General features: G+C 43.8%; 3 protein-coding genes across 5 annotated transcripts; 2 read left to right on the top strand and 1 right to left on the bottom strand.

The window, feature by feature from the left end:
- The first annotated feature begins 40,650 nt into the window (after positions 1 to 40,650).
- SESN3 (sestrin 3) lies at positions 40,651 to 85,494 on the top strand. Of its 2 annotated transcripts, XM_058825504.1 has the most exons (11): positions 40,651 to 40,838; positions 63,987 to 64,052; positions 66,367 to 66,564; positions 67,236 to 67,418; positions 67,827 to 68,063; positions 69,614 to 69,761; positions 72,028 to 72,143; positions 74,510 to 74,700; positions 76,000 to 76,144; positions 76,973 to 77,095; positions 77,409 to 85,494. In XM_058825504.1, exons 1-10 carry the CDS (start codon positions 40,743 to 40,745, stop codon positions 77,057 to 77,059), a joined length of 1,467 nt encoding a protein of 488 aa, XP_058681487.1. In that variant the 5' UTR covers positions 40,651 to 40,742; the 3' UTR covers positions 77,060 to 77,095; positions 77,409 to 85,494. The 2 variants fall into 2 exon arrangements, with proteins under 2 accessions (XP_058681487.1, XP_058681486.1); XM_058825503.1 differs by having other exon boundaries at positions 76,973 to 85,494.
- Positions 85,495 to 93,036: 7,542 nt separating this feature from the next.
- Positions 93,037 to 101,473, bottom strand: ENDOD1 (endonuclease domain containing 1). The gene is made up of 2 exons (XM_058800008.1): positions 101,042 to 101,473; positions 93,037 to 95,795 (listed from the first exon to the last, which is right to left on the bottom strand). The coding sequence occupies exons 1-2, from the start codon at positions 101,333 to 101,335 to the stop codon at positions 94,662 to 94,664; spliced, it is 1,428 nt and encodes a 475-aa protein (XP_058655991.1). The 5' UTR covers positions 101,336 to 101,473; the 3' UTR covers positions 93,037 to 94,661.
- A 14,695-nt stretch (positions 101,474 to 116,168) lies between these two features.
- On the top strand, positions 116,169 to 131,351 carry CWC15 (CWC15 spliceosome associated protein homolog). 2 transcript variants are annotated; one of them, XM_058799957.1, is made up of 7 exons: positions 116,169 to 116,269; positions 118,130 to 118,268; positions 119,837 to 119,949; positions 120,859 to 120,947; positions 121,686 to 121,796; positions 130,006 to 130,124; positions 130,410 to 131,347. In XM_058799957.1, the coding sequence occupies exons 2-7, from the start codon at positions 118,138 to 118,140 to the stop codon at positions 130,537 to 130,539; spliced, it is 693 nt and encodes a 230-aa protein (XP_058655940.1). In that variant the 5' UTR covers positions 116,169 to 116,269; positions 118,130 to 118,137; the 3' UTR covers positions 130,540 to 131,347. The 2 variants fall into 2 exon arrangements, with proteins under 2 accessions (XP_058655940.1, XP_058655941.1); XM_058799958.1 differs by lacking the exon at positions 116,169 to 116,269 and adding an exon at positions 116,354 to 116,519 and having other exon boundaries at positions 130,410 to 131,351.
- Positions 131,352 to 143,502: the final 12,151 nt, after the last annotated feature.

Below are 143,502 nucleotides of genomic sequence, written 5' to 3'. Positions count from 1 at the left end.
CTTTAAACTCATGCCAGAGACTGCTGCCTCTTGGCTGCTGTCCTGAGGGTTTAGCAGAGGACCTAATGGAGTACCCAAGAGTACCATAATCACCTGAGTCTGTAGGATGAGGCACCCATCCAGACATCCTGAGAACAAAGAGGATCCAGGAAAGACCTCACATTTCGTGTGCTTCCCCTCAAGGCTGCTGGACCACTCTGTTCATCCGGCAGGGTGGACGAATGCACCAACCTCAAATCTTATTCCAAATATTTCACCACCTAAATAGTCTTAAAAGCAAATAGCAACAGCTGAGCACCAAGCACGAGATCCTCTGTGATGGTTTAGCTGAAAGAATACCAGACATATAACAGGATCTCTAACAGCAGTCTGCAAAAAACACTGGCACTCTATGCTCAGTTCCTGTTCTCAGGTTGCCACAATATAATACACTCCTTTTTCTTTCAGTAATGGAGAGATAAACCCTGTTTGTAAGAGTTGTTATTCCCACTTAGCTTTGTGCAATGGTGATGAAGCCAAGGGTGAGTGCATAGGGCTGCAAGCAGCCTTAATTTCTTGAGCCAAACCTGGACTCCATAAAATCAGACTTGGACTGGCAGTGTTTATACAGGACAGCATGTGGTCCTTCTGCTCTGGTGTGTGAGGTAAGCATCAATACTCAGCTCTGCAGAGAGGAAATGGGAAGTACTTTAATCGTATGCATCTTCACTTTAATTTCCTTTATTTTTTGGATTATTATGTGGGTCAAACTCACTACAAGCCATGAAGTTTTACTTTTGTTACAGCCTGCTACTTCTAGCAGAGTTCTAGGCTATCAATGCTCTCCAAAAATTTCTTGAAATATTTTGGTTTCCTAGTGGGTTTCTCTTCCTGCAGGTGAAATTTAAGCACATAATTTTCAATGGCTTCACAGGGGCTCAGAACTGCATCTTTCTCTCTATGCATCATTCTGCCCCACAACTGTAAGGCTGCAGCAAGTACCCCAAGGTCAACACAGCTAATTACCTTTGGAGAAATTAGGATCAATATCTGTCCTTCACATGCACCTTCCACTTTCTATTGAAAAGTTCTTTATGGACTGCCAGGGTCTCTTTGCTGGTGGGCTGGCTTTAAAATGTTTCTCTTCTTGGTTGTAAACTGCCTTTTCCACTGTTTCCTCTGGTAATATCTAGATTTTGTAGGCGACCTTCATAGGTGGTCTAATTTAGGCCAGATGCACACAGTTGTTAACAAATCCACGATGATGTATAAAAGCGCTACATTTAGAAATACCTAATAGGGTATTTGACTAGTAAAAAGAAAAAAAGAGAAAAATTTTTCTTTAAAAAAAAAAAAGGAAAAGTAAAATGAAGCTCTGTTCTGTAAGTCTGTGCAATACTAGTAAAATAACTCAGGAAAAGGTGTCTTTTTCTGACTGCTGAAACCAGCATCAGGATTTAGGTACAACAAACAAGTGGGAAGTAATCCTGATAGTAAATCACCCCAAACACAGATGCCCAGCTGAATGCTATACAAGCTCAGAGGTGCTTTGAGATCCAGGCTCAACAAATCACTCCAGGTTCAGTTGTCATATTCACTGGGATAACACCTTAGGAAGCCTAGGGAAACAGAGCAATGCATTTTTTCAATCCCATTTGAAGCATTCCAGCTGTAATCCTAAAACTCATTTTCAGACAAGCATTTGCTGACCTCAAGAAAATACTTACTGCAATTGCTGAAAATGCTCAGTAGCCTTCCTGAGTCTGCATCCCCTGGGATGATGGACTAAATCTGGCCTCATCCTTAATAAGGAAAGAGTTTGTGAATGCTGACTAGCAAGCTCACCTTGGCATACTTGTTGAGGCTAGTTGTCTAAAGAGTCTGTTCCTCATGGTGGCACAGGAGGTGAAGTGCACAGCCATGCAAGAAATGCACGAAATTCATGAAGTACCAAATACTTCCCAAGCTGTAACCACCTAAGCTCCCAACACACACATTTGGAAGGTGAAGGCTGACATTCTGTGATACCAGAACTGAGACGTTTCCCTAATCTGTCTTAAAATATTGGAAAATTTGAGTTGCCCTTTATAACATGAAGTTTATTGTGAAAGTTATACTAAAATTGGAACGATACAGAGAAAGTACTTGAAAGAAGCCGGAAGAAGGGCAGAATATGGGGTCACAAACCACTTTAACATTTTAGTGTTTTTTCCTTAAAGGACATAGAGACTGAAATTCAAAATCTAGGTAAGGATATCCCAGGGTTTGCAATAGTTGAAATTCCTGTAAACTTTGCCAATTAATTCTTTCCTTCTAAAGTCAGGAAATAAATCACCAGCCTCAGAACCACCCTCTCTTACTTTACCCCACCTCAAATAGGATATCTAAACTTTTATCTGGAAAAAGCAAGTAGTTGGTTTACAAGTAGACTTCTTTTTCTTGCCACTGCACTATCAGTACAGTAGAGAGGAAGAAACAAAACCAGAATACAACCATGAACTTAATTCAGGTTTCTCAGCTAAACAAAACAAAAGGATTAAAATACCACCTGGCTGGCTACTCAGCAGGGGCCCTCTGAGCTAACCTCCATGAGCTCTCAGCATATGTTTTTTCCTTAAAGTGGTCTTGAGCTGCCATAGATTGGAGTAGCACTATCTTAATTTACCTCAGATGGAGATCTTCATTTCCACTCCACCTCCTTTCTCTTTTCTCTGCACCACAAATTTTAACCAAGTCCAGACTCTGAGAGCCTCTGGCATCATTCTTTTAAGCCTGTAAAATTTACAATATTCAGAAGCTGCAGTAAACAGAAGCTGAAGATAGTGATATTCACTGATGATCCAGAGAGAATTCACAAAATAGCACGAGCCTTATGACAAAACCATGTGAGCACAAGCAGATGACTGTAACAGCACTGCATTCTGATACTATCTATGATTTGTTAAAAATCCAGTTGCCCAGATGGCTCACAGGACCAAAAATACATTTTCAGGATTTTAAACCTAATTATTAATTTTATGCATGCCATAATCAATTGCACTAACAATAAATATATATACCTTTGATTTTTCCCTTCCTCCTTCCAGGTCCTGGTAATTTACTGCATATGGTACATTACTGTTATTTTAACCAATGCTCTCTGTCAAATTAAGCTTGATATCATTCCCTCAACTTCAGTGAATTTGCTGTCTGTGAGCAGAAGCAGTGCAGGGAGGCAGTATAATAATGTGCATATTTTATAACCTTTCAGTCCCACATCTTCCATAATCCTGCAATTATTCAAACTGCATGTCCAAAGCACTGCTAAAGTCTGAGCGTACGCCTGGAGTCCAGCCCCTCTCGTGATGCTCTTTTCCACACCTTCTAGCACAGAGCTGTAAATTTAAGCAGAACTAGGGACTAACACTGATTTACTGGTGACAACACCTCATGCCTTCACAATGCTCTGCAATTCCAAAGGACAGCTTGAGCAGTAATTAGCCAGTGTACAGCAGGTGGGTGGGTGTTTGCTGTGATTGTCCCCCTGACAGAAGGGTTCAGCACAGCAGCGCTGGGGCTGAGTGAGCTGTGGCAGTGCCCCCAGCCCAGCTCCCCTGGGCAGGGTGTGGGTCCCCTGAGCTGCTGAGCTGAGCCCTGTTTCAGCATCACTCCTTGGGCAGTAGGAAGGGCAAGCAGCCCCAGCAACGCCCTGTGAGGATGAAGCTCTCCACTGTCACCCAATTCAACTTGTGCGTGACAAGGTGTTGGGCCGCTGCTGTCTTCTGTGTGTCCTTCCTCCTGAAGACAAGGAACGAGACTGTCCCTATTGAAAAGGAAAAGCCACTGGATAGAGAAGGGATTCCTTCCCTCAGGATACTGGTACATAAAATATTGTGACAAGATGTAACTTGCTAGCTTTTATTGATGGAATCACAGGTTGAGTTGATAAAGGTGTAATGCTCATCCAAGAGATTCCCAGAAAGGACCAGAATGGCCTTATATGTGGCACTTTCACTCACAGGCTCAACAAATGGGAAAAACAGAACAGCACATGGTTGGACAAGTTGGTTAACTGCGAGCAATGACAAATTTCAGATCCAAGGGTAACCAGGGAAACATCCTCAGACCAGATCCCCCGAGACTTCATGTTATTTAACTTTTCTGACAATGACATGGAAAAAGAATTCTTTAATAAAGTTGATTGTATAAATATATGCACAGTAGCTACTAATGAGGACAGTACATCACTGACAGAGTAAATATCTAACAACAAAGAGTATTGGTTTTACATAAAAGCAGGGAATGCTAAGGAAAACAATTATTAAGGCCACATGTGGGTAAATAAATACTTGCAGCCAAAAGCAAATGAAGCCAAAGTGATTGAACAAACATAAAAATGCTGAGTGCCTCATGCAGGTATTGGAACAACAAAGTGTTAGCTACTATCAGGGGCAAACCTACAATATGATCCAATGTCTATAAGCTGGCATTTGGCATACACCCAGAGTAGAAAGATTTAATGTGAAAGGGTTAAGCAACAGATTAGGTCACCAAGTGCTGTGGAGAATTCTTTATCAAAGGAAATTTTAAACTCAGGGCTCATGTTTTTCCACAGAAGTCATACCTTAGTTCTGGTTGATTCATGGAAGTCACAGATTTAAATGTTCTGGCTTCAGCCGGTGGACAAAACTTATACTATGCCCTCTGTTATGCAAGAGATCAGGCACTTGATGGAATTTCTAAACTTTGCAGACTCTTGATTGAGAAAACCAGCAGATGAGTGTTCTCCAGTTATGTGAGCACTGAGTTTGTAAGTGTATCCTGAGTTGCAGCTAACTCCCAAGGTAAGACCTAGCTGATAACGTAATGACTCTCTTCCTTCTCAAAGTCCTTAAAAGAATGAGAAGTTAGGAATTCAAGGGATCTTGTGAACTAACATGAGATGTTAAGGGTAAAGATCTATTTTAAAATGAATAATTTTATTTTTTTTTGCCATCTGAAAGTTGGAAGTGAGAGGAGTTGTAGATTGAGACAGCTTTATCAGGATGTCTGCCACATAGGTGCAGATGTTAGCTGTGTGTCAAAATTCCTCCATACCCATTGAGATCTGGAGACTTGATTCACATGGTGCAGGTATTTGGTATGTCCCAGGGTATCCTGCCTATCCTTCATCTTAGTCTCCAGAAGGTCTCAGGTCAAGCTCCAATCTACCCACCCTATATTGGTATCTTGATACAGCAAATCATCTCATGTAGCACTACGTGTCACAAGTAGACAACCAAGTCCTACCTGAGTCAATGGAGACTAGAGACTAATTCATGTTTCCTGTAAGTAGCTATCTGTATGTGCCCACCTGAATCTCTCTCTAGGCTCCATTGATTACAGGGATTAGGTCTGCCCTGATTACAGTGAGAGTTTGGACACCCAACTCACATAGTCAATATCTAAAAGCAGGTGTCTGAATCGGCAGCTGCACCCCACCCTCGAGGCTGAGTGTCACTGCCCATCACAAATATCTTGTGCCATGTGATGTGCCCCTGACTGTCCTGCCTGCCTTCCAGCCATTGCTCATTGGGGCACTCATACCCACCAGCCTCATGCAGGTGTCTCACGTGGCCTCAAGGGTCTCAAATGGCTCAAAATGCTGGTTTCAGGTAACCTAATGATGACTTAGTACTCAGTGTGAGGTAATTGTTTAATTCTTCTGGGCCACTGATGAGGAACAAGAAGTAAAATCAGAAGGTGATCAATCCCATCTGCTTTAGGCATCTTTTTTGGCATTACTTGTCTTACAGTACACCACCGTCACAATATGCTATTGTTTTAATCTAATCTTGAACACTACACACAAAACCTTTTGTACAACTGAATTTTCCTCAATTACTATCCATGTCTTCTTGTCCAAGAACCTGCCTCACATTGACAGAACAATTTTGTATTGTCCAACAATCAGCCAAGTCAGTCAAATAGGAGTTGACATTATAAACTTTCTTCCTTTTCAGCTGGTGGGAATTATTTGCTGACCACACAAAAATGGATCCAAGCATCTTATAAAGGAGGTATGAAAAAGGGAAACTACTCAAAAAAAGACAAGCATTCAGGGAAATATACATTTCTGTGCTTAAGCCAAAGCCCTCTCTTAAAAGCAACAAGATACAAGAAATAACCCTTCATCAAAATGAAATGGAAAAGGAATCCTCTAGTAGATTCCTTTGTCTCATGATGGGCCTTCATGCAGAGACTTGCCAGTGCCCCAGGTGCCTCTGAGCCATGCCCAGCGTGACATGAGGGCTGGGTGTAGACATATCAATGCCATAGTGGCCCAGAAGCCATCCATTAGCATGGCCAGTCATCATCCAGATCATCCAGAACCCCATCCAGAGCTGGGCTGGGCATGCTGAGCTGGCACACAGCTGAAGCCCTCACTGGCTCATTCTGGAGCACAGACATGCCCTGTGCATTCAGCCCTGGCCCTAGCACACGGAAATAATGCTGACAGCAGTTAATGCCTCTCAGCCAAGAATTATATCATTCCATTCTTTTTAATAGGAAATGTATGTCTTTCTTCATTTACTTGCTGGCATCCAAGATTTTAGACTCTCACTTTGATTGCAAGCTTCGTCTTCAGCTTTAAAAATCAAACTTTCTCTTAAAAGGCAGTGGTTGATATTAATGCGAGATCACTTGTCTCCTGAATAAAAAGCTTTAATGCTTTAAAACAGCAAAAGCTCAAGAATAACCAGCAGATTGAGCTCTGTCTGCCAAGCACCCGCTGGTGTAGACGTGGAGAAAGGATGAAGAGAACTTGGTCACCAGTCCTAAACCCAGGCACAGGCTCCATGTAAACAGCATGTCCATCTGTAAACATTCTCCTGTCCTGTGTTACCTCTCAAGCTAGTAATAAGTTGAGCCTGTTTGGTCTTTAAACATTTCTAAAGATCTTACATGATAGCAGCTTCATGCTGGAAATGACAACATTTGCACTAGTTATTTTCTAAGCTACTGTATGTCTAAATACTTGAACAACATACACAAATTTATGGAAGAAAAAGGGAGAAATAAAATTTCCCTCCCGCCCTGTTGCTTGAGATTATTTTTTCATGATTAGCAAAACAAAGTCTTGATGAACTACAAAATGTGGTGATTTGGACTCTGATAATCTGAATGCTGAAAATTGCACACAAAGCTATAAATACAGAAAGGGAAAAAACAGTGATCTCAGCAAGACAACTGCCAGTAGGTGAACTAATGAAGCAGACACAATATTAACATCACTTCTGCAGTCCTATCTGAGTGCTGGTTGAAATAGGAAAGGCCATTACCACATTGACATCATCTCAGTCCTTGCAAGCGCACTTTTAGAGAAACATAAGCCAGAAGGGTCTGCCAAGCTTAATGGATCTTTGTTCAGGAGGCTTTTTGGTGTTTAGACGAACTGCTTTCTAAATTATGGGGGTTAAAAGCGGGTAATTCTGAGAACACAGCTCTGAGGAACCTTTCAAACCTGTGCTCAGACAGTACTTGAAATCCACTCCACCTGCAGCATAAGGCACAGCATAAAGATTTTACTGCACAAATGCTTGGAGCCATGTATCGTACATGGCAGAGCAATGCTTGGATCCAAAGTCTCTATAAATGTGTGTCAACTCTTGGTTAACACAATAACCAAGACCACTCCTATGAGGAGCAGCTGGGGGTGCTTGGCCTGGAGAAAAGGAGGCTCAGGGCAAACCTTATTGCTCTCTGCAACTGCCTGAAAGGAGAGATGGGTCAGTCTCTTATCCCAGGTAACAAGTGAGAGGCCAACAAGAAATGGCCTCAAGTAGTGCCAGGGGAGGCTCAGATTAGATATTAGGAAAAACTTCTTCACTGAAAGGATGGTCAGACATGGAAATACTCTGCTCAGATAAGTGGTGGAATTGCCATGCACGGAAGTATTCAAAAGTTGCGTGGATGTGGCATCTGGGGGCATGGTTTAGTAGTGAACATGGTGGTGCTGGGTTAATGGTTGGACTTGATGGACTTAGTAGTATTTTCCAACATTAATGATTTTATGATAAACTGATTGTGGAAGGAAACCTAAAAGAGAACAAACCAATTTATGTCACTCAACTCTTAACATGCATTTTGTGCATTTTCCTTCAAAAAGAAAATCCTTCATGCAATTGGAGAAGGTAATATTAACACAAAATATTCCTTACAGGCCCTTTTATGTTAAGTCAAATCTTTCTTTGCATAAGTTCAACTGCCCAGGAACTAAAACAGAGTAAAACCTCCAATTAATGAATTTTCAACATCTCCAGTAATCATGTAAATTAAATTTGCTGGAGCTGAAAACATCATGACTTTAAGGTCTGTTGTGTCTCAATTTGACAGTCAAAGATTATGTCAGTGGTCCTAGAAGAAGGCTGAGAATTTACCTTTTCCTGTCATATAAAATTCCCTTTTTTCTGTCCTGCATGATCAAACAAAAATTGGACCTCAATCTCATTTTAGGTCTAGAACTCATAATATTGTCTAGTCTGCTTTTCTATGTGAAATTGTATGGGGTGGGTGGGAGAGGAATTTCCCAGTGTGGGGTAAGGAGTGAAGCAGTTTTGTGTCAAGTTGATTTACATCAATGATGTCTCCTGCTGACAGCCTCTTGGGAGGTTTGGGAGTGAGAGAAGCACCCTTAGGAGATGAAATAGCGTGGCTGAGCGGAGCAGCAGTACACAATCAGTTTATCAGGATCAATGCCACTGATTTTGTGTGGGTGTGTACTATTTATATCCATGCACAGTGCAATACATGCACATTGATGGTTAAAAGGATTTTTGCCATGTAGCCAAATATTTAATAATTTTTGATGGTCTGCTCAGCCTTGGATCGGCGGATGCATCGAAACATAGCAGTAAGTGCTGTCTAATAGATTGCAGACCTCTGTGAGAAACCACTATCAGCGCTTCAGCAGCACAGGGTACATGTGTCAGAGAAGTGCACTGTCAGCAGGACAGCGTCTGGGCATCTATCCACATTTGCCATAGTTTTAAAAGAGCCAGAAACCTTTTAGGGGCCTTGATCAAAATAGGACGAATAAAAACTAGGTTAGGCATTGTAGTTCTCGGTGCAGCTTCTTTCATTGTGCATGAAATGGTCTGCACGTCTATTTGTGGGCACGGAGACTGAGTCAGAGCACTTCTTGGGCACTTAGTGGGAATTCATCCCCACAGTCTCCTACCCTGCTGCCAGGAGCAAACTGTACCTCCTGTGACAAGCTTCAAAGCTACAAAACAAACAAGTAAAAAATAAAATACACCTCCAAAGCACAATACTCTTCCCACGTAGATTCCTTCCAGATTGCTTTTCACTTTTGTTTCCTGCTCTCTTCACTCTCCTTTGTTGCGCAAAGGTATGGGCAGAATCTGCCTGCTGCTACATTTTGGGTGTATTTAGAGCCAACCTGCTTCCATGAGATATAAAAGAAACTGGGTGCAGGAGGAGAAGAGGCAGGAAGTCGAACAAGGAGGAGGCTGAGGAGATGCAAAGTAAGGTTAGATGCTCCCTAGATACCTGGCACTGCGGGCTTCTTCCCAGAACTGGGAATATGGTCAGTCAATATCTGCCAAAACCATGTTATCAGCATTACTGAGGGACAAGATATGCTGGGAGCAGGGGGAGGGAGGATATAAAATGGACCATGAAACAATCCTTTTAGGTCTGAAGTTCTTCAGAACCAATGAAAATTCTGTGACTGATTTCTCTGACCCTTGGATTGGGATTTCCATGCACTGAGAAGCACCAGCAGTGTCAAGGTTGAAACAAAGGCTGCAAGATTTCTCATTAAGCTCAGCTGGACTGATTGCTGTACCAGAGGGGACCTCCCAGCTCCATCAGGACTAGCTGAGCTTCTCAAATTGGCCTAGGTAACAAGTATTTGCCCAAGTTTGCCCAAGTGGTAATGACTCAGGGATCACCAAGGACCAGAAAGGCTAATCATTAAAAATCCTGCATCCTGTCTGGGCACAGAAACTGGTTCCAGCTACCCTTGGTGAGTGGGGAGGTATCAGAACTTAAATCTCCTGCTTCTTGGTCTCATATCTTGCATTTGAGATCTGTTTTGTGTTGGTTCTCACAGGGTCAGCAGCTCTGCCTGTATTCCAGCTTGGGAAGGACATTCAACCACCATATCCTGATATGGTAGCTCAATCTCTGACCTGTTGCTGAGCCTGTCAAATGTCTTGATAGTGACTGACCCTCTGGTGAAAATCCAAAAATAGACCTAGCAATACTTCCTGCATTGTGCTCCCTCGCTGCTTCTGTGGCTTCTGTCCTGCCCTGTGACACATGGAAGGGGTGTGGGACCCCTCTGGTGTCTCAGCATGGGTGCCAGGGACAAGCAGGACACATGTCATCTTCCAGGGCACCACATGCAGTGATTCCTGCTCAAAGGCATCCTCCACATCCCAGCATTATGGCCTTGCCTCAGCGCCTGGTTTGGAGCAGCAATCCACCCAGGCACTGGTGACAGGGTCCATGCAACACCAGACAGAACACTTCATGTCCCTTCAGAGGCTTTCTGAGCTGTACGGACTCCTTGGCGCCTGCAGGGAGGAAGAGAAGCACAGAGAAAGATCTGCAAATGGCTCAAAGTGATGTATTGCAGCCAAAACTAAAGAGATTCCTAGACTTTTCAGGAGGCAGACCATGCTCAAATAACACATGGGATAAGGGGTTCTTTGCTTTGGAGAAGCTGGTCGTATTGTTGAAATACAGATGATAAATGCCGCTTTCAGAGCTGTCTAATGAAGTTGGAAGCATGGGAACAGGCAGGGTCCCTAGCACACTGCAGGGCTTAAACTGCATGTTCATCAGTAAGTCCCAAGGTTCTTCAGGACAATAATTCCCGCTCAGAGATAGGGAAATTGAGGCAGGGACAGAGACAGCTCACAGCCACTCTGCAGGGTGGTGAGCACAAGGAGGGGATGCAGGGGACTGCCACACTCAAGCCTTCTGCTAGGATTTATGATAGCAAAAATAGGCAATCCTAATCTGTCCCATCCTGAAAGGGAAAGCACCCCCTTGGATTTAAACCCTAAAATTAAACAGATCCTTCCTGCTCACTGCATCCCAGCGCAGAAAAGCAATACAATTTTCATAAAGCCATCAGCTCCAGAGCTGCATCAATAAAATGATAAAATGTAGCAGCAGAGTTGCTGTCAGGAGCAGCATGAGCTGCCCAGGCTCCCTGAGGCATGAGGATTATCTGCAGTTCCCAAGGAAAAGCTCAAGGTGCTCCTGAAATGAAATCATCCAACAGGGTGACACACATGGCTGCAAGGAAGGGAAATTCAGAAAGCATGACATAGGCTGCAGGTATTGCAGTACCCAGTTTGTTTGGTGCCCTTTAAAGCAGTCTCTGCAAGGATATGGCAAGAAGAAAATAAAGACAGAAAGGTCATAGGTTCTTTCAGAGCAGGAGAGGATGAATCACAGGTCAGTAACGAGTGGTGCAGAGCACAAGTTCCCAAATGCACTTTGCTGTGTATTGTCAGAGGCAATGATTCCTGTGCCCTGGCAGGCCAGGCATCACTCCAAAATGGGTTATGTTCTCCCAGAAGTATCGGCACTCCCTGCTGGGCTCCGCTGGGCTGGATGGCTAATGGACCATTCTTGCAACTCCAGGAGCAAAGGAAGTTGGTTGGAATAAAGAAGATGGATGTTTTTCAAAGGAATTGATTTTTCACAATGGCTGAGCAGCCTGAAGAGCTTAGAGATTCCATTCTGTCAATAAGCTTAGCAGAATTAAAACTCACAAAGCCGTTGTATTGATAAGTGCTCCATCTGCAATTAGCAGAACAACTGCAATTATTAACAGGCACAAACAGCGTTCTCCTCAGGATATTGCAGCCAAGTCAAGGTAGACTTGGAAAGAACAGCATTTCTTTTGCTGCAGAAATTACTAAAATACTGTAAAACTGTTTTGTCTCAAACTGGTACAAAAGAAGAAAATCTCAAATATATGTAAGTCTGAACAACTCATGCAGACTACCTCAATGGAAAAAACTTGCATCAAGGCACCCTGCAAAGTTATTTCTTTAATATTGATCATGATTATATTTATGTGCTGAAGCATACCAGCATAAATGCAGCTTCTTTCAAAATGCTGGGGAGCTTTTACAGGACTGTACTAAATAATATGGAAGATATTCCAAGGACTGGACTCAGCCAAAGGAAAAAAATTACTTCAGTATACACCTTGGCAAATCGACTTGGAGGTCCAAACTCCATGGAGAGACAATGCTGTCCATTGGGACTCTGAGGTCTTGACCACTGTCCTCTGGATGTGACCATCCAACCAATTCCTCCACTGAACAGTCCACCAATCAAATCCTTCTTCTCCAGTTCAGAGAGAGGATGTTGTGGGGGACTGTGTCAAAGGCTGTGCAGAATTCCAGGTAGATGGCACCTCTGGCCCTTTCCTTGTCCACTGCTGTAATCATTCTATCATAGAAGGCCACTGTTGCCCACGGCTGGTCAGGCAGGTCCTGACCTTGATGAAGCCATGAAGAAGAAGAAGGTCTTGAAAGCCAAGCAAAGTATTTCAAATTACACTTGAAATGAAAAAACTTTCTACTTCCAAACATTCCTCAATAACCATTTGAAAATGTCTCATCACATCCTCATCAGAGGCCACCACCACACAGTCTCTGCCGCTGTCTCACCTCTTCATTCTTCCATCCTTCTCTTGGTGTCTTCTCCTCACTTCCCAATCTCTGGGGTTGCACACGTGTCCCCACCCAGCCTTGGCCATTGTCTGGTCATACTCTCCCCATTCTGTCACTCGTGGGTGTTACCTCCTCCTGCTACCCAGCCCACTGCTTGAATCCAGCCAGCATTAGCTTCTCCCAGTGGTGGGTTCTGGGCACATTGGGAGGGTCCTCTGACTCACTGTGCCAGTGTGTACCTCTCCTGGGCACTGGGCCCTGCTACCCACCCCTTACAGGGGATACCAATAGGTACTCGAGGGCAAAACAGGACACTATAAAATGAAAACCACAAAAAAGAAATCAAGAGGTATTTTTGCCAATGCCTTTTGCAGGGTAGGGCTAGGCCTGTCACATTTGAGCTGTTTTAACTCTGTTTTCTTGGAATGCTGCTTTTCAGGCAATTCTATATTCTGGCTGTAAACCTGTGGCAACAGATCTGGAAAGATGACTGGGGTACGTGCTCCTGCAGAGCTCAGCCATGCCAGGAATCTCTCCATCTTGCAGAGTTTATTTCAGTTTCTGTCTGACAGGCAGAGTGCCGTTTGCTCTTTTTCAGTGAAAAAGGCTTAGAGGTAAGCTATCCTTTCCTGACAGCATTGCTCTCCTTCCTCCTCCACGCTCCCCCCTTACCCCTGCTGAACTGGATGAACTGGATCCCTCCCCAAGATACACCCCAACTTTTAAAGCACTGCACTGCTGACATGGTCTAACACGTCTCCCTTCAGCTACCCCGTGTGCAGTGACACAAACCCTCACTGTCTCCCAGGAGGATGGGCATCCTGGCTGGCCTGGGGTTTTGCACAGCCCAGAAGGCAGGCTGTGTGCCACCAGGAGAGCTGGGCAGAGCCAGGTGGGTGTTTCTCTCTGGGGGATGAGCCAGCAGCAGAGCTGGAGGCAGCACTGCTCTGTCTGCAGGCTTGTGCATTCTCCATGGGAAGCTCATTCAGGCTATCAATCATGTTCCTATTCAGAGTTTCACCAGCAACATGAGAGGTTTAGGACACATTGTCAGAGGAAGCTGGGCGCTGGAAATTACTACAGCAGCAAGAGTGGCCCATATCCTTTCAGGATGGGCTTGGTTCCCTTGACTGGGAGAAGATGGCTACTTTACACTGGTGTGGGAGAAAATTGATTCAAACTTAAATGGGGAGATGATGGGGACCAAAGACAAGCTGTTCTACAGCATCTGCCTCTCATCGCATTGGGGTCTGGTGACAGCCCTGCTTTGGCCTCATCCTTGGAAACCCTTGTCCCCTGCACCCAAAACTCCCCAAGAACAGGAGTGCAGCATCTGGAGTTTTGAGGCCCTAAACAGGCTTTAGTCTCTGAACACTCAAATATACAACAGTCATTTTTGTCACTCAGTATTAACTTAGTCAACCAATGTGGAAAGAAATTGGGTCATATTTTAAGAATGTGAGTGCAAATAATAGCTCTGAAAATCTCATTTGTTCTTTTAGCTTTTACTGTATTTGATCTGTGATATGCCATTGCCCAGCCTGAACTTTAAAACAAACAAGTTGGTGTACTTTTTCATCCAACACAAAATTAAATTGTGGGACTTGGTGGCATGGATATTGGAGGCCAATAGTTCAGACAAGTTCATAAAGGACAGATCTACCACGGGCTGCTGAAAGTAATGTTCTGGGTACAACCTCCAGGCCAAGAAGATCTTGGCTTTGCTTTATCTCTTTGCTATTATCTCTTTACTTGAACTCCTGTTATGGACCAGACTGAGCATGGACTGAGCTGTGTGGACTTTTGCCCTGGCTGCAAAAGGTGGCTCTTCCCTCCACACACAGCATCTCTGCCATGCACATGAAGCTCATTTTTCTCCAGTGCACCTTATTCTGTAGAGCCACACTTTAGGTCAGACATCAGCTTGCTCTGGAGGGGTATTTGTTTGCTTGGGTTTTGGTTGGTTTTGTTTTGAAGAGGGATGTGGTTAAATAAAAAGAACCACAGGCCGGACTCTTCCATTATTCATCAAAGTTAAGCAATACCAAACAAAAGCCAGGTTGGCATTAGTTGGGAGTTTCATGTGTTACTCGTTCCTCAAGGAGATCTGCTCCAACAGAGCTAATCTGTAGTCTCAACACCAGGAGCCCATGTCTCTGTCTCTGACTTTCCCAGGGTATTATGACATAAAAGTCACCCATGGCTGCTCCAGCCACCATCCAGCATGCACCCTCCTCTCTCTCCCTTGGGCTCAAGGTGGGGGATGCAGGAATAGGGAGACAACTAAGCCAGGCACAGCATGAGAGGGTCTGCCAGGCTGCAAGAAAAAGGAGAGGAAGGTCAGCTAGAAGAGTGAAATCAGAATAGGAAATGAGTACATTAGATTGGATTTTCTCTTCACAAACAGTGGTACACAGCAAAATGGGCAGGGATGCAGGGATGGTGATAGCCCAGCAGAGAGCCCATGGAGATGCACTCAGCTGTGCCAGTGACATGCTGGTGTGTGCTGTACCCTGGGGCTGTACCCTGCTGTACCCTGACTCATCCTCATGATGCTTTGGTGCATCCCCTTTGTTGTCAGGGGAACAGGATCAGCACGAAGCAAGGAGTCACACAGCAGTGATATTGGGAGCTGGGGAGCAGTGCTTCCACTAGAACTGGCCTGTTTGCTATGGTCTTTGCTGTGGAGAATAAATAAGACTGTGGCATGAATCACGAATTGAACTTTTAAACCCAGATCGTTCAAGTGGGTTTGAAATTAGGACTGTCTTAATTAAAAATGAAAGGCTATTTACAGCATTAAGCTACCATTTGATACAGTTAAAGTCAGAAGAAGGGAGACAAACCAGACCTTAAGTTTGGAGGTGTGGTTGTTTCACCTCAGTAGAACACAAGTTGTTTACAAAACTGATATCTACAATAGGAACAAAACACTCTCAGGTAAAGGCAGAAAACCCCATCTACCTGTGGAGAGAACTGGTAACAGGATGCTTGAGTTAAAATCCTCATTCAGCAGGGCATACCAAAATGAGTTATTTTGTGCTGCTTTCTGTTGATTTAAAATGAGATGACACAGAGACAGATTAGCTCAAACCACAGACATTATAAATTGCAATTTGGTCTCAAAAGCCGAAATGCTTTGATCTGTGATTCAGTTGGGGCCAAACTGAAGAGCATTTAAAAAGGGGGAAACACATACAAGGGAAAAAGAGCTTACACATAAACAACACTTTCTCACATTACAGTAGCTGACCTGAATAAGTCTTTGCCATTATTTTCATTGGATTTTAATCATGTCCACCAGGGAAGTTGTGTAGCAGCATCTCCACAGGGAGATTCTAAGACAAAGCATGGCAGTCTTTAGGATGTTCATTAACTACAAGACTAGAAAGAATTTCATCTTTGCTGCTTGGTTGGAGGCTCATATTTGGTCTGGTGTTTATGTGAGAAGTAGAGTAGGAGATTTTGTAGCTGATGAATAACCAACTTATTTTTTTTTAATAGAGCAAGATGATCTAGGATTTGGCAGCTTGGAAAGACCTTAAGCATTAGGAATATGTTTAAAGTTATGCAGGTGAGTTGATGTGTGCTGAAGCAAGACAGAAACTCTCCTGTTTTCTGTAGGAAAAGATTATCCATTTCTCCTTCACTCTCCTTGGAAAGGTTTCTACCCCAGTCCACACAGAAGGTTGTGGGATAAAGAAAAATTGGCTCATTTTCTCAGTGATGTGAGCTCCTCTCACTGCTATTTACACAATCTTCTGATCTTATTAAGAATTTTGCAACATCTATCTTTTAAAATAATGTTTGCATTTGCACCTTGTGAGCAGACCACCTTTGTGCTCCCAATTGCCTTGACACATGTTTCACAATCCCTACTTTTGCCGGTGTGACAGGGCAAGTCACAGCGGGAAGTTGTCAGGCAGGGACTGAGCTGGACCACCCACGTGAGCTGGAGCGGGGAAGTGGCCCCTGAGCAGCTGGAAGGCTCCTCAGGCAGAGCCCAGGCACTGGGGCAGGAGCTATGCTGGAGGATGGTCCTCATCCTTCCCAAACATTTGTGCAGGCCACCTCAAGGCCTCGTTTCATCTCAGCATCAGAGCACATCCAGTGGAGCCTCTCTGGAGGAAAGCAGAGCAAAGATGTCAGATTTGTTTTGTTTGCCACAGGTGGTTTAAAGCCAGGGGGTTTTCTACTTCCCCATGTGTAAACAGAGTGCACCAAAGCCCTTGTCTCGCTGGCCTCACTTCTGCCTGGCAAGCATTAGCACAGCCATGTGAAGAACCTTTCCAGATCCATCAGTGCTACTTTTTCCTTTATTGGAGGTACAGTCATACCTGTCTTTGTTTGTACTGCTTTTCAGAGGCTTACCAGCACAGTGTTGCAAACATTGCCTTTCATCACAATTTCCTTTCAGATGAGAAAGGAGCCCTGGACTGGCTGGGATTATCCCGGACTGGAGGCAGAAGGTTTTTGGCTGATGTTTCTGGTGGCGGCATTTTGTGATCCAACGGTCTGGTCCCGTGTCTGTCATGGAACGGAGTTGATGCACATCATAACTCACTTGGTTCCTTTGTTTCAGCTTCCCTTTGGCAAAAAAACAGCACTCATATATCCCAGGATAATTGCACTGTTTAACAAAACATGGCCTTTGTCTTGCTCCTCTTTCTTTAGTTGCTCCTACTGAGGACAGACTCGCCTTAGAGTAGGATGAGCAGGATTTAGTGCAGTATTTGCACAGACCTGTGGTGTGAAATGCTGCTAACAAAGTGTTTGGGTGGGAGAGTAAAGATGAACTACTTTGGAACAGGCTCAGTTTGGAGAGATTGATAATTTAAATTTAGATACCAATTCAACATATTGCTGAACTAAATACCACTCTTTTGTGTGCAGTTTCACTCTTACTACTCATGTGCTTAAAATTAAGCATATGCTCAAATGCTTTGCCAGAGGAGGTCTTCAGAGCTCCATTAGCACTGTATGTTTTTCCTCTAAATTCACTGTAATTGTTTCTCATTGAATAGATGCTCACTGATTAAGATATAAAAAGAGCATGGGAACAAAGGGGCCCTCAATCTGAGACTTTGATCCACATATTATTCAAATACATAATGACTGCTTTGATTTATGGATTTATAATTCTATTGAGGCATTCCAGAGATTACCCAAAACATTCCAGCTCCAGTCTATGCTGGAGGGTGATACCAGAGCCCCTGCCTGGAATTAGATGGATAAAATTTAGTTGCTTATTTGCTGCTGAGATTACATCACAGATTGCAGGATAAGAGCAAGCTGCATGGCCATGCACTAACTTATATTTGGTGCTAATTCCAAAGGTTCTTTTCCCCTGTCACCTAAGAAAAGCATCTGAAAGAAGAGACTATTCTACCCACAGTATAGAGAGTTTTGGCAGTATAACAAGACAGCAGACTACATAGTGGGTGTTTTGAAAGAAGGAGCAGATGGTGGATTGCTAGCACAAGGGTTTAGCAGTGCATTTAGAAAACAGATTATTTTGGAAGATGAGAAATTACGAGTATGATTAGCCCCCTCCCTCCCCTTTACTCCCACTCCCCTCCCCAAACATATCCCCACAAGATGTTAGTTTGGCCATGCACTGTAGGAGTGACTCAGCTCCAACACTGAGTAAGACTTTTGCAAGAATTCAAATAGTTGACAGCTGTTAAAAAAAATTCCCTGTTTTTCATTTGCATCAATACCAGTTTGGATTTTTTAATTCATTTCACCTTACATAGCAGACCCACATTGCCAGCAACAGAGAGGATTACTAGAGAAGGGACCTGGCCTGCAAGAGGGGCTCTTCCCAGGCAGTGGGGAAGTACCACACAGCTCAGAACCTTGTCTTGCTGTTTTCTCCCCATCTATCACCACTCTGGTGGGTAGAGGAGTTTCTCATTCAGTGGGAACTCATATCTAGGATAAGGACTTACCTTCGTACCTCCCTGGCTATAAAAATTCCTTCCTTCCAGTCCTTACATATTGGTTATATTGAGAGATTCAGTGGGATAGGGTGTGATGGTTCTGCTGTGTGGGCAAGAGGAAAGAACAAGACTTCATTAAGTGCTGAATCCCCAATGCAATTCATATAGTTTGGCTTCTGTGAGAGAAAGAACAGCCAGAAATGGGCACAACTGGTACTGACAGGCTCTAGGGAGCCTTCTAGTTGCATAAGAAGTCATCTCTTTCTTTAAAGGTGGTCTTATCATGGGGAGAGGAGAGAGGAAGGGCTTGTACTGCAGATGGGTGAAACCCCTGCTGGCGTGAGACAAACCAATTTTGACTCTCCCCTCACTCCTAGGACTCTGGCAGCAGGACTTAGAGGTTAGCCAGAGACCAGCCTAAGGAGTGACTGCATTCACATTCACCTCTCTTTGGCCACAGTGACAAAAGGGGATTTTAGAAGGGCAGAAGAGGGGCAGAAGTATAATGCCTGGAAAGCCTCTCATTGTGAGACAAGGAGCAGGAGCTGGGCAGAAAATTTGAGTTCTTTTCTGGTGTGGTGGTACAAGGTCACTCTTGTTATCGACTTCTTTGCTTGTCAGCTGCCTTCATCAGAGGCTGCTGCCACTGGTGCAACAACAGGGACCCAAGAAGAACATCAGCAGTAGAGTCTTGTGTCCTCAGTCCCAGTGGCTCCTTGAAACAAGGTAAGGGAAACCACAGAGACTGCACATCCTGCACAAAGAGTTTAATTTTGGTTCTTTACAGTTCATGCTCTGAGGATCTTAAATCCTTGTGATACAAGGGTGGAATTCACCTGGAGACTTTGAGATCACTTTGCATTGTTTCAATCCTAAATAAGAATTTTAAAGTAAAACAGGTACATTGCATTGCCTGTTTCTTCCAACAACCATCAAAAAATTCCCAGAGAAATCAGGTCAGATATAGATTATTACTGTGGACTTTTAAATAGGGTGAGATTAATGCCACCCAAAAATCCTTGTTAACTACAAGAAATGTTCTTTTGGTGGAAAAATCATCAACCTGCAATCCAAAAATTAGAAGTAGTGTGTTACCAATGCACAAGAATGGTATTGGACATGCCCATCATGTAGCAGTGGACCAGGATTTAAGACCATTGGGGAGAAGAGGAGGTTGTACTGATCTCTGAAGGGAGCTTGTCCTCAGAGATGAAAATGTCTACTTCAGCATGAAATGACACTGGATTTAGTGTGTTATTTCCCCAGGTGTACCATCAGCTTAGTTCATGTCACTTCACAGCTTAAATGCATTCTTTGGTACAGTGACACTGGACATGGTCACTTGGGGCACTGTCCACCTGCCTGGAAATGGCAGATCTGGGAAGGCAGATGTGAATTTTCTGTTCATAAAGCAGCTACACATCAGTGATTACCAATACCTGAATGTTTGGATCTCATTTTCAACTGGGGAGTATAGTAAATTAGATCTTACACTGTGCATCAACCACTACCTCAGCATTTTAGAGGGGAAGCATCCCTCCCTGAAACAACCTCTTTTCCATGCATGGCATGGCTTTGTCCTTTTTGCTATCCAGAATTCTGACAGGTTTCTTCTGGTCTTAGACAGACTGGTAAATCTGGATGATCTTGCTTTCACAGCAAAGCCAGGTTCTTACACTGAGGAAGGGAATTGCCTTTTTGTGGATAGGACTGATTTGGTGGTGGAACAAACCCATAAAGTAACAGGTACTGCTTAGGTGGTGTAGATGTTGGAAAAAAAAGAAAATATCTTGCATCTGTATCATCTGTGGCAGATGAAAGCTGGTGGAGAATATCCGGTCCTTGACTTAGAAATGCTCAGCATTGCTTTTGATCAAGACAGACTGATTTTGCTTTGAAGGAGTCAATAAGTGGTTTTTGCTCAAGTCATTGCTGACTATTTGTAATTCTGGTCACAATCAGCTACAGCATTTTCTTTTTGGGATCAGATTGTGAAGAAGCAGGTCCCAGAGGAGCCAAGTGCCTTTGCTCTCCCTCACCCTCCTCACTCTCTCTGTGTAAAATGCAAGTCGGCTTAGAAACCTCCTTTTGGAGACTTGTGAAGGCCAACAACATACGGCCATTGGGCTGATTGCTGGTTGAAAACTTTCCAACTTTTTTTTGTTGTCTTCCTTGGGGGTTTTTTTGGTTTGGGGTTTTTTTACCCTGAAAATGCTGACCTGACACAAAAAACCCATACTTTGAGAATGGGATGATTTTGACAACACTTTGACAGAAACCAGGCAATTTTCCAATACAGTCTCACTTGCCAGGTGGGTTTCCAAACCCTTCCTGTTTCTTGTCAGCTCACACACAGCACCCCTGGCAGGCTGCCCTGCTGGGTCCCAGGCACAAGGATCATGGGTTTACCAAGTTCCTGGAGCTTCCCTTTGCTGCACAGAAAGGTGAGCGATCTCAGGGCTACCATGCTAAGAAAGCCATCCTCCCCAAGCCCTCTCTCTGAGAGCCTTGGGAATACTTGTAAATGCTTGACACACAAAATTCTGTCTAAAAGTTTTCTCAAATGACTTCTGAAATTTCACCATTGCAAATGCTTACTTATTTTGGAGTAAACTAATTTTTTGTGTCATCTGTGGAGCTGAACATGGAATACAATGTAGATCCATCTGTTCAAATTACTGGTTACCTCTGACTCTATCAACAGCAAGGTGTTGCTGCACTGCCTGCAAATGCTGCTGGGAGTAGACACAACCTCTTCTCAGCAGCTTCATTCTTTCTCCCTGGGAGATCTCCAAAAATGGTTCCACTTCCCACACATCCCCCCAAAGGGCTCTTGACTGTGGGACATCGAAAGATGTTAATCCTGACAACTTCCCTTGTTCCCTGTGACCAAAAGGAAAGGCTGTTTCAGCAAGATGCAGCATTCCTTTCTTATCAGGTCCACAGTGGCCAAAGTCAAGGCACTGAATCCTCTGGTTTGGAGAACACAGGTGAGGTTCTACATGGGAACCACTGGTACTCTGCCAAGGATAATCCAAAGAGAACCCAGTGGAGGCAAGGTGAGGGTGATTATGGCAACATGGAGATGTGGTGAAAGCCATGCCAGCTCTTTTGACTACTCTATTACACAGTCTCATAATTCAGAGAAAACATGCAATTCAGGACTGATTTTAGACTCAGAACTGATTTTTCCTTGGAGGTTTGAATGCAGCAGAGACACAGCCAGATTTGCAGTTAGGGTCTGCCCAGCAGGCTGTGAAAAGGGGCAGCCCATCTTTTCCATTGTTTTCTCACCTGTGATCAGGTGAATGCGATGCCCCACAGTGTTTGATGTATGCTGCAGTCAGAGCTCTGCAAGAGCTTGACTCTGCTGCACAGCAGCTTGTCTCTGAACAAGTGTGTAAAACACACTGGTTCCCAAGAGGAATTTGAGGGGGAAAAAAAGAAAAAAGAAAAAAAGATATAAGAAAAAAAAAGAAGAAAAAAAAAGAAAAAAACCCAAACAAAAGCACCTCCAAAAACAAACAAAACCCCCACATACATTCAAAAGTCTTAAGCCAGTCTGACATTTTTGTATTTAGGGAAGAGGATTTTGAGGATTTCATATGCTGCAATGCCAAGCCAGGGAGCAGCCAGGAGCCCCTCACTGGTACAGGGCTGGGCTGGCAGCTGATTGAAATCACTTGGTTCACTGTTTAAAGAAAAACTTGAAAGGCTCCACCACAGAGGAAGAAAAACACAAAAGCATTGGTATGAGGAGCTGGCTGAAGAGGCAGAGACAGGCTGCAAGCTGGGGTTTAGCAGGTGAAGCCTATTAAATGGGCAGATCAATCAATACCCCTTTTAATGGGAGGGAAGGATCAATCTCTTTCTCTGCAAGAGCAATGAAGCTGTTGAAGTTTATAGAGCACAGCTCTGATGAGGAGTGGCTGAGGGAAGTGGGGTTGTTTAACCTGGAGAAAACATGGCTGAGGAGAGATCTTATTGATCTGTGAAAGAAGGTTGTAGTGGGGTAGGCGTCAGTCTATTTTCTCAAGCAGCAAGCAATAGGACAAGGGGAAATAACCTCAAGATACACCAGGGGAGGTTTAGTTTGGATATCACAAAGAATATATTGACCTAAAAGAAAGCACCAGATCAGGCTGTCCAGGGAAGTGGTGGAGTCACCACCCCTGGAGGTACTTAAATGATGTGTAGATGTCACACTGGGAACATGTGTAGTAGTGGACTTGGAAATGCAAAGAATTCTGTTTCTATGATTCTGTGCTTACTGCTACCCCAGCTCCCTTCTATTCACTTCCTGTAACCAGGTAAGTCCAGAAGAGCTGGACTGTGGGAGGCTGGACTTGACCCAGAAAACTTGTGCTGGAGCAGTGTCCTGCAGGGCTGTGCTGGCTGTGGCAGGGTCCCCACCCCATCCCAGTCCAGCCCCAGCTCAGAACTGGAGCTCTGCAATGTCCACATTACTTGGGGCAGGGAGGAGAAAAGTTAGGGTCAGCCATGCTGGTGTAACTTGTTAAAAAGCTGTCCTGTTAGACAGCAGGGCTAGGTACAACAACTGGTTTTCATTGAAATCAAGTGAAAGTGAGACATCCTTGTGATTTATACCTGAATTTGAGGAGGCCACTCTTCTGTTTCCCACAAGAGTCAAGGACTTCTTTCAGTAAGCAGATGTGGCCTCTCCTAATAAGCTATTAGCTCCAGCCCTGCCATGTTGGTTCAGAAATGTTCCTAATGATGTTTTGTAAGGATCCTTGTCCACTGGCAAGCAGAAAGCCCATAAGCCTTGAGAGACTGCCTTTCAACAGTGGCTCATTCTCTACCTACTTAGCTTGGAAAGCTCCTGGGCACAGGCCAGCGTGCCTGCCTGCTTGCACAGCCCCCACAGAAACGTGCAGTGCTCTAGACATGGTTTTTATTCAGAGTCATGAAAATAGCCCATCCAGTCAGACAGGCACAGCATTGTATTGTTAGGAGCTGGTTCCACTGGGAAATTTTTGAATTCAGATTGCCCAACTCTAGCTCGGCAGGGCTGGGTGCCAAGGTATTTGGGCACAAAACGATCAAGTGAGGTTTCATTCTTTTTTTGTAGACAGACAATATTTTTATGCCCCGTCATGGCTGGGCAATCAAAACAGCAATTAGGTTGCATCAGCAGATGTGCTCGCTTTTAGTGACTGTCGGCCTCAGCAGCGCACAAGCTATATTCTGTTTGGTACAAAGATCTTTTCATTTCCAAATAAAACTTGGACCTTTACAGTGCTTTGTCAACCATCTGAAAAGCTGAGCAGGGGTGGCATTTGCTTTTAGCACTCTCAGCCTAGAAAAGTGCAGATGTTTATCTATAGAACTGCTGTAAGGTGAGCAGGAAATGGAGACCTTGAACCTGCTCGGCAAAGGCAGAGCACAGCGTGTGCCCTTGCTCACAGCCCTGGGTAGGAACAATAGTGCAGATTCTGTTTCCACATCAGCAGAAAACCAGCCCAGCTTCCTAGGGCTGGCCAGAACAGCTCTGTTTTGTTACTCTTTCCCCTGGTGTGGTCTGGCACAAATTTGAGCAGCTGTTCTGAGAATCACCTCATGCCCCTCTGTGACTGGGGGCAGTGATGGTGCAGCAGAGCAAGTAACCTGCCATGAGCCCTCCAAATCCACAGAGAGGAATGGTGACTCACACAGCCCTGAGCCTCTGAAACAGAAGGGATAAACCATCTGCTGAGCACTCCTGCTTCTGCAGGTGACCAGAGGAGATGAGCCACCAAAATGCATCACTTGGCTTACAGAGTACCAAAACTGGATGCCATGAGTCCTATTCATACAGAGCATCTGCACCCATAATTTCTCAATCATCTTGCATTCCCAAATCCACCAAGCAGCAATGAAACTCGCTGGTACCTGCCACTTTGGAAAGCTAACTCTGAGCCATGCCTCAAGTTTCACAGGAAATTTTGCAGGTTGGAGCAACTAGGGGATTAAGAGCAATAATACACATTAATTTCACTCACATTAACTGAGATGCAGTAATAAGGAAGTCTAGGAGAGAGATTTGCCTCCTGCTGGCTCAGGTCATCATGGGTGCAGCCACTGCCCATCCTGGCACCAAGGGAGCACAGGAACATCCACCAAGCGACACAGGCACCTCGTTTTACAGCTCACCACCCTGGAAGCATGAGGCAAGGAGGCAGTGCAGGAAAAACCTTGGCTTTGGAAAGCACATAGGAAAATGGGGCTCCATTTCCATTTGAGCTTCTTTGGCATTATTAGAACATGAACAGATTTAACAGCGTGGCCATCTTTGGGTTGTCTGTAGGTTGCCTGTCAGGGAAAGAGTTTCACCTCTTCATGTTATGCCATTTCTAATAATGTTTGAAATTAAGATGGAAGACTTATTTTTTTCATATTGATTTACTTCTGTTATATTCACTTTATTATTTTTTCTACCTCTCTCTCCTCCCAGGTCTGTGTATGTGTTTGAAGTGAGGATGGTCAGCTTGTACAAAGCACATCCCTCATTGGATACTAATGGGACTGGCTCAAAAATTAATTTCAAATCTGAAGTCTGAACCATGGCAAGGTAAAGTCACCTGAAAGTTTCGTACTGACTTTAGAAGAATGCTGGATACTTCTCACATGTAAGAAACAAAATTCAGAGCCTTCCAGCTTTGGCCTTGGCCCATGAGTTAGTGACTGCCAGCTGCAGTGGCCAAAGCTCCAGCTTTGGAGTGAACATGGGACAAACTGGATAAAGTGTTCGTGAGTGCTGACAGGGCAGGGGCTTCTCCACTTGAAGATGAGCGCCCTAAGCTAGGGATAATGGAATGGCTGTGATGTATGGGCCCAGCACTGAGAGCTAAAAGGCTCCAAGAGAGCCAAAAGGACATTCTCACACATGTGGCCATTGCAAGCAGATTTCATCAGATGCAATTTAAAAGATATCAAGCTCTTTCCTAATATCATTTGTCTTTATAAATAACTACTGCAGTTGACAAAGGGCTGTTCTGGGAACTCAAAAAAGACAGGAACTAGAACTCAGAGCTGGAAATGGGAGGACAGACTTGAGACAGCAGTCAGGTTGGCTGTCTGGGGGCCCCCTTAAGCTCCTGCAGCACCCTGAATGCTCACCACCTCCTGCAGGGCTGGGGCAGTCAGCCCAGGTGCAGGGGCTTGGCTGGAGACCTTCCATTTATTAAATGGATGGAGGATTTCAGCTGCTCAGCCCCCTTTGGGTAGAGCAGTGCTTGGGACCCACTGCTGTCCATCCCATGTTAGTGCGCTGTATATCTGTAAAAACCCACACCACCCACCTCCCCTTCACCTGCCTGTGTGACGTCCCACTGAGGTCAGGCCACCAAGGCTCAGGCCAGTAAGTGACAGCCAACACAGCTGCACTGCACTGTGGCTCCTGATTTCTCCTGCCTGTGCCAAGACAGGACTCACCAACACCAAGACCGGGGTTGCCTCCCTGGCCTGGACCCATGGCTGGAGCATGGCTACCAAGGTTGACCTCAAGTGTCTAACTGAGCTTAGGTGAGCTGAATAATGCCCAAGAGCTGTCCACAAGCCTGTGCAAACACACACTGAACTCCTGAGAGGAAAATGTTTGTTCATTCCTTGACCCCTTATCTGGGGCACTGCTAAAACAGGCCAAGGAATTTGGCTCAATAGTGGTGGGCAAGGGAAGGAGATCAGCTCTGTGTGCCAAACAGGGGTTCTCAATGCAGTAGCATTTTGAAACAGGTGGCAAAAGGAGGATATGAGCTGAAAAGGAAGATGCAGTTTGGTTTGAAAGAAAGCCTGAGGCATTATTTTTAATATGAATTCAGTTTTGAAGTTGCCTAAGCACCATTTTTTTTATCCTACCTCATTCTTGTGTGATGGGCAAGTGCAGAGAGTAAGCAGGGGACCTGCAGCACTCTAAGTACGTTTGTGCCCCTCACCACGGTCTATGTATCAACAGAAGTGACCAGATACCAACCAGAGCAGCAAAGTGCTGCTGTTGCATACATTCAATAAAAGCAGACATTTGAACACCATATTCCATCGTGGATTTTCCAAACAAGGTTTACATCCAAGGACCTGTTTTATTTGCAATAACTAAGCAGAAACATGAACAAGAAGGGCTTCTCATAGCAGTGGTTGTTACAAAAGTACTGCTGTTCAAAATCTCCATCTCACTTGTTGATACCATCCCTTTAGGTGCTGATTTTGCATTATCACTGGTATATCCTGTGTGATACCCTCAACTAAAAAGAGTCTCTACTGGTAATTGATTTGTCTGCTGGTGGGAGAGAGCTCCCAGTACAACCTAAGTAAGAGTACAGTCAAATCAAGTTGTTTCTAGAGTGCACCACTTTAGAAAGACAGATTCAAAAGTTCAGTTCTCAGCTGTGCCCATGACCTGTGCTGTGACCTGTGCCAGTCACTTCATCTTCTCATGCTTCCTTTTCCATTCCAACCTTTCTGCATTTATCTCTACAGCTTGTGAGCTGAGCAGATGAGTTTCATTGTGTTTGTACAATGCATAGTAAACCAGAGCTGTTAGCCTGATTTGTGCCTCTTGGCACTGCCAGTGTTACCAGTTCTTGGGGATTTACTGAAGGTCTGCATGTTTGGAGGCTGTAATGAAATACCCTTTCTTGGGATGTTGCACTAAATTAATTTTTCATTTAAAAGAAAAGTAGATTTTCAGTCAAGCTTGAAAATGCACACACTAGTTATTCATGCCTGAGAATATATGCAGAGGTGAGGTGGGGTTATTTTTGACATTTGGTGTTAGCAGAATGGCAGTAACACAGAAAGGACACAAATGACACAGCCACAACAGTAAAAGCAGTGGAGAGTCAAACTGTTGCTGTTGCAAAGGCACCAGACAAGCAAACATTTAATTACTGTCTCTTTTAACAGTATGGAAAAACAGTTAATTTACCAGGAGTTACATAATATATCTGCATATTCTGTTTACAAAGGAGGATGCTGCCCTTCAAAGGCTGTGGGGCTGTCAGTGGGGTTTTTTCACCCTTTCCATCAGGCCAGCCCCACGTTTCTCTGCATCCTGCCGCACACGATGCTGGCAGCCCAGCACTCCTCCCCTCCTCCAAACAGCACTGCTGAGCCAAAATCTGCCTGCTCCCTATGTGCTGCTCAGGGTAGCCCTCCAGGGAGTAAGAAAAGGGGCTGGCAAGGAGGAAACATAGACTTTCTATCTTATTGTTGTTGATTCCATGGCTAGCTTCTTATGAAGTGTGGTGTCCTACTAGCCTGCTGCTAAAATGGGGATAATGGGTCATTATTCTGCCTACAACAATGTGCATCTTCATTTAATTCTCCTCCTAGAACCCTGGTTGCCAGCAGGTGATGCAGATGGCCCGGGGTGGGTGACAAGGAGTGACCACCACACAGCTGGTGTCAGTGCTGGGGGCCTTGGAGCGTGCACGTACACCATGCCAGCAAGGTGACAGCACCCAAGAGCCACCTCACACACGGACCTTTTGGAGAGGTTCTGGGGAGGGAATCACCACCCCCAAGGGCTGAGCACAGTGCAATGCACTGGGGAAAGGTGGGACGCCCAGGGGCAGAGCTCCAGTCCACAGCAAGATTTGCCTCCCATTTGTTCATTTGCATGAATAAAATGCCAAAGCGGGTTTCTAGAATCGCCCCTCCCAAGGTGAGAGGTGAAATTACTTGCTGTAGGGTCCTAGAACCTGTGGCAAAGTCCAGCCTGCAGGCAGATTTGTGAAGCAAGAGAGGAGATGAGACCTTCCTCAGATCTTATCCACTTACATATTACACCTTGAGCCTGCAGAGAGAAAAAAAATTTGACTTACAAATAATTTTATAAACTTAATCTTAAGGTAAGTAAGCAGTTCAATAAATTCAGTCTTGAGGCAAGCAAGTACCTTTGGTAGCTTTGTGCTCAGACCCATCTTAGCTTGGTAGTTCCTGAGTTTCCCATTTCATCTGATGCTGAGGGGGTGCCCAGTGCAGCTCCACCATGCCAGCCACAGCTGTGCTGTGCTCACAAAGGGCACCTGCTCAGTCCCAGCCCTGCTGCAACCTGGCATCAGCCTCGCTGGGCTGTGTGCTGCCTACAAACCATTACGTGCAATAACAAGAAAAGGACTGCTTGAACCTTAGCACAAAGAAGCAAAAAACCAAAACAATAAATGCATTTTCCACAAGGGCAGAGACAGCAGCCTTTGAATGGGAATTGCTGGATCGGCTTATGACTCAGCTGGCTGCTCCCAGAGCACTCCAGCACATGCTCAGCCTGGGATGGCCACTGAGGCTCTGTTGGCTTGGTTGTATTCTAGGTGAAACGCTCGCAGAGATGTAATGCAAAGGTGTGGGGCATGACAGAGCTCTGCAGCACTGGTGGGCAGGGGGATGTGTTGCCCACACAACCTCCCCCAAGTGATGTGGTCACCCCAGTCCCTCCAGAGGAGGCCGAGGGTGAAGTGGCGGGCGGAGGGCTCAGTATGGCGGGGTGACACGCACAGCGCTGGCGGGATGCGTTTTCACCACTCGGGTCAAGCCCTGCTCCTTGGAGTGGGAGAAGGGAACCAGCCCAGGCGCCAAAATGTCTGTGACTCTGCTTAGATCATAGTTATAATGTTTTTCTGCATACAGATCTACGTAAATAGAAAGAAACCATTCATCTCAGCTGGGAGGACTGGCAGTCTTTGGAGTCACCCTGTCCACTGATATCCAGCCACCTTATTTTTTGCCCACTCTTTGATTTCTGCCCTCCTCCCCCCACCAACACTGTTCTCGGGGCATGTCTTCATGAAACAGCCTTTTGTTCCTAGGTGCCTGAAGCCAACGCGCCTCTTTGACTGGCTGCCTCATTTCACACCGACACCCTTAACTGCTGGTTTCATCTTCCTGGTAGTGATTGTCTCAGATGGAGTTTCAGTATCACTGTTTCTCATCTGCGGCTCCGGAGTCCCATTTTCACCAGCCAAAAGCCAAAAGCCTTGCACTTGCCTGACCTCTGCAATTACCGTCAGGACTCTTGCTTCACAGTGCTGCAGCCTCTGGCCATGAGGAACCTTTGGAGCTGGGGCCATTTGGATAAGCCACAGGAGACCTAGAAACAGCAAAGTTTGCTTAAAATGTCCGGTTCTGCCTGCAGTTTCTTTCAAATTCACTGCTGTGACCTCGCTTGCTGTGAAGTACAGTTTTGATTACAGAGTCATTTGAATGCTGCCTGTGATGGCAGAGTGCCTGTCCTGACCTCTGGAGGTTCTTCCTGTTTTCAACTTTTTAGCTTCTTAATCATAGAGGAAAGTTGCTAACCACCCCAGGCTGCAAGTCTGCCGTGGGTCTTCATGTACAGAAATGCAAAAGAGAGCCTTAAACACAAATATTTGAGGATTTCTTCCTTCCAATGCATATTTGTGCAAGAACTTTATGCAAAATTTCCTGGTGCTGCTCAGGATATTCTCCTAGTGCACACTACCTTTGGTTTTCATTATACCATGAGCAACTGACTTCAGCCAGCAGTTTTTAGTAGCTCTTCAGCAAACCCCAAACCTTTGCCAATACCTTCAGTGGAGTGAGGAGCCCACAGCATGCACCTCTTCTTAGGAGATGGAGAGCGAGGCATGGTAAAACAACAGATTGTGTGGGAAAATGGCAAGCCCACCATATGCCCATAATGCTGCTGCACAGAGCAGGTCCATTTCTGATTTCAGCTGCAGTGCATGGGACTTGGGGCTGGAAACCCCCTGTCACACCATTGCTGTGCTGCAGGGGTGTTCAGGTGCAAATGTAAACTTTGCAGATCAGTAAAACATGCAAAAAATCGGTGGCCATTGCAGTTCTCATGGGAAGCGTGGCGTTGGAATAGATCACCTTAACTCCAAGTCCCCGAGAAATTTTGCAGCAGTTAGGCAAGGCATGCAGGAAAACTCAGAGGCCCAGGACACACCTGCCTTCCTATGGGCTCTTCTCAGATAGGTATTTGTCCTGTCAAGGAACAGGATGTGATGGGATTAAGGCTTGTGGTGCTGCTCACTGGCTCTGCACAAGGGCTGAGAGAGGAATAGGCATTCAACCCGGAGCTGGGGAAGCTAATAGGCTCTGCTCATGAATCACCCCCAGCACACCACTGTCCTGTGTGTCACTACAAATCCTAGGAAACACAAGATTGTCAGTCTGGACACCATGCTCCAGCACAGCCCACGACCATGCCTTGGCTCCCTCAAGATCAGAAGTATTCTGCTCTTCTGACAACATCCCAGCTTTCAGGGATGGATGCAACCATGGTACTGAGGGGGAGAGAGAAGCTGCTGCTCAGCTTTTTCCCTGCGCTAACCAGTGGCAGCTAATTAGATGGCAAATGTCCCCCCATGCCTTTTGGCCTAGGAAACCCCAACCTGGATAATTTTAGCATCAACTGTGAGAAAACTCTAGGTAGCAGAAGAAAATTATTTCACATTAAAACCATCACACTGCCTTTCTTGGTGAGGAGAATAAAACTTCTGTCTATCGCTCAGATAACTTCAGACACTCTGTGCATGATCTGCTGGGTTCTTCCCCTTTATGCTATTATCAAGAGTTCAGCAGCCACATCAGCTTTGTCTTCAGTATGAGTACTTTCCTGTTTTACTTTCTCTGCATCTTATCAAGTAGAGACACTGTTCTTTGACAACTCCACAAATAACTGCTATTTCTGGACTTTTATTTTCACTGTTTATCAAGCATCTTACAGGAGTGGATCTCCATATACTTCAGGAAGCTCTGGAAAGGAATATCTGGAGGCAGATGTCTGATTCTCCAGTACCTCGTGCTGCCCTTCATAATAACATAAAGCTTAAAGGCCTGCAAAGCAATTTGAGGTGTGGGAAAGCAGAATCCAGTTTCACAGAATTACAAATCCTGTCTGCTTTTCATGATGAAGTTGTATGCTGGTGGACCTTGTGTCTCTAGAAAATAATTTTCACATAGAAGACACAAGAAGTATGTAGCAGTCCCAGAAGGCAGCAGTCAGCTGCCCCTTGTGCCTTGTTTTAACCGTGAGTCTCATGCAAGGAGGTAGTGGAGACTCAGCCTCAGGTACCAGGTGGCTTGGGAAAATGACAAATTTTTTAGCATTTAGGATTTTCACTGCTGCCACAGTGCCCAGGTGCCCACCCCTGACGGGTGCCTCCAAAGCAGCTGAGCAGCTTCCATTTTTGTTTCTGAATAATCTCTCATGAACATCATCCCAGTGGGGAAAAGGAAAACATGCTACAGATAGGACATGCCTTGATTATTTTATTAATCAAACAATATTTTTTCCAGCCTTTTTCATATTAAATGCCAGCTTCTCTGCTTTGGGATGGCTAGCTACAGGTATGCAAACCCAAAGACACGATTTATTCACTTGTGACCCTCTCTCCCACCCACAGCCAAACAAATTGGCGATGTTCTCACAACAGCTGCACGTGGCAGCTCAGAACACTACCAAGAAAATTACCTGGCACAGTTGCAAGTTGTTCACCACACTGACAAACAGTTACCAACCACTTTCTTCTGCTCTCCAAGCTTAATCATGTTGCAGACAGCACTTGGAAACCACATCCTTCTGTTGCAGAATGACTTGTCGCCACTGCTTACAACACACACTTTCTGATTAAATGCATGAATGCCATGCTCCATCGCAGAGAGAAGTCACTGCGGATGCTCAGAGGATCCCCAGTCTGCACAGAAGATGCTTTGCCCACCAGCTGCAGAAACTTGCTTCAGGCACCAGGACCCCCTTTGCCTTTAGCCAAGTGCTGTCCTCATCCAATAGTGGACTGCTTGGCACTCTTTGTCCAGTGCTTGTGGCTCACACGTTACTTGCTCGATAGCACATCGCTGCTGCTTTACTCAAAGGAAATCTAACAATCCTGCCAGGGATGTAAGGGAAGAAATTCACTTCTCATGAACTGACTAGAAAGAGGCAAATTCTCTGCCTACCAGCAGGAATGTGCCTATGAATAGCCACTGTGTAAATACAGATTGCGTATTGGAGAATGGCATCGAGCGTAGTTACCGCCAGCCATCTCTTCCTGAAATTCAATAGACATTGATATTTATACCCAGCCTTTGAGGTTTAGCATGCTTCAGCACAAATATACATTTATTAATACCACATAACACCAGGCCTTTATTGACTCTTATTGAGTCCTATGCCACTCACAGATATACATTTTTTCCAGGACTGTCATGCCTGAAATAAGTTAAGCCAAGAGTGAATGATCTTTCAACAGAGTAAGTAATACATTTAAGGCCACATTCAGCATTATTTTCCTTACTTCCCTTCACCAAAGTGATATTTATAGAGGGGGCTGCATGCTGCTCAGCAGTAGATTAGTGCTAATGATATATGACTCCAGCGGTTATAGCAGAGTTGATCTGAACATATATTGACAAAACAAGGAGTGGGAATTTGGCCCAATATTCTCAAAACAGGAATAGTAGGACTGGGACTGGAGTTATGCCAGGGAGGAATTTGGTCCATATTCTTTCTGAAACAAGGGAGCCAAATAATGCAAAAAAGAAAACTGCTCTGAAGTCTGTTTACAAGAAAATCCATGCTCTCCAGTGATTTAGAGTCCAGCTAGAGGAAGGTTAAGTTCAGGAGCAATACAACCTGACTAAAATAAGTTATTTCTCCCTGTAAAATGACCTTTTAATAGAAATAAGGACAAATAAAATTCTTATGACATGACCTTGCTGTGGAAATAGAATCCTTTTATGTTTTCCATCTCAAACCCTGTGCTGTACAAAGACATCACCTATAAAGCAGTCTCTGCTTCTACTATCCAGTATTCTCACGAATCTTCATCAATATAAATGCTTCAGTGGCCTTAGCAAGTAGTCTGGTCTGTGTGCCTGAGGTTCAGTTATACCAGACAGATCTGGAAGTTAACAGAGCGAGATGCAATGACCCATGTTAGTATTATTTGCCCAAACAGGAGTTGGGTTCTGCCATTTCCAGCTCAGGAGACCCAGCACTGGAGCAGTGACTGTCAGGGTTTCACCAGCAGAGCAAGGTGCATTGATTACACCTCTGTTCCCTTCCAGACTGACCCTCCCTTTCCCCTCTCCTGACATTACAAACAGAGCTCACGTCTACTGCAACACTGAGCTGAAATAGGTCAGGGAGCCTTCAAAGAAAAATCTACATGCAGGAGTCATGAATTTCCATCCAGCAGCAGACAAGCAGCAGGCTCGAGGAGGCAGAAGCAGAAAGGAGCTGGCTGGTGCTGGTCCAGGGAAACTGCTGCTCCTTTTCTCTGCTCTGCAGCGCCAGATGGCCGGTCCGTCCCGCTCGCTGCATTTCGGTGTATCGCAGCAGGCGCGCCTAGCTGTGCAGGAGGGAGGGAGGTGCGAGTGCCGAGGTTAGCAGGCTGTGAGGCTCCGCACAGGCAAATTGTGCTGCTGATTCAGTCAGCCAACTCCCCTGCAGGGGGCTTTCTTTAAGGATGAATCTCGACGCCTCTCCTGTCCAAGAACGTCGCCAGCATCCAGACAGAGATGAATGAAAGAAAACACACCATGCAAACAAGCCTTCAGCACTTTGCTGATTTTGCTGGGGAAGATCCCATGTGCTAACTGCCTCCACTCACACGCCTAATTGCTTCTAAGTATGGTACTTTCTCAGAAAATCCCACTTGCACTGACACTCTGGTTTTTCAGGGTGTAACCACTGGAAAAATAATGAACTAGGGTAAAAACATTTTTAAAATAAAAATAAGCCAAGTCCCTAACAGATTCATATTTTTCAGCACTTTAGATCTTCTTTGTCCAAAAAGAAGGAATAAAACTCTGCCATAATTTAGCCTGATCTTCCAACATATTTATGTTCATATCTCATGGGTTTCAAGGAGAAATGGAGCTAAAATATGTGCCATATCCCACAGGCTGCTAAGTTCTGGTTTTGGGTTTTTTGTATTTGTGTTTTGTATTTGAAAATAATGAAAGCCATATTTTTGCCAGTGAATACAGGAAGCTAATTTCACTTATCAGCTCCATCCTTAATGTGGCATCATGCTGTACCAAGTGTTTCATTTGCAAAATACAAACAGACAAGTTCTGCTGCTTGAAAAACATTACAGTTTTTCAGTCAAAGACATTTGTGCACTTTGCATTGGCCAGGCACAAAACTGAGCCAAACCAGTGGGAGGAAACAGGCAGCAAACCCCCAGGTTCCAGTTCTCTTCCCCAGCCAGCTGCCTCCTGCTTGCCCTCTTCTGGCTCCTTGGCTTTTGAACTCTTGGCCTCATGGCATCCTGGCTGCAAAAGGGAAAGCTGGAGGTGTTTTGCCCAGCCTGAGCTACACAGGTGTGTTAGGCTGTGCTCTTCAGAGACACACATTGTAGCTGCGAGCCAAGGCAGGAGCTCCCACTTCTCACCCAAAGGCCAGCAGCATGTTTGTATTCTTGAGGAAATCTTGCCACTGGTCCACAGTGCCAGAGGACACTTACATCTGACAGAGATATCACAACTGCAGCTTTGATGCAGGCACACATGTTTAGGAGAGGGACAAAACCTCGGGCACATCCTTACCGGGGCTGGAACTGGTGCCTTTCCTTGCGGCAGCACAGCCAGTGCTGAGACCCAGACTTGTCCCTGCTCTGCATCCTGCCTGTCCCCAGGCATCCCTGTCTGCCCCATGAACTCCACCTCCAGTCCTGGAGGGGAGAGCGTTTTCTGACCCCACAGGTAGCCTTGCTGCTGTCATTAAATCTGTTTTGTAGGACTACCATCAATATTAATAGGAATTATAAGGGATTACTTGCAGTTCTCCTTTTGTAGGGTGTTAGACCAGGCTGCCTTTGTCCTGATTTTCAGATATGATTTTTTCCATTTAATACTTTTCCCCTCTGTATCGCTCCCAGAAATTGTACAGGCTGAAACATTTCCAGCTTTAACTTGAAGCATAAAGTATTTTTTTTCCAGATGATCCCTATTTATGGGCTTGCAGCACTGGCCAGTGTGGTCTCAGAAGGCTAAATTGAAGTAAACAACATGTTGAAATACATTTAGTGAATTATCATGCAAACCACAGAAGAACATGAAGAGAGAGAGAAGAGCTTTCTTGGTCGGATAGTGATTTAATGTTTTCTGTCAAAGAAATCAGATATTAAAAAGGCCTATTAGGTCACTGAGCTCAGCTTTCCTGGGCCAGGCCACAATTGTTTCTTATGATAAACATAAATTCAAGAGCTTTACCTAGTTAGAGTTTAAATCCTGCAAATGAAAAGGCGTGTACCATCACCCTCAAGGAAGAATTCCACAAACTATCACATCTCCCTGTCTCACATAATTATTAGGATGTGTAATAGTAAGGATGGGAAGTTGTTTTATAGTGTCAGACTGCGCATAACATCACTCAGGGCACAGACTTTACCTGTTGCTCTTCCTTTCCCTAACAACATAATATAAACGCTGTGCAAATGATATTAGGACTGTGCAACAAAAATTATGATAATGAAGGCAGGGCTATCACTCATTTGACCTCATGTTAATGGGCTGGAGTTTTGGCCTGAAGAAACTACAACTATTTGCCTGTGAATACATGTTCAGTATGGCTTTACTGAATAACTCATTAAATGTAAGGCAAGTGACATGTGTCAATCAGCTCATTTAATCACAGCACTTCACTGTGGCAGTCAGGGAGCTGGGTAAGGCTCCAGAACTGGGTGCTCAGGTATGCTCTCTCTTCCTGCTTCTGGGCAAAACTTGAGGATCTTCTAAATTCGTATGGGATTTCTAGTCTTGCAGCAATCCAGTCAGAGCTATTGCATGGCAGCTGCCCCCTCCTGTCCTCTCTCTCCAAGCTGCTGGGTGTCTATGAATAACAAACGTTCCCACTGCATAACGAGTGCAATTTTACAGCACTTGATCTTGTCAATCTAGCCTTTTCAGGAAGCATCAAGCTGTTCAATAATGTATGAACAACAAAAGCACTGCACACTTGTAGAATAGGTGCATAATTTAGGGAAAGATCATGTAGATTTTGTGAGTATCCCATAGCACCTGCACAGCACATTGTCACCAGGCTGACTGTTCTGGGACACACAATATGATCAGTGCAGTCAATCTACAGATAATCTTCTAATTGCTCTTGAAAAAAGTTTATAACTCCATGCTCCCTTACAGAATGGTTGTGCAGCAGATGCTTGTTGGGTGTGATGCTCTCTGGAAGACAGTGGAGATGCATTTTGTCCAAATTCCAGGTGGAAATAGTGCAACCTCAGCAGGGGTTCAAAGCTGGTATCACACTGCTAAACCACAGCATGGGTATATGCTCTGGGGGATGAAGGCAGCTCAGTGTTTGGATGCACCTGCGTCTCTCAGCCAATCTGTTTGAACAACATTAGCTTGAAGGCTGCATAAGGCATTAGGAGAGATTTGACCTTCTAGCAAAGGCCATCACATCTCAGCCACTCCTATGGCAAGGGCAGCAGTCCACACCTGGCTGCAATGTGTCTGCCAAAAATACATCTGATGAGTTCAGGAGGCAGAGTAATTCTTACTTCCTTTGGAAGTTTGTTCCTGCCTTGTTTTTTCATCACAGTGTTTGTTTTTTAAACTTTAGGAAAGTTATGATCATTGATGATAAAAATCTATTTAAACCAGTAACCACTTGTGCAAATCTATCCCAGCAGGTCAGAAATCTCTGTGAAAGGATGTGATGGTCTCAAGCCAGTATGCTCCATGTCATCAAGATTAAAAAAATATCTCCACCTTACCCTTGCACAGCCACAGTTCACAGCCTGTCTAGGTGAGCTCAGCAGAGACAACTGACTGGGTTTACAGAACTGATAATCTTTGTAAAATTCCCGGGCAGGTCAAGATGCCATGCTGCTTGTAACTCAAGTACCTCTTAATTTCAGCATTCTGCTTTCCTTTATGACTCAGCAGCTGGGCAAAAACTGAAGGAAATCCACAGCAGTGGATGGCAAGTGAGGTACAGTTGAATCATAAGAACAGCCAGACAATTGTGAAGGGAGCATTGGATATTTTTGCATACTTTGTTTGAGCACTAAGCTTACAAGGAGAACTTTCAAGAATGCAGATATGTTCACCAAGAAACCAGCCTATACAAAGACAGGCTTTTATTCTGGAGAATTTATGCACATGTTTAACTCAAAATGGAGTAATCCAAGAGCTCAAAATCCAGCCCACAGGCTCAAGCCTTTTCAGACAGCAGGACTGCATGGATGCTGTAAACAGAGCACAAACTCAGTGTTTTACAGGAGCATTGTCACACAGAGCCCAGCAGTTCATTTCCAAATACGACATCTAGGAGTTCAGGTATTTTGAGAATTGTCATATTGTCTCCAGTCTATACACAAGTTTTCTAAGACTGATACTGGGTAAGCATTGGCCCTGTTAAGTACATGTCTGATCTCTAGTAGCATTAAAACTCTTTATTTAAAAAAATTGCAGACGGGAAAAATGAACTCCAGAAAAGATATCCAATAGATTTTTTGTTGAAGGCAAAAAAGGGTTTTAGGCAACTTCTATTTGCTGTATTGTTTCCAAAAACAATGAAACACTTTCAAAGTTTATATTTCTCTTGACATTTCTCAGATACTAAAGTACTGAAAGGCAAGACTGGGAGCCACAAAGGTACTTAAGTGCTTCTTGTTTAATTAAGGGTTAGTCAACCAAATACTTAAGCATCTAGGCATGCATGTCCTGCTTTCTTTCACAAGATGTTTGTGGCAGAACAGAGACTAGATACCAAATTTCTTTAATTTTAAACCGCCTTACAAGTCAGCCTAACTTTCACACCTGGCTAATGGAAAATTTTCCTGGGTTTAATGAACTATGCTGAAGATCTGAAGTTGTCACTCAAGGCAGAAACAATTTCAGCAGGAGAATGGGACCCAACCAGGTTTCTAATAATGTTTAGACATGTATACTTGCCACTGTAGATATAAAATAAATGAATGGATGCTATTACCAATATCTGAGTATTTGCAAATGTTCTGATCTTAAATGTTAGGAGTAACTCAGCCAAAATCTTTCTCTTACCTGGCTACCATCATTGCCAATGGGTCTGAGTTTTGAACCAGACACTTTAACAGCAAATGGCTCAAAGTGATCTTACTTGAGCTGAAGAGAAAACTCCCCTTTGCTTGTGGCTTAATAACACTGACCCTCTACTGCTTCTTTTAAACATTCCTATTTCAGATAACATTATATTGAAGTTCAGCAAGAAATAAAAGGCTGTTTACATCATTCACATAGTTTACTTAGAATTTAGCATTACATTTAGACTACATGATGAAAACTAACCTGTTTGGCTGCCCTTCTCCCCTGGCTTAAATAGCACCATGCTGCAGTGTGTGGGATTCAGACATGGCACAACAGCAAGTACCTGCGCTCAGACAAACAAACTGTTTTCTCATGTTGGGATGCCATTTCTAGTACACTGTTTGGGGGAAAAAACCCCAAAACAACAAAACAAAAGAACCCAACCCCCTTCCATGTATTCCTCTCCAAGCATTTTGTATGGCTGCCTATGAGTGTAACATTTGGATGCATTCCCAACAGTGGAGTCCACAGAGTGTCTGTCTGTTGAAGGCTGCTCTGCCTGAGGAAAAGATCCCTTTTCAAATGGATAGAAGGGAAAGCATGGAGGAGAATGTTTCTGTGGATGTGGTTTTACTTAAGCTGGCAAAGTCTGATCTGTGAAACTTTTCGGTAGTCCTCAAAGACAGATTTAGGTTCAATCAGTCTCCTTTAAGATATGTAAATTACTAATTGCATTGTGCCCTTTTTAGCCAGCCAGTTGACTAAATTATACAACGCTTCATTTTACAAAAATAGAAAGTATTCCCAGGCAAAGCAAAAGCAGCTGATTTCAAATTCTTTCTCCAAGAGAAAACTTGAAAAAAAATGTAACATTCCAAATCTGCTTAGAAATTTTGTAGAGTAATAGCATTCTGATCCCATTAAAAAATAAAAAACAAAATCCTTCTATATCATCATCTTTCAAATATGAGTTATGTAACGCTCGACATATAATGAACTTTTATTGACGTCGGTGGGACTACTTATGCTGAAGCTCCTCTGTGCACACTTAAAAGCTAAGGAGCACACAGGCAAGGGAAGCTGCAGTGATTCCGTGATGCAAAAAAAAAAAAAAAAAAAAAAAAAAAGAGGTTCATACTCCAGCTCTCCGAGGCTGCAGATAATAGATTTGCCTCTGTCCTAATTATACACTCCATCTCCGTGCATTAGCATGGAGCCTAGAAAACCTGACTCATCATCCCTAACAATCCCGGCGACCTGAGGCAAACACACACACAAACACACAGACGGACAGACACACACAGAGACACAGACACACTCACACTCACACACACACACACACACACACACACACACACACACAGTCTCGCATTCTGCTCCCAGTTTCCCCCAGAGCAAGCAGCTCATCTTGCTCCAGCGCAGCCGTGTTCCTGCATGTGCAGCTCGCCGCCCTGGCGGCGAGAGCAGCTCGCCCCCCGCCCCGGGAGCCGGGGTATCTCGAGACGAGGAGCAAGGCGATGGCCGGGGACTGGCTCTGACCCCAGCAGGCAGCCGGGCTGGCTGGGGAGCGGAGCGGGGCCGGCCCCTCATGCCCGCGGTGCCCGCACCGGGACCCCGGGGACGCCTCAGGGGAGCGGGAGCGGCCCCGAGGGAGCCGCGGCCGCCGGGACCCCGGCCCTGTGGGCGTGGTCTCTGGGCCTGCTTTGCATGGCGCCCACGCTATTGGTCAGCGGGAAGCACGCGCCGAGGCGCGGGCCCCGCCTCTCTCTGCCCAAGGCTGCCCAGAGACGCCGCCGGCCACGCCCCTCCGCAACTCCGGCCGCGCCTCTTGCCCCGCCCCCTCTCGCAGGCTGCCCGGAGATGGGAGCCGGAGCGGGCGCTGCCCATTGGCCGGCGGCGGGCGGCCCGCTCCGATTGGCCGGCGGCGGCGGCGGTGGGCGGGGCGGACGGCGCGGATTGGCCGGGCCCGAGGGGGTGTGCGCGGGGGGCGGTGGCGCGGAGCGGGAGCTGGGGCCGCGGCCGGGGATGGGGGCGGCCGGCGGTGCGGGCAGCTGAGCGGCGCGGAGCGTCCTGGGCCTCCCCGTCCCGCCCGGCCGTCGCCGCCGTCCCCGCCACCATGAACCGCCTCGGCTCCGGACCCGTGGGCAGCGCCGCCGCTGCCGCCGCCGGGCAGTACCGGGTGTGCGGCAATTGCCGGAAGGTGCCGAGACAGGTATCGGGGGGCGCCCGCAAGGAGGCGGCGGGAGAGGTTTGTGGGGGGATTCGGGGAGCGAGGGGCAGCGGGACAGACTTGGCGGGTGGGACGCGTACGGCGGCAGTGGCCAGAGAGGAAGTGGGCAATAGGGCGGCAGTGGGGCGGGGGATGGAGAAGGGGTGGGATGGGGGCTTCCCAGGAGGAGAGTGCCGGGAGTGTGGGGAGCAGGGGGGAGCAGGACGAGGAGAACCCGGGGGCCGCCGAGGGTGCCAAGTGCCGCACCCCCATCGCTCCCATCACCCCCATCCCTCTTGGGACGGCTGTCACTTGCCCAGGCTTGTCCCAGGCTGCCCCCCTGCATCCCGAGGGTTTGGGGGGCGCTCGACATTGCGGGGCTTGACCTGGGGCCCCGCCGCGCTCGTAAAGTTTATTTTCCACGTATTGCAGGGGCGAAACTCACCCTCGCGATCTCCTCAAGTCTTTGTCCGGGGGGGATTTGGGATCAGAGCTTTAAAGATGTAAGGAAAGCAGCAGGAATGGGCAGCCCCCGGCCCGGCCCGCAGAGCGCAGCCCCGGAGCAGCCCCGGCCGCCTCCCCGATCCCCCGGGGTGCGGCGGCTGCACCCCCCGGTGCCCGCATCTGCCTCTCGGGGAGCATCGGTGGAGGTGCTTTTTGTTTGTCCAGCGCAAATGAATTAAAATTGCTGAGCTGTTCAAATGCGCCGAGGCTCCGAGCGCCCGAGATGAACGCGATGCCGGTTTTGCTTTTATTTTAATTCAATCTCTCCCAACACATTTTGCTCCAGGTTGGTTCTTGCAAATGCTGAGAAAGCCTGTAAGTCAATGAGCTCAAATATTTGCGCTCTTTGTCCGAAAACTGTTTTTCTTCCTCTGTGGGTCAGGCCAAGTGCCAATCAAAGTTGTTTTTCAAGCCTCTCTTCCCTGCAGTAGGACTGCTTTTTTCTTTCTTCCCTTTTTTTTTTTTTTTTTTAAGGGTTTGGTTTTTGGAAAGGAGGTGTGTATTTAGGGGAGGGGGAGGAGAAACGTTAAAAATCGGTCAGAGAGAAAAGCAGATCTTAAAAATCGTGTTTCTTGAATATTTTAATGGAAACAAAATCTTATTAAATGTGCATGCTTGGTATGTGCAGTTATTTTTTCCATAAACTCTTGGATCATATTACAGTTGATACTTGGTGCTCAGCTCTTAGCTCAGCTTGCGAGAAATGTAATGGATCAGAGAAGCACACATCAGCAGAGTCTGATTTTTAACCATTTCGTTGCAGGACCAAACCCCTTCTTGGCTTTAGCTTGCTGCTGTTCCCACTTAAAGGAAAACAAGTACTTAAAACAGAGAAGTTCTGCAGGGTTAAAGCCTGTAACAGCTTCAGACTTGACATATGTCTGAAGACATACAAATTACCCAGTGCCAAATATGTCTGTAGAACAAGCAGGGAGGGAGCTTGCTTTGTTCTGCCAAATAATCAAAATGTTTTGTTGACAAATAAAGTGGTGCTTGGCAGCACTTGTAGATCTAAAATTAAATTTAAGTTAGTGAATTTTTTTGAAGTCGTATTCCCATCCTGCTGGGTAGGACTTTTTTGTGTACCTCTTTAATATCAGTGGGAGGTAGGGGGTGGGGGCAAGGTTAGATAGTACTTTTCTGGTAACGGGAAACTTGCTGGATTTGATTTATTGTTGTATTTTAATTTTATTTTAAAGTAGTTCAGGGATGATGGTGAAACGTAGGAACCCAGTTGAGTCTGTTGAGGAAGGCAATTTAGTGCTGCTCTGCTTTGGCTGTGGTCATTCCAACCATACAAAATTGGGGAAGAATAAAGAAACTGAGTCATGAAAGCCTCTTGAAAGGTGTTCTGTGCTTTCAGTGGTGGCACTGGGACATGGTTCCATCTCTGTTGTAGGCTGGACAATAAAAACAGAAGTGCAAAGCTTCTGACTACATCTGTCATTATTTAAAAGTTGGTGTAATAAAAATCACTGCAAATTTTAACCTTTTGCACCTCATGGGCAAGCATGCAAGTAGAAGACATGAGGAAAAAACCAAAACAAAATGCTTGATAGAAGCAAGATGTAAATCTGACCTGAATCTTGAGGAGTAATAATGTTCAGATAAGTGCTGCCTCATCTGTTCTTTTGATGGTGTTGGGGTTTTTTTTTTTAATGTTCATGTGATAATATACTGGAGAAAATGATTGGCCTTGGAACATGTTGAATCTCTTCTGCCCTCCTCCGTTTTAAGTCTTTATTTGAAGTCATTTGAATGCTCACAGTTTAGGTAGAGCTGTTGTCAAAATCATAAGGGGCAAAGCAAGCTTTCAACTCAGTGGCATATAATGAAATTTGAAATAGTCTAGCAGGTTTTGGTTTCTCATGGGTGAAGGTAAGTTTCTCTTTCAACTGGGAAACAGGAAAAGCTAGATGCAGCACTTTATGCTTCATTCAATTTCAGATTAATCAAAGTTACATTTATTATGGAAAGTTCTATGAGGGCAGCACTGAGAATCTTGCTAAGGATGAAACCTATGAAGAAGGTTTCTCATAATAAAAGGATATATATTCCAGTTGAGTTTATTGTTATGGCACTCTACAGATAATCAGATCTGCTTGCAGAAGAATTGTTGCTAATCAGAAGGGCTTAGACAGTCACAGGTACAACAACTGCATCCTTATTTGGTTTAGGAGGAAAAGAAAAGGACAGCCAGTAATAGGTGATTATAGGTGATACTGTCTTGGGTTTGGTGAGTGAGCTTGTTGAACACACATCCAAGGCTAATGCTTTTAAAAATCAGTTTTAAATACATGGAGGAATGACCAAAACAAGCGGAGTAGCTGTGGTTCATGGGATGGATGGTCAGCCTTTGTAACAAACCTTGGCATACCAGGAGGGGAAAGTGCCTAGCAGGGCACAGAGGTGCTGTTGCCAAGTCTTTCCTAGAGGTGCCTGAGAGTTGCTGCCACTTCAGTAACCAGGACAGCTCCAGCTCTCCCTTGGAAAATACATGTAGGGGAGTCCCTGGGCAGGGGAGCTCTGGGGTGTTATCCTGGAGCCTGATGGAAACCCAAGGTTCTCTTGCCTAAACAAAATCAATATCCAAGCAAGAAATAAGAGAATATTATATAGGAAGAGCTCAGTGTTTATTTGGATAAATCACTGCTTCAAGAAGGCTCTTAGGAATGAGCAAAAAGTCTTCAGGGGATGGAAAAATCCTGATATGTCAGGAAATGTAGGAACAGGGAGGATTTGCCAACTGTTCAAGCTTGGTTGCAAATTGCAAAGCGTGTGAAGTAAAAGGTTCTTTTGCGTGTACATACAAGTTGATAGGACAGAAAAGTATAAACATGGTTCCAGGATTGAATATTTGGTTTGTGTTAGATTTCAGTGAGGGAGATAGAAGAGCAGTGGCCAGCTGTGTGACAGGGGAGTGTGGTTTAAAAGCAACCTTCAGTGTTGGTGAGGTGGAAGTGGAGCTGACTTAGCTGACCCTCCTGGCCTGAGCCAGTGTCTGTGCTGGAGTACAGCATCAAGGCATATTAAATCCAGGCCTTTCCTGGTATTTATAGACCTACCTGATCAGGGTGATATGTGAGAGGGGAAATACCCATAAAAATGATGGACATAATTTGCTCCTCATCCTCCCGTGCATGTCTCCTCCTTTAGTACAACTCTCAATATGTACAAAGTTACTAAAGCAAATATGAAAAAAAAAATATTACATGATATCACCAAAAGCAGGCCATTCTAGACTAATGTAGTGGTCTTCTGTTAATAAGACAGCTACTAGAGTGTTCTCTTTAAAAAGCTTTCAATGGACTAAAACTGCACTGTAGTCATTAAACATATGAAGTAACATCAAAGGTTTAACTTGACACTGCAAGTCAGTGCTAATTAAATATTTGTATTTACTTACATCAAATGTTCTATATATCAAAAAGTTTAACTGGATTTGAAAACTATTTGCACAAACTCATAACAGAAAAATTAAACAACACATGTAAATATGACCTCTCAGTATAGTTTCTGTGTGCTTTCCTGGCTGTTACATGTATCCTGTTGTCCCCTGGGAGTGACAGGTTACTGGGCAGGAGGGACCTTTGATCTGACACAGTTTGTCTATTTTTCTGTTACTGTTAATTACAGGGATTAGGAATTGAAGAGAATGGGAATTATGGTGGGCCATGCTGGAAGGAGAAGTCACTGTGATGAGAGGACAATACAAGTGATAAATGTTGTTGGTCCAGGGAGACAGGGACATTTCATGGAGAGCTGGGAGATGTTGAGCACAGGCATAGCTGAAGTGGTGTGAAATCCAGTGGTGTGAAAGGTGAGAGTTACAGGCTTGGCTGTTTGCTGCTGATCACTTTAATAAGAGCAGCTCCTTGGAAGGAGCAGGGAGAAGGATGCCAGTGCAGGAGCAGCACCTTCCTGTCCCCCTGCAGGGCTGTGGTGCTGAAGAGGAGGGAAGCTGGGAAGGATGGTTCCTAATTAAACAGGCACAGAGGGGAGCTGGCTGGGTGCTGGGAGAAAGGGTGTGCTGATTTTGCAGAAGGAAACTAAAAAAGTTTGGGTTTTTAGTCCAGCAGAAACAAAGGCTAAGAGGGATATGATCAGTGTCTATAAATACATCTCATGGTAAGAGCAAGTGAGGAGAAATTAGCTCAAGAGTAGATGGGTGTATTATGGTCATAAATCATTTAGGCTGGAAAATTGAAGTGTCCACAGGTACGAGGATCTGGAAGAGTTTGTTCTAGTTCTGATGCTGCCAAAAAAAGCACCTGCTTTTAAGATAGAAAAATGTGTGAACATCATTAAATTATGCTGTGCTTACAATAGCACTAACCTGGGCTCAGGGAGTTGAGGTCATATCCAAAAAAAAAGAAAATACACACTTTCATTCACATTATTCTTCTGTGTGGGTGAATAAGAAAGTAGCCCAAAAGTGAGCCAAAAATAGTTTAATGTCAGGTCTCATAAGCCTGTGTAAGTTAAAATATGTGTCACTATGAGTCATGAAGATGCATGGAGATGCTGTTACCTGCACTGTAAAAATCCAGAGGCCTTTCAAGGATATCTCAGTTATTTTGCAGGAAGTCAGCTTGGTTCAGTCTATTCTGAGCATAGGCAAACCAGAGTTGCTATGTCGTTGCTTGGAAAACACCTTGGGTTTTCCACAATGCAGCACTTTCTTCTTTCTTTCTTTTTTTTTTTTTTTGTTTTTTGTTTTTTGTTTTTTGGTGGTTGTTGTTGTTGTTGTTGTTGTTGTTTGTTGTGCTGCATAGTCTAGTTGGCTTTGGAAATCTCATCAACAAACGTTGGCTGTCACAGAGAATCTTAATTTGTAAAACCAAATTATGTCTTCTATAGTTTGATGCCTCTTAATAATAATCTCTCTTCACATTGCAGGGGGTGTGAGGAGCTGCCTAGATGGCTTTAAATCTTCAATATGTTTCTTCTTAAAGGAGTTCTCAAAATTATTTGCAAAGTCTGTCATGAAAAATCAACTCTGTTTTCATTGGTTCTAATTATAGCAACATTCTGTTGTGTAAAACATTGTGTCTGCCTTCAGTGTTTGTGTCTTTCAGTTCCCTGGAACCCTGGTGAAACATGGTGAAACCAGCTCAGGTCACTCCTCCAACTAATCCTGCATGCACAGCTGGGGGACAAGATGGAATTTTTAGGATCCAAAAATGTAAAGGTGTAAACCAAGAGCAACAAACTAAACTTTTTAGGGCAGTTAAAGTTGACAGCAACAGGCCCCTCACTCTCATAATTCACTCTCATTTTTTTATTGAAAGATTTGATTTAAAAATCTCCCAACAAATGAACAACTAAGAACAAGGTTCTTTCCTGTGAAATAAATGCAGTGAAAATCCAGAGCTGACTGGTTTTTCTCCTTCCCCATCCTTATGAGTGTTTAAGTAATTTGTACCTTTTCAGAATCTGATCCATTTAACTGGTTGCTCTCCCATCCCCTGAGTAGAGTCTTTGTATCCTGAAATCAAAGGGCAGTATTGCTCTTTGCACATGTATGCTGGGCCTAAGGCTGCCTGGGTTCTCCCACTTTTGCCTTAAAAACTACTGTAAAGAAACTTCCTTGTGTTTTCCTAGTTTTGCTGGCTGAAAATGAGATAGCAGAACTATTAAATTTTCATTAGACCTGTAATGAGAGTGGCATGAGTGAAATGAACCTCTGGTGAACGACGCTGTTTTGCAATGAAAAGCTGTAAGAGGTGGCCTTGTAGCAACCATGTTCATTTAGAGTAGTCATTCTATTAAAAAAAAAAAAAAGAACAAAAGCAAAAACAAAATCTTTCCTGAATTACAGGGAGGGAATGGAGGTGAGAAAGGAAAGAAAGTGAGCCGGAGGATTTTCTTCAAAAGAAACTTTGAGGTTTAGTGTTGCGAGTGGGTTAGCCGAGTGTGGAGGTTGTCTTCTGCTAGACTTACTTCTGGGAGTGGAGCATTGCATTAGCCAAATCACAGGCTGTGGTTTGGAGATGTGGACTCTGTGAACATTTGCTTTAAATTTATGCATATTACTTAATTAGGGCTTCAAATCTCACATCTCTTTAAATGGCAGTGTTTTGAAATCTGAAAAAAATACTATGGTTCATTAAGCATCCTTGGTTTTTCCTCTCTCCCACATTGGTGAGGGAGCTGCTAATACTCATTTAGTTTTTGATTTGAACTGGTTTTTTTCTGGCTAGGGAGATTTGAGAGAGAGAAGATAGTTGTATAATTCTCCCCTGGCTGTGCATAGCTGGGGTCTGGAGATTTTATTATCAGATTTCCATTTACAGGGCTAGAGAAAAATGGGGGATCTCAAGCATAGTTTGCGTGTCTGGGCTGAATATTGGCTTTTGTCTAAGTGGGTCAGGATGGACCAGGGGGAAATGGGGCATTTTCAGTAGAAAAGAAATTTGAATTCTCAGGAGGGAGACCTCAGTTAATGAGAAATTGCACCTCATCATCTTTGGAAAAACCTGTATGGAAATAATTTATGCTGTTTAATTTCTCTGTTCTTTGCAGGTGTTCCTGTTTGTATGCAGAGGTGCTCCCCATTGTTGTCTCTGCAGCCCAGCCTGGTAGTCTTTGTGCTTTGAGTAGAAGCTATAGGAAATGTAATGCAGATGAATCAAATTGGGAAATGCCATTAGAGGGGAGTAGGGAGACTCCCCACAAACAATTTTTTTCTGATTGTTTGCCTATCAGTCAGTCCATGAAATACATTACAGATAGTTCAAGAAATTCTATGCAGTTCTTGGTATGCCATCCTGGGCAGAGCAGTGTTACTGATAACAGGGGAGGCATGATCAAGGGGTATTAATTTTAAATGTCTCTCTTAATTACTAGTTTCAAATTTTTATTATAGGATGCTTCTTGCATATCAGACATTAGATAACTATCACTTGGGCCAAAATACTGGTAGAGATGGTAGACAATATTATGTGTTTATGAAGCTGAATAACTATTTTGTTCCTGTTACAGACCATATCAACCACTTATTTATTCAGATATCTTCATTCTCACATCATTCTTAAAATGAGAGGAAGGTGTTTTGAAGCATGGGCTTTTTTCTTGTGGGCATAATCTTTGTGGCAGTCATGGATTTAAGTTAGGGAGAGGCTGATGTAAGTGATGGTGCTCAGGGTAAGAGACAGAAGTCAGTGCTCTTAGTCGAGCAAGATATATTAATTCTTTCCTGAATGTCCCTGGTTACCTGAATTAGGGTAAGATAAATAAACAGATACAACCTCCTGATTAAACATCTTTTGTTGTTGTTAATGACTCTCATGTTACTCCTAAGGTAAGCACCTTGTTTTGTTAGACTAGCAATGGATTTCTAATGGATTCTGAGCTCAGCCTCCAACCTTTTGAACTTGGTAATAGTGTGAGGCTACCTGTAGTCCCCCTCCTCAGGGGATCAGGTGGTAAAAAGCAATAATGGAGTGGAATATGAAGTATTCTTGGCTCCATGTGTTGAGAGTAGGCTGGAACAGAAGTAATAAGTGTTTATCACAAGGGAATATGGTGTGGTCAGTGTGTGGACCACCCTTTGGCTTGTGATTTAAGTCTTCCAACAAACACTAATTTAGGTTAAAGTGTAGGAAAGCCAGGAGGAATCGCATTCATGAGAATTCTTTGGAGTCATAGATCTGTTACCTCTGCAAGTGCAAAAGACATTTAGAAGAAAAGTAAAAGGTAACTTGAAAATCAGGTTTTTATCTATTCAGAATGAGCAGTAAAGTCATAAATACAATTGCTGCAGTTTGGAATCAAAATGTGTAATTGTGTATCTGTTTTAAAGCATATTAAATTTCAAATTAGTTTTGTCATTAAACTGGAGAGAAATGTAAATTCCTTCAGAGTCATTTGACACTTTATAGGATGGATTAAAATTGTTCCTTAGAAGGGAGGAATGGTTGCAGGAATGACTCCTCACTTAACATTTTCAAATGAAAATTCATGCTTCTGAGCAATTGCACATAACCTCAGTAAACAAAGTTATGCTTATGACAGTGAAGGAATACAAGCTGTCTTGGTGTAAACCATTCTAGAGCAGTACACAGCTGCTTATTCAAAGTCATCATTTATTTGTCTCTGGGCAGTTTGTTATTGCATTGGATTTGCTCTGGCTGATACTAACAGAACAATTGAAAGCTAGCATATGTTCTCTCCTCCATATGAATTCTGCAGTTAAAAACTGTTTAATAAGACAGTGTCTTAACAGTGTTGAACCTAATTTAATAGCACGTGCTTGTAAATATGTTTAATATCTCCTGCTGTAGCATGTGGTAAAGGGAATATAGTTACATTATTGTCTAAATGTATCTGGAGGGGTTTTGGCCATATGGTTCTAAATCTGTTTTAAAGTAATTATGCCTATTAACTAAAAAAATAAAAAATATTCCCCTCTGAGTTGATTGACATTCCTCTCAGTAAAGCACCCTCCTTGCTGATTAGAGGTGTGGAAATAGTAATTTGTTCTAGCATTTAGAAATTTGATTAGACCTCTAATGAAATGGAGCGCCTACATGCTGTCTAAATATTCTACCTGACACCAGCTGGATCTCATCCAGTGTGGAAGAACACTTGAAATGTTGCTTTACTACAATATGTTCTGTGTCTTGAAGTCAACGTGCTGCCTGCATGCAAATACCCACTGGGTATTCAGCAGGCAGAGCAAACCTTGTGCGTTCCTGGAAATCAGCATCAGGATGTGACTATTCCAGTGAGCAGTGATTGCCTGACTGCAATATCTGGCTTAGAGTTAGAAAATTAAGGCAACTGTTAATAGAGAAGTAACTCTGTAAGCTGGACTTCAGGTGCTTGTGCACATACATTATACACAGCTTGATGTGTATATGAGGTAGAAACATGCTGAAGTTCCCACTTTGTCCCTGTTGTTGTACAGTAATAAGGTGACAACAACACACTATTGATAAGAATTTAAAGTTGAAGCACCACATTTCTCTCCCCATTATGAGCTGGCTCCTTCAGTTCCCTCCAGAAGCTGATTGCAACACCCATTATATGCAGTGGCAGCTGTTTGAGCACCCATGTTTTGTAAGTCCTCTTTAATTCAGTTGCAGCCAGTTTCACTCTAGACCACTATGGCTAGAAAACTCTAAATTGGAACTCTGTTGATATCCTGTGGTGGAAACTTCCAGTCTCTAGTGGTAGGAGATGTATCAAAATACTTAAGGAACACTTGAGGTGCTTGGTATTCATGAGTCAACAGTTCATTTTGATTGGTTGCCTTCTCCCTGTGAAATCCAGAAGACAGGTTCTAATACATCTCACTAGAATCAGACATGGCCTTTTGTGTTCTTTCTTTTCTTTTGTTTTTTGGGGGTTTTTTTTCAGTTCTGTTTCTCCACCATATTTAATATTTTTACATTTTGCAGTTGTCACATTTAAACAAATGCAGTGGTTGAACTAGAAAAACTCCTGACTAGTTTATGCCATATTAATGGTTCACAGAATATTTTCATCTTCTTTTCCCTCCAGAAAACACAAACAAATTGTTCAATTACGTTATTACTTTAAGTTTTGTGTTGCTGAGGAAAGACTGGATGAGGCAGTAACATTGGGGGTCATTCAAGTAGAATCTGCTTTGAAATAAGTGATTTTTATTCCAGCAATTTAGAAGTTGTCTCACTTCTGTGCTGGTGCTTGACAAGTAGTTAGGAGGAAAGGTGTGTTGGTTGAAAAGGTCAGCTTAACATAATTAAAGGCTGAAGGAGCCTGCAGCCAGCATTGTAGTTCTTCAGGAGACATGGAGCTTGGTGCCTCTTCCAGCAGGCAGAGTCCAAGGGGAAGGAAAGCAGGCTGCAGCCATGGAGGGTTTGCTGCAAACATCTTTCACACATGGCTTAGAAAAGCAGGAAGGGGAAGGAGGGGAAATGAGGGTCTCCCTTCGTGCCCCTGCTCTTTAGGCCACTAATGCCAAAGGTATTAGATAAAGGTGTAGTTACTTGACCTATTTATCCAACAGAAACTCGCCATACAAGCAAAAGCAGTTTGACTATCCAGTGCTGTTGCTGTTTTGTATGGAACACTCCTTGGAGTTAAGCTGTGCCTCATGAATGCATAGAGGCAGCATCCAGCCATCCAAAATGATTAATTTGTCTTGTTTGAGAAGGTAGGTCTATGGCGTTAGTTCTTGTTTCCCAGAAAAGCTGGACAAAAAATTGCACCTCTGTCTGTATAGAGTTAGGGCTGGGGCAAGTAAAGGCTGTGAATATGTCTCCTTGGAGCTGTGTTTACTCTGTTGAAAAGGTCTCAGTTTGGGTTTGGTGACTTCATTAAGAAAAAGGGCAAGTCGAGTGGCGGGCAATGAAGAACCTTATTAGGCAGTGCATGTAAATCACTCTCCCATAGCTACAGAAGTCATTATTCAAACAGTATAAAATGAGTTTATTATTTTTTTAAATTTATTTATTGCTGGTGCTTTTTTTTTTTTTTTTTTTTGGTAGAGTCATTAAGTCACCAAACTGTAGCAAAAGCCCTCTTAGTAAAAGTATAGGCAGTACTCTGAGAAAATGGTAGCACCTGCCAGCAGAGGCTGGAGGTAAATCTGAAGTTCTGTCAATCTGCTGGCTTGGGTGGCTGGAGAGAGCAGGAATAGCTGATCTATCTCTGGATGAATCCTGTATTTACATGCAATAAATCTTCTCTAACAGTTAGGAGTCTTCATTTTTGAAAATCAGCATATCTTTTAAGCTCCATCATGAAAATACATTTGTATCTTAGGTCTTTGCTGCCACCAGCTCAGCTACATTAAGTCAGTGTGTTTTGAAGATTGTATCTCACTAATGACTCACTTTGGTAAGATGTAACTTAAGATGCAAAATGTTCTTTAAAAAAAAAAAAAAAGGGAAGAAACAGCCTGACTGCAAGAATTCTTATGGTCATTCCAGCAAGTCGGTGGCTTGCGAATGTGCTACTAGGATGAAGCCTTTCCCTGTCTGTCTCTTAGCCAGACTTTCCCAGACTAATCAAATGTAAAACAGTGTGTCAGCTCCCTGCTCATTGTAAAACAGTCTCCTGCCTTTGCAAACAAGACTCCTTGCAGAAATAATTTGTTCTAATTGGTGACCATTTTAGGATTTCCTATCAGGCGAAAAATCGAAAGGGCTCACCCATGGTTTTCCATCTGTGGCCCTAGCACCTATAGGATTTTTCTGGGCTTCCTTCAGGAAGACTGTGTAAGAAGACTTACTTCAGAAAACTCAGAGGCATGGTGTGGATACCACCTCCTTCTGAAAAATGCTTACAAGTCAACTAATCAAAAGAGGCTTAAACTCCTGGCTTAGACAGCAAGGCGCTCGCTCTTGGAAATTGTACCTTTAGGCTAGACGTAAAGCATGTTAGTCAGGGAGATTTTATTTTTGTCTGGCACATTCTCTCTGTTTGAGTCATCAGGCAAAGAAAGATGGAGGAAAAAAGGTGCTTTTCTTAAAGCAGGAGGATATTGCTCCTTTTGGATGTCCAGGAGGGCTATCCCTTCCCAGGCAGAGCGAGGAGAACATCATCAGTGTGCCTTACATTGCTTGAACTGTTGCAAAGATGTCAGAGACCATCAGTTGCACACGAGCATTTGTCCAAGAAACTTGTGCCAAGGGGGCTTCTCATTTTCTTTTAAAAGCTTTTCAATGGATTAACTTAAAATTTAAGGAACATCAGCTACAAATTTTGCTATAAATTAGAAACCTTATGTTTCTGGCTCATGTTTTCATGTTTGATGTTGTCTTGAATGTGAATGCAAATGGGTTAAAGTTCTCCATGGTGAGGTAGCATAGCCAAAATATGCTTTTCTTCCAGTACCATCTATCTAAACAAACGTTCTCTGCCCATTAGGTGAGTAGTGAAGATCATAAGTATATTGTCTTCATGTTTTAAGGCATTAAAACATAAAGACAATAGGCATTTTGTCCTTCACCTTTTTCAAATCTAAATTGAGGACATTTCTGATGAGGTGCATTTAGAAAATGGGAATAATAACACCAGCTTCCTAAAACCATATTAGTAAAGAATTAAAGTGTAATGTACTTCAGATTCTGAAGTAAATTATATGATACCACTTGTGTTGAACAGGCAGTACAGAAATGTGCTCACCCAGGCACTAAGGAGCTCCATAACATGGCTAGCGTCATCTACCCTGGATTAGCACAATGCTTATTTCTGAAATGGTTCAGTTTAGCTAAAATGCTTCCTTGCTTGGGGGATGTCAATTCCTGTCTCTATTAGGAAATAAGTTCCATTTTTAATAGGACATAAAAAATAAGTATTATCTTCGCGCCAATCTATTGCAGATATATGAGAACATTAGGGCAGATAGTAGGTCGGATTGCAACTCAGATTCCAGTCCCTGACAATGGCCAGGGGAAGATATCAAAGAAAGGAGACACAAAATGGAGCAGTTTGTTATGCACTCCCACAGCACTACCTCTATCCAAGTATTTGCCATTTGAAATCTTCCTGAGCTGGAGGTGAATTTTCTGTATTTAATAACTGTTCTTCTATTTCTCTTCCATGAACTTGAACACTTCACTTTTAAACACACTCTGGCTTTTTGTCCTTAGCATCTTACAGCAAGGATTTCCACAGTTTAGTTGCACATTGTGGAAAAAGCTAAGTATCTCTGCTTGAGCTTGTCGCCTGCTGGTTGGTTGATAATTTTTTATTGAAGGTGGCACAAGCACACTATGCATGGACTGTGACAGCAAGGAGGCAATCAATTAAAATAAAGATGTTGCTTGTGACAGAGTTGCTATTTCTAAGATTCATGCTACTGTGTTTCACAATCCTGTATGAAAAAGATGGCAGAAAACTAGCTAAAGGAGCTCCAGTACTGAGCAGAGCACATTTCCCTCTTTAATCTGTGTGAGAGGATTTTGTTTTCTAAAGCTTGGCAAGTTACTTCCATGTCACTTAAGATTGTTCATACACAGAGATTAAAAAAAACTGCTATGATCATTTGGTACATTAAAGTTATGGGGAAAGCAGTTTGAAAGCCCATGCTTGTGCCATTTGTTTGACTTTCTTATGTCTCTGAAGAGAATTTGGTTTTATGTACTACTTGGTTAGTGAAAGGTGCTTTGGAGTGTATGTCTGCAGCAGCATTTACTACTCAGCAAAGAGATGGTCTCCTAGAAATTTTTATTGAGCTGAAAACACTACAAGGACACAGACTTATCAGAAAGGAGTGTTGGCAGGGACACATGCTATGTTTATTTCTGGAGGGTGGGGCTTCTGCTCATGTACCTATTCCCTGAAATGCAACAAAGAAGCACCTGTGATGTGCTCCAGGTAGCAGAACGTGTCTCTGCAGCGGATTTGTTGCTCTTCTGATAAAATTCAGACTTCCCACTTATATGTCCTGGTTCAATGGCCAATCGGGGGAGCTGGCAGAGTGCACCTCCTACTGAATTTTAAAAGAACAACTACAAGAAGAGTAAGCTGTACAGTGACATTGCAGGGTGAAAAGGAGTGGAAATGCCTAGGAAGCTGGATTGTGTGATCTAAAATCTCATAGTTACAGGTCAAACAGGTTTTCACATGGAAAAGGTCGTCAACCTTTGCCTTCTCAAGTTAAATTCTGTGGTGGATTTCCACCACACTCAGCTTGTGAAGATTTTTCAGTGTTTGGTAGCCTGACATTAGTCACAAACATTGCTTGAATAACATCTCAGGCAGCAAAATACTTTCTGTGGCCAGGAGACCAGTGCAGGAGACCTTGTTGCTTTTGGTAGTCTGTCATGCAGGTAAGTTGAAGCTGGGAAGGAAAATAATTTTAGTGAGCTGGTGCAGAGGTCAGAGCCCAGCTTCCTCCCCTTCAGCTGTGGGGGACTGAGATGCTAATCAGAGGAAGATGTTGTTATTATTTTTCCATTGAAGTGCAAAGGTAGGACACCATACTTGCTGTTAGCAGATCTCTTTATGTTCACTCTGAGCTGTCAAGCTTCATCCTTTTAACTGGAAACTCAGCAGTGGCTGACTCAACATTTGTCTGGTTTCTCAAGCCTGTTGTGCAGCAGAGCTTCATGTGCCTGCCTGACTTAGGAACTGTTAACCAAGGACTTCTTCAAAACCAGTGAATCTCAAGAACTTCTTTAAAGCTGACTTGTAGAAGAGCAGTTGTGCTAGTGACTGCAATGTAGGCATAACCTCAAGAGTCTTACCTTGGTAAAAATCCAAATCCTAATGTTTTAGGGCACACTGTGCCTAAAATCTCTCTCTCTCTGCTGTTTGTCATAATGAATGCAACACCAGTAACAAAGAAGAGAGATGAGAGAATGCAGCCTTGATGATGGTCCCTAGTTAAAAATTCAACCGGTTTGTTTTTATAGTAACATGCTGTTAAATGCATCTTCTTTTCTATAAACCCTTGGTGATGATGTCTCTGCTGAAATACTGTAGCATTTGAAGTTTTTCTAGCATGAATTGCAGTGGATTCCTTTCAAGACTTTCTTTTAAAAATTGTCAGAGTGTTGTGCAGCGTACTGCCCTTACATCAATTTAGTGTTTCAATCATTTAGTATCTTTGAAATACTTGGAAAAACCAAAACCAAACAACAAAAAACCACCAAACCCTGGGCCACTTTCTTAACAGTAGGAGGATGCCATTATGCATTTACAGTATGGATGAATACCATTCTATTTTGCTTGCTTACAAGGCATGCCTTTTGGACAATACTTCTATTAAAAATTCGGTAGAGCATTCTTGAGAGACAGTTCTGCCAGAGATACATGATGGATTTGCATACCCCAGGGGTCTTTCTCGCTTTTTGTTTTTTAATCTCCAATTGGCAGTATGCCAAATAAATCAAATGTGTGTGTGTGTGTTTATGAATTGAAGTATTTAACCATTCAATTACTGCATTGGAAAGAGGCTGTGCTCTCAGTCATTAATTTAGGTATTAATTCAGGCCTGTCAAAGCAGCTGCTGTTCTGTCTGCACTTGGTAGCAAATGTTTGCTGTACCTGTTGGCAGTGTTCTGCTGCATGGATCCATCGGGGAGGTCAATCCAGTCTCTCCCTGAGAGGATGGAGGCCACACGTGTCACCACAGTCACTGCCCTTGCCCACGCTGAGCCTGCAGCCTCCTGAGCTCATGGGACCCTTCTGGCAGAGCAAAACCAGGCTTGCTTAGATGGGCTTTGCTCAGGCAGGACAAGGCAGCCCTCTGCAAGGAGGCAGGGGATTAAAGGATATGCTGTGCTGCTTCAGAGAGCCTTTCTCAACACGCAGCGCTCCTGTCCTGGCTGATGAGCAGCCAGATTAACTCTGTGCAGTTCTGCAGTTTTGCCAACTTAATGGCTAAAGGCTATGTTCTCCAAACTAGATAACGCTGGTCTGTCTCAGTGTGTCAGATGTGGACTAAACCTGAAGGTGGAAGGCAGCCAAGGTACAGATGAAACAAGTCCCAGCTAAAACCACTGAAGTTTTCTAACTTTTGCTCTTAATATCTGGTGCTGTTGAAACATAGAAAATGCTTTTCTGCTGTGCTTGTAGTGTATTGAGTCATCTAGACATTCACTCACAAGATCTTCTGTCCTGAGGGCAGTTTTTGAGGAGCACACAACTCCAGTCTTACTGCTGGGTGTGCAGGGAGGGAAGGAGGAAGTTCTCCATGGATGGATGAGAGAAGCATTGTTTCTCCTTTTTTCTATTTTCCCCATAATTTTGATTTTGATTTTTTGTTTTGTTTGGTTTTTTGAGCAGTTTTTTGAAGGCTGAAATAGACCAGAAGACCATTTGTTGTCTGCTGGTGATGCATGTTTTGCTGGTCTTCAGACCAATACCTGGTTAGCCATGAAGTCCTTTTAGTCTATGGTGAAAATTCAGGCTTTTCCATGACACAGTCCTGAGTTAGACATCACTTTCCTTTTTTCATTTGAACCAGCAGACAGCTGGCTAACTCTGATTTGAGTGCTTGTGTTTGGTCAGTTGAGTTTCATCCTTGGTATCTGAGAACAACTGGGGCATGAGTGAAAAGTCAGCCTTTGAGGTTTGGCTTCTATTAAATAGAAGTGATTCTCAAGCAACAAGGAAGTAGAAAAGGTTGTTGTTTGTCTCTCATCCTTTTCAGGTGTTAATAATCAATATTTAGGTTTGGCTTGGCACCGTTAGTTGTGTGAATTTTGCTGTGAAGGTCTTTCCATTTTTTTATTGAGGAGCCTCAGACTTAGTTACACAACTAGATGTACCCTGAACTTCAGTCAATATTAAGTTACAGGTGTGTCTTTAACTTGATACATTTTGATCTGTTCTGATTAAAAAAAAGGTGAAATACAGTTGAGGTTTCTTAAATAAAGAAGTGTATTTCAGCATACTTGTTACTGTGCCATGTGACTTGTGGTCCTTGGTGCAGTTGGAGGTTCCAAGGTGCAGTTGGAGGCTGGTTTTGGTTCATAGGAATGATCTCCAGCACAAGGAGAGAGACACAGCAGTAGGAGCAGTAAGGATGCAGAAGAAGTTTCCTTTATGGAAAAGGTGATGGGCTTTTCTGCCATAACTCCGTGTTCACTGCTGAGTTTTTGTCCCTTGTGTACCGGATATCTTTCAAAGAGCAAGGAGCCATTGTGGGACTTCTCCTGCCTGACCATCCATCTTGGGCTGGGTAGAAATTGCTGACCTTTGGTTTCTAATTAGTGTGGATTGTGTTCTTTATAGCTGGTAGAGGGATGGGAATTTGGGATAGGCTTCCTTTTATTGTGTGAAATCCAAAAGGGCTGTAACCTGTTACCAGAGCAAAAGCTCTCCATCAATTGTGCTACATTGGCTCTTTTCCCAGCTCTTTGCACCACTTCATCAGCTGTGAGGCACAAAGATGCCAAATTCTTAATGTTAAAAGTTACTGGTTTAAGTATTTTGAAACGCTGTTTCATTTAAAAACAAGATTTCCTGCTGTTTGACTTCCCCTGCTAATTTTCATCTTTATGGCTTAGTTTGCGTTTTTGGAGTTGGACAGTCTGTTAAGAGGAAGAAACTGTTGCAAAATCACTTGAAATACCCCTAACAAATGACCCTAGGCAAGGACTTTTGCTTTGTGAACTCTCAACATTTTGACATTGTTTGTTCTGAACATTTCTTTTATTGCTTCTGGAGTTATATCCTGGGTTTAGTTATAGGAATAGGTCAGCTGTAAGGAGGAGTTCTGCACTGACAGCAAATAAAATGTTATGCATCATTCAAATCATTGCTTTTCACATTTCTGTCATTTGGCTTTTCTTTTTCTACATAAATTGTTTTGAATAACAGGACACCAAGGTTTACCCTTTAAATGTATATCTAAAATTTTGAAGTTGCAATGGAAACTTAATGTGACATGAATTGTAAATATGTTCTGAAGCTATAAAGCTCACAGTTTTATTACATTAGATACGATAAACAGTTTCTTTTTTCTTTAAAGAACGATACATCAGTAAATTGTTGTCAATAAATGTCAAAATTTCTCGACTTTGCTGAATATACTTCTTTGTTCTTGTAAATCAGTCTCTCCCAGGAGAACTGACATGTGACGACAGGTAAACTGTGACTATTGAGGTTTTCATTTTAGTCAGCAAGACTATGTGTAGTTTTAACTATTACATTAATCCTCTGCAAATTTACAACAAATAATAAAGTTACCACCTAAAATGAATTAGATACATCCTAAACTTCTGCCACATTTCTAAACTACTGTTCCTCTGCCAAGGTTGGGGAGCTAAATCAAAAGGCAACTTGGCATGTGCAGAAATAGACAAAATCCCTCCTGCATCCTAGGGAAAAAATTGAATAAAAGTAGATGCTAAGACACAACTGGTATTCAGATAACTTTTTTTAATGCTTTCTTCTGTTTCCAGTGAGGATGGAATAAGCAGATGGTCCAGTATGACTGTATGACTAAAACTGTGTTACAATTTACCAAAAATCAGAGCATTTGACTGTAATTAGAGCCAGTCAGGGTAGACCCTGTTCCAGGATCCAAGAACAAAAAATGAAATATGTTCAGTAACAACAGTGGGAGTAGGAGAAAGCAGTTTATAGGTGAGGTTTTAACCAGCAGCAGCAGCAGCAGCAGCAGTAAATAATGCTGCTTGTAATGTGAACTAAAATTCAAGGCATTTGTGTGTGTCAGCTGAAAAGCAACTATGTGCTCCATTACATTAAGTCTGTGAGATTGAGCTGATGTATTTTGAGTCTGAAGAACTGTAAGATAAAACTGAGACTGGGGAATAAAAGCTATTCCTTTGGTAAGATTCAGCCCCAGATAGGGAATCCTAAACCTAGTTCTCCACTCCCATCCAGTGACGCACTTGACTCAGATTATTGCTGCAGATGATAATGAGTATTTTAAAGAGATGGACCACTGAATTTAAATAACAAAGATCCTTACAAATCCTAGATGGTAGCAAAATGGCTTGTAGATTATAATATAAGAAAAGGTTTCATAAATAATAAGTTACTCATTGCCTTCCCCCCAAAACATTTCTGCTTGTTTAAGAAAAATAATTTGTTCCTCAGGAAAAGCTAATTTTGGGATGCCCTTAGGATTTATATTTGATCTGGTGTTGTTTATTATCCTGATGTCTTGGCAGTGGTGGCAGGTGTTGTGAGAGTGGAGGTTCTGAGCCCCTTCGTGTTTCCCAGACACTTGCACTGCGCTGAGAGTTTGCAGGGACACAAGTGGCAGCACTGTCATGGCTCACAAAATTCCCTCTTGAATGTTTCTTCCTTGTGATCCCCCTCCCCCCATCCTGTTGAAGCATGGCCACCTTGATGTCAAGCTCAGGATGAATTAGATTTTATGTGCCATGTGTGTAAGAATCCTCCCTGCACCCATAGCAGTGCAAGCTCATGCTTCTTGCCTGTGTTTTGTGAATCCGTAGATTCACAAAAGTGAAGTGCTTGCTAAAGCAGCTGTTTGATCAGCCCCACTAGCTAGCACTTCCATTCTCAAGCAGAACAGCCTCCTTTTACAGCTTGCTAAAAATAGCCATTTCTTTAAAGCCTGAGGACACGGTGATTCATGTGGTGGTGGAGAGGAAGAAAGGTGATTTCTTTAGCTTTGGGCTTTGGGACGAAAGCCGCTGTGCTATCCCAGTGCCAGCTGGGCTCGTGCTTGCTGCCCCTTGGTCTTCATGGCCACATCACCAACCCCAGTGGCTCTGGCATTCCTTGCTCTGCCACTTGGCAGCTATTTGGGATGCAGGTGCTGCATTCCAGTGCCCATCTTGGCTCTGGAGGGAAGGGTGTGCAGTCACTGCCACAACTGAAAATAAACCCGTGAGATACCAAGTTGCAGATTTGTGGTGGGGTTTGTGCAGAGCTCGCCCAAGGACAAAGGTATTTCTTACAGTTTATCCTGGGCAAAGGGGAAATGCTGCTACTTTGTCACCATTCAGATTCCTGACGAAGGTTCTAACACCATTGCAAGTGCAGTTTAAGGACAGAAGTCACAGGCTGAGCTTACGTCAGATTTTTCATTAATTCCTGCATCAGCTCTCCCATGCTCTGCAGGGGACTTGTTCTGCTGTCTGACACCACAGTGTGACAGTGACACTGCTGCCAAACCTGCTCTGAGGCTCTGGCTTGCAGCAGCCTCTCTCTCAGGAAGATGCTCAGGCACACTTTTTTCTGTTTTGAAGCCCTTCATATCTCATTCCTTCTGAGGAAACAGCCCTCAAAAAGGTATTAGTGTTGATGTAAATGGAAATTGTTCTTACTCAAGTAATTTTGTTTCTGGAGGATCATGAAGCAGAGAATGACTGGTAGATGTGCGTGCAGCATTTTAGTTGCTGAGCAACCTGTTTCTTGCTTCAGCCTCTTAGCAAAAGAATCCAGTTTCAAATAAGATATATGGGACCCTGGCTGACTTAGTGATAGTGTAATCTGCAAAGACTACTTGGACAGGAAAACAAAATGGCTTTCTTGGAAAACAAGAAGCTTTGCAAGAATTTTCACCATAAAGGACCATAAATCTGCACTGTTGCTTTCTAATTCCCATGAACTGGTTTTTATGTTTGGGTTCTCGGGTAGACCTTAAATCATTGTTCTAGATAAAGCATGCCCAGAAGGAGTGGTTCTTATCTGCAGCTCAACAAAGCCAACATTATCTTTCTCAATGCTTGCAAACTTCACTTGGTTTTATTTATAGCATCCCAAGAACTTGGGCAACCAGATGATGTTTGCTCCTTTTCTCCTCACAATCTTGTTTTAACCAGTTTTAATAAAATAAAAGCTTTGGCAAGAAGGCAAAATAATCTTTCTTGTTGGTGGAAGAGAAGAATATAATTTCTAATATCAAAAAAGCCCAGCTCCTTGTAAGTGTCTAGTGATAAGACTCATCAGCTTGAATGATCATGTTCAGGCTTTTGGGATTTTGTTCTTGTTTTGGTTGTTTGTCTTTTTTTTTTCCCCAGGCTTGTTTTTTTTTAGAATTGCCACCACCCAAAAGGAGTTAGATTTTGTTCTTTTTGTAGTAGATTTGCACACATTTTTCATGTCTGACTATCTCCTGAACTTTCTGTCATCATTCACAGGAATTAACTGTTGATACTTGCCTATATTCATCCACCCAAGTACTGTTTCCTCCTTTCCTCGGCAGTGGCTTATCTGCAGGCACAAAGGAGTAATTGCAGTCACACTGAATGGGAGAACAGGGGAATGGAGCTCAGATCCTGCCAGAAGCAACAAAGGGATTTTTTTTTTGCCATGGTCTGGCCTTAAGGACCAGCTTTGCTGAGCCTGAAGAAGGCACAGATCAGAGAGCAGGATGGAGAAGGTTGAGCTCTGGTATGCTCCAGCAAAAGCTGACAGTGTACAGGTGTCCAAGTTGTACCACTCACACAAGCTGCTTCCTCCAGATTATGTAGTGTGAAATAATGGTTTTAAAACTTAATTTCCAGATAACCTTCATGAACCAAGTAAAATCCAAGCTTGGATCCAATCTTGGAAAGCATTTGTTTTTTTAAATGTTGGTGGAAATGACTGGCTGCTGGCAAGACGGTGTATTTGAGGGCAGAAGATGCCTTCCTGTGCCTTGTGTAACTGTGTGAGGAGGGGGTTGCATGTGCAGATACCAGGACTCTCTTCACCGTTTCTTCATACTTAGATTGAGTACTTTTTGTACATGAGAAGTGTCTTACAGGATTTTTGGGGCTGTGACAGTAGGCAGCAGATGCAGGAAGTTGTCTCCTGGCTTCTGGGCTTCATGTGGTTGATCCAGCTTATTTCTGCATCTTTTAGCAGCTAATTGTTCCAAAGTCACAAATTCAATTGTCCTGTGAGAGTTTGCTTTGGAACATCTTTCCTGAATAATCATTGCTGATTTTTGCATGTTATTCTTTAATCTAATTTAGAAAGGACAGGATGTTTTTAAGGATCAGGACAACAGTTACGCAGCTCCAGTGGCTTAATTTTCCTGGATGAAAATCAGTGGCACATTCATTATGGGACTGGCACTGCTGTTTGTGCACACTGGCAGCTAAGCCTAAAGCCCCCCTGGTAGAGGTATTTAAGAGTCATTTGTTATGGAAAACTTCAGCCTTTTATGTTAGGGGCACGAAATACTTAGTATGCAAATCCAATACTGCTGTTTATGGATAACATATTAAGAGTCACCAACACAGTGGTTGTAATTAGGGACTTGAGACAAGTGTGCAGCCAGCCAGATAGGTGGAAAATAACCATAAAGAGGAAAAGAAGAAAAGACAAGGTGCAACTGCTTTAAATTATTGCAAGGGAAATTCAGATTAGGCATTAGGAAAACTTTAACAGTTTGAGGAGTTAGTCACTGAAATAAATGACCCGTGGAGAGGAAGGAACGTCCAGGAGAATTGGACCAACACTGTTCAGGAATCATGTGGACAGTGTTGGTCCTGCCCTTGATGAGTTGGAGGAGCAGACAGCCTTCCCAGGTCCCCTTCACTCCTCTGGTTGGCAGCACAGTTTATCTTAATCCAGCTTCTTATCCCTAATAAATCAAAAAATTCCTCTAGCTCTTCTTACACTATCAGCTTGTTCTGTACTAAATATATCCTCCTGCCTTGTAGCTGGGGTTTGCACACCAAGGCTTGTGCTGCTTGCAGTGTGCTCCAGGCTCAGCAGTGAATCAGGTGGCCTTTTCATCGGGTTTCTTGAAAATGCATGTAACTGGGTCTTGCTGGTTTGCTTTTCATGCCAATATTTGGCACAAAAAGTTCTTACACTCTTCACAACAGTAAGGATCTCATCAGATGCCAATGTTGAAAAAAGCCAGCATCTTGCTTATAATTTCCTGAGTGTGGTTTCTTTCCCCCTCTGTTTTCAAATTTCCATTCAATCCAGTAAATTGGCTAATTTTAGCATCATGCCACATGTTTTGTTGCTATTGTCTGTGTATCTTCAAACTAGTCTGTCAACCAACTGGAATTGGATTTTTGGGGTTTGTTTCTGCCTTACCCCTGCCCAAAATTGGTTCTGTTCCTTGCCAAAATGAATGCCATTCCATCATGCAAAGTACAGGGGATGCAAAGCTGATCTAATGTGGTGTGGTGCCATACATCCTCAGTGGACACTCAGGGGGCTTTGAGAAGAGAATAGAATCCAGACCTTGAAGATCTCATCCTGAGGTGAATATGTAATTCCTGACAGTGACTGAACTGTGTGACTGTTTTGCAGGAAAAGAGAGTACAGGTCTCCCCGCCGTTGACAAGAGGACCAAGTGCCTTTATACCAGAGAATGAAGTAAGTTTGCAGTTAGCTGGGCTTGGGTGATAATTCTGAAAATAATGACACTGAAGGATGGTTCTATGACCCTGCTTGTTCCATGATACCTGGATGAGCTCCCTTGAAAGCAAAAGCAATGGTGTCTCTGGAGCAGGTTCCAGTGGGTAAGACCCACCCCATCCTTTCACACAAGTGGTACTGTTTGACATCTTTTCTGTTACCAGCTTTCCCAGAGACAGCCATGAGTGACAGCTCTGCTCCTCTCAGGTGGGTGTGAACACATTATTTATAATGCCAGACCTGAGGGGAGGCCTGTCCAGTATTGCAGCAGCGTGATTATTTAGCTCTCAGAGCAGTGCCTGATCTTCAGTTTGAGTGAACCTGCAAATATGACTTTACTCCTTAGACTATAGCTGTGGCTCTTGAGAGAATTTATGGTTGAAAGGAAGGAGTGGATTTCAGACTGGAGATTTCTACCATGACAAATGCCGACTGTGGTTTGTTGAACAAACGACTGCCTTTCTCCCTCACTCCTTGTCATGAAATAGTGCAGTGAATAGAGAGGGTTTAGTGACAGAATAGTAACACACTGAAGTGATAATAACACTACTGGTGTTAAAGGCTGCTTTATTGTTGCAATGGAAAGAATATGGGCAGAGAATAATGACTTAATTGTAAAGGTTCCTATTAACATGCCACAAGGCTTGGAAAGCAGAATTAAAAAAAAAATGTCTGTGGATGGAAATAAATCAGGAGGAAGTACATGCACAGTATGAAGAGGATAGTAATAGAGATGAAGATAAAGCTTAGAAATAATCATACGGCATATTGCTATGCCTAACAGAGCAACAGCGCAGTCCTACAGGATTATATTTTGATTCTGTCAGCAGAATTTCTTTCTATAACTTGCACTGTTACAAGAAAAATTCCTGACAAGCTGGAGAAGATCAGAAACATTACTGGAGATACAAAAAATATTATTTCCCCAAGAAGCCACTAAATGAGACAAGAATCTCTTAAATACATGGGAGATACACTTGCTGAAGAATAAGGGGGACTCCTAGGAGTGGAGTGAGGTATATACAGGAAGATAAATTATCTCTAATGTATGACTAAAATTTTGATGGTAAAAACATTATTAAGGACCACTGAGAAGGCATCAGTTTGGGTATAAGACACAGAAAAGCTGCCATAGTGAAGATACACATATTAAAAAGGTGGAGCTGCCTAACTGTGAAGCTGTTTCTCCCCTTTCTTTCTGGGCCCACAAATGTGGTGAGAAATGAAGATGTAATATGTTGTTTTGTTTCTTTGCATGTGACTTATATATAAGATCTGGTAGAAAAATATTTGAGACATGGCCCACTCATCAGCCCATCATAAAGAAGAAAACATATTTTAAATAGAATATTTCAGCAAAAGCATTGTGTTTCTTGGTTTTAGGCACTTTTACCTTCATGTGCAGTAAAACAACTAAAATATGTTCTCATTTCATGGTGTTTGCAATAGTAAGATGGCTGGTTTATTACTGCACAGTGTCAGAATAAATACTGGATTTTCTAGTCTTGTGCTTGTAACTTCAGTGGTGAACATGTTGAGAATGGCTGTTCCTGGTGATAAACACTGAGTAATAGCACTCATACTGTGTCAGGGCTTGCAATGCAAGAGCTACTTACTCTTCTGCTGTTTCATTTCATCTTGTGCCCAACGTTTGGATTGGTTGGAATAATTAAAGAACAGCTTTTGTTTAAAGAAAGCATTAAATTCCTATTCTAAATAATACCTGAATGTTATGGACAAATTAGCATTTGATCTCCTGTTCAATTATACAAGCACAGAAGGGGTAGATTGCCAGGCTGTTTCTATAATTTGGTTACATAATTCAGTTCCTCTCCATTAATTTTGAAATTGATTTTAGGGCTGAGCACTCAGGTGGTGTGTGTCTAAACAGGTTGTCTTCCATAAAGAATTTACTTCCCATTTAGCTCTTACCTACTTTCAGCTCCCTGTACAGGTTTGATTTCAGCATCTGCGACTTCCTCTGTTTCAAGAAGATGTATAGAAAAGTGGCTTTGGGTTTTTAGAAACGTATAAAAAATAACAGAGGTTCAGTGTAAAGTCCTCTTCAGTTCTCACAGTATACAAGCAGGATCTGTGTGTGTGTATTTGCATTCATGCAGGCATGTATGTTTGCAAATACACATCCAGAACTCCGTCATTGTCTTTAAGTCTAGACACAGATAAACCTTTCATACCACAGTGTGTTTCTCCCAAAGGCTAAAGCTAGAGAAAATCTCTCCCTCTGTTAACATTTCTCCATCTTATTTTCAAGGTTATGCAAGCAAATGGTTTGGATGAACGTACTAATCTTCTTGTGGAAGAATATTCTACGTCTGGTCGCCTGGACAACATCACCCAGGTCATGAGCATCCACACTCAGTACCTGGAGTCCTTTCTCCGCAGCCAGTTCTACATGCTGCGCATGGATGGGCCCCTTCCTTTGCCCTACAGGCACTACATTGCCATCATGGTATGTACCAGCAGGCTGGGCCTCCTCTCCTGCAGCTCTGACTTCTGTAGTAAAAACAAGAACAAAAGCAGGAAGAATTTAGAAAGGAGAAATTAGGGTGGTAATTTGAGAGAGGCTGAATTTTTGTTGTAGACTTTAATCACAGTAAAGCATGCCTAGCCAGACGGTTTTCAGTGAGGGGGGAGAATCGGCAACCTATATCATGCCCTGTTTCCCGCAGTGATGCTCCTCTCACGTGCCCACATCACTGTGCAGCAGTAGGGTGAGAGGCAGTGGATTCAAGTCACAAGAAATTCCAGAGGGACACAAGGAAAACAATTCTCTCTCTGAAGATGTTGAGACATTGCAGCAAGAAAGGTTCTGTGATCTCCAAGGGCGAAGATCTTGTCTGGACAAGGTTCCAAGCAACAAGTTCTAAGTCAGCTCTGTGAGGTTTCTCTTCTAGTGATCACTTCCACCCAAAATTATATTTTGCACTCCAGAGTAATCAAATATATTTTTGTTGGAGAATCCTCTATACTGTATAGAAGTGCATTGAGATGTATTTGCACAAGGCCTTTTGGAATGATATTTTACTTTTGTTTTGTGTTATTAACCTGTCTCTCACCCACAGCAAAAGCAGATCACACACTAATGTGCTGCACTGTTCCCTCTGTGTTTAATTATTCCAGGCTGCTGCCAGACATCAGTGTTCCTACCTAATAAATATGCACGTTGATGAGTTTCTGAAGACTGGTGGGATTGCAGAGTGGTTGAATGGTTTAGAATACATTCCCCAAAGACTGAAAAACCTGAACGAAATAAACAAACTTCTTGCACACCGGCCCTGGCTGATCACAAAAGAGCACATCCAGGTACCTCTTCAGTCATGCCCTGCAAATACCAGTAAATGTCTGGTGAAAAAACTGCCTAGAACTGTGCAAGGTAGGCTTGGAACTACAGGCAGAACTCTGCCTAGTTAGGCTTCATTACCCTGAGTTAAAAAGTTCAGGGAAGTACTAGTGCACCAAACAAGCTGATTCTCCTGTGTGACAAAGCCAGTAAGATTTTCTTTTGAGGAATAGCATTGGCTAAAATAGCCCAAAAGAAAAGAAGTAATATATTAGGTGTCTCTTTTTTTGTCCCATGAGAGTTTGTGTGCAAGGGGAATATGGTATTATTGGAAGAAAGAATTGATGCCTTTTTGAAATGTGTAGTGTTTTATAGAAAATCTGGGGGCCAAAAGAAATTTTATATTTACACTTTTTTTATTCTCATTTCAGAAACTTGTCAAGACTGGGGAAAATAATTGGTCTCTTCCTGAACTGGTTCATGCTGTTGTCCTGTTGGCCCATTATCATGCCTTGGCGAGTTTTGTGTTTGGTAGTGGCATTAATCCAGAGAGAGATCCGGATACATCCAATGGAGTCAGACTTATAGCAGTCAACAACTTCTGTGTCTGTGATCTTGCCAATGACAACAACATAGAAAATGCATCACTCACAAGTAGCAACTTCGGGGTTAGTGTTGCAAGAAAATTCTTTTGCTTGCCTCTGTTTTGCATTAGAAAACTTACTTCCATTCTGTTCTGTTTAAATTTTAGTTTGAAATTTCTTTTTGCCTACTTTACAGGAATGCTTGAGTCTGATAATTCTTACATATACTCTGGCAATTTCCAGTGTAATCTGTTGAAAACCACCTTGTAACAGTGGATGGCAGTCAGAGCAGTGTGATTTTGATAGGTAATCTCACCACCCATCGGGCAAGACGAGAACTTTGCTTTCAGCAGAAAACTCAAAGTCCCAGTTTCTTTAGACAGTGGGGCATTGACTAGAGCATTGATCCATTCATGTTCCTAACACAGGGAGTGAAAAGAAAGATGGAAAAAAAATACAAGTAGTAGTAGTGGTAGTAGTAGTAATAATAATAATTATTATTATTTTTACTTCAAGGCCTACAGTCACTAAACAGTTTGAAACACTTCCATGTAGATGGGAGAAAATGTCTGAAATAGAATTACTTAATTCTTCATGCTGGCATTCCTGTCTTGAATCAACAGAGAACTTTGATTACTAAGTTAATTAACTTGATTAATTTGATTACCAGTTAATTAACTGGACATTTTTTCCTGGAAGGTGCTCTAGAATGCTTTTGAAGACATGCCCTTGAATTAATGCCGACAGATGAATTAGCCTCATTGCCTTTGATGGAAAATCAGGATTATGAGCAGAGTTGCTAGATACAATTTTTACAATTACCAGTAGAATGTAAGCATGTCATCACTCAGTTCAATCACTGTGTATTAAATTTCTGGGCTGTAAAACATGCCAGCTCATGCCATGGAGGTCCCTTATTCCCCTTTGTAGAGGGCAGAGCGTTGCTGCTGACTGTGCTTATTGCTAAGCAGTGAGGAGTCTGCTAGAATTGTAACTGTGGGCAAAAGAACAGACTCAAAAAGATGGAAAAGAAAAACAAAATAATTTATCTTATAAAAAATCTGAATGATAGGTACAGGGCACCCAAAATTTTGTCTCATTTCTAATTAAAAGAGGTCTTTTATCCTCACAAAAGTAAGGAAAAGTGGCTGTTTTGGTTACACATAATGAAAGAAAAATACTGATTTTCCACCTCAGGTTGTGTTACTGTAAGGCAGTGCTGCACTGCATCTCTTCAGAAGCATATTTTCCATTGCCAATGGACTGAATATAGTTCCCTTAGTATGAAAAGTTGTTTATGGGAGACGTAGGGCACGCAGATGGATTTTCCTGAGCTGTCTATGTGGTGGAATATGAGTGACTGTGGTTTCCACACTCAAACACCACCTCTTCACTGTTAATCCCACTGCAGTAAATTGCTGCAGCAGGCCACATTAACACTTCGCAGCTCCTGTCTCCCTGCTGTGTGAAAGCTGTTTGTCTATGATCTGTGTGACAAAATGCATTCTAGCTTGAGTTTTTGTGTTTGCTGCTGCAGGCTGGTTTTGAGAACATTTACTGTCAAGCATGAAATCCAAAGATGACACAGGTTGTCTATCTTCTAATTTTGCAGAATGTCATGGTGTTTTTTGCAGATTGCAGATTCTTTAAGTGAGCTGGAGGCCCTGATGGAAAGGATGAAGAGACTACAGGAAGATAAAGAGGATGAAGAAGCCTCTCAGGAAGAAATGGCAACTCGCTTTGAGAAGGAGAAAAAGGAGAGTCTGCTAGTCATTAGTGGAGGTATTTGGGCTTTTCCAGTTCAATTTCTTGTGTGCTTTTTGAGAAATAAATGCTTGAGGCTAGTTCAGTGACTGAAACGTTTTCTGTCCATTTCTTTATTCTGGCTCTTCATGTAGGAAGTGTGTAGTAAGGGTGGTCTTACCTTTTGCTTCATCATCTTAGGATTTCTTGATTGGCAAATATCCTTTTTACTACTTGAATTTAGCTTTTGTATATTAAGGGGAGAAAAGGCCTGTAGGCTTCCTTAAAAAGTAGGGTGGCCATTTTTCTTTATATGTTCTGTATAACCAAAACAATTACTTTATCAATTTTAATTAATAATGTATTAATTATAATTAATAAATTAGTAATAAATATTCAGTGATATTTCACAGGTGTAGGTTCTGTGGAGCTTAGAACTTCAATGACACTCATAAGTAGCTTTCACATATGACATTTACCTTAGGAATAAGATGATGAGACAATTACTTTACCATTTACTGCCCACCTGGAAAGGACATTACCAATTTGCTGCTCTGAGTGATCATACTGCTGTGCTGTTCCACTGCCTATCTTGTGATAGAGATTGATAGCATTTTTTTATTCTTAAATTATTTTCCAAAATTTGAGCTGAAACCTTCTTTTTCTATATTCTTCATATGCTCTGGATGCCTTCATCTCTAACAAACTACTGAATGAAGGCTGCTTCATACAGACAGAAAAGTGTTTTTTCCCCCAAGAAAGTGTTGGAAGAAAGAATATTATTAAGACAATCAGAATCTCTAGCTATTTCCTCATACTAGAAGCTACTTGAAGATGATTGCTTGTGTCTTTTTAAAAAGTGACCACTAAAATGCTTCACATTTTACTGCACTGTTCTTAGTGAATTTAGATCTCCACAGCTTCAGACCAAATGTGTTTGAAAGAATCAATGGGTTTGTGCAAAGAGCCCCAAAGGGAGGAAGAATGCACTGAGGATCAGCAAAGAGATTGTTCTGTGGCTCTCCAGGAACATGGAAAAATCTGTGAAAGAAGATACATCCAGCAACATCAAGCTGGATTTTTTGAAATGGACATTGTAAATTCCTGCTGTAGTTTCCTTTGGTCAGGCAGTAAGCAGTGCAGTTAAATGGACACTCATTGCAATTTCATTATCAAATCAGGACTTCCATGAGTCTGTGCAACTTCAGGTGTTTAAGGAAAAGGGGTCATTCAAGACAGAAGGGGGTTTTGAGTAGGATTACTGATAGTTTTGTTGACTTTCTTTCCTCTTTATCATTTGCTGATTTCAGTTGAGGAGTCTGTGTGTGTTGGCCCTTTCCCCTTTCAAGAAATCCAGTCCTTGTCAGGGCAGAGGAGTGTATGTGTAGAGGTTTTTTTATTCTTTGCTGAGAATTTACTGTAGCAGATGTTGTCCAAGCTTCTTCCTACACGGTTATGTTTTGATTGTTTAATGAGGCAAAGAGGAGATAAAGCACTTCTGCAATTCTTAGCTTAACAGCCTTTTCAAGGTGCTAACAGTGGACATATGGCAACTGTTCTACCAATGCATGTGGAAGCAAGCCATGATTTTAACATCAGGGTCAAATGCAGTCAGCTATGCAGCAGTCAACTTCTGCAGAGGTAGTTACACAATCAAGCCACCTGTTTATTCGGGAGGGAAAGACTGACTCCTGATAGAGAACCTGCGTGTGCTTAGTGATATGTTTTGGAGCTCTTTGAATATGCTTAGTTACTACGCTTCTGGCAGAATTTCACCCTGATGTACTGTGGAGCTCTTTGCTTTCATATAGTCTTCAGCTGATTTTTACCAATGGAGTGTTGTGTTGCTGTCTGGTGCTCATACTCCAGCTTACAGACAGAGCCAGTGTGATTCCTGACACAAAGGCTAATCAGTACAACAATCCTGCTGTCAAGGATCCATTATTTTGTTTCTTATGCTAACACAGTGACTTTGCTAATGATGTTCATCTTCCTGACTTAATTAGCCTCCCTCAGAAGTCAACAGAGAGAAAAGGAAACCTCCAGACAGAAGTATAGCCCATCTCTTCTCTTTTTGTAGAAGTACATTAGATGTCTGGTATAGGCTGACATTTAATGGGCTTAATGAAAGTAATGTATCCAATATAAGCATATGAGGATTGAAATGTTTCTTTCCTTTGTATCACTCTTCTCCTTTGCATAACTTCTAAAGTTGTCCTCTAGTCCTGTAGTAGAGTGGTAGTTGGAAGTCAGCATTAACTCATGTTCTTGCCTAAAGCAAAGCATTTTGCTGTTTTATTCCCAGCATTTGATGATGAAATAGTTTCTACAGATGTCTCCCGTTATGTTGAAGATCCTGGGTTTGGGTACAAAGACTTTGCAAGGCGAGGAGAAGACCATCTGCCAACATTCAGAGCTCAGGTACCATCTCTTAAAACCACATTCAACTCAAAGAATGTTTATATATCGCACTACAAAACATGAAGGGATTATAGTGGGGTATGTTGGTTGCATGCTCCTTTTCTTGTCCTGGTTCATTAAATAACTCACAACCTTGCATAAATCTCCCTGAGATGGAGTCTTTCACTATTTGTCAGTCTCTGGCAAGGCAGTACTTGGCTTTCCACCTTACTTCAGTTATTAATAGTATTATTGTTTGAAAACTGTAAAGCATATCTGAAATAAAAGGGAAAGGTAGAAAAGCAAGAATTTCTTTCCCATCCCTTCAGATGTTGTAGAAAAAAATCCACTGGAGCAACTCTTTGTTCCTGTCACTTTACCAAGTACTCTCTGTCCTGTGGGTTTCAATACCTGGATACATACAGGTCTGTGAGAGTGATTTGGGGAGTATTGTTCTCGTATGTGCACCAAATCTCTGGACTTGGAATGCTATGAAAGAAAAGGAATTCTGAAATATGATTACTGAAGTTTTTGCAGTATTTTAATATGTATTTCTCAGTGCTGTTGGAAGAACAGAATATACATTTTATGTGTAGATTGTCTTCTATACTGACATTCTTTGCCATGACCAGAATCATGAGGTTCATATTATATATAACAGAAGGGATATTCTAGGTGGTTCTGTGCTATCTTACAGAGCACATTCATAAGCAGTCTAGAAGTAAATGGAAAGCAATGGAAGGAATCTTCAAATCAGAGAACTTCAATTAAAATGACAGTGGGTGCAGGAAAACTCCATGGTCAGAAGATGTATCTGAGACTTTAAAATAAAGAATCCACGATTGCTCTCAGGAAATGTATTTAGCTTTATAGCAGTCTCTGCTGAACTGGATAATTTATTCTGTGGTCTTTATATGAGCCTGAAGTAGGTTATTACTGCCAAAAAGAATAAGGCACAGTCAGTGCCTATATATCAAACAATCTGCCTAACTACTTTAGAGCAACAGACTCCCTTGGAAAAAAGCTCCAAAGAAGCTGAAATTGGAACTGAAACCTCTCTGCTCTTAAATAAACAGGACAGCTTCTGGCTTACATTCAAAGGAGTCACCTTGATAATTTAACTTTATTATGTCCTACTCTTAGCAGTTGGATGTATGTACCCACAGCCTCCCAAATTTTCTCCTATTAATGGTATTTTAAATTTTAAGCATCCCAGATACCTGCAATAAGTCTAATCTTTACTCTGAAAAACCGAAACTGCCTTTGTCTCTATGGTTTTAAATTTATTAATAGAGAAAATGTATTCTATACACAGCAGAATGTCTTTAAGCTTGTTTTTGGGTTGGAGGTTTCACTGATAATGGGGATCAATTGCTATTAGTCAACGGCACTTTCTCCTCTCTGGGCCTTCTGGCTCTCAGAGGCTTTTGTGATGTCCTGGACACCTTTCCAGGGCTGTATGGGTATGGCATATTTCTCACAAGCCTTATTGTCTTTTGTGCTGGCAGCCAGAGGCCAAACATGATAGTGTGACATGTTTTAGATGTTGTATTGATGCCTCTGTGAGACAACGGAGCACTGTTCTGCTCTTCCCTGCTGTCCTGCTTGGGGGACAGGACAGTGGACATGCCTCAAGGTGCCCAGGTGAGGATCCTGGCCTGGCAGTACCTTTGGAAAACAGCCAGAAACAGGAAGGACATGGAGATGATGCCCTCAGTTGTAAAGATGCCATCAGTGATGGGATGACAGAGCACTTGACAAGGATGTGGGCACACTCTCACTTTCCGTGTGACGGCTGTGCGGAGCGCCTTTGCTCCCTGCTCTGGAGCAGGATGGTTCTTCCTGCTGTGCCACCACTCTGCAAAGATTCCCAATTCCTCATATAAGCAGGCAGGCTTTTATCTTGCAATCCAGGTGGCTGTCTAAGACCAAAGCAGCCTGGATTTTATCTGGTTTTTAGGGATGGTTCAGTACTTATCCCAATGATTGTACATCCTCGCTGGAAGTAGATTCCATCTCTGCTTGAGGCTAACCACCAAAGCTTCCAAGAGGAGCAAGTTTTTCAACTTAAAAGCCAATCCCACATGGAATGATACTGGTCAGAGTGGAAAAGCAGAAGAAGATTCCATAAGCACTTCAGGAGAAGCTTGGGATTTTTTTGCCTGTAGGCTAATGATATCCAGGGTTGGGGTGTTGCAATGTGATATTCATTGCCAAGAATTCTCGGTAAATGGAGCAAGTGATGTGGATGAAGGATTCAAAATGCAAACTTTTGGAAGAGAATAAAGTCATAACTATCAGACAACAAAAACTGTTGAGTTGTAGAGAAGATGACCTAAGGAATTCACTTCATTTGTGCCTTTATATATTTTCTTCTCTTCCTGCAGGACTATACTTGGGAAAATCATGGCTTTTCCCTTGTAAACAGGCTTTATTCTGATATTGGGCATCTCCTGGATGAGAAGTTTCGGATGGTGTATAACCTCACATATAACACTATGGCAACACATGAAGATGTTGATACAACTACACTAAGAAGAGCTTTATTTAACTATGTCCACTGTATGTATGGAATCAGGTATGGACAAAAATTCCCTGGCTTAGGAATACATGGTAAAACTATGTAAACAGAAAAATAAACCATGTGTAAAGCATCATTTTACGCTGGGTGTTTAAAGTGGAGATGATACCTCTGTCTGGAAGTTAGAGTGGTTTTGCTGGCATATCAGTATAATTTCCCCTTCCACTGCAGAAAATTAGTCAGGATGGAAATTTTCACAGAAATGTCTTCTCTGAAGCCAGCCTGTATCCTTCATTTAGGAAAAACAGCATCCCTAAGCAAGTTCACAGACAACACTCAGTTGGGGAGGAGTGTTGATTTGCTGGAAGGAGCTAGGAAGGCCCTACAGGGGGCTCTGGATAAAGGCCCTACAGAGGGCTGTGGATAAAGGCCCTACAGAGGGCTCTGGATAGGCTGGATCAGTGGGCCAAGGCCAATTGTATGAGGTTCAAGTGCCCAGTCCTGCACTTGGGTCACAACAACCCCAGGCAGCGCTACAGCTGGGGACAGTGGCTGGGAAGCTGCTCAGTGCTGCTGGGGGTGCTGGACAACAGCAGCTGAACATGAGCCAGCAGTGCCCAGGTGGCCCAGAAGGCCGATGCCATCCTGGCCTGGCTCAGCCAGGTGTGGCCAGCAGGAGCAGGGCAGTGACCGTCCCCCTGTACCCAGCACTGCTGAGGCCACAGCTCCAATCCTGTGCTCAGCTTTGGGTCCCTCACTACAGGAAGGACATTGAGGAGCAGGAGCATGTCCAGAGAGGGCAGTGGTGCTGGGGAAGGGTCTGGAGCACAAGTCCTAAGAGGAGCAGCTGAGGGAGCTGGAGGTCTTTAGTCTGGAGGCTCAGGGGGCACCTTATCACTGTCTACAACAACCTGAGAGGAGACTGTAGCCAAGTGGGGGTCAGCCTCTACTCCCAGGTAACAAGTGACAGGACGAGAACAAAGTAGCACCAAGGGAGGTTTAGATTGGATATTAGGGAAAATTTCTTCACAGAAAGATTTGTAAAGCATTTGAACAGCCCACAGAAGTGGGAGAAAAAACATTCCTGGAAGTGTTCATAAAATGGTGGATAGGGCACGTGGTTTAATGGTGAACATGGTTGTGGTTTAGGGTTAACCATTGGATTTGATGATGTTAAAGGTCTTTTCCAGCCTTAAAATTCTATGATCCTACTAAGCCTTTAAGATCCTCTCTTAGCACATGGTTTTTGGTCATGTATGATAAACGTTCCAGTTCCCAGGCTTAAGAACGCGATGCTGCAAAAGACAGTGCTTTTAGAAAGTTACATCAAGCAGAATGATTGCTTGTGTTGTGTAGGTATGATGACTACGATTATGGAGAAGTGAATCAGCTACTTGAACGCAGCCTGAAGGTTTACATAAAGACAGTGACCTGCTACCCCGAGAGAACCACCAAGCGCATGTACGACAGCTACTGGCGCCAGTTCAAGCACTCGGAGAAGGTATGTGCTCCAAAACCAAAGTGGCTTCACACAGAGCCCTGTGCTCTTTGAAAATTAAAATATGAGGACACCTAAAATGGCAGCATCTGGCACATGAACTGTTTTAAATCAGAGAAAAACAAATGAGAAGCATTCCTTGAGTGTTAGATAGCAGTTTGACAAAAATGCTTCTTAGTGTGCTGGAAATAACTTTTATTGTTATTATTTTGAGTCACTTCTCCATAAAATTGAATGGGCAACTGTAAAAGAAAAGTCAAGATAGTTTACTTTTAAAAAGTTTTAAAGATAAACTTGAGAATGCAGAAGTGATCAACTATGCCAATACTTGGGATTTGGAGATCAAGAAATACCTAAACTCATATATATATATATATTTTATAGTGGTTTTCAGCAATAAAAATGTCAACGTGCTTTCAGATATCATATTAAATGCTTCCTGAGAAGGGCCTTCTAGCTTATCAGGCATGGAAACTGTACCTTATTCTGTTCTCCTATATAATGGTCCCAGGTGGTAGTAAGGATAACCAAATATAATTTGAAAGAACTAACATTAGGATACAAAAAAATATTTAAGGTTGGCTTCTCAGATGGAAGATTGCTTGAAGCAGCAATCTTGTTTGTTGTCCTGACAACACCCTGGGATGTTGTCCATATTGGCATCACTACACAGCTGTTTCTAGAGGAACTGTAGTCCTGCAGCAGGGTACAGGGAGAAATGGCAAAGTTTTCTTGCAGCTATACTTTACTAAAGGTTAGAATTTTCAGCCTGAATGAATAAACCATGTTGCATTCAGAGGTGAGCTAAATGGCTGATGCAATTTTTTACAGGTTCATGTCAATCTACTTCTGATGGAAGCTCGGATGCAAGCCGAACTTCTGTATGCCCTTCGTGCCATAACTCGTCACTTAACCTGAAGCACTCGCTGGCCAGGAGTACAGGGCTTTTACTGAGTATGTAAAGACCTTTTGAAATAGATACACACTAGAAGCTGTTTGTGATGTAGCATCAGGTTATTCAATTCTCTAGTGTCAAAGTTTAGCCGTGCTTCTTGGCGGCTGTAATGTGCAATGACGTGTTTTATTTTCTTGATGCTTAACATTACTAATGATAACAAAAGTAACACTGAGGAGCGCTACTCTGCATTGTTTCCGGCTGGGTTTCTGCACAGCAGTCAGAATCCTGGAACTGGTTTTATTGTATCCAATCCTAGCGCTTTGTTCTTTAGGCACTGGAGTGAAGTGCTTAGAGACTTCTTTTTCCAAGCAATCATTTTTCAGATGAGTGGAGTCCAGCAGAAGATCAGTTCTGCCTGTCCTGAGAACGTCCCACCACGTCGTGACTCGCGACAGAGACACGCGGGCTGTGCTGCATCGAATCGCCCACTGGATTCTCCTGTGTGTCCCGGAGACTGCTGCCAGTCACTGTCTTACTACAGCAATTGGAGGTGATGCAAGATGTGGATGCAAACATCAAGCACACTTTAATGTGAAATTAATCTTGATAAATCTTACAGCATGCTACTGAAGTGCAAAATTCATTCACGCTTTGTCGTGCCCCTTCGCAAGGAGAAGAGGCCTCACGATTTGCCATTTCAGCCACACTTACTGTGTTTCAATCATGCATAGTCTTGTTTTACTGACAGTCACCCTCAGTTGTCCTGACAACATCCATGCTCATCACGTGTTGCAATTTGTTTAGTTGGCACCTATAAAATTAATACACAGGCTGACCAAAAATAGGGTTGTGGGGTTTTTTGCACTCTCTTCTTTATCAATGTTTTAAATAAGGAAAGTAAAGGAAGGCTAGTATATCTATTCTTTCATATTGGATGTATAGAAATTATTTCCCATAACTTTTTCATAGCATGAAATTGTAATATTCAAAGTTTTAAAAGTTTCTATGCATTAGTGTGAGTGAACAAAAGAAAAGTGCAATATTTAAAAAGAAAGCAAGCTTTTTTCCCTGACATGCCACTGCTAAAGTGTCCTTCTTATATAGCCATAAAGAAATTTTAAAACCAAATTTCTTTAATGTCTAAGGCCTAGCAGTTTTGTTTTAGCTTTTATGGCTTAAGACAACTTGATACTGAGATGCCAAAGCATCCCCAAAACAAAGCATTTTTGGACAACCAGTAATATTGGGGAAGGGAAGAAATAAGCTGCCAAAAATGTCACACTTTTGTGCTGTTTTCTGTTGCTTTTGACTAATTTTTGAGAGCACAAAATGTTGATATTTATAGCTTTATTTTGTATTGCATTTAATGCACCAGTGAAGTGCCTAAAGAGATGCTTAAACTTACCCAGTAGAACACAAGTTAACTGCTTCAAATTTGTCTGTTGGTTTGGACTTTTCACATTTCTTTTGAGGAGGGTGACCTTTATTTCTGTGGTATACATTCAAAACTAACTAGACAGGTTTATTTTTAATGTTCTGTTGGATTGCAGTAGTTAATGCAGGACTTTTTTTTTATTGGTGATTGCAGAATAGTTAGAAAAAAAATACTACCAGTCATATTTTGACACTTTCTATTTACAAAACCATGGACCAGTACTCTACTAAAGTTAGTTTTCTCTTTTCTTCCTTTTCATGATCCTTGCTTTGACTTTGCATGTTGTTTTTTCTGCTTTATCTGTCCGTTCCAGATTGGAAAGCCCAATGATTGTACACTTTTCTGCACTTTCAGACTGCAGACTGCATGTGAAAACCTTTTGAAGAAAAAAATCAGTAATTAATTTTTTTTAAGTGTCATGTTGGCTATTTAGAAAACTACCCAACAGACAGCACTGGTCTGTCTGCTAGAGAGCATTGGGTAGAACATCAGATTTACTTATCTTGTATAGCTAACAGCAAAGATTTCTCAGAAATACTGAGATGTTCTTGTGTGTGAACTTAGATTTACTTTCTAAATTGTTATGATCCTTTTCCCCCCTCTTGTGATTGTAGTGGCCGTACCTAATGGCTTCTGCTGAGAGGAGTTTTCATGCAATACTTCTGGTTTTTTTCAAGTGATGGGAACTGTTCAGTACTACTTTAAATTTCTTTGCGTTGAAAAGTCAAGTAGTCCTCAAGAAGCACAGTTGAGCTCTGGAAAGGAGGTGAAACTAGATTGGGATAACTAATATGATGGTTTGTTTCCCCTCAGAAATGCAAAGACTTCTGGAGTAGGTTGAGTTTTACATTTGGAAACATGAGTGCCTTTACTTCTTTCCTTATGAAATATACTTGCCAGCTCAAATGCCTTCATGGGCAAAGTACATGAGCAGATTTGAAATACAGAAACCATAAATGGATTGCTTCATAAAACTTGTAGTAAACCAGTGTTTTGTTTTGGTTTTTTAAGTGCCATATCAAGTCCCATATGGCCTGCAAGACATTCCATCACAGGAAATGTCATTGTAAAACTAGTTTGCTATTTCTGTTTTTTTTCTTTAATATTACATGCAAACTTGAAACATCTGGAAATGTTTTCCACGTGGCATTTTTTTGAAAGTATTGCATTTACAGTGCAACAATTTATAGCCTAGTTTTTATACACAAATTTGGGATTTTTAATAGATGTTTGCTCAGAAATAGGTGTTTAAAGTCAGACAATGCTGCCATACACTTCATGTGTGCTTTAGGTTCACACTGTGCCAGGTTTTAATGTGCAAGTGTTCTTGGAATTTTTTTGCATTTTTAAAGCATGCATGAATGTGAATCTTCACACTTTGTTCATTAATATTTTTCTTAAGGGTACCATAATGATTGGAAGTGTAGATCCTCTCCCTCTGTGTTCCTTCATTGGAATTGGTAATTACCAGCATTCATGTTAGTCCACAAAATCCCAGCCGTGACCAACATAAAAACAAAGTGTACAGTCTCCTGTCTGCTGAAGAGAAAGCCTGATAGGTACAAATTAACCAGCTAGCACAGGGAACACTGTGAGTAGGGAACAGAGCTTTTGAGCATGAACAGCTTCTTATCATTGCAGAGTCACTTAAAACTTGTGTGTTGCTGTAGAGTATGTCCTTGCTCTATTTTTTTGGTAATGAAGAGAAGTGAAAAAGGTGCCAACTGGAGAAAGCATTTGCATTTCCCAGAACACTCTACCCACAGCTGAATTTCATGAGAGTATCATTATACAAGAACAGAAATAATCATTAAAACAGAAATAATAATTTTAAAATTGGGCGCAGTTTGTGCAGATAGCTACTACAGCTAGTGCTGTGGTGTCCTATGAGAATTTTGGTGAGCTGTAGATGGATTTATTTTCATCAAGGCTGAACTGAAACATATATCCTTTGTCCTAAAGCCTTCATTAAAATGAAAATCACAGAATCGTAAAATCTGGAGTTGGAAGAGGCCCACAAGAGGCCCAGCTCCTGACCCTGCACAGGACAGGCCCAAGAGTCATACCATATGCTTGACAGCGTTGTCCAAACACTTCTTGAACTCTGTCAGACTTCTCTGGGGAGCCTGTTCCAGTGCCCAACCACCCTCTGGGGGAACAAACTTTTCCTAATGTCCAACCTGAACCTCCCCTGACACAACTTCAGGCCATTCTCTCCAGTCCTGTCACTGGTCACCAAAGAGATCAGTGCCTGCCCCTCTTCTTCCCTCTCAAAGGAGTTATAACTACAGTGAGGTCTCCCCTCAGTCTCCTCCAGGCTGAACAGACCAAGTGCCCTCAGCCACTCCTCATGTGGCTTCCCCTCAAAGCCCTTCACATCCTTGTTGCCCTTCTTTGGATGCTCCCTAATAGTTTCATATCTTGCATATTGTGGCACCCAACGCAGCGCACAGCACTCGAGGTGAGGCTGCCCCAGTGCAGAGCACAGTGGGACAATCCCCTCCCTTGCCCAACACCTTGATCCTTGAAAAGGATTTACTTCAGTTGTAAGAGTTAAAGAATTGCCACTATCAGCTCTTCCTATGTATTAAAAAAAAGCTTTAAGGACAGGAAAGTCAGTGCTTGTAAACAATTACAAATGTAAGTATAAATTTAGAACAGATCAGAAGAGAACAAAAAGGAAGACATTTTGTTGCTGTATTATTTGAGTGCAGAAAATCAAAGCACCAGATTTTTCAAGTGTGTTTTTGTTTGTAGTGCTACTGATATTTTCATGGGATTTGAGAAGACCAGCTAGCTGCCTAAATTTCAGTGGGGATTTAAGCACCCAGGCACTCAGCAAAATCCTAGAAAATGCCCATTTGAATGTTTGAGTCAGATTTTAAAGAAACTGAATCACCTAAATAAAATAGAATAAAATTAATTTCCATAGAGACTAAAGGAATAATATATACCAGATCCATGTGATTCACAGTGATTGTTAATGAAATGAGTTGTTTTGGGGACCTAATGTAGACTTAGAGAAATCTCTCCTAAAGCAGTTAAACTGTAAGCCACTGCTCTTGCAGAACAGGTTCTCAATGTTTCTCATGCATGTGTGTTTTCCATGAACATAGGCATACATTTCAGGCTCATGATCCAGAATTTGGACTCCCTTTTAGAAGAGCTGGGTTGTTTAGGCTCTACTTGCAGAAAACATTCATTGGTGGGAGTAAGTGGATAACATGTGCCTGAACCAAACATTTTTGGATCAAAAGAAATACCCCAAATCTTCTTGATCTCAAGTGATGTTCTTTCAGTTACTTTCTGTATGTTTGGATCCTTCTCCCATAAATAAGGGGTGATGTTGCACAAAACAAAAGAGGGAGTGGATTTGTTGTAAATGAACTTTGCCAGAGCAGATCTGACTATAAAGCTGTAAGATTTAGTTGCTGTTAGCAGTCATTCCAAGAGCTGGACAAAATGTCAGTTTTCATTACCTGAACTTCAGGTTTACAGTTCCTCATGTCCCCCAGCACTATGTCTGTCTGAAAAGATGCATCCACCAGCTTTCCTATATTTAGGAATTGTAAGTGAAATATTTTATCTCCAAATGAAAATTAATATAGTATTTCATACCTACTGCGTAGATTACAGGTGTGAGAGATGGAGAGAGCACAGTAGTATGAGGAAACTTCAGGAGCATCTTGATCAGTGTTAATTTATTCCTTAGAGCACATTTCCTGGCAGGTGGTCGTGCTGCTGCTCCCCCAGTCTGCATCAGGTCTCTCTTGCAGATATTTAATCCTTTGCTGCTCATCAGGGGAAAAATTGTCATTTTCCAACCTGCCACCACCCCTGTCCTGCATCAAGTGCTTCCTGTTTTCCCAATTCCCAACCCCAAGCAGCCTCCCAGATGCAGGGACAACCTCCCAGCCTTAACCTTGAAAACAAGGTTCCTCTGTCACTGACTGTTGGTAAGGGCAGAGGCTCATTCTCGCATTTAGAGACACTTAATTGCCGTAGTAGATTGTTTCTGGACAGGAAAATGCTAAATGTGGTTCAAAAGGATGAAACTCAGTATTTGCTTAGTAGTGTGTCAAAGAGTTACAGAGTCAAAGAGTGTGTCTGGAGTTACAGTAAAAAATGCAGTGGATTCACTAAGGAAATTCTTTCTTTGGTGAAACGCCCCATGCTTGAGCTATCAGCTGTGCAGGTTTCTCAGAGGGACATCTAACAGGGAATTTGAGGTCCCTTTCTGCCAAGCAGGCTTACAGGGCCACCTGACTGGCAGTCCCTTGGGTGCTTTGCAGCCGGGCAGACTGCATCCAGCCTCTGAAACAAGTGGATTTGGGTTTTTCATTTATCTATGGGTAAAAATCCAAATGCATGTTGTGGAGCAGCTGCTGGAGACAGAGTTGGGTGTTCCTAGGGTACTGAATATCATCAGGCTTGTGGAAAATAGAAACTTTGTTCCTGACAGTAGTTAGAGGTACTGGAGATGCCAATTGTTACACTAACTGTGGGGAGCAAGCCAGTCTGTCAGCACTGGGAGGCACAGGCACTCCAAGGGGACACGGCCAGCTCAGGAGGAGTTGAGGGATTGGTCAGCTGAAGAAAATTCCCTGATGTTGAGGGAAGTTGTCTAAGAGGTTCTTTTGTGTGCCTGTGCATAGGGGAGGTGGTGGAGGATGCCTCCTTCCACAGTGTCCGGAAGGCTTCTTTGGGAACAGAGCTGGGACCCTTTCCTTACTCCAGAGATGGAGTAGGGGAAGGGAACCATTCTGCCCAAGAAAAACTTGCTGCTGTTGAATTGCATTTTCACATCCCCATCAGCCCTTTGAAGGGAGTTTTGATGCAAAATGGGTCAATCACCAAGCATTGTGTCTCCAGCTGAGGAGTCTGGGCGGCAGCAACAGCAGCAGCTCCAAACACCAACAGTCCAAAACTGTGTCTCATTCCTCACTTCATGCTCATGTCGTGCCACCAGACCCAAACCTTTTCCCTCCAGCCCAGCTGCCATGTGCCCAGGTGGCTGCAGGAGCAGCCTGCTCATGGTGGTGGGTGATGTGGCCACTTTTAGGGGGAAAATAATAATATGTAGGCTACAACCCTTGGACTCTGCTAGGCAGTGCAGTCAGAGGTCTTTTCACTACTGCGACCAGAACTGGATATGAACTGTAGCTTAAAAAAATAGGAATTTTGCAAACTTGAAATCTCTGGATTTTACCCTTTTCTCCTTTTGCTGGAAAGCCACACGATGAATGTATATGCTTTACCTTTCTATCCGACAAAACTGAAAATCAGACTGCCAACTCCTTGTTTTGTATTAGCCTTTTTTTAAAAAAAAAAAAAGGAAAGTTTGTGAGCAATATATGTAGCATGCTGTGAACGTCTGTTTTGATCTTTATAGTTACTCTTTAATCCATCAGTATTAACACCAGTTCTTTTTTGTGTTCCCCTTGGTACTTCGTATGCAGTGTAAGCAGAAGCTGTGATCGGCTTTGCAGTCCTGTGCCATGTTACTGTAACTCCTTGATTTTTTAGGAAGCACCTGACTGTGGGCCACCCTGGGGCAGGTAGCGTGCCCGAACACGACTGCCACTCTCGGTCTCTTGTACTATGTATAGTTCTAAGTAGAATAAGCTTTTTAACAGAATATTGATGCGGTTATTGATGAGTCACGCAGGCTGCAAGTGTCTGGTGTGTGAGAGTCTTTGTATTTATAGTTGTTGGGGTTTGGGTTTTTTTGTTTTGTTGTTTTGTTTGTTTTCTTTTTTTTTAATTCATAAAGTAGCAAACTTGATAAACATAGCCACTTTAAACTGCTCTTGCTAAACAGACCCTGCTGTAGATATGATACCACTGTAGATACAGGGAGAAGCACCAGCTGACCTCTCTTGACTGTGGGAGCCAAGCCCCTCTCTGCACAAAGCAGGAGCCACACAGCCACCCTGTGTGTGACCCAAACACAGCCAGGGCTGGGGCCTGGGGTCTGTTTCAGCCCCCTGTACCCCTGAGCCTGCTGCAGGCTGCCTCCCACACTCTGCTCACCAGTGCATGGGGCATGCACGAGCTCACTGGCATGAGAGGGATGGACAGAGCAGCTGCTGGACCACAAACATGGTCATGGCACTTCTGCAGCCAAAAAGCTTCCAAGCCTCTCTCGAGTGCAAACATTAGCCCCTGATTTGCTGACTGCAGAGCCTGGCACATGGGGGTGAGAAGCAGCACTGGCTCCCTGTTGGCAGCCATGGGTCTGAGCCCCCTAGGCTGGGGCAGCAGGCAGGGCAGCGCCGTGCCCAGAGAGGGGCATTTCACTGCATCTCCCACCTGTGACCCTCTGGACAGGGGGTGGATTGTGCCCAGCCCAGCAGCTGTCAGCTCCTGCCTCCCTGTGCTGCGGCCGCGCGGGCATTTGGGACGGAGGGCTAAGGACAGAGCTCTGACACTGTAGCTCCCTGCCACCACCAGGAAGGGAGGAAGTGCGGCAGCTCTGTGGGTCCCACAGTCCCTGCAGCATCTCCTGTGGGCAGTGGCACATCTCCTGTCCTGCTCCCAGGTCACCACCTATCCTGAGCCCCAGGGATACGCCAGGGCTCCTTGCTTTCATGGGAGGTTTGCCTGCAAGGTGAGGCAGCTGCTAGGAGCTCACTGTGGGTTCCCACAGCAGCTTTTATCATTTCTTTCCTGTTGTTGCTGGTTGGGTTTGTTGGTTTTTTTTTCTTTTTTTTTTGAAAGGACAGACTGACCTAGTGGGATGGAATTTTTTGTGTGTGACTTTTGTTAGTTTTTAAGTTACCTGACTTGAATTTATCTGAACAGATGCAGAAGGAACTTTCTTTTTTTTTGTGAGTTAAGAGACAAAAATGCATTTTTAAACAAAGGAATCATGTATTAACATTTTAACAGCAATTCATAAATCTGCACTTTTTATGAGGTTTTGAAAAATCTATTTATAGGTACGGAACAATGGGGTTTGTTTAAAACTGTATCGCATTTATACTTGCTGAAATTACTTTCATTGTTATCAGTAGGAATTTCATTGGTTAAATAAAATGGATAAAACCTGACTCCTGCTTGAGCCATCATTTGCCACATGCTGGGGAACACATCTCTAGAGCAGAACATCCTGTGTTTTGGGAAAATCCAGTCCTCAAAGTGTCCTTCCTCTCCATGCCTTTGTAGTGGGTTTTAATTTATGTATCATTCAATACAGAGATTATTTAATCCCTCTTCCAGGGAGACCTGGACAAACCCCAGAGCAGAAGTGGGTGAGAGCCATAAAAACAGGAACGGTGAGAGGAAATGTGTGCTGAGGGTGCTGGCTCAGGGCAGTGCCAACCTTACCTGGCAGCCAAATTGTCCCCGAGTCCCCAAACCCTGCCCCATCTATCCCCAGAGAAGGGTGACTTAGTGCTGAGGGATCACCAGGGAAGTTTGTCCTGGGGGAGATGATCACTTCCCTAAGAAAAACTAAACTAGTTAACACGAGCTGCAGACCTGGGATATTTTGGGTGTAGCTTTGCTTCCAGCTGCAGGATGCACACATCACAATAAGATAAATACATGTATGTATATAAATATCTGCACATATATAAAGTGCTTATTTATTTGCTTTCAGTGGGAGTTCCAAAACTCTGAGAATATCCGTTGTCTTAGGTCCAGGTCCCTGGTACAGGTGGTGTGGCTGTCACCTCCAGTCACAGAGGGACTGGGAGGGGCACCATGTCACCAGCACCATCCTGAAAAGGATAAAAATCTTGTAGCATTCCTCAAAGCCAAGGGCTGCTGTGGAATTCCTGCTTTAGCCCTTAGAAGTCCTAGAACATGCATGATCAGTAGGGCAGGACAGTGCCACCCCCAAGTGAGCCCTGCCCTGATTCTGGTCCCTGCTCACACCCTGTCTGTGGTGTGAGTGCTCAGATGGGGTACCCAGCACAGGAGAGGACAGCCCTGCTCCCCCACACCCCATCCTCACCTCTCCAGCTGGTTTCCCACAGGAAATTCAGAGCCAAAAACATTTGTGTGTTGGTGATTCCCCAAGACCTCTTTGCCCATCCTCCTGGGCCGCCACTCTGCTGCCATCTATCCCCCTGTGCCCCCTGTGCCACTCTGGACACCACAGGGTGGTGGCAGACCAGGGACCATGTCACAGGGATGCTCATGTGCCCACACTGACTGGCTGTGGGACAATCTCCCCGCAGCCCATGGTGACAGCTGTGGGATGTCCCTGGGACCTGGCAAAGGGCCATGGCTGAGATAAAGGTAGGCAGCCCTGCCATGGGCAGCACATCCCTGGGGAGACACCTGGCTGGGCTGACCCCACGCCTCACCAGGTTCCTCCCTCCTCAGGGAGCACAGGGGGATGCCCTGGTGTGCCCCAAGGCCATCAGCCTGGAGTGTGGGCACCCCCAGCCTCCTGGCTGGAGCCAAGGAGCCACGAGCATGCCAGGGTGGCTGGCAGAGTGGTGTGCCACTGCCCATGGACACTGCCTGCCCACTCATGGCCCAAGGAAGCCCACAGCTGCAGGGCTGGATTTCCACTTCTGCTGGGATCTCCTTTGCTTCTTCCCAGCATCACCTCATGCTCCTTGTGCCATAGCATGGGGGAGAAATGGTGACCAGCCTCAGATCCTGTACAGAGCCATCAGTGGATCTGTTCTCCCAAGTGTACATTAACTGAAGTGCACCCACCTGCACCACTTCATTTCTGCACTACATGCTTAATTAGACCAAATTTTATGCAATGTGGGCGTCATGAAAACTCCCCCCAGAAGCTTTTAGTTGGATTATGATGGAGTTATCTGGTGAGGCACCTGGGCAGAGGACCAGAGGCTCTACAAACGCAAGCTGGAATTACATAGATTTTAAATAACATCATTCATCAGGCCAATGAGCTCATGGAAACATTGATTTTTTGTAAGCTTTTCAATACATAAGGAAGATGGTCACTGCATTTGTATTCCCTGCTAAATTAAAACCCTCCTCATCTTCCATGAGTGTTTTTTTCCCTCAGCCTTTTCTAAGGCCCTTGGAGCAAACCTGGAACCTTTCTGACCTGCAGTAAAGTGCTTTTGCAGAAGGGAAGCCCTCCTTCTCCTCCTCTCCTCCTTCTCCCTCTCCTCCTTCTCCTCCTTCTCCTGCCTGGGGCTGGTGTTCAGAGTATCTGTATATGCAGGCAATAAAACGTAGCCAAAAATTAGATACAGCAAATGCAGCAAAATGTGATTCCAGTCACAGCAGAAGTGTTTCAGCAGTGGTGAGCTGCAACATTCAGTGCTGAATTGCTCAGGAAGGAGTTGCCAGCAGTTTGCTGCCACAAGGTGCAGCCCCATGGAGGGGGCTTAAGCTTCAGCCCAGAGCACCTCTGTCCTGCTGATTTATGTGCCCGAAAGCACCAGCAGGGCTGGGCTGGGGAGGTGCTGCTGCCTGAACACAGGCGTTTAATTTGCCTGGCAAAATTACCTAGCCACTCTCTCTAGGCTCCCTCTGCAATGCATGGAGAGAGGCAGAGACTCCACCAGAGGGTGGCATCTGCCCTGAATCATCTCCTGGGGGACACTGATCCACCTCACCCTCCACGTCAGGGGAAACGCGGCTGGGATGCAGCGTTCAGCTCGCAGAAGGTGAAACTGCGGCTCACATCTGCAATGCAGCAGTGATGCTGAAAATATCAGCTGAAAACGTGGTATTAGATTTAAGCTAACTCCTAGGCTTTTTCTTTCTGGTTTTTTGTTGTTGTTTTTTTTCTGATGAAAAAACAAAACAACAAAAATGAATTTTTTTGTGAAAAACAGGAACAGGAGCAGTTCCATTGGAGGCTTCATTACCAGCTCTAATTAGTGGATCTGAGGGCAAATCCCCACAACCACAGAGGTCCAAAGCCTCAGTGCTGTGCCCACACGGGCCCCAGCAGCGCTAGCAGGACATGTTGTGGGAATGTGCTCAATGGTGAACACCTGCACCTGTCCACAGCTGGAAATGGGGGATGGAGAAAGAATGAGATGCTGAATAAACTCCTCAGAGAAATAAAGAACAGGGACCAGGTTCCCAGATAGATCCTGCACCACCAAGCCTCCCTTGGGTTGGGAATGGGGGCATGATCTAAAGTATTACAGGATCAGGGAATGGACAAAATTATCCTTCATCACTGGAGCCTGAGCCTGTTCACTTGTCTTTGATCACACATGAAAGTTGATTGTAGCCAGGAGCAGATCGGTCTCTTCTCCCAGGTAGCAAGTGACAGGACAAGAGAAATGGCCCCAGGATGCACCAGGGGAAGTTTAGTTTGGAGATTAGGAAAAATTTCCTTACTGAAAGGATGATCAGGCATTGGAGCAGACTGCTTAGGGAATTGTGAATCACCACCTTGGAAGAATTCAAGGAACACATGGGTGTGGCACTTGGGGATGCAATTTAGGGGTGCATTTGGTAGTGCTGTGAAGGACTCGATGATCTTAGAGGTCTCTTCCAACCTTAATGATTGTGTCTGAGTACTCATCCTCAGCTGCTGTGGTGATGAGCCTCAGACTGGCACCCCTCTGACACCAAGGAAAGCCACTGTTACCATTCAAGCCTCTTCTGCAGCCATGGGCTCTGTGCCCTCACAGATCCCTGGGAAGGCAGCCCCTTGCCCTACATCAGACACTTGTCTCATTTTTGCAGGTGTAGTGGTGTTTTCAAGTGCAGGCTCTCACCTCCAGTGCAAAGGTGCCTGAGGGTGAGGGATGAACTCATCCAACCCACAAATGCACATGTTTTCCATGAACTCAAAAAAACTGGGCCAAGTTCTTTGGGAGCTGGATTTATGCCACACAGGTCAGGCCAAGCTGTGTGGTTGAGGTGCACACTGTGGTTAATCCCATCTGTTCCAACAGGGCCACACACAACCCCCACCACCCAAACGTGGCTGTGAGCACTGCAGGTCATGGCCAGCAGCACTCAGGAGGCATCAGGCCCTGATATTAGTCCTACCTCCATGGAAGGATTTATTAACCCCTGCCAAGGGGCTGTGGGAAAGACCATCCCACCTGTACCATCATCTGGGTGAGCCATGTCAATGGGCACCTCAAAGGTCTTCAAGGGTGATGGGACAAGCCCCATCAGCCCCCAACCCCAGCCAAGCTTCACTGGTCCCAGCTGAGGGGCCCAGGTGAAAGGCAGGTGACACATTTATACTGAACACAGGGACCCCCGTGCCTGCAGAGAAGAATTTTTAAATGGCTACATTAGATGGCATAAATCCAGAAAGTGATGTCACCATGAGCCTATTGTATCATCCCTCTGGAGCTGTTTCACTCACACCAGCAGCTGGTCGGTGTCAGACCAAGCAGAGACCATTTCTCAGCCCCTACTGCTCACTGTTTAGCTGCTGGCCTTTTGGTTTCACAGAGTCATGGAATGCTTGGCTTGGAGGGGACGTTTAAGGGCCACATAGCTCAACCTGGGACATCTTCAACCACATCAGGTTGCTCAGAGTCCCATCCAGCCTAACCTTGAATGTTTCCAGGGCTGTGGCACCTACTACCTCTCTGGAAAACGTGTACAAGGGGTTTACTCATTATAATTTGCCTTCATTTAAAAGGAAATTTCTTCCTTTTACTTAGTCTGATGTTCTTCTCCCATATATCCTCCCCTGCTCACCAGCACAGTCCTGCCCACCTGCTGCAGTTCCTGGCATTGGTCCATAACCATCTTCTACCAGCAGGTACTGGGGATTTGGAAAAGTCACACAGTGACATCTGCTCCAGATGTCCATTCTTCACCATGTTAAATTAGATTAAAACATCAACTTGTTAATAAAGATGATACTGCAGAAGAATTTGAAGCCTGTGCTTCAGTTTTGCAGGCAACTTTGCTGCTGCCTTAGTAGAAAATGGCTTCTACCTCCCAGGAACACTGTCACAATTTCAGTATTTTTGGAAAGGAGACAAGGTTTTTTCACCCTTACAAAATGGAATAAAATCACACATGTGCTAAGATGGGCCATGGCTGAAGGATATGCCTCTGAGACAGAAAGAGCCACGTTCACATGCCAAATTTGCTGTTAGGCAGCAGTGGGTGCTGAATGTCAGCATCCAAACTGCTAATCCAGACCCTGGGCTGCTCTTGGATGTCTCCTGTCCTTGTTCCAACCTGGACTTGAAAACTATTTTCCACTAAAAATGGTAAATTGCCATGAAAAGAACCCTGTATGATAAATCACCCCATTCTGACAGAATATAATTCCTTGGAGATTTTCCAACCAGCTGTAACACTAACACCACTGGAAAGTCTTTAGGCGTTTTTGCCTGGCTGGAAACACCAGTTGTGTGGAAATCAATAGCAGATGTTACCCAGTGTGAGATCCACCGAAGTGAGTCCAAGAGCCCAGGAGTCTGTGCAGCAAAGAGAAATCAGCCCATGCCAAACCCACAGTATTGCAACCTCACTAATACACACACACCCTGGACACACCTCACACTCCTTGCTCCCAGACAATTCCTCCTGGCCAAACGAGTTACACTGGTGTTTATTATCCAATACCTTTTCCATTTTCTGGCACTGGCTATGCTGGAGAGATAAACCTGTGAGCAAGCATGGCTCACTTCTCTGCTGAACAGGAGCTGCTCCCTGACCAAGGGAGGGACAGAGCTGCTGACGGAGCTCCATGCAAGATGAGCAGCTTCAAAACGTGCAGTGGTAGCAGAAGTGTGACCCAGAGGGCCCAAGGGGCTGTCCTGCAGGGCTACTGAGTCCCTCTGCCTTTTTGGGTGCCCAGCCCCAAGGTGGATGCAGCAGAGACAAGGGGCACCTCGAGGTGCAGAGACCCCTGTGCCAGAGCTCGGGGTGATCTGGTTAAGGCAGGGACACCTTCCACTAGACCCCCTTGATCAAAGCTCCATCCAACCTGCCAACTTGACCTTGATCATTTCCAGTGATGGGGCATCCACAGCTTCTCCAGGCAACCTGTACCAGTGCCTCACCAGTCCCTGCAGACTTGAGACAGATACACTCAGCTGCAGGGGTTCATCTGCCCAAAGAGAGGTACCTGCAAAACAGAGGTGCCAGCGTCTGGTTTACTCACCACAGGACCTCCATACCTTCAGTGGAATATAATTACCCCTGTTAGAGAAGGTAAGGAAGTTGTGACAAAGCCAGTCCAAGGACCAGCACTGCGCACGAGGGAGTTTTTCCCTGTGAGCTGAGAAGTGATTTCTGTATGAAACTGGCTACATGCTGCACTGCAGGTGCATCTCACTGCATCTCACAAGAATAAAACAATCCCCTCTTCTGGCACACACAGAGTCATACTGCCTGCAACACCTCAGCTTTTACCTACTTATTCTGCAGTTTAATTAATTGAGTGTTAAAGTGCTTTGAGAGAGAAAAGGTGTTCAAAATGCACAAAAGAGCCATTAATATCAGATTGCAAGCTGTTACAAGGAAAAACTGTGCTGCTGCTGTTTTCTTGATTAGTCAGGACACCCTAGGTTGTTATCTCATTTGCATTTCTATGACAGAAAATTATACCAGCCCCTCTTAGGAAAAGTCATTTTATTTTGTTGAAGCCATATTTTTCCAAGGATAGAGTAAAGCTCAGGAGCCATAAATCATGCCTAGATAAGAAGAATCTCAAACAGTGGTTTTTTTGCAGGATGTTGCTTGTTCTGTGATAATTGCTTGATGCTCAAGGCAGATTTCCCACTGCCTGCTCAGACACGCAGCACAGAAGAGAAATGCCCCATGCCAGTTACTGTTCTTACCATTTGAAATCTGAGCATGTTAAGACAATTTTTATAATACTGTTGCACCTCTGCCCAAATCCTATGGAGCTGGAGCGCCCTGGATTTCAAGGACTGTCTGCTTGCTGTCAGCAGCCATGGCTGCAGCAGAGACAAGCTGGCCTGAGCTAGGTGGGGTGGCAATGGTGGTGGCAAACTGACAGTGCAGACCTCCTGAGGTGCCTCAGCTCTGCTGCTTGTCAGCCCATGAGCCCCCATGTCACTGTGACTGCAGAGCTGCCCTGGTGGACCTGGGATGCAGGGGCTGCTGGGCTCAGGTGCAGGGAAGAGCCCCAGGAAGTGCACAGCTGGCTGCTGTGCAGTGCCATGCAGCTAAAATGGGTCAGAAAAAAGGTCACACAGAAGGTGCAAGACAGCTGTGGGGGGCAGCTCCCCCTTCTCCCCAGTGCTTGGGCTGCAGTTGAGAGCTGCCACCATCACACCTGCCTTCAGAAGCTGCTGGGGATCCTGTCACCCCACCCTAGCATCCCCTGGGGCCTGAGCTAGCTTCTTTCCTGCCTTCACAGCTGCCATGTAGCTGTTGAGGAGCACCAGGGTTAAGACAGGGTCTCATGAAGGAGTGGGAAATCAGCTCCACATCTGTCTTGACAGCAGACCAGGCATGTTTGAGTGAGCAGACATGCAAAGTTCAGTTTGGAGAGCATCCACTGGCTGCTCTCTGCCTGTTAGGAGCTATGACCTTGCACCCAACATACCTATATCAAAATGCCACTGACTTTACCCAACTGCAACCCATACTGGCACCCAAAAGCTGCTTTTCCTTCTGAACAAAGCCAGTTCTGCTGTCCCATCATGAACCAAATCTCCTTTTCCCTCTGAATCCATCCACGCCAGCTCAGCCTTGCTGCACGATGCAGAGAGGCAAAGCTGCCATGTTAGTAACAGAGCTCTCTTCAACCCAGGGCAGGCCACCACCAACACAGCACCACTGGGATGGCAGCACCTGCTTGCTCACTCCTGGGACTCATTATGGGATGCTACAGTAGATCAGGGTCCACACCAAGCTGGCACTGGAGGGAGAGACACAGATGGGTGTGAAAGGAAGGAACCATGCATGTAGGACTCCCAAACACTTCGTGGAGTCCCACCAAAGTAAATGCTGCTGAGACAGGAAGCCTCCCTCCTGCGGGCAACTGCACCAAGAGATCCAAAGCCCCTTGCTGAGCCCCAGGGAAGGGCAGCACTCCTGTGCCCTTCTCCAGCAGTGGTAGATGTCTCTGTGCCCCTCATCTGGCTGCAAACACTTAATGGTCCCCTGCAAAGCCCTGACATGTGCCCCAGCTCCAATTTCACAGATGTTGGGGGACATGACTCATGCTGGCAGAGGGAAGAAGGGGTGAAGAGTGAGCAGAGAGGATGTGCAGTGCAGAAGATCAGTTGGTTCTGCCTCTGACATTAAGGTGTCTCTTTGTGTGTGGATCTGCACCCAGCAAAACCAGCGCTGCAGCCCGGGATCCCTCCTGCCTCTCCTCCCACCTGATAGTCCATAGTCCCCTGTGTGCTCCAGGAGCAGTCAGCTCTCAAGGGAGACAAGGCAGTTTGCAAGAGATTTGAATCCAAAAGTGTGGCTCCCAGATCTGCTGGGCATTGGAGCAGACACGAGGGCTTCAGGGCTAAGGTATTTGTGGGTTTAGACCTTCAGAGAACACCACATCTTGAAGATTCAGGGCTCAGACCTTCAGTGGTCACCAGACTGCAAGGAAGGCTTGGAGGAAGACAACCTTGGTATTGGTATAGAGCTAAGGAAAAATGCTTTCCCACCATGCAAAAAAAAAAAAACAAAACAGGAAGTAGGTCTTTCCTTGCAGCAAGATCCATGCAATTTCAGATGTCTGGAAAGGCCTGAAGACTGTGAGATATACCCAGCTGCCTCCCCTCCACAAGTGGGACATCAGAGAAATGAGCAATGCAGTCAATAGCAGGACCTTGCCTCTATTTCACTCTGCTCCCTGCTGTTTCCCACCCCCAAGTCCTTGCACTCTTGCCTGCCTCTCCTTTCATCAAGTCCCAGTAACCCTCTGTAACTCATGTCCTCCCCTAACCACCACCACCTGCTCCTTGGAAGGGCTGCAGAGCTCACTGCCACTGCGTAAGTCATCATAGCCAGAAAGAAATTACCTCATACCACATTTAGTGTGCATTTCCCAGAGGAAGCCTCTTGACACCTGCAAATCACAGAAACTTAGTGGCCCGCACCGATAAAACCCGAACATTTGACAGCAGACAGAACTCTAGTTACAGTGGTGGCGGCCCCAAGCGACACCGCCTTGGCCTTCCTTGTAATTCCCCAGTCAGTTCATTATTATTAATGTCACTACAATAAATACCAGAATGAAATTGACAGCATTTGGCCACGTATCTTAAAGTATTGCCCCGCTCCTCCTTTATTCCATGTATCTGCAGCCTTGGTTCCTGTTCCTCTCAGTCGCCAGAAGAGCCTTTAGGCACAAACGGTTTGAGGATGTACCAAGCTAGGTAACAAAAGCCATGCAGAACCGTGGCCATGGCATCGATGACCAGCAAGAAGGTGCCCACGATCCCGGTGGTCATGTCCTGAAGGACAGAGGGAATGGCACAGATGGAGTGGTAAGGGAAAGCAGCAAGGTGAAGGATGAATTCCACGGGGATGCTCAGGATCCCGTAGGTGAGGGACATCGCATCTTGAACAATTTGCAGGAAGCCCAGGAAGATGTTGACGATGACTCTCCCAACATCATAGGGGATGCTGATGAGCACCATGCTGATGGCTTTAAGGTAGGACACCATCTCATTCCACAGGCTGCAGACTCCACCCAGAATTGTGCCAACAACTTGCTTTACAACAAGCCACAGAAAGTAAAACACAAATTTCACCAGTTCCACAAAGATGTAGATGAGGAGTTCCAGAAGTTTGATGAAAGGGGTAGCAATGATGCCAGCCACTGTTCTCACCAAGCCATTCTCTTTGGTCTCCTCATTGTTATTTGTTCCTACTTGCTCTCCAGAGCGGATCTGACTGACAGCTTGCAGTACTGCTTCTCTTTTCTCCTGGCTTTGTTTGCCTTTCCCACAGTTGCCCTTGAACAAGCGAGCTCCTGGGAGAAGCTGCTTCTCCAGCTCTCTCACCGTGAGGTCTGCCAAGCTGATTTCATCACTGGTTTTTTTCACTAGTCCCAAGGACCATCCCTCTGAAGCATCACAGCAGGCTGCCAGCCAGAGGCTCTCTGGCACTGACACCTTGCCTTTAACTTGGATACTGGAAGGAACTGCACCTGCAAGGAGGTATAGATGATCCATCTTGGAACAGTGAGGGATCAGAGCTTGCTCCACTACCTTCCCAATGTCTCTGTGCCAGCTTTTGCTCAGAGCTGGGCTCAGAGGGACGGCATTCGTGAGTGTGTAAGTGGCCACCTGGAAATCCTTCTCATTGAGCAAACTGGGATTGAGAAGACCTCTCTCGTAGCCAGAGCCCACGTAGTCTGAGGTCAGGGCTTGGTTTGCACCAAGGTTGGCCACAGTGCCACCAATATCAGCTTCACGCACCATTTCATGCAAGTCATTTTCTGGATCATCTATCTGAAAGAGTAGGGAGAAGCGTTACTGCATGCAATTCGCCTTCCTAGAAAACAACGTGTAAAATGAGCCCTGACATAGCACTACTAGTACATGCCATGCCTTGTATTATATCCTGCATCCTCTCATTACTTTCCTTGAAGTGCTTCAGAGGAGTGTATTCTCTACTCAGCTTCTCAGCCAAACACATTGGGTTAGGCTCCAAAGGATATTTGCAGCTCTCAGCCTGGTATATAGCATAGCACAGACTTCAAAGTCTCACCAGGCATCACATACCAGGCCTCTGACTTGTAATTTGTCCTAGAAGAGATTTTAAGACCAACAGATGGCTAGATTTAGGGTCATGTTTTCACCTCCTACTGTGGTTGTACCTGCAGTTCACTTAAGAACTTAACCATGGTTTAACTTAAGACTCTCTGAACTATCAAATCCAAGTCATGGGGAAAGAAAAACAAACAAACAAACAAAAAAACCAAACAAAAAACAAAACTCAAACAAGCCATGGTGCATAAGATGTCTAGAGAAGGCATTTACCTCTCACTGCTTATTGTGTAAGAAGCAAGAATGAAGCAAGTTCATGTCAGATGACCTGAACTACCCCACCTCGAACAGGAGACACAGCAGTGAGCTCCTAGGGCTGTTGCAGGGCTGGTCATCAGCAACCTGATCCTCATGTCATTAACAGTCTGAACCTCATCCCTAATGACCAGCTGGCACAACATGGGTGAGGGTACCATCACCCAAGGCCCTCGATGGAATCTGTGCTCCCTGCTTGTGTCTGCGGCTCCATGCAGTGCAGCCAGAGGTAGCAATTACTGCAGTGGGGATTTGTCCTGGAGCCACGCGCCAGGGAAGGGAGCGGGCAAGGGAGGTAAAGAGCAGTGGGAGAAGCACTAAATGCCAGGGTGTGTTCATGTCCTTCTCAGGTGACCACAGCTCTGTCTGATCCATAGTCATTCCTATTGACACTGCCTGCAGCCGCTCCAGAGGGCTGTGCCAAATTGTCATTTTGTTCCTCAAATTATTAGAGGGTGAACATGTTGCTAGAAGTTCAGGGGTGGCAGATGATCTCTGGCAGCCACTGCCTTCTGTAGTCTCTGTTTCAGAGGGTGTGGCCCTCAGGTTCCCCACACTGTGCTGGCCCAATTAAACCTTCTGCCTTTGCCCCTGGCCCATAAATTGTTTACTGCACTATATAATATGCACTTTGGAGACACTATGACAGACAGCTCATAGTCAACCTTGAATCACTGCCAGGTCATCCATCCTTGTCTCCTGACCACCCTGCAGTGCACTTGGACAGATACCCAACTATGTCCTTGCAACCTTACACAGAGTTTGCATCCTCTTAGTGGCACATCACCTCCTCACAGCTCTGCACAGGCCTGTCAGGGGGAAAGGGCCAGTGTCAGCAGCTGTCCATCACCCTCACCTGGGAGCTGAGCTCTGGCTGGCCTCCTGCACCAGCCAAACCCCTGCAGTCTAGGCACAGGGCTCCCTCTGCACCAAGCCTGGTCACAGTGCCAAGCCTGGCCATTGCAGAGGGCTGCATTGACCCCAAACAACAGGCTGCAGCTGGCTGATGAGGCCAGACATTTTGCATTCCACAAAATCGCTGTCTCTTCCTGCCCCCCCCCCCCCTTCCCATGCCATTCTCCCCTTCTGATGAGATGATGGTGTGCCATGGGACAAGGGATGCACCCAGTGTGTTTAATAGCACAGAAGAGGTGAGGGGGATTGGGCATAGATGTGAGGCTGTGTCCAGGATCTGTCCTCAGTGCTATGACCCTTTGGAGTTTGACATCCTCTCAGAGACACTCATCCCACCTCACTCCCATGGTGAATGCTGCCAATCTACAAGGACACGCAGACCTAAAATGGATCAGCTCTGCCTCCTGGCAGGAATTACCAACTTACACGAAGCAAAACAAACTCTCCCTATGAGCTGCTGCATGCAAACCTTGAGGATCCTATCAAGAAAATATGTCCCTGGTTACCTGTCCAGTTGCAGGCCTTTGCACCTACCACCAAGATTGTTTGGATGCAATTAAAAAAGAATATGACAAAAATGCAACTGTGTGCTGCTCATGTGTCAGGCTCTGACATCACCTAATTATGCTTATAATAACTCCTATTATGGTTTGTCATAACTAATGTGCACCTGAGGTTTCCATGCCTCCTCCAGCTCAATCCCAAAGGCAGGCTGTCTCAGCACTGCATCTAATCTGCATTGCAAGATACCTTTCCTCCCTGCTTCAAAAAGCTTCTGGCTTGTGTCACCCCAAAACATACCTGTGTTCATGGAGTCAGCCATGAAGCCACCTGTCCAAACAACCTGGAAGAGCTCAGGGCAAAACCCAAGCAGACAGATAAACTCCCTGTCATAGAATGGGGGTTTAAAAATTAATGTGCCTGCAGCCTGTATGGAAGTTAGCACATAACAATATTGATGTGTGTCACTAAGTGGAGGGTGCAGTTTGACAGAAGGGACAGAGGCAGAGGGGGATTAGAAGTATGGCACCACACAGTTATTAGGGCAGGCAGCTTCCACTGAGTTTGGTCATGTAACAAGGCAGGACGCTGCCACCCCCCACCTTCCCCACCCTGCTATGTAGGATCCCTGAACTTCAGCTTCCCTCTCCCACCACCACTTCCTCAGGCACCTTTGCACCTTTATTGAAGTGGAAATGTTGAATCCAATCTTAGTTGGGATTCATACCTCAGAGAAGAGGCACACTGCACCTTACACTGAAGTTTCTGCAGTAGGACATTCACCAGTGGCTCTAGAAGTGCCTGTTCTCTTGACTCTCTACTAAGAAAGATTGCAGGAGCAGCTCAGAGCTAGCTGCACTAGAGCTGGGCAAGAATCCCACCTTGGTTGTCTGCCTGGTGGTGGCCATTAACCAAATGAAAACACAAGGTAATTCATCCAGCCCCTCATAAATTAGGATGGAAAAAGCAACTCCGGAGTTTTCCAGCTCTCTCTAAGCTACAGAAAGAATCAAACAGAGATTTTCAGACAACCAAAATGGAGTGAGGTAAAAGACACCTTAGTGATTTGCTCACAACCCCTAGGAAATCTGTGGCAGAGCATGTTTTCAGACCTGTGCCCGGAGGAGTCCCATCAGTACCCTGCTCATCAGCCTACCCTTCCTGCTCTCTAATTTTTCACTAATTGCTGAATTAATTCATTGTTTCCAGCTGCCAATCTGCGGTGGGTGGCACTGACATTCCTCACACTTCTCACCCAATTACTGCCTCTGTGCTACATTTGGCATTTGTTTCTCTTGCAGACATTCCTGAGGAGGGAGTGAGATGGTGCCCTCACCGCTTACATCATTATCCCAAAAAACGCATATGACAACTCTGAGGCCCTCACTGGAGTGCTGAGAGTGTTTTTATAGTGATTTCTTTCCGTTTGCTGTGTGTCTGCATCTCCATGAGCAAGCACATGCCACTGTGCAGCAGAGGCAGCCCCTACCCAGCCATGCCTGTCTTGGCAAGGAAATTACCCAGGAAATTGGTGATAGGAGCTCACTGGGCCATGCTGCAGAGCAGGTGCTGCTAAGGGACATCTGCATTTCAGTTCTGGATGAAGGAGACCCATTAGTGTTGACTATGAACTACAGTCAACCTGTGAGGCTGCTCTGGAGAAGCCAGACCAAATAAAGGCAGCACCTGCCCTATTATTTCTGAGGCTGCAGAAGGTTTTGGTGACAGGACACACAAGGTTTGGGACTCTGAAGTGCTGGCAGGAGCCAAGACAAGATGAGGGGTCAAAAAGGATGGAGTAGGAAGGGCAGAGAAGCAGCTCAAGGGAGGTCCAGGGGGACCAAAGTTACAGGGTGATGGGGGGAGCTGGCCACTGCTCCATGGCAGGAGCAGCTCCTGAGCCTACCCAGGTGGACTGGGAGAGCTGGACCACAAGAAGCAGGAGCAGATATGGGGGCTAGAGGTGATGAAGAGTGTCACTGGCCAAGGCAAATGGGAAAGGATCTCATCTCTGCTGCTTTACCTTGCTGCCTCCATGGCACTGCCCAAGGATTCTGCCAGCCTAGGTCCCCTTTGCACTTTAAAAATCTGCCACCCTTCCACAACTCAGTAAGGACAGATTCTGCAAAAAGTTTCCTCTGTTTGAAAAGGGCAAGCTCCCAAAGCTTACCTGTGAAGTGGAAGGAGCTCAGATCAAAACGCCCTTAGAAACTCCTGCAACTCAAAACCCAGCCCAGAGAGCCAGAAGACAGTCCAGGCTAAGATAACCACTTAATATCTCCTGTCTTCAATGCCTGTGGCCTTGTGGCCTTAGTTTCTCATCCCCACACATGAGAGAAATAAGCACAACATTCTCCTGACAGAGGGGTGAGCTGCCACTGGATAGTGGCAACATCCAGTAGCTGAGGGCCACACTCCCAACACACTGCTCTGACTCTGCAGCCACTCCTGCCCTAACAAAGCGCATTGCACACTGATAATCTCTCCTGAGCTCAACAGATGGGGTAGCCTGATGTTGCAGCAATATTCGTCATTATCACTGCTGAAAAATCTAAAACATTATGGGGAGGGGGCGAGAAGAGCTAAAGTTTTCTTACAGCACCACCAGTTTTTAAAGGATTTCCATTAAATTGAACAGCCTGAAGGCCTTGCTTAAACATGCCAAGTGACAGGGCAGACAAAAATCATTGAGGCTCTGGAAAAATTAATTTTATACTTCATATTTCTGACCTGACTGTAACCTGCACGCCCCACAACACAGCAACTCATTTTCCTACCTCAGTCTGCAACACTGGGACACACTGAAAAGCTGCAGCATCAACTTGGTGAACCACAAATGGATGCTTTATCTCTGCTCAGTGAAGCTAAAGAGCCCCTATCAACACTGTGATCATACTGGCAGCAGAACAAACTTGAATTTGACACTGCAATGTTTAACCCACCAGCAGCTCCCTGCCCACAAGAGCTGGCTGGGCAGGACAAACACATCACGGGTGTCAGAGAGGGCTTTCCTCTCCCCTGGCACTGCACTTTCATGCAGCAGCCTCTCCGTTTTCATTACAAGCTCCCTGGGACAAGAAACTATTTGTTTGCTCAGTTCCAAGCGCAAAAATAAGTTCTGCTCATGCTAAATTCACACCAACACAAGTTCAACAAGCAGAGCTCCTGCCTCCTCTGCCAAATTCTAGCCCCGCTTCACCCCAGAGGAAACGTTCTCCAGGAAGAGTCGCTTTTCAGCAAAGGAAAAGCTGCCTTACCTGCGGTTCAACCAGCCAGTTCTCCTTCCCACTTTGAGCTGACTTTGTAAACTTAAAAGCCGAATAAAGAGGGATTTTGTCCTTAGTACTGTAGAGGGTTGCAAAGCGTGGCTCTTTGTTGTACTGCTGACAGATTTTCACATGGAACTGCTCCGTAAATCCTTCGGGTGGGACTTGTCCAGCGAAGAACACGTTACACTCGGCAAAACCAGCTTCATCCTTCCTAACAACTCTGCCCTGGGAAAAGCCTGGGAAAAGCGAGATGCAAAGCAAGAACGCAATTGACGTCTTCATGGTGCAGTCCCTGGAGCCGAGGGGAGCGCCGTGTGCCTCCGCGGGGTACGGCCAGGGCCCTGCGCGCAGAGTCCATGCAGCAGCGCGGCCGGGGAGCGTCTGCAGCCGGGGTGTGCGGGGAATGCAATCCGAAACCGCGGCCGGTGCCCGGGGCGGCAGCGCGTTCTGCGGGCGGCGCGTTGGACACGGAACGTGCGCGAGGCGCTCCGACACACGCCGCGCACGCACGGACGGACGGACGGACGGACGGGCGGACGGGCGGACGGACGGAGGGCGCTGCCCGCGGGACGGGATGCCCAGCAACCCGCGATCGCCGGCGCTGCTCCCGGGCAACGGGAGCGGCAGCAGGGACGGCCGTGGCAGCGGCAGGGCTGGGGCCGAGCAGCAGCGCCGGCTGTCCGGGCTGGGGGTGTGGTGTGCTGCATTGCAGCAGTCTCCGCCAGGAATTTTGGCTGACACAGCCAGAAATGTTCCTGAGGCTGTCAGAGGGGATGCTGCAAAGTCAGATTCCACCACCCCAAAGAAGGTATTAGCCGTCCTCTCCGGCTGTGAGGCTGGCCAAAGGAGAGGGAGAGATAGAAGAGAGGTGGCAACATTGGAGCTGCTGGGAGCCCCCTTTGTCCCTTTTTGGGGTGTCTGTCATCACTATTGCTGCCAGCCAAATGCTGCTTAGATGCTTGGGAAAGGCATTCAGCTCCCATCTCTCCTGGTGCTATATGGGGAATTCAGAACCCTCTAGCATCACCTCATCTTGGGAGACCCTCTCTCAGAGGAGATTAACAACAGGCAGAAGGATGAGGACCCTCAGATCACGTACCCCTAGTCAGCATCCACCACAGAACGTTTTGGCCAAACCTATGGAACTGGCAAAAAAAAAGGAAATGAAGCTTCTCCCGTGAGTTTATGTTCAATAGAGTAACCATCTACCCAATAAGCAGCTGCCTATGATACATTGGCCACTGCTGGGTAAAAGCAGCATTCCTTCAGTGACTGGGAAAATGATGTTTTCAAAATAATGGAGATGGAAAGGGGATTACAGAGCAGTACCTTGGAGTCAAGAAAAGGTAGCATTTTCCCACCCAAGAAGTGAGATGCCATCAGCTGTGTTGCCAACAATCTTTAAAAATCGTTGATGCCAATAGGGCACAAGTGCTTTTTGTAATACAATTTCCAAGCAAAAAAACCTCCCAAGTGCTACCATCCCACAAGTAGTTTGCAGACAAGGTAGGATTATGTCCATACTGAAAATGATGAGGTGGAACAGTGAGTGGTTAAAGATGGTGAGCCTGCCCAAGGGCAGAGAAGGAGTCTGTGAAAGGCTAAAAATAGACCACACTGTATGACTATCATTCCTCTGCTCAGGGATGACTTCTGGAAGTAGCAAGACAAGGAAATACGTCAATGCCTCTTGGTGTGGTGATATCAGCTAGGGGAGGCAGCCTGGACAGGCTGGGGAACAACAGGAAATGTAGTAAGTGGGCTTGGGTTTGGTCCAGGCAGATGACTGGTCACCCAGCCCTGCCAGAAAGAGTTAGTCATGTTCAGGAAAGGTGATGGAAAGGAAAGAACAGACATAAAATTTCATTTTCCTGGATGTAAAAAGGCTCCTGGAAAATCAAGAACTGAAGCTGAACCTTTGCTGTTAGGTGCTTTTCTGATCCCAGACTTGCAATTGCCTGGGCAGCAGAAGAAAATATTTTCATAAGCCTGGTAAGCTCTACTACCAGGCAAAGCTAGGTCAGACAATGAATTTGAACACCCCACTTCAAGGCTGGCATGCATTACCTCAGGATGGGCATGGTCCCAGTCCAATGAAAAAGCAGCATGAGGTGCCTCAAAATGTGCATGACAGCAGGCACTAGCTGAACAGATCAATGATTCCCACCAGGAAACATCCTGCGTCTGTCCTATACCTGTGAATCAACCCCTTGCCTCAAAGCAGCAACTCTGACTCATCAGATGTACAGCCCTGAGTTGTCTTCTGAGCCTGAAGGGCTTTATGGGCTTTTGGGAAACTCTGAGGAGTTCTTTCCTTTCAGGGTGTGAGGCTGGGGTCTGTGTGCTAATTCAGGTCTGCATTTACCAGCAAACAGCTAAATCTGACTCATCCTGAAGAGCAGGAGCTTCAGGTTCTCACCTCCCATGAGGAGCATCAGTTGAAAGCCAGCATGGAGTTCCACTCCTCTGCTCCCAGTTTGATTTTCTGTCCAAACGAGGTGCCTGTCCAGTTTCTATCTCATTTAAGATAGCTGTTGTGACCCTTGAACACAGAGCTGTGTATTTTTTTCTCTTGCTAACATCACTACTACTGAAGGGACTCATGCCACCATCGTGCTGTGTCACTCACCATGCTAAAAAGATAAAGACAAAAGGACTGCCCTGCCCTAGGAAGGTTACATTCTCAGCCAAGGCACCACAGACAGAGGGCTCAAACACAGCGAGATGGAGTTGGCCAGAGGTTTTGATGAGCTGGTGCTGCAGTAGCTTCTCTGCTATCAGACACTTTTATAGGCATCATAGGGAGTGATGCCTATAGGCTGTGATAGTGGTGATGCCTGTAGGAGCTGATGCCAAAAGGAGTGTTAAAATCAGATTCAAAAGAACCCTAAGGCTGTTGATGTGAGCAGAAGAACTCTGGCAAAATACACATTGGGTTGGCAATGGGCAGTGTGAGCTGGTGGACCTGGGACCAGCAGTGTGGCCCTGGGACCTGGGGCTGCCTTCTCCAAACCCATCAAGGAGTGACAGTGCAATAAGCTGAGCAATGCCAACAGTGCAGGCAAGAACCTGATGTTTCATGTGATGGAGCAGAGGGAACCCAGAGAGGATGCAGAGTGATGTGGCCAAAGGGACACGTGAGAAAAGTGATCATAGAATCGCAGAGTATCCCCAGTTGGAAGGGACACACAGGATCATCAAGTGCAGCTCCTAGCCCTGCACAGGATGCCCCAAGAGTCACACCATGTACCTGACAGCATTGTCCCAATGCTTCTTGAACTCTGTCAGGTTGGTGCTGTGACCATTTCCCTGTGGAGCCAGTTCCAGTGTCCAACCACCCTCTGGAAGAAGAACCTTTTCCTGATATCCAACCTAAACCTCCCCTGGCACAGCTTCAGGCCATTCCCTTGGGTCCTGCCACTGGTCACCAGAGAGAAGGGATCAGTGCCTGCCCCTCCTCTTCCCCTCATGAGGAAGCTGATCACTCAGTGGCAGGCAGAGGCTGTGGGAGACAAGAGAGGCTGTAGACAACAAACTGTATAGACACAGAGTTTGCAAGGCATGACACAGGTAGAGTGTTGGGGAAAATTAAGAGAAGCTGGAGAGAAGGAAGGGAAGAAAAGAGGTAAGGATCCAAAAAAATGGCATTGACCAGCAGGAAAAGGAAGATATTGGGCAAAAATTAGAGTGAAGGAGGATCTGCATTCCTGAAAATGTAGGGTGCTAAGAAAAGGTGAAGAAGGAAAACAAATGGAAATAGGTGTGCGGGTTCTGACAGGTCAAGTGAGATGATGAGAGAAATCTGAGGAAAGTCTCTTGTGATAAGAAAATGAAGAGAAAATATGAGGAGGAATAGTGGGAAAGGAAAATGAAAGGTTTACATCCATCTTCATTGACCTGCCATAGATGAGCAGTTTTTCTCCAAGGGTCAAGAGCAGGACCAAGAACAAGCATCAAGAACAATGTCTCAAAAGGAAGAATACCTCCCTGCAAAACAAACCTGAAAAGCATGTCAGCATTCAAACTCTCTAGCCATTAAGAAGCTGCCAGGCTTGTCTGTCTGCTTTCCCACACTTCTTCTCCAGCCCTGTCTCTGTTCACACGACTGACACTGGATTTGCTACAAATAGAAAATCTATCCACTCACATGCTTGACCCCTCTACCCTAGCCTCTCAAAACATTCTTGACTCCAAATATTTTTCCAGACTGGATCTCCAGTCTCCTATCATGGCCTCTGTGAGACTCAAGTGTTGTATGTGACTGTCTCTTTCTCCTGAGAAGAAAAGGAAGAAGACAGTGTCTCCAAGGGCAAGCAGTCTCATCAGAGAGACACCTTTTGTTTCAGTAGGCATACCAAGCTTGGACTTGGAGCACAGCAGTGCCAGCAGACACGCCATGGCACGTCAGAGAGCACATCTGCCTCCTCACTGTCTCATGGGGAAACAGTCTCTTTTTAAAATCAGTTTAAAAACTTGCTCTGGGAAGGGAGCCCAGTGCTGAGCTACAGGGAAAAGCAAGAGGGAAACAATTTTCCTATTGTAACTAAGAGATTCAAGGGCAAGGGAAGGGGTGGGCAGAAGGACAACGAACTCTAGGGAAGAACATAAAACCACATTTTTTGGGATTTTGAGTCCCACCTAAAGTGAGGTTTTGATGCCAATCTCTGCTGCCTTTTGTTTTCCCACCTTCCCCATGATGTCCCTGGTGCTGGTGAGGAATGGCCCTCCACTGGCAGTGCTGCTTTGTTGCTCAGCTCTGCCATGATGCTCACTAGCAAGGGTGCCCTGGGAGAGGCCACGAATGCCTCAGACTGCCAAGGAAGCTGCTCTGGCTCCTCTGCTTCTTCACTTGCATTTTCTCCTGTCCAGACTCAGTGTCCACTCACAGCAGATAGTGGATGCTCTGAAGTGGTGTCACAGTTGAATTCAGAAGAGAAAAAGAGCGTTAAGTTTTAAACAAAACATTATGGAGGAAGTTGTCCACGGTGTACAATCAGAGGAAAAGATGACAACTGGGAAGAGTGAAACACCCACATTTATCTATGGATGGTAACACCATTAGGATAGAGACATTCTCATTTTGTACAAAAACTTGCACAGTGGAAGTCTGACAGGCACCTTGTAAAGTATAAATGAACCATGCATCATGAAGTATAAATGCATTGCATAAATACTGAATAAAATTAAGAAAATCCAAATGCTGCTTCCTTTGGCATTTTATCACAGTCTTCATACCCAAGAGATCTCTGTTAATCTTCAGACTGTCTAAAAGAAGCACAATGACAATCCCATGCTAGACAGCAAAAGCAGGATGGATGTAGATTAGCAGTATAAGGCAATGTTTTTAATAGTGCAAATGATTATCTGTCAAAATGAGCTATTTAGAGATCTGCTGAAAGCTGCAGTATGTCCATTCTTTAAATTAGGAGGTGCTTTTTAACATGATAACAGCTAAAAAAAAGGAGATGATGTCTCAACTGTAATGGCCTTTGTTTTACAGATTGTCAATTAGTCAGAGCCACAACAGTTCTTCCACACTTTAAATCTGTTTTGTACAGGGAAGTTATCCACTTACATGCTTTTCTTCTAGGTATTAATATTGATTTTTTTTTACTATTTGTTTTATTTTATATTTTCAAAAGCGCGGTGTGATTCAGTCAACGCTGAGAGCTTGCTGTGCTGCATGCTGCCCAAAACAAGGCGTGAGAGAGCTCCTGACAGTCTGCATTGACAAAAGACTAGTGAGTGGGAAGAAAATTAGAAGTACAGGCTTGTTAGGCTTGCATCATCTTCAGAAGAGGGAAGGAGAAAGCCATAACCCTTGAGAAAGCTAAACCTGCTGGCGGGATCCAGAACCTCTAATCAAGAGGCAAGATAGTAACCACACCCAGGACTGCCTGTCTCCAGAAACAGCACTGTGTTTTGGAACCAAGGAGTAGTAGGAGGAGTGAGATGTTCTGTACTAAAGGTTTGGCCAGACCTGATAGATGGCTCTGAGGTTTCAGCGGCCCCCCAGCTCCAGCGCCCTCTGTGCCACTCAGATTGGCCATGGAGAGGCCCCTATGGAGCCCACTCATCCCAACAGCCAAAGCAGAGAGGCAGGCACCACAAGGCTCTGACTTGCATCACTCTACATGGCCAGGTGAGGATGAGGTGGCACCTCCAGCTGTGCCTCTGTCTCTGCACCAGCTTAAAGTGAACCCAGGATCCCCACAGCTGGTCAGACAAACCTCAGGCAGGATCTAATGTACTCCTGCCACCACAGAGACTTAGTTCATGAAAAATTAAGTGTGTAGGCTGTGTGAGAGAAGAGTGAGCAGCTCTTTCTCCATTCTCATTTCAGGCCTTGGCTTGCTACTGAAATATATATATAGCAACTGCTCTACGAATAAATGTAATATCATATTTTCCACATATGTTTCTTCTTGGCCAGTACTGCCTAGGGAAAAAATCAGATGTGGAAAACACAATCACCAGTCCCAGGATCCTGTCACTACCATGAATATAGGGCTCAGATTCTGCCTTAGAGTTCACAGAGTAGCATCAGTGCACAACAGCCAGGACAGGATATTTCCTCTAAAATAAAAAAGCAGCAATGCTTTTAGTCACACTGACAGCAGGGTGGAAGGAAGTTCTGGCCTCAAATTAGACCTCTAAACAAACAGGTGGCTGTTGGGATTGCAGGTAAATTACAAGTGCAAAACCCAAAGTCCCTGAGGAAAGCTAACTCTGTCTCTCTCAAGCTCAAGGTAATTTTGTTTGTCTCTCTCAAGCTAGTTCAGCATCTAGGAAATTGAGGTTTAGATCTTATTTCCATCAGGAGGCAGAGGAGGTTTGGCCTCAAGTGTCTCACCCCTGCAAGAGCCAGTGACAGGAGTCACTGTTCTGATGCTCTGGGCGGCTTGCAACTGACCTTTGCACAAATAGTCAGAAGGAGAATCCCCTTCTGCCCCTTAGTTCTCTAGTGAAAGCACAAGAGCAAGAGTCTCACAGTGCAGCCTGGACCACCCTGCTTGCAGTGCCTCTGAGCAGCGATCCCTGTGCCAGGACATGGTGCTCTCAATCTCCTGTGTGCAGCAGCCAAAGGAGCCAGAACTCCCTTGAGAGCACCACAGCCTTCTGACCTCCCTCCAGCACAAGGCCTGTGTAACCACCCCACATGTTCCTAACTGAGCATCCTTACACCTGATGGGAAGTGCTTTGAAGCACGGACTACCAAGCTCATAGCTGGTAAACACTGCAGGAGCTGGAGTTGCTGGAGTAGGCAGGGTCCCGCACAAAGAAAACTTGAAGGGGGGAGAGATGTAAACAGTGAGGCACATTCATCACACGCCAAACATTCCTGTGCAGGCTCTACCCCTACAGGCACCAGCTCTTTCGGTCCTCCCTCCACAGCTGCTCACAAGCTGCCATGCTCTGGTGGGTGGGACTCCCCACCAGTGGGATGCAGCACCTTGCACAGCACCAGGCCTCCTCCCTCTCTTCCTGCCTAAATTTTTACCTGCAAGGATAGCAAAGCCAAGTCATTAGGGGCACAGTAAGATAGTTCTGGACAGGAGCAATGAGGTCAAGCTGCTCACTGTGCATGTGTTTACAGGGACAGAGATGTGGCTGCTTTCACCATGCTCATGACAGGCAACTGGACAAGGAGATCAGGAAAAGGGAGGGAATTGCAAAGCTTGGATGCAATTACTCATCCTCAATAGCAGTGATACAGAAACAGGCAGAGTCTTGCCAAGATGAGGCACATCTGCAGAGGCATTTGCAGCACACACACCTCCTTGGTGTGCTCCAAGTCTTCAGGGGAGCATGCAATGCCCCGTTCAAAAGGCCTCCTGCTTAACCCATGGTGGAGCTCCATGTTCAGCTGAAGGAACTGGCCACCAGAAATCCTGAACAAACCAATTCTGCTAATCATGTGTTCTTACTCCTAACCAGTATTAACCACTTGAACTTCAACTGAACCCCTCCCATCTTTCTGCACAAATCACAAAGCAGAGATTAAAACCCAGGAAGGGAACAAGTTTTGCCAGGCTGGTGTAATCTGTAAATGGCTTAAGTCAGGGTTACTGATCAGGTAAGAGAAGCCTGCTCTATCCTTAGTCTGAGTCCCACAACAGGACCCAGTTCACAAGTCTTGCTCAAATAGAGGTGATGGTTTTGATGGTAAAATTAAATGTCAAAGCCCTATGGGCTTTGTAATATGGGAAATAAAACTTCAGAGCCTGCACTTAAATGGGACATTACATCTACAAGTTGCAGAGCAAAAGTCCTTGGTCAATTATTTGTGATTTTACAAAAAGGGAAATGCACAAGATTTGGGGGGAGGGGGTGATTCTTTCAAGGTCCCCTGGCTAGTGGCAGTGCTAGGAAGAAAATAAGAGTTTCCTGAGTGCCAGCCCTCTGCACTGACTTAGTTCCACAAAAGCAAAAGGCTCCCTTGAGGCCCAGAAGCTAAAATACTGTGAATTTGCAATCAAGAACTAAAAGAAAAACAACCTGCTTGATCCCACTTATGGGGATTTCATTGTTTTTCCAGCTCTTGTTCTTTGTTTCCATCTGAATCAGAATAAACTCACTTCTGCCCACGTCTGAAAGAAACAATGTGGCTGATTAAAACTCTTTCAAAGCCCGAGAGGCCTCATTACTGGCCAAACCCTTTACTCTGTGTGCTAGTTCAGTAAATAAAGGATAACTAAGAATAACTAAAGGTTATCACAGTGGTTAAGGGAACTCACTGCTGGCTGATACCAGCTAGAATCCTCTTAGGTAGGAACACATATTATATTTGTGTGGCATATTTGCAGGTAGTAGAAATTGATCCTATGGCTGACCTTCTTTCAATTGGTTTGAGGACTGCACTACTGAGATGTTGCTGGAAAGGAACCTGAATTGTGTTTTAACTTGTTCAGGGTGACAGAGAGCTGTTTCACTGTTCTTATAAACTCTTCCTTGTATTCCTGGTTTGGAGACTGGAGATAAACTAGAAGATTCTGTGCTTCCACATTGGGTTCTCTATTCCTTAGAGCCCTGTTTACAAGAAGTACTTACCTGCATCTTGAAACTTTCAGTAACTGAAATTTTGAATCCAGAAGGATCTCATTTAACTTAACCTCATCTTTTTAGATAGTTTTACATTGTAAATTCCACATCTTCTGGTTGCTTTGTAAATTACTAGTGAAATATAGAGCAGGATTTGCTGGGATTGCTCAAGCAAGGGAGTGAATCACCTCCCTTGAGGTGAGGAACCTGTCACTGTCCACTGAACAGATAAATGGCCCTAAAGATTTGCCTAGACTAGATATCTCACTTACCTGGAGTGGTATGAGAGTAAGCCTAAAGCTAAGGGAGAGATGCACATAAAATGAGGACTGATTCAGACAGAAAATATAGATAAAGCATTAAAACATTAAAAAACTTCCAGAGAAGTATGTGTACCAGCTCCTGATGTTGTTGCTAAAAGTTATAGCTGCAGCTGACTCTTACAGAGACAAGGTCATCTCCACTCCACCCTGCCTAACAAACTCACTTGTGAATTACTTCACTGGTTGCTTTATTCCACACCTACACAAAGGGAGAGGTAAAGTGAACAGATTCAAGGCCAGAGCCACTGTGGAACATGGACAGCCAGCCCCTCCCTCCTATAACACCAGTATTCAAAATCTGGGCACCGTGCTCCTGAGACTCCTCCCAGCCAGACTGAGTCATCGTCAGCCAGCATTAAGGAAAGGATAAAATTAGCTTGGCTATTAGAAATGTTTGGTTAATAAATAAAACAGTAGGACTTTTGCTTAAAAGTGGATGCAACCATCGACAGAGGTATGTCTTGGCTGCTTGCCTGGATGTAAATAGTGCATGGCTAAAATTATTTGCTTTGTCCAAGCTAAAAAAAAATCCCTTGAGTAGAAACAAGAGAGCTTCCATGGAGCTGAGCATGCATCCAAGACCGTGAGTCCAGGAAGCATTAGCTGTGTGTGTCTTGGGGCGCCACTCCTTCCTGCAGCACCCTCCCTTCCCCAAGTCCCTGAGTGCCTTTTGGCTGACATCATGGCTCACGTTGGAAAAGCACTGGGACCTCAGCAGAGAGCCGTGCTGTGGGGAAGCAGACAGAGAAGAAACCATTGACAGAAGATGTATTCAAATCCCAGTGTGTTGGACTTGCAGCACTGGTCTGGCTTGTTTAATGGCTGGCTGAGGAGCCATAGTCTGCGGTGTCTGATGCAGGTCATCATGCCTCGGGAGGATCCAGATCAGCCCCTCATCCTGTGTCTTTTCTTCCAGGGAATTCCTGCTCATTCCTGGGATTTTTCCTCTGTGGTGAATATGTCACAATCTAGGTCACGTCTCTGTTGCTGCAAAGCAAGAGTCTGCAGCTGCTAAATGCACCCATGACTGGAGTACTGAAGGCACAAAAATCCCAGCAGCTCAGGGAATGGAATGGAATGAAATGGAATGGAGCACAGAAGCAGAGAGTTGGAGAGATGGTGCAGTGGGAGGAGTCAGGGCAGATGCTACAGGCTGGAATGACTTTGTGAGCAGAGAGAAGCAGCAGTAAATGGCCTTTACTGTCCCATGGCAGGCAGCAGGGAAGGTGTGGCAGAGAGCAAAGGAACACAACATCGGAAAGCAGCCCCTGCTGACTCACCAGCTGACTCACAGCCCTGCCCAGCTTCTATTCTTTTTCCAATCAAGGAAACAGCAACTTCCCACGAACTTCTTTTAAGGCTGGTTTGGATGCTGAGCATTCCTGCACCAAGTTTCCACTCTTGACAATCCCCTGTGCCCTTCTGTATCTGTTTCCTAGCAGGAGACACAAACCTTCAAAGCACACAGTGTCCTGAGGGAGGAAACGGTGCTGTGGTGCTGTGGCCACTCCAAGGCAGAAACAGGATTGACATTTACTGCTGATCAGCCATGCAAGCTGGGCCTCAGATGGCCAAAAACAGGCTCTCTCAAGAAACGGGAGGCAAGGGGAAAATTCAAGCTGGGAGATTTCCATTCCAGCACTGAACCTCTGCCTTTCTGGGGAAAATGCTCACCTTCAGAGCACTGCTCTGAAAGAGGAGATTGCACATTGTTCTGCTGTACTTTAAGGGTGGGAAGACGACAGCCTACAGTGGGAGACATGAGAACTCAGGAATTACAATTGCTTCAACTAAATGCCTTTCTGGATCCAGGAAAAAAATCTGTGAAAATCAATAAGTAAGAAGAATGCTAGAGATGGAAGAAAGGGGAACCAAAACCCAAAGAATATACATTGAAAGATTTCAAGAACAGAAAAATTACACAGGAAACAGGAAAAAATCCCTACACTGGCAAGGCTAAAAGGGAGTTTTTAAAGTCCATTAGGAACATAAACAATCTTCATAACACTGCAGGCCAAGAAGTAGATGAGAAAAACATTAACAAGGCTCCAGACAGGCACAAGGTTTTTAGAAATGTTTTTGTTCTCTGTCAGGACACAATGTTGTTTTCAGTCCTGCCATGATCTCAGAGAAGGACCAGCACTTTGGTGAGACCTATATCCTAAAGCACTGGGATAACCAAAGAATGCCGGTCTCCTGGTGTGATCCACAAGCAAATACAAAATTGCACTGAGAATGTGTAAGGTACCATAAAGGATTTGGGACACTAAGAGGCTATGTCAGTGACACCAGCAAAGGATTTATTTTTAAGACCGATGCCTGTAACACAACCAAATATGTTTATTTATTGCAGCTCAAAGACTACATGGAATTTTCTAATCCAGATAATGACAACTCTGAGAAGGATTCAAGAGTCACCATGGACATATACCTAGATTCACCCAGTGCAGTGGTGTGGGTAAAAAGGCCAGCGTGATCCTCAGATAAACAACTACATAGAAAGCTGTGGTAGGAAAATGATTACATCTCTCTAGTTCACATTGATGGAGCTGATGCTGAAACAGTTTTTATATTTTTGTTGTTGATGGATTGGATAGAGAGCAAGAAAAAGCCCTCAAATAATTGGTGTGAGGAAGAAAACAATCCCAAGACTAGAAGAGCCTAGGCAGCAGCAAGACTAGATTACAAAGTATAAATACCTAGTGAGAACACAGTCTTTTAAAATTACCACACAAAGGCACAAAAGGCACCCGTGGTTGGAAACAAAGACAACTGAAATTAAAAATAAAGTACAGTTTTAAACTGTGAGGATAATTAATCACTGAAGGAAATGATCAAGGGAAGTGGTGACTTCTGCTTTTCATGTTTTCCATGCAGCACATAATACCTTTCTAAGCATTGCCACAGCCAAATTGCTCAGCAAAGACTGGAGCAGCCATGGGAAGGGGGAAGATCTGTGGATTTGTTATTGTCTACTTGCTTACATTATCTGATGACATTTCAATGCAGAATCCAGGACACAGGAATTCACACTTGCCACCTTTACCACTGAACCTGAGTGGTGTCCCCTTCTACATCCCTGCATTTTGGTGGATCTTTAATCCCTTCACTTAGGCTTGGCTAGTCCAAACCACACAGAGAATGCCCCTAAATGTCAAAGCCTGCCTGGTGGGGCAATATTTCTCCATGTGTGGGGTAAGCTCTGCTTGGGAAGGAGCTCCGTGATACGACCCATAGGGACTGAGAAGCTGATGGTGCTATTGATGAGTGTGGATGTGCTCTGAGAATAATTACTGGGTGAAGGCTCTCTGAGCATTTGAGCTGGGGAATAGACCAGCTGTTATTGTTAGGCCCTGGAGACAATACCGTGCTAAACTTCTTACTCCTAAACTAAACACAAACAAGTTCAAGATTGGGAAAAACTCTGTGTGATTTGACATCTTTAAACCCAAAAGTTGTGCACCTGTGAAGGTTAGGTGCTTCTGCAACAAAACTGAGTTTGTATTTTTAGGAGTCTGGGCTCGGGCACCTCCACTTCACCAATATCCTTCTTTAGCGCTCAAGGAAATCAAGCCCTTGACCATAAACCAAATCTTGGTACACACAATCTGGGGGAAGGGAAGCTCCCTGGGGAACAATTTTGGCCAAAGCCACAAAGCCATTCCTTTACTATTTGAGGAATCTTCCAATCTGTTCAGAGCAGGGACTGTGGTAGTTTTTTACACACAATGGAATGCTCGCCTTTTCCTCTAACCCAAGAGCAGGAGAGGTCCCTTCAGTTCTGGAGGTCTTTAATCAAGACTTGATACCTTCTGCCAGATGGATATTACAACTGGACAGTAGGCACTGCCTTCAGGAAATGAGCAAAACATGACATTCTGCTGCACCACGAAAGTCAAATTAGCATAACAGTCAGTGCATCCACAGATCCATAATCTAGGAGTAACACCCACCATCGCAGAATGATGCACTCAGTTCAGGCTGCTGCGAGCTGTAGCCCAACAACACCAATTTCCCAAAGCCAGACTTCTCTGCAAGGTTTGATCTTGAGTTTAAACTGCTAGTAGTGGCAGAAATCATAAACCCATTTCACAGGGTGCTGACAGAGGCTTGTAGATGAGAAAATGCAATGCTGGATACTTAGTTACTGACAGGTATAGCTTTGAGGACCTGACACACTAATTACAGCCACTATTTATTCAACTTCAGAGCGAAGCTTAACTTGCTTAAAATATTTGATTTTTTCCTGTACTAAAGGTCCAGTTCTTCCAAGTGCTTTCTCTGACGGCTCGTTGAGGCAAAGGGTGCAATTGCCATGGTCGCTGTAGCTCCCTGGACAGCAATATCTGTGGGACCTCTTGTGGGCTCTCTCCTAAATTGCATTTTGGATGTCCGGCACTCGGGAAAATGTTTCTGTGCTCACTTGTAGGTACATCAGAGAGCCTTTTACTTCACATGCATAAGTGTGGATTCACAGAAGCTTGACAATAAAGTGCATCTAAAAGGAGCGATAAACACAAGGAGGGAGCTGCATTTTAAGAGGGGGAATTTAATTCCTTAGTGATTGTCATTTGTCCTTCGGCTTCTTTACACAGACAGCAATGATTACAGAATCACAGAACACTTTGGGATGGAAGGGACCTTAAAGAGCACCTATTCTAACCCCCTGTCGAATGGCTCAAAGCCCCGTCCAGCCTGGCCCTGGATGCTTCCAGGGATGGAGCATCCTTGGCTTCCCTGTGCACCCTGTTCCAGACCCTTGTGAAAAATGCGTATTTTATGATTGGCTTTTTGCAAATATTAAAATGAATATTACATCTGCTGTGTTAGAAAGTAATGCTGTATTAATTCTCTTAGGAAGTGTGTTAAATATAGTTTTAGGTTATAAAAAATGTTAAAATAGAAACTATGCTATGTAGGATACTTTTTTTAAAAGAAAGGACTTGCAGTGAGATAGCAGCCACAGGACACCTGAATCTTTCAGAGAAAAAGAATTTATTGCCCTCTTATCAGAAGAAACAAACTTCTTCCCACCTCGAAGGTGCTGTTAGGATTTAGAGGAAGAAGTTGACTATGACCAGACAGAATCCTGTACTTGAAGGGAATTTATGCAGCATGTATGAAGTGTATGAATATGCAACAGGCTGTTTTTAAGGATTAATGCTTTGTTAATGTGTGTCCTTCTTCGAGTTCGTGCTGCCCAGAAAAAGGTACCCGGACGTCCGTAACTCTTTGTCGCTATTGTCTCACATTGTCCTAATTAAAATTGTCCAAATTATTATTACTCTAATTGTATTGCTATTTTTATATTAATTTTATTACTATTAAACTTTTAAAATTTTAAAAACAAGTGATTGGCGTTTTTCACAGCCTCAACACTGTCACAGTAAAAGACGTCTTCCTTATAGCCAATCTAAATCTATCGTATAAGCATCTACACCATATAAAGGACTTCTTCGCAAGGAGGGCAGGGACAAGTCAGACGTGACTTGCGACCTTACAGTCACAGTTAGGCTGATGTTCCTAATACACCCCGCCGCATAAAGAGAATGCCTTCTCCTCCGCCTGCCATTGTTTCTATCCTCCCCTGTTATCTGTCCAAGGCTACTCAACCCTCCTTTCTCCTAACCCCATCCCTCCCGGCCCTGACCCCGCAGCGCAGCCGCCATTGCCACCGAGGCGGCGCTGCCGCTCCAGCACTTCCGGCCCCATCATGGCGGACGCGCTCTCTGTGCCCGTCTCTATGGTCAGCGCTCCCGAGTCTATGGCCTGCCGCGGGGCATTGTGGGTGTCTGGCGGAGTTATGGTGGCGGTGTAGGGCTCGGCTGTGCAGAGCGGAGGGGGCCGCGCTGTGAGTGCCTGGGAAAGCGGCGGGGAGGCTGCGGGAGGGGTCTGAAGGCGGAAAGGCGGCTCTGGAACAGGGGGTGTCGGGGGCGAGGCGGGCTCGGCGAGGGGCCGGGCTGCGGCCGGGCCTGACGCTGCGATTTGGATTCCCCGGTCAGGGCTCAGCCCGGCAAGGCCAAGGCGATCCGGCTGCGGGCCGAGCTCGGTCGTTCCCTCTTGGCCGATAACTCGTGGTAGTGCTAAAGAGGCTTCTTCAGGTACTTCTGAAATCCGAGAGGTTTAAGGTTGAGTCTGGGTGTTTGAAGGCCAGCTTGAATCCAGACTGAGTTAGTTCTGCGAGCAGCTGCGGTTGTTTATCCTGGAGAAGAGGAGGCTCAGGGCAACCTCATCGCTTTCTACAAGTGCCTGAAGGGAGGCTGGGGCCAGTTGGGTGGGCTCTTGTCCCGGGACAAGAGGAAATGACCTGAAGTTGTGCCAGTGGGGGTTTAGGTTGGGCATTAGGAAGAATTCCTTCACCGAAGGAGTGATTGGACATTGGAATGAGCCGCCCAAGTTAGTGGAGCTGTTGTCCCTTGAGGTGTTTAAGGAAAGACTGGATTTTGGCACTTAGTGCCCTGGTCTAGTTGACAAGGCTATATTCAGTCACAGGTTGGACTCAACAATGTCAGAGGTCTTTTCCAACCTGGTTAATTCTGTAACCTAAGAGAAGCAGGGATGCTTTCCAGATGCTTCCTGAAAATACTGGAGCCACACCAGATCTTATTCTTCACTTGATTTCATGGATCCCCCTGTTACACATCATTAGAACAGGATAAGTTGTGGGAACAAGTGACTTTCTTGGATCATGGGTCTGGCAGAATGTGTGCCAAGCGATCTAAAATGGCTCACTGATCTTCAGCTGACTGGTACAGCATCACTGAAAAGTGACAGCTGTCCTAGATTAAATAAACCAAGGCTAGTTACCATCTCACTTATTTTTAAAGGTTTTTCCCTCTGTTAATTTTGTTTTTTGAGTGGTAGTTCAGTGGCAGTAGCTGTTCGGCCTGATGGGACGTTACTTTGGGCCACACATGATCTTATCATTTTGATGCTGAAGTTGGGTATTTTGTGCTCTCATTCAGAGTGACAAACTAAAAAACTAAGCTTGGTTTGTGCTTGCAGGGTCTCCAGGTCCTGTCAGGCAGTGCTGAACGCGGTGTGTGCTCCCAGGGTGGCTGAGGCTGCTTGGAGCCTGTTTCACTCTCATGCATGGAAGAGCTGATAGTGGAAATTTGGGCATCTGCCAGTTTGGTTTTTAGGACATGCTTGGTTCCTGCATGTTCTGGGGGAGAGTTGGTGACAATTTTTCCCTTTATCCAAGCTTTTTTCCTTGCCCTTTGTTTATGTTGCCTGGTGTTCATGAGTGGTTAGTGATCAGCACCATCCTAGGCACGCTGTGTCCCTGTGAGCCAGGAGTGCTCTGGGGAGTGATGAAGGGCTCAGCCCAGTAGGCAGTCCTTCTTGAGGGTGGTTTTTCAGGAGGGGAAAGAGTTTAGTTACCAGACTGTACTGCTTGCTTTAGGGATGGGAGATCAGTTCCTGGCTGGCGTTATTTGCTTTACAAACATAGCTTCATACTTAAATAGAGTCCATGTATCATTTCTCAAGCATATTGGAAAAGACTCTGTTGTGAAACCTGAATAGATTCTGTCAATAAAATGCTACTTAAACTTGGAGGATCATGAGCTGAGTGACAGCTGGTATACCAGCTATGTGTTACCCCTGGGGCTTGTCACTGCTTCTACTGTTCCAGGGGCAGAGTAGCTCCTAATGAGTGTCTTACCCTGTGAATTGTAGTAACAACTTGTTTCATCCCTTGGTTCTGTAGGAGTGAAGATGACGACAGCAGCCAGGCCAACGTTTGAACCTGCCAGAGGAGGAAGAGGAAAAGGTGAAGGAGACTTAAGCCAGCTATCCAAACAGTATTCTAGCAGAGATCTTCCTTCTCATACTAAAATCAAATACAGGTTAGTATCATTTTTGGAGTGTCAGGGCAAAGCAGGCTGGGAATGACTGTTTTGTTATGAGTGGCACTCTAAAATTTTCTCAATACATATTGATGTGCTTGACACTGAGCAAGGTCCAGATTGTGCAGGAGTGCTGAACAAGTGGGCTAAAAGTGAAAGTCTCAAAAGCAGAGCTAGGAGTTCAAATGCATTGCAGGTGATTTGGGGAGGTTTAATTTTAGTGATAATTTGTTGCTGTTTATGTACATGAATTATCAGAAGATGAACATTGGAGACTGGACTTCTTGGCCAGTGAAGTGGAAAGTGAGTTGGCATTGTGGCTGAGCCACAGGGAGTACTGTCACTTACAGAGCAGGTTGGGATGAGAGAAATGAAGTTGAGCACATCTTGAGAGCTGGAAAACCACATCATGTATTTGGCAAAGGACCACTGTAAGGGCATTGAGAGGAGGCAGGGGAGCCATGGAATAGCACTCGGGTAGTGGGATGTGTTGGAAGAGCTGATGTTGAGCTGCAGGTAGTTTACACAGGTCCTAGGAGAAGAAAATTCTTTAACCAGTGAGAAAGATAAAGTGATCTCATTAATATTTTCCTATGTTTGAAATGAATAATATTTTTTTTTCTTTTTGAAAGAGTAAATAAAACCTGGAGTCAGTATGATAAAATTTAAATTAAATCTGTCAATCTAAAAATGCTTATTTTATCTAATTGATGTTACTCTTGTCAGTGAAATTACTATTAAAGTTTTACTTTTGCCATTTTTTGTGTAGATATTTACCCTGCCCCCTCTTCCCTCCTGCCCCTTTGGTTTTCAAGAATATGTATTCATAAGGGAGTTAAGTGTTTTGGAGAATACCAAAAAAAACGACACAAAAAGTGCTGCCAAATGGGGAAAATTTATGGTAGTTTGTTTTGTAAAAAAAAGTGGGGTTTGAAGCACCAGTCTGTTGTTTTGGAAGATGTCTGTGGGGACAGAATTATACAGTATATGTTTTAAATCCCTCCTTTTGTGTGAGAGGGAGAGATGGAGGGAGCATCAAGTGCTTTTCTTCTTCCTCCCAAATAGCTAATAAAAAGTTGTCTTTGTTAAATTGCCAGCACTGTATCACTGCAGGAGAAGTCCAGTGTTTCAATCCCACTATGTTTGTGCGCATGGCACAGGGTTTGGGGAGATTTTGCAGCTCTAACAGGGATTCCAAATTCAGTTTTTTAATTACAAAAGCCAATTAAAGGCTTAATCATAAAGACAGGCTGTGCACACAATGTGCTCAACCTAGTGAAATGCAGACAGATGTTACCATCCAGTTTTGTAGGAATTTAAGCAGGGTCTTTTCATGCATTCAAGAGCCACCAGGAGGGGCAGGGCTGTGTGGTGTGGCAGGTCTGTGTGTGCAATGCACATGCACACAGGAGGCCTCTGCTGAAGAGTGAATAAACATATGTTACATGGAACCCAGTTCTTGTTCCCTGTCCTTACCTGTCAGCCCAGGATTTAGTGGCCTCCATGAAAAACTTGTCCCCAGCTGCAGAGTGTCAAACTCCAGGCTTTCTCCCTGTTTGTTGTTGTAGACAGACCACTCAGGATGCTCCTGAGGAGGTGCGTAACCGGGATTTCAGAAGGGAGCTGGAGGAGAGAGAACGAGTTGCTGCCAGAGAAAAGAACAGAGACAGACCAACCAGAGGTAAAAACCAAGAAACAAAAATATTAACTCCTTTGTGAAACATTACTCTTGCATGAAATTTGGTGTTGTAAGAAGTTTGCAGTTGCAGACAGCATGTCATGAGAGTAGAATGTAAGGTATTGGCCTGATAGTTCAGAGCTGTTGACCTGCAAGGGAATGTCCACTGGCTTTCACGCTGGCTTCATGCTAGCAGAAATCTAGGCCAGCCCGTAGAGAAGCATGGCCAGCTGATACAGGACAATTGTAATGAATTGGCAACAAGTGTGTACAGCTAATAAAGGGCTTTTTTTTGTACTTGGACCAGCAAGACCGGAAGGAGAAAGTAATGACTCATCTTCTGTTACAGCACCAGTGTAACAATAAATCTGTTTGAAAGTATGCTATTCTTTTCACATATGGTGAAGTAATAACAAAATCAGAGAGCCTTTTGAGAAATATTAATTTTTAGTATTTAAGTACAGCCTCTTGTACTTTAGGTTTAGCTGTGAAGCTATTGCATGGCTTTCAAATTCACAGGAGAAAGTAGATGTGGTTTGGACCAAACTAGCAAACAGTAATGCTTTGGGATCATCCTAAATGGCAACCCTCCAGTTGGATATACGTAATAAAAATATTTCTCCACTTCTGTTTTTCATGGATTTTTTTCTGATTAATAATAATGTCAATAGTAATTACTTAAAAAAACTTCTGGAGGCCAAACTACAAGTGTGGGATGTTATTGCTGCTCTTGAGGTTTCCTGCAGTGGAAATCAACAGGGACATTAAATTTGAGAAGTGAGGGGAAAGTAAGCATAAGCTTGTTTATCTCACTCTAATGCAAGACAAATTGTGAAGATTTTTGCTTTCTGACACTAGATGCTGTTAAATGAAGTGACTTAGACACTTTTTGTTTTTACTCTTACTCCGTAGAACATACAACATCATCTTCTGTGTCTAAGAAGCCTCGACTAGACCAGATTCCTGCTGCAAATCTTGATGCAGATGATCCTCTTACTGATGTTTGTATCTTCTTTTCTGTCTTCTTTCCATTTATTACCCTGCCTTAAGGATTTGCTGTTAATGCTATAGATACTTCTAGGTTGCCTAAAGATTTCAGACAGGTTCCAATGTATTTTCCTTTTACAGCTTCTGAAGTGTGGTGAAAGTCCAGAGTGGTTCAGAGGATTCTGGTCCATGCTGTAGTGGTATTCTTGGAAAGCACAAAAAATCTAGGAAACTGAAAATACCACTTGCAGTATGGGGAATTACCACTGGCTTAGTAAGAATTCCCCAAGGGTAGAGCTGTTGGGGTACCTGCGAATGACTGTCTGCAGGAGCTACCAGTGCTTGCCTATGACTGTGCTTCTTATTGCTGATATGTAGGAGTTAAGTCAGAGGCTTGACAATAAGCTCTGGGTTTTTTAATCCTGTGGTTTTTGGTCCCAGCAGTACCGGACAGGTTAATCAGGCACACAGAATGACTTGTATCACAATGATTGGAGAGTGACTGGGGACACCTAGTCCCTAGAGTCTGTCAGTTACCTAGCATTTTTAATTGCAGTCATCCCAAAAGCATAAACATATTTTTCTCTTGACTTTATTATAAAAGAGCAAAAACCCTATTTGTATTGTATTTGTTGCTACCCAAGTGTTTCAGAAATCAGCCAGCAGCAAAATGTAGCCTTAGTTTGGCAGCCCAGGGCCATTTTTTATTAAAGGAAATGAGCTGATTCTTGCTTTCCATTTGTTACTATTAGGAAGATGATGAAGATGAGGACTTGGAAGACAGTGATGATGATGACACTGCAGCCCTTCTGGCTGAACTGGAAAAAATCAAGAAAGAAAGAGCTGAAGAACAAGCTCGAAAGGTAAAATCTCAGACATTAAAAAGCACTTGTTTTTTGCGAACTGATGTCTGTTAAAACTGGTGTGCCTTAAGTACTTGGGATGAGTGAGAACTGGTAAACAAAGTGCTGTTCAAACCTCCTCTCAGATGGATTTGTTTTTCTGTCTAATAATTACTGGGGTTTTTTTCCAAATAAGACATATTGAATATTTCACTCACTGAAACATTTCATTCCCTTTTCTTACACTTTGTACAGGCAGTGAGTAAAGATAGTCTTGATTTCATGTGTAAGTCCTCTGCACTCAGCTATCATACCAAAGGATATAGTGGCATTAGTGAGCTGCATGCAATCTGGTGTAATTTAGTTTGCTAACTAGCTTTTATGAAACAAGAAGTAATATTTCTATTTATGAAATAAAAATGTGTGCTTTTTGGTGCTGCTTCTTATGGCTACAGGTTTTATACAGCAGTTGTTCTGTTACACCTTTGGTGTTGCAAGGAGCTCCAGTTTGAACTGTAAGACCAGAACTATTTTTGTGTGATTAAACACAGGCAAATTCATTTGAAAGTTGTCTCTGCAAAACCAAATAACAATACAGTAGTCTTTTCAGAACTGGGAGACTCCATTCACGTGCAGCTTTCATACCTGTCTATAATCTCTCTCTCTACATCATATTCTGCCCTTGAAAGGGGAGGAAAGTCCCTGTAGTGACAGATGTTTTCCTGTGAGTGGGATTCAATCCTATCCTAGTGGTCCTTGGTGTAAGAGGGATTGTTGGTGTGGAGTGCATTAGCAAGATTCCTAACTATCCATTGTACTTTGGAGTTTGGACTAGTTTCTGGGAGTGGTTTGTGTTGTCAAACTTACCAGGTTTTAGGTTTGTATTGGGTACTGGGGTAACATTGTATTGCAGCAGTGTTTAGAGTCCAGGTATTTCATCTGCACTGCTGAAACACTCCTCTGGTGGTGCAACAGAAGTAGTGGGTATGTACAGCATTCCCTCATCTGCTTTTACTAAGTGCTTTCTATTTTTGAGTAAGGCTTAAATAATTTTAGTGCTTTTGTGAAACTTTGGTTCCTTCACCTGGAGTGGTTTTGTACGTTTTTATAGTATACTCTCCATTAGTGTAAAACAAAACAAAACCCCCAAACCATCAAAAAGTCTATCAGAAAACCAAGCTACCTGTCACCTGTGTGTAAACTTATCTGAGGTATTTTTTAGAACATGCTAAATAAGCACATTAGATGCTGATTAGGAGACTAGTCAAAGGCTGCTCTGACAATGTCATGTTTTAGTGCCTCTGAACTACTTATAACCTTTCCTGTAGCTTAACATACACATTCATAATTCAGTGTTTTTCATGCATGTTTAGCTGGAGCAAACAGGGCTGAGCTTCCAGCAGATACTAGGAAAAGCTAGGAGAGGATAATGTTTTTACTGCTGTTGGCAGCATTGTAGTTGTGAGCCTGTTCTTGCCTAACAATATAAAAATTTACCTTTAGAATCAACAAGGCCTGTAAAACAAGTGAGCTCTGCAGTTTTGCACTTAAATAGTATGCAAGGCTAAAAGCTGTACCATGCTGCTTCATTGCAGAAATTGTGCTGTACAAGACTGTTGCTACTTGATTGCCCATCTGGCCTGTGAGAGGTTTTCTGCATTAAAGGATGTCTGAAAGTATTTCTTGTGTCTTTATCTAGGCATTTGAGGCACACATCATGAAGGAATGAATTTGTCTTTTGTAGTAACAACATGGTGAAAATTACTTAAAACCCTGTCAACAATTCGACCATGTATTCCTAGGTGAAATGTACTAAACTACAAATTAAGTGTAGCCATGTGTAGGAAAGATTTTAACTTCATGTGTCCTTGCACAGTACTTAAAATGAAATTGTCAGTCTGTGTGGATTTTCCACTTTGCTTGATAGTTGTAAGTTATGCATCAAGATTAAGCAGCATAACTGGTCACATTTCAGTGTAGAAAGCTTGCATTAGGAAAATAATAGTAAATTACAGCTCAGATAACTAAGTGCTTGCTTCTTTTATAATGTGTGGAAAGTAGGAATATCATAATCTCTCTGAAATTGTCATTTTGTCACTAGATGGTGCTAAAAGCCACAAAGTATTTGGGATAGCTCTTGTTTTGTTTTGCTGTCTCCTACAGATATTCTATGTTACTTTCATTGATGTTCTCTTACCCAGCAGCAGGGCTTGTAATGTCCAGTGCTGCATGCACAGTGAATAAGATTGTGTTATTTATTTGCAATAGTGCCCACTATTGCACACTCAGAATCTAGACCTACAGTGTTCACAGGTAGTCTCTCTTTAAAATTGGCACCTTCAATAAATAGAGGGTGCTCTATAGGTACCTGGAATTTATTTTCTTGTGGTTTTTTGGGGAAGAGCAAACTAAGACTATTTTGATGGAAAAAGTTAAAGCCAGAGTGGGCCACAGCCTTGGAAAGAGTCTTTAGGAGTGTCATCTTTGGAAAGAAGTCTTCTGTTTGTTGGCTTTGGTGTGCAATCTCTTTAGGTTATGCCTTGTTTTCCACGGCTTTGGAATAAGGTGTTACAGGCTAAGCATTTTAGAGTTATTTTAGATAAAATCCTTTTCCCTTAAGGTGCATGTTATTTCATGTTACTATGTACTGCAAGCCATAATTTAGACCTAATTTTATAGGTAACCTTGTATTAATAATTCAGATGACTTCAGGATAGCATCTCATGTAAAGTCTTAGCTGTGCTGTTGCTGTTAATCCAAATCCATGTTCAGGAATGCTTTACCTGCTGAAATGCTGCTGTCCAGAGTAGACAACGTGGATAAGCCAGTGGCCAGGCAAAGAGAAACTGTGGAGTGAATGTTCTCTCTTCACACTGATCGTCATTCTCTAACCCCATTGTTACACAGACAGATTAATGTGTCTCTTCTTGTCATCTTCTTGGAACATTCCAGGGTCTTGACAAGATTAAGTAGGTAAACTACTGTAATATATCCCAAACCTCTGCCATATATAGATATTTTCTCTTATACTTTAGTTATTTTGATTACTTCTGGGACTTCATTTAGAGTAAACTGTATTTTTGTTAATAGTCTTCACTCATAACTTTGGTGTCCATTATTTAAGTTGCCATTAAAGGAGAACGGCTTCTTTCCAAATGTATCTGTGCTGAAACAGCAGTTAAAAACAAAATATGTGAGTCTGCTTTTTATGGGGTGTCCTGTTCTCTGTTAACTTCCCTTATGGGCAACACCAATTTCCATAGAAACCCTCTAAATCTGATTTTGACAATATTAATATTAAGAGATTCTAATTGTTTGTCAGTCAAATAAACAGTTCCTCTCAAAGCTTGTTAACTTCTCAAAATGCTTAATTCCCTGAAGTTATGTAGAATCATTAAATAAATACTATGGATGTTTTTTTAAAATTGTTTGAGCGTGGGAATCCTCTTGATGTTTCCTCTACAATTGTAATCTCAGATTGTTTCTGGTAGACACTAAGCTGACCAGGAAATTCTAGTTTTGAATGCCCTTTCAGTGGAATTATTCTAGGTCTGTATAAAACTGTACAAACCCAAAATCGGTGTCTGTTTTAGCCATCCACAGATAGGTTTCAGGAAACATTTCAATATTCTAAATTAAGCTTTACAATGCTTTTGTTTTTCAGTTTTCAAGTGCTTCCTTAAAAAGTAAGTTGAAGTAATAAAAAGAAACATCAAACCAGTGAGCAGCTGAATGTATGTGTGCAGTTCTGGCAAACCTGTTTTAATATCCAGTCGTTCTTTGCTTAGCTGAGAGCAGAAAAAGTTTTCAATTTGTTTTCTAACAGTTTTATTTCACCAAGTGATTTCTCTATAACTGAATATATTACTTTACTGGTGGTCAGAGTAAATCTTAGCTCTGCCCCCCCCATTTTAGCCATGTCACAGGCTTTCAAATAAAACATCAGAAAATGAGTCTTGATAGCTATTAACCTTTTCACTTTAAATCTCAAGGATCTGACTAAAACTAGAAGATCAAATCAGTGATTAAGAAAACTTCAGTCAAGAGAAAAAAGCACATGGCAGAGTATGTTTCTTCATTCAGTGTGTGAGACATGCCAGGAACACTTAAACCGTGACAAGAACTAGTGATAATATCCCTTTCCCTGTGGACAAAATCACAACAAAGCTATGTGTGGACACTGCCATTGTGATTACTTGTTGCTCTGTATTTTTGAAGTTCCAATTAATTATTTGAATCTCTGTGTTGCACAGTTAGTAACTTGCGCAGGTTCAGATAACAGGGTGTGTCTGTGCATTCTTGAATTTCATTCCCTGCTGCTAAAGGCAGTGCTGTCATAGTTTGTCATTCAAAAATTAGCGTTTAAATCAGGTTATGCAATTCATATTTTTAAACTTTTTTTCAGCCTTTGATGAGATTGGGTATTTCATGTTTTCTTTCAGCTGCTCAACATCTATAAAAACTGAGTAGCATAACTAACTTTTATACAATGGAGTCATTTGGGGAATTTCAGCACTTTCTGTAAAAGTAATCTTGCTCTGTGCTAAAGGTAGGAACTATGCTCAAAATAAACATGGTAATGATGTTTTTCTTTCCTTTGCAGTCAGAAACAGATATGCCAAGGAAAGAAATTCCCAAGATTGCCTCTACCACTTGTTTTATCTGCCACTTCCCAATCCCCTGCAACTGTAGTTGACTTAAGTCAATGCAGTGTTTTTGCTAGCAATAATCAGCTGTAGACAGAATTCAGTTGAGCCCGAAAAGCCAAATTGTTGGGGCCAATGTACAAGTTGTGTCTCATAGCCTGCATGGTGGTGCAGTGGAGATGCAGGCAGTAGAGCCTGGAGTGTGGTTGGTCTCCTATGTCATAATTTAGTGTGAGCTCTAAAAGCAGTCTTGGCTCCCTCTTGCATCCTCTAAGCTCACATCTGCCAAGATGTGAGCTCAGGTGCGTATGGGACCATGTCCAGCTGTTGGTGTCTTAATCCAGAGCTAAATCCCTCTTTTAGTCTTACACTAGTGCTTGTAGTATAACACTTCTTAAAAGTGTTATTTCAGCTTTGATTTTTTTTTCTATCACCGCATTTTGTCACTTAATGCTTTTCTTTGTTATTAGAAATTGAACTATATCAGACTGATTGAGGCTGAAGGATATCATGTGGGTTATGTCAAAGCAGATAAAAGGTTAGAGTGATGTATGTATGTGATGCCTTTTAGAAATCTTAGTATAGAAGATTAGAATGTGATTCTGTGTGTGTGTAGGAAGTACAAGGGAGTACTGTCTGCCTATTTTTTATGATTCTTAATATTGGCTTTATCTTTCTCTAGTGATTCTGAATATTTCCCATTCAAATGACTGAGTGCTTTTTGCTTCTCTTCATGCATGGTGGAGAGTGCTGGAATTGTCAGCTTTGTAGGAATTGATGAGATTAAATCTGAAATGGGGAAAGGGAGGCAGGAGGAACTGCAGTTCCTCCTGAAGAGGTACTGGCTGACTCCAGTCGATTTTTGACCACTAAAAAAATTGTATGTGAAATGCATTGTAGTTCTCTGCATGTCAGTGGTGGGTGGATGCATTTTCATGCATCATAAAAACCCAAACCAAATTAGTAATGTCTGCCTCAGATAAGGTAATGCGTGATGCACAGGTTCAGTGACTTTGGATCGTGGCTGAAGTTAATGTCTTAGAGGATGAGACTGTGCCATGCTCTACCTGCCACCTTCAGAAGAGTTCACCTGGACTCCAGCTCTAAAATGAGAAACTGCTGCATCTGTTTGCATATAGAAGCTTGGAATAAGTTCACTCCACAGAGCCATTTTTCAATAGAGGGCTATTGATTTCTTACAATGGTCTTAATAGTGCTGCCTTCTCTTGATTAGGAATTTTTGGTTTGTAACCTTTTCATTTGCTCTCAATGTTTTTCCCTGGCCTGTTGTGTTTTCAAAGCCTCACTTTTAATGCAGCACTGGAGATTAAAGTTAGTGGTGCAGAGCCCACCTCATTTTGGACATCACAGGGAAAACTTCACATGCTTGCATCCAGCTGTAAATTTGCTGATGCCATAAGCAGTACCTGATCACCTCCTGGGAGGTACCTGAAGATCAGTACTGGGTTTTCGCTTGTTCCAGTATCCAGGATTTTGCTTGGTTTGAAAGCAGTGCTTTGCATGCATGTGCTGTACAACAATCTGAGGGCTGCTGGATTTCTGGGAACACATGGCAACAGACTGCAGTAAATGGGATTTCATGGCTCTTGGCTGTTCCATGTTACATGGAAGGAAGATGGTAAATCAAAGGTTGGCATCCTGTGCTTAAGCAGCTGCATACATTTCTTGTCTCTGATCCACAGTGAAAAGTATAATTTGAGTTTATATTTCTAACATGGGAGGTAATTGCTGTTCCATATCAAATATTTTTGTTCTCCATGTTTTCTTACTTACTAGGGTGATAATAACAGAAGCTGGACAGCAAATATTAGATTTAGAGCTGTTTGAAAATTCAAAACCTCAATTGATTTGTGTTAATAACTTCTAATTGTTGTGGTTTGTGTTAAAGCTCCATGGATACAGTAGCAGGAAAGAGCAAGTTTTTCCAAGGCATATATTTTAATAAGGGCATTACAGGGCTTGTCCTGAAGCTGTACTTTGCTTTTGAGCAATGTGCCCATCTGGGGAACTTTTTCCATCCCACTAACAATTAATTGCAGCTGGTTCTACATTTTGTGAGAAGCGGTGTAATGGTAGATGTTTTTTTATAACTAAAACTTGAGTATATTTTGAAAAGTAAAATCTTTACCAGTGATTCTGTATCATCTACTGTTTGTGTGTACATTAAGTCCATGTTCTTAAGAAAGCAGAGGTATTTTAAAAGAAAATTTCGTAGAATCACAGAATGATTTGGGTTGGAAGGGACCTTAAAGGTCATCTCCTTCCAACCCCCTTGCTGTGGGCATGGACACCTTCCACTAGACCAGGTTGCTCAGAGCTCCATCCAGCCTGGCCCTAATCACTTCCAAGGATAGGGCATCCATCCAAAATTTCACATGCCTGATCAATTTAATAGAAAAATACTGTAAATTGTAGGTAATAATAAATAACTTAGTATTGATTACATGTTTGAAGCTAGGAAACTCTAGCTAGCATCATCATCAAGTTTAGCTTTTAAACCTTGTTAACTCCTGCAGCAAGGAAACTGTTTCCTGTCTTGAGATCCTGTAGAAGTCCTCAGCAGTTAATTTACTGCAGGCTTTTTCTTTCTCCCTAGCTTGGGGACAAACCCTCACCTCATGATCTCTTTGTTTTTAATTTATGTAATTTTTAAAATGGTTTGATGGTTTGATTCTCCTGCAGTGCTAATGAGGTTTCAGTTCATTTTTTAACCAGTGTCTTCACGCTGTACTTCAGAGTAGGAAACCTACTTAGTTATCCTAATTTAAAGAATAACTTTCTTTCCCTACTAGTTCTTTCATCAAAGAAAACTCCCTGCAACATCTGTGGAAGCTTGTGGAAAAATATATAAAGTTAATATTAAACATTAATTTTGAAGTCTGAAAACATTTAAGTCACTAGATGTGCTAATAGAGCTTGAAAGTGTGGGCAGTGAAATTACTTTGTGTTACTTGTAGTGCATTGCTTCACTTAGGCTTGAGTTATATGCATTTGACAGTACAAGGACAAGAAAATTTGTCTGCTTCTTAATATTGAAACTCTTAAATAGTCTTATGACATCCTCTGTTCATTTCACTGTGGTGAGGTTCTCAATATTCTTTTTAATTGGTCCCTAGGGAAGTTGTAGTTGTAAAATCCAAACAGCTGCTGAAAATAGAGGTTTTAATATGCTGTATGTTTTCTTCTGCCTACTGAATATTGTATGATGTACTGTCTTTTCTCATGAGGATAAAGAAACACTTTTAATGTGTATACAGTTTTTAATATAATAAATATGTATGTGGTAAAGCTAGAATTTACCTGAATATTTGATGGCACATCAGATCTAAGTAGAGCTGATATGAGTGTTGCTAGTTTGACAGTTTATTAGCAAAGTCAAGCTCTGTAAAATATCTGCTTCTGTCCTTAATCTCCTCATGTGCAAGTGCCAAACACTCTGAAAAATCTGAGCTAAGAATTAAAGCTCCATCTGTGTGAGTGTTCAAAGCTAAATAATGTGTGTCTCTACCAACTAGATGAGAAAAGTGGCCTAGAAAAATAATATATGCATTTCTGGTTCTCAGGAACAAGAGCAAAAGGCGGAAGAAGAGAGAATTCGGATGGAGAACATCCTGAGTGGTAACCCACTGCTGAACCTCACTGGGCCAGCACAGCCTCAGGCAAACTTCAAAGTTAAAAGGAGGTACTGTGCAGTCTGTGCAGTGACACCCATCCTCTTGCTGACTCTCACTGTTCAGAGTCAGAAAGTGTTAGCACTGTAGCTGGTTTCTGTTTCCTTCCTCAGATCTTGTCACAAGCATGTAGGAGATAGCTTGGAGTAGAAAAACAGATAATCTTTTCTGAAAGACTGAAATCTAATCCTAATGACTAGTTGTTCTGTAAGAGGGTCAAACTCCATTTATATGTTTTTGTATATCTCACCTAATTTTGATACAAGCTTACTGAAATGAAAAATTTCTGTTTTCAGGTGGGATGATGATGTTGTCTTCAAGAACTGTGCCAAGGGGATAGACGAAACGAAAAAGGACAAAAGATTTGTCAATGATACTCTGCGATCAGAGTTTCACAAAAAGTTCATGGAAAAGTATATCAAGTAGTACAGTGTGCAGTAGTGCAGAAGGACTTGGTAGGTCATGGCTGTTCCCTCCATTTCCCTCAGAATTTAAGACTGAATGTTTGGTCATGGATTCTCAAATGCTTTTCCAAGACCAGCAACAGCTTCATAATTAATAAGTGATATGTATCTGGAGTTTTTATTCCTGCATATTGTTTTTCTTTACAGTTTTAATTAAACCAATTTGTGTCTCATGAATGTTTTTTTTTTCTTCATGTGTGTTTACTTTTACTGTCCACCTGTAAATGGTAAAAGAGAGAAGCTGATTTGCAATAAATACTCCTGATCATTTAAATTGCTTTCCAAAATGCCCTGTATTTGTAGTGATGATGGTTTGTAACTTACACAGCTTAGATAGATGTCAGTATTAATCAAAGGTGAGGAAGAGCTGAGTATGGGAAGCATTGTGAGCTGAAAAGAACTATACTTTCTGTGGCAAACTGGACTTCCTCTTAAAAGCTAGTTAGAAACTTAGTTAATCTTGATTTTTAGTTTCTTTTTTTCAGTCTGTGTGTGTGCCCCTTAATGGTGGTAATATAATTGTTAGAAACTTGCAAGTGCTTTTATCAAACAAGTGACACCAAGATACCATAGAGCACTTTGTTTTCTAATATCTGTGTTAACATTTAGGATGATATGAAATATGAATGACTGCAAAAAAAGCTAAAATATGAAGGTTTTATTTTGTTCTGTTCTCCTGTCATCTCAGTTGCATTTGAAATTTTGGCCAAGTAATGCACTGAATAGGAACATAACATTTTCAAAATGGAGCAGTTACCTCTCTGCCTAGGAGGTGACAGTGGCAGAACTCAGATGTATTTATGTAAAATTCTTGCCCATTTCCTTGCCTATATTATGCTCTGTTGAGTTTGTTCTCACAGATGCTGTTTCTTAGTATTATTTTCAATTTCTTAATTTGAAAACTTACCCAATTTTCTTAAGAGAGTAAATGTAGAGCACAGCATTTCAGATTTTTGTTTGACTGGCATCCTGTAAAAGCTTTCCTTAGCTTTAGCTGTATTTACCACCCTTTCACTAAGCTATGCATAGCTTACTAATGCCAGCAGCTCATACCCGCCTTTACTTGGAAATGAGATTTTCAGCATGCTTGGGGTCATGTGAGCTACTGGAGGAATATGTGTTTGTGTTATTTCTGCTGCCTGCCTCATGGTAGAAATTATTCTTGGGAAGCAGAAAAATGGGTGTAGTTTGTAAGTCTCAAAATTAAGTGACTAAAATCTTGGTATATAGGCAACATGTTTAGAAGGTGGGAAGAAAAAAGTTAAGGGCTGTACTTGTCAGGGCCTGGCAGTGGAGAATCCAGCTGCTGCTTCAGGTCCAACCTAGCAGCACAGTTGTCATGGCAACAGCAAAAAATACATTGGTCTTGCAGTATTCTGAAATCGAATTGCTGTGCCAAAGTGGGTGAGCACAGAGTCTTATTGGGTGGGGAGACAGATGGAATGCCAGTTCAATGCCCTCATGGGAAGTCACACATGCAGAGTGACAATCATTTGTATTCCTGAAGTCACGTAATTTTTCTTGGAAAAAATAACTTTAGAGAAGTCAGATGGCTGGGGTTGAATGAGGTCTTCCACAGGCATGCAGGCAGCTGTTCTGCACACCTGCAGGAGCATCCATTCCACAGGCATGGGGAGCAGTTCAGCACACCTGCAGGAGCATGCCATTGAAGCATGACACAAAGCTGTGCTGGGTCATTTCTCCCAGCAGCTCCCTCCCTCACAGGTTCTGGAGAAAGATCTGTAGGGACTGTAGAGCTCCAGGCTGGAGCTTCATTTGAGGGTTTTTGTTGGCATTGTTTTTCACCTCCAGCACAGAATTTGCAGATTTTATCTCTGATGTTCTCCTTTGAAGCTTTTGTATTTTAGCCTTCTGGAGTGTGAGCTGACCCACAGTCTGAGGACTCAGCAATACACCAACACAATATGCTAATTAAGGAATCTCAAATCTTACCTTTTGGTGGATTTTGTATCATTAATTACTGAACTTCCTTTACTAGTACTGGAAAATCTGAAGTGCTCTGTGATTTTTTTGTCAGGGAAGTGCTTTCAATATTGATGTTTAATTTTCTACTGTCCTTCTTGCATGCATCCAGGAAAAATAAGCAGGTCATTTGTTTTTGTAAAACTGCAGTGTGAGTTCTTGAAAAAAGAAATCAGATTGACATTCTACACCTCTGCTCTCAGCAGAGCTTTTTTTCCAGGAACCCCTGTTCAGTATGACAAATAGCTTTCAGCAAGGACAGTGAACCTGGCAAAGGCAACTTTTGGCAAAAGGCAATCAGGAAGTGAAGTGGAAGAAAGTTAATGTTCAGTATTTCAAGGGAGGCATTATTTTGCAGTTCTGGCAATCAGGATCATTCAATCATGTGGTTTTGTAAGCAACATCTGAACTTACTAGGTAGGTATAGACAAAGCCTGTCTGCTTTATAAACAGTTTCCCTATTGTTTATGGCTACCTTTGGAGTAGCATTGCAACTGAAAACTAGGATCTGTTTTCCATGGGGGCTAACAGTTAAACTTCTAAGGTTTTCTACAAAACCTCATCTTTCAAATTTTTCTTGGAGTATGTTTTATAATTCTGAAGGGATTAATAGTATGTGGAATAAAGCCTAATGGTAGTCCTGCAGCTGGAAATAATTGTGCTGTGTGTATACAGGGTTCTAAAACATTTAGTGTCTATTTGTCTTCAAACCTTTTTTGGTGAGTGCCAGTTTTACTGTGCACTTGTATTTTGTTTGAAGTAAAATCCTGGGGCAGGGGCGAACTGGTACTTGCTCTGTTTCCCTTGGAGTGTCTCATGGGCAGCCCAGCTGGTGCCTGCTGTGGTGACAGCCCAGTGTCTCTTTTCAGCCAGGCAGGTATCAATTCCCACTGAGGTGCTGAAATTTCTCTCTACAATACAAATACCTGAAAGTCTTTCATGCTGGAGGAGAGATCTGAACACAAGGTCAAATGCATGGGGGATGTTGCCCTCAAGTGTTTCACTTCAAAGAAATCTAGGATTCAAGCCTTGAAGGGATGTGCTGATGCTCAGAAAGTGCTTCAGACTCAAGTGTTTATTCATATCTGCAGTCAGGGTTAGTTGGAGTGTGAAGGTTTTTTGTTTTTGTAAGGAAAGTCAATCACATATAGGTGCTTCTCTGATTTTCTTTCTTTCTCATGGCATAGTGCTCTGCGATACAGATTCAGGAGGAGGGAAAGGAAGTACCCACAGAAATGTTTTCATCCATGTTTTCATTCCATCCTCATTCCATCTCCTGTCAGCTTCTAGAAGGGGGTTTAATTAGTTGTTATTCAAAACCAAAACTCCCTGTCTAATTTTGTCATGCCTGTTTGGAAGAGAAATTTTGGGAAGCTTCTTCCAAGGAAGCTTCTTCCAAGGAAACAAAGTCTTGTTGTGAGTTTTGCTGTGAGTTCAGCTGTATCTTCCTTACCAAGGCAGACTGAAACATCGTATCTAGTGATAGAAGCAAGTGCAGCCTTGCTACCACACTGTATGTCCCAAGATACAGTGCCAGCAGAGCAAAATTGGGCACATCTGGAAAATTCATGTTCCCTAAGAAAGGCTTCTCTGAGCTCTCTTTTTGCATTGTGGATAAGCAGAAAAAAGAGTAATACTTCCTTACATGCCCCAGTCACTGATTTGAAATAAATAAAAAAAAAAATAAAGCAAACAAACAAAAAACCAACACATTGAATTCTTATGTTACTCAATCACAGATAGATATTACCTTTGTGCTGCTTTCCTCCTTGGATTGAGGTCAGACAGGTTGGCCTTTCTGTATCTCAGACTTGACTTTGTTTTCTTGGCATAGGTGGGTGTATCATGGGATGTAACTCAAGAATGACAATAATATTGTGTCTGGTGGGGAAAAATTAAATAGTGACTATGTCTAGTTTTAAATTGCTTTAGTTCAGAGTTGGAATATACCAAAGGATTGTGTAGTAGTTTTCTTTCCCCTTTGTAGCATCTGACCAGTAGCTCAGGACCAGAACCTTCAAGTCACTGATTTTACCAAAACATGTACTTTCAAGTGGAGAATTTTCATTATAAAACAAAACCAGACAAGAAAGCACAAAATTGCTTAGAATTCTAATGTGCCTAGTGCAGCTCTAATGAGAGGAAAAGGTCATGTATATCTAAACAAATTATGTCTCCTAACCCAAATCCCACTTTGCCCCCAAGCCTAAGAAACACATTCTGAAGTAGAGGGAAGAAGTGCTGTACAGAATGAAACAGTGAAAGAATGGAACAGAGAAATCTGATTGCTCTCTGTTGAAATCAGTATCAGCTGCATAGGAAAAGATTATTTCTAAATTGCATACTGGAGTATCATTTGGAAGACCACAATGGGCATCTGTTCTGATAAGTTTTATGGAAATGGAGGCTGTAAAGCAGGCTGTATTCTGAAGAGCTTAAATGCTCAGCACTCAGGGTGAAGGGCAGAATGAAAACAGGGTGTTCAGTCCCCCAAAAAGCTGTATTTGGATGCTGAGTATTGAGCTCTTCTCCCTTTGGTGGCTACATTACTTACAAATCTGCCACTCCAACCAGATCTTGTCTGTTAAAAAATACTCCTGTTAAGAAATTGGGCTATTTCTGTTTTTTCTGAGTTTAGTGGATGGGATTTCAAGCAGTTGGGCTTTCTCCAGTGAAAAATGGTTATTTTTTTTCCTGCACTGGGAGAACAAGCTGTGAATTTGAGTTGGATGAGGGTGAAGGATACATCTGCCAGTTAGTCTGCTTACTTTCAGATGGGATCCCTTGTGGCTGGTCTTTTTTGGGGCTGCCCAGTTGAAATTGGTGGCACATGGGTGCAGCATTATGATTTATTTTAGAAGGTAAGACTTCATTGGAACTTCTTTGCAGTTTGAAACTTTGAGTGCTGAATTAATTTCATTTGGAGCATAGGTAAGCTGGGATTGGTGGTGAAACCAGGCAGCAACAAAGGTTATCAACACCAAACAAAGAGTAGAAAAAATTGGAGTGTTTTGGGAATAAGTTTGGTTTCTTTGGCAAGAAATTGGGTTTCTTTCTTCTGGTGATGAGAACTGTCACTTGCACCCCTAAAAGGACTGTGTTAAACCAACTTCCCCAATTACTCCTCCTAGCAATAGATGGATTCATTACAAATTTTCACTGCAACACTCTTTTTGGATAGTGCAGCATCATGATTTATTTTAGAAGGTAAGACTTCATTGGAACTTCTTTGCAGTTTGAAGCTTTGAGTGCTGAATTAATTTCATTTGGAACATAGATAAGCTGATGATAACAACAATAAATCATGTTTTCTGAGAACTATAGAAATTATTTGTAGATGTTGAAATCTCTAGCTGTTTTATGCCCACCTCATATTTTAATTTTCGCATGCTTTTAAAAATGTATATTCTCTCTTTCAATGCATCCTCTTTTCAGGTGAGAGAATGAATAGTTTTAGAAAATTCTGGGGCCATATAATTTAAAAAAAAAAGGCAAATAAAACTCGTTCTTTATGTAATATGCCTTTCTACCATTTGTTCCAATATAGAATAAAAGCCAGATGGTGTTATGTGGGCATTAGAGCAGGGGATTGTAACCAGGGCTCTGGAGTCTCTTTGCAGCCAAGATGGTGGCCTGGATTTTATTGCTCTTGATGGACTTGTGTTGCAGAACTTGTTATATTCATGGAGTCGGGCATGAGCAAGGGATGAGGCAATGACTTTAGCCCTGCTCTGAGATGGGAGGGAAGCAGGGTTCAGGGTTTGGCTCTACTTCAGCTTTTATGAATTTACAGGAGTGGCCCAGGCATGTAAACTCTTCCAGTCCCAAGCCTGGATCTGAGGAGAGAACAGGGTGCTGCAATCCCAGCTCTGATCCTGGTGGAAGTGGGTGTAGTTTTACCCTTGTGGTGCTCAACCACTCGGAGCAAGACAAGGACCCTCCTTAGAGCATAAGAGAGATGCAGAAGCTCTGAGTTAATGCTGCTCAAGGCAGGGGATAGCAGGAGAAGTGCTCAGCATTGGTCACTTGGGGAAGTTCACACTTGCCAGGTCAGACTCCTGCAGGAGGATGGAGCTTGGGACATCCTTTGGCTGCTGGGATGTCTCTTAGCTCAGCTGTAGCTGCAGAGCATGAGAGCATGTCTGGAACCAGAGGGAGAATGCCTTTGGCATGAAAATTTTAATGAAATTCCACATTTTCAAAGTCACATTTTTCATCAATTAGCAGTGATATGTATAAGAAATATTTTTTAATTTTACTCTTCCTTTTAATAGAAAGCTACTGGCAATTGCTGATTGCGAATGGGAGCATGCACGGATAAAGTTTCTCCATTCCTTACTGCCGTAGCCTTGCTGGCTCCTCTTCAGCAGTTGTTGGTTTGGAGTGGATTTTTTACTTAATTTCATCCCTTTTTTCCCCCCCAGTAATTACTCCTTGCCAAGAGTATCAAATCTGAGAACTGGAGTGAGTGTGTTGCAAGAAAATGAAGAGATGCCACAAACTGCCTTGGTACAAGGGAATGTGAGGAGGGATTTCACAGAAGACCTGGAGGGTGTTTGGACTGCACTCAGCTGGAGGGAAACACAGTGCAGAACTGGCAGATGCAGGAAAAATATAATAAAATTGTGAAATTCAGTAAAGGGAATAGATCTTGAAAGCTATAGGGAATAGATCAGGAGGAGTGTGATGGGTAAGCAGGAAAGATGAGCAGAGTAACAAGGACAGAAAGGAGCTCTTCCCACTCCTGCAATGTGCTTTGGGCAAAGAGGTGATAGCTCACTAAGTGGGCCCAGGTGGACTCTCTGTGTGCTCTCCAGGGCTCAGCAGCACTTGTTTCAGCTGCCCCAAAGAACGGGTTCCAGAGTCAGCACAGACAGTTGATCCTTAGAGAGCCAGTTCAGGTGCCTGTCTTTCAGCCAGGCTTTCCAAGGGTCTTGGTGTCTGCGGGAAATGCTGAGCAACATCTGAGATTGTGGTCAGTTAAGAGCCATCTGAAAGGGAGCTGGAAGATTTTAAAGCTCTGATTTCTGTCCTAAAATGCTCAAAAAACCAGTGCTCTGAGATGTCAGTCCTGTGACTGGCATGGCTCTGGTTTTATCCCAGTGTTTTACTGCTGCCTGTGGTGGAGTTAGTCTTGGTCCTTGCTGTTGTAAATGGGAGAGCAAGACCAAGACGTTTCTAAATATGTTTCTAAATACCTGGATTTTTTTTTTTTTTTTTTTTTTTTTAGTGAAATACAATCTCTAGAGTGAAAATATCAATAAACCAAAGAGTTTTTTTAATATCCTGGACATCCTAAGAGTCAGCTATGTATTTTCCTGCCAAGTGCAGGGAGTCTAGTAGGATAAGCTGCCCCTGGCAGCTGCAGGGACAGTGAATAACTGAGTGTCTGAGAAATCATCTCCAAACCCAAGGAGACAAGCTGGGCATAGGAGGGGTGGTTTGATGCTGAATGGCATAATTATGGAAAAACCCAGAAGCTGCTCTTCCTAAGAAAAGAGATTTGTCAGGAAGCCGAAAACTCCCCACCAGTTTTCTTGGCCAATGCAGCAGAAACAGCAGAGACACTCTGGGGACAGTGGAGTGGGAGCATGAAGGACACAGTGGGACAGGCACTGGGTCTTCAGCAAAAACATCTTCTGGAAATGGGGGAGTGAGTCCAGGGTTTGGTCTTTTTGAGGTTTTTCATCCAGCATTCAGTAGGCCAGAACACTTTTTTTTCAATTTCATTTTGTGGCATTTTATTTCCTTTGCTATCTTTTCATTTCACTTCATTTCTTGATTCCTCATTTCACTTATTTCATGAAATGAAATCTTGACATTTCAAATAAATAATTTCAATAAATGAAGATTTTTCGTGAAGGAATTAAGTGAAAACAATGGAATGGGATTGGGAGAAAGGAAGTGCATCAAAATGAAGCTAAAATAATGAAATAATTTTCATTGAAATCTTGAGATTTTGTTTACTTTCATGAACTGAAGGGGTTTTGTCACAGCAGGGTGCCCATACTGCTCACTGTACACTATTTGAATCCAGCCATGATGCTGTGGGTCTCAGAGCAGCAGTAAGCTGCCATTAGGGCTTGGGTTGGGGTTCAGATTGCTGCAGAGCCTGCAGCTCCAGGGACACTGGGGCTCGGAAAGGCAGTGCAAGGCATCAGGGCAGGGTGCTACATTGCCAGCTCAACACTTCTTAATCTGTACACCTGTGGCAATGAGAACCTCTGCCTCAGTGCCAAGCTGCCATTAGGGTTAGGCTTGGGCTCAAGCTTAGGCCTAGGGTTAGGGACAGGGTTGAGAGCAGAGTCTCTTCTACTTCAAGCACAACTTCATGCATGTTTCTCACGTGGGAAAAATCTTGCTGCTGGTGAAAGATCCAAGGAGAAAGCTGACATGGGTGGGGCGCAGGCTGTCGAGTGCTAGGAAATGTTTGCTCTAAAGGGTGTATGAAATTCCTCTCTAAAATGGAAATGAACCTGGTCTGTGGTAGCTGGTTTGGGTCTGAACAGTTCAACTGGATGATGCACAGAGAACTGTCACACCCAGGGGCTGTGTAATAAATTAGTGTTCAAATGCAGACCCAGTTCCCACGATCACACACTCCTATTCGCTGCAAGCTCAAAGCCCCGTGCTTAGGTCAAGATTTTTTACCTGGAAAGTTCCACATTTGAACAGGCCTGGTCACAGCCAGAGTCACTGGGGGATAACAGAAAAATTTCCCTTAGCATGAAAGTCTAGCTCACTCTAGAATCAAATTCTTTGTATTCCAACTTTCTTCTGCCACTGGAGGTGACCAGATTTATTTTTCTCCTTGTTCTCCTTCTTCTCTTCTTAATTTTATTGTTCCCTATAATTAACCAAATTTTTTATTGTGCTTATTCCCATTCCTGTTTTTCTTATATTGTTTTTCTGATTCCTATTCTTATTTTTTATTTATAGCTTTATCATAGGATGGTTTGGATTGCAATGGATTTTTGAAGGCCATCTAGTCCAACCCCCATGCAATGACAGTGGACATCTTCAACTAGATCAGGTTCCTCCTAGTCTGGCTTAGTTTTATCCCTCTTGCTTTCTCTCTTCATCTACTACCGCTGCTACTATAATTGCTGTAACTATTTTACTACTGGTATTAGCATTTTCATCACGTGCTGGACTCACCAAAACCCCCATCCCAGAGCATTCCCAGTTTCAGTGCCAGGTAAGAGCAGGCGGAATGAGCCAGCAGAGGGAGCGGTTCCCACGCAGACGCCTTGTGCCAGCTGGCTTTGCCCAGGAGTTGGCCCATGGCTCCGGAAAATGGCACAGGAGGGGTGGATGGGGACAGGGATGATGTAGGCTGGTGCTGCAGTCCTGTTCGGGGTCGGGTGAGGCTTCAGAGCCCTGCAGGCAGAGGAGCCAGCGCACACAGCCATCTGGGTAACACGATAAGGCACTCATGGCATCTGAAAAGAAAGGCTCAGCCATCTAAAAAAAGCCCCGCGGTGGGGATAAGGCATTATTTAACACCTTAACTGAAAGGGCTCTGACCTGTGTGCCAGATTTAGGCTTGAGGAATGCATACAATGATTTCATTTAAAAGCAGATGTGCACAGAGCTGGCATAATAATAATCTTCAACAAATATCCTTATTTACAGCTTGAGAGTATGATTTGGGGCTACCACACATGGCCCCACTGTGAAGGCACTGTACAAGCACCTAGATGAGGGTAGCTCATACCTCTTAAGCTGTTCAGTCTCAAAACTGAACAGTAAAACTGGTGGCACATGAGAACCTGACTGCCTGGGCTTTCACTGCCTGTTTCTGGCAGGGTTGAGCTGGAAAAAGATGTGGGAGGCAGCAGGGTGAGGGTGCAGCAGAGCAGGGTAGGATGTGCACTGAGAGGGTGAAAGCCAGAGCTACAAGAGGGATGCTACAAGAAAGCCAGAAAGGGAGCTTTTACAAGGGCATGTAGTGATGAGACAAGGGGTAATGGCTTTACAGAAGAAAAGTTTAGAGTGGACATAAGGAAGAAATTCTGCCTTGTGAGGATGGTGAGACAGTGGCACAGGCTGCCCAGAGAAGTTGTGGATGCCCTATCCCTGGAAACCTTCAAGGCCAGATTGGATGGGGCTTTGAGCAACTTGGTCTCACAGAAGGTCTCACTGCCCAGGGCAGGGGTGTTGGAACTACATGTGCTCTTTAAGATTCCTTCTATGAATTCAGATGGGATTTACACCAAGCAGCAATTTTTTTGCACACCAAATTGCATTGCAGTTTTAATAGCAAGCCTACCAGAAATGGTCGTCTTAAAAATGCTCCAAGTAACTGGCCAAGCAAGAGGGCCTCCACCTCTTCACACCTTACAATACCTTTCTTCCTTCTGGAGCTTCCTCCCAGCAGGATTTCCCTACCTGGGCTGCTCAAGGCCCAAAGCAGGGAGCAGCAGAGGGATGTCAGCTGTCAACGGTCCCCTCTTCTCATTGTGAGCCCAGCTGTTCTGGAGGAAGCTTCACTTGCCTGGAGGGTCACGGGCTGTCCACAGACACAGGGCACACAGGCACCAAGGGAGCCATGAACAAGGAGTCAAAGAGTCCACCAAGCAGCTGGAGAAGCCACCACAATGGTCAGAGGTCAGGTGTGAGTATGACTTCCTCAAAGGTTGTAGCACTGCCATCCTCCAATGTTCAGCTTGCCAAAAGCTCCATCGCTGCCTCGTCCATCATGTGGTACTGGGGGAAAAATGTTCCCTTTCAGCACTAAACTTCACTGCAGGTCTTCAGCCTCTCACAGGATGGGGGCCAACACAGACCTGGGGCTCATCTCTTAGTTGCTGCCCTGCTTTGTGTCACACTGGAGGGCACTGGCACAGGACTGGGTTCTGGACTGCAGCAGGGCCATGCAGGGTTACTCTGGAAAATATGCACACTGATACTTTGTTCATCTAAAGCTGAAGTGGTCGGTATGAAAGAAAATATCTTGTGGTCTTCATACCTCGAGTCAATGAATTCCTGGGCCTTTTATAGCTCAGGAATGCTGGGCACTCGTGTTTGGTTTTACGAGGCTGTGAGGCTGCAGCTTAAGGTCTGGATGAACATTAATCACAGCGGCACGACGGCAGCTGCTCGTGTTTTTACCCCTCCCTCAGGTGGGACTGCACTGTGCACACTGTGCCCTGCTTTCCCCACTTGTTTGGTTTGCTGAGAGGGGGTTACTGCCTTCAGGCTGACTTACCTGACCCAGAGTGGTCCAGGAACGCAGTGGGGTGCTCAAGACCAGCCCGGTTTGTTGGATTGCATCCAGACCCCAGACTGGGGATCCTGAAGACAAGCAGGATCCTGGCAGCGTCCTTTCTGCCAGGAGTGAGATCTGAACTTTTCATGTTACACTGCAATGTACTTTAAGTCCAGACCCAGAGGGTATTTAAAGATGTGTGAAATCACAGCTTTTTCCCAAGAATGCACCTCGCTACTGTTTGTACATTTGCCCCTTTCAAACTTTAGGAGGAGAAAAGCCCTGAAAATGGTAACAAACCAGCACAGAAGGGATGATACAGCTGCACAGTGCACGGAATCCAAGCGAATCCTGAAAAGGTCCTGTCATTTTGGATGGGACTAGATTTTTGAATGCTTCTAAATGGCAATCTTGCTAATATTTTTAGCTATTCTGAGCTCTTTCTTTACACAATGCAGATCTGTTACTTACTTTTGGAATAATGGACTTTAATGTTTAATCAAACTGACTCTGGAAGTTTGCTTCTTTGCATGTTTATTCCTGACATTAATATGCAAAATATTTAACCTGCAGGCAGTGTTACAGTGACATTCTGGTTTTTGGCCAGAGCATCTCTAGTGAAGACACAATCCAAAAGTGAAATAAGCCCCCTCCTTGTTGTACCTGAACACAGCTGGCCAGGAGGCTTTTCCCATCCTTATAATGGTTTGGCCTCTGTTAGTTTCCTTTTCTTCCATGTTTTTGGCATATATCTTGAAAAAGAAGATACATGCCAAATTTAACTGTCAAATCTTGACTTGAAGGAAGTCAAAAAGCCACAATCTCAGCAATCACCAAACTTTTGTTCTTGGCACAACAAATACTGCCAGCTGCCATATCGTGAAGATGGAGCGATCAGATGGGTCAGGCTGACCTGTGTTTGCATGAGGAACACAGGGTGCCGGGATCTGGGTCAAGCAAACTTCTCCTCATGCTTCTGCAGCTTCCCTGGATCTTTGCTGACACACTCCTGCTCAGGACAGGTTGTTTCTTTTCAATGTGTGCAAGGATCTGGGGAGAGAAGGTTGGGACAGGCAGAGAACTCATAGGAGAGAGAGGCCCCCAGTGGCATTCATGCCTTTCATGCCTGCAGCTCCCTGGGACCTGATTCAGGAATTTTTTAACAGACACTTTCAAGAGCATGTGAGAGCCTGCTGAGCAAACCTCCCTAACTCAGAGCCAGACACTTGGCTCACTTTTGCTCCCTTCCCCCCATTTATTTCATTGCATAAACAAACATAGGAACAATATGTTCATAAGAACCAGGCTGGAGCATTCCCCTTGCCAGCACTACAGCACGAAATGGGATCTGATCTTTATTCCTTACTGAGCACAGTATATAATTCAAGAACATCTAGATATAAAAAATATTTAGGTACCTCACACACTGATCCAACATCTGTCAAATAAAGAAGCCTCAGACCCTCAAGAAAAAATAAAATTAAAAAAAAATCAGTGTGAGGTCTATGCTTAGCAGGAACATAGGCCTGAAAAATATTAATATCTTCATCAAAGTATCTCATTAAGTTTCCCCTCTCATTTCCTTCCAGTGAAGACAATTCACTAAAATCATATCTCTTCTTGATCATCTCTAAAATCATGCTCCTCTTGCTTGGGCAAGCTCCCAGTTTGATCCTCTGTCTTGGAGACCCACAGATTTCATGCCCACATACACCTACTGGTGTCACCTGC

Source organism: Ammospiza caudacuta, chromosome 2, assembly GCF_027887145.1.
Source record: "Ammospiza caudacuta isolate bAmmCau1 chromosome 2, bAmmCau1.pri, whole genome shotgun sequence".
Classification (NCBI taxonomy): Eukaryota; Metazoa; Chordata; class Aves; order Passeriformes; family Passerellidae; genus Ammospiza; species Ammospiza caudacuta.
This window is presented reverse-complemented; position numbering and strand designations above follow the sequence as displayed.

Excerpts from the sequence above, each read along its gene's own strand:
- ENDOD1 (XM_058800008.1), bottom strand. The coding sequence starts at position 101,335 with ATGAAGACGTCAATTGCGTTCTTGCTTTGCATCTCGCTTTTCCCAGGC. Across the intron at positions 95,796-101,041 it reads ACTGGCTGGTTGAACCGCAG|ATAGATGATCCAGAAAATGA; the intron begins GTAAGGCAGCTT and ends CTACTCTTTCAG.
- CWC15 (XM_058799958.1), top strand. The coding sequence starts at position 118,138 with ATGACGACAGCAGCCAGGCCAACGTTTGAACCTGCCAGAGGAGGAAGA. Across the intron at positions 118,269-119,836 it reads CATACTAAAATCAAATACAG|ACAGACCACTCAGGATGCTC; the intron begins GTTAGTATCATT and ends TTGTTGTTGTAG. Across the intron at positions 120,948-121,685 it reads CAGATGATCCTCTTACTGAT|GAAGATGATGAAGATGAGGA; the intron begins GTTTGTATCTTC and ends TGTTACTATTAG.
- SESN3 (XM_058825504.1), top strand. The coding sequence starts at position 40,743 with ATGAACCGCCTCGGCTCCGGACCCGTGGGCAGCGCCGCCGCTGCCGCC. Across the intron at positions 69,762-72,027 it reads TCTGCTAGTCATTAGTGGAG|CATTTGATGATGAAATAGTT; the intron begins GTATTTGGGCTT and ends TTTTATTCCCAG. Across the intron at positions 72,144-74,509 it reads TGCCAACATTCAGAGCTCAG|GACTATACTTGGGAAAATCA; the intron begins GTACCATCTCTT and ends CTCTTCCTGCAG.